Genomic DNA, 102,044 nt, shown 5'->3' with positions numbered 1-102,044 from the left:
CTTAAGATAAAACCAAGGCTACTCTGCAACATTTTAATTTGTTGAAGTGGAAATATGTTTAACTCATTCACTGCCAGATAATGCCAATAATTTTTATTGTCCCGGGCGATTTTTCAAAATACAGTTTTGTTGCAAAGGATGGTAGCAATGGTGGACTAAGCATATCCGCTAAGTTGCTAAATCAGACAAACGCACACCTCGTCCGTGTTTCTCAATGATCTCCTTCTTCTCCCCGACTGTAATTTTGTTTTGTGTCTTCTTCGGCTGAACACAATCCTGTGGTGGGGTCTTTTTCGGGCCCATAACAGCAAAATTATCGTTGAAGACGATTGACGTGTGCATTCAGATAAAGGGGCTGTGGAAAGGTAGGCCGGCTGGGGCGCTGTTCTTCCGCCGAAGATTACTCCGCGAGCCGTGTTGGGGCGGCGCTCGGTGTCTATCCCGAAAAGTAGTGCTTAATCCAAGGTTTAATTTTCATAAATTTAACATTCGTAAACCGAAGATTTCGTAAGGCAAGGTGTTCGTAAACCGAGGCCCCACTCTCAATGATATATTGCATGTAGCTCAAAGATTGCACACAGAAACACACTGCACTGTACATGTGTTTATTTTTGATTTGCAAAACATCAGACAAAAATCATATTACAAAGACACATTTTTTTATTTGATATAGAAAAGAGATCTTTGAGGGGGGGGAAAGACACAAAAGATAACATTGCAATTACAATAAAATTTCGGTGTTCTAAACCCTTCTGATAACTAGAGCCAAACGTGACCTCTACATGAGGCCTGCGCGCATTATATCGGGTTACAATAAGTGCTTTTGTTGGTTTAGGCATTTGAAATCGACTGTGGCTAAAAATTTGGCTTAAAAACAAAGGAGTAGCGCCATGCCAAATTTTTTTAAGTACTACGTCATAAGTCTGATTCTGTCCCAGTCACGCGTAATGCTGGGGGAACGTGATGTCCCTGCAGTAAAAAAAGGTCATATGGCACACAACTCCCGGTACAAGTCGCCATGGCAACCATTTTCCTCTGTATATTACAAAAGAAAAAAAAAAGCGTTTCATTTCATTCAGTGTTTACCTGAAGCAGTTTGACATGAGTACGAAAAGTGATCTTTCTCCAATGAGTACCACTACGTTCCTACGGGGTCAGATGTGTGTGTGTGTGGGGGGGGGGGGGGGACCATGCCCGCGTTATGTAGCGTCGCTAACTTAGTGATGCTTGAGTTTTTTTAATGAATGAGAGAAAGAAAGCATTATACGTAATGTCGCTTCTTGAAATTCCCCTCGGATCAGAAGATGTGATGAAAAAGATGCATATAGTACCAAGTGGGGCTAACACACCTCGCATTGGCTCCATTAGCACCGCTCAGTCCTATCCGGTTATTTCCCTAACAAGTTCCACCACCACCACAAAAAGGTCCCCACACAGATTTTAGCCTTTACAAACTCCAGTGGCTTGAAAAAGTCTACACACCCTACCAAAAAAAATGCACTTTTTTTGGATGTACAGGCGAAAAAAAAAAATCCACATTTGACATGAATGATAGCCTGTAGCAGATTGCTGACACGTGGATACGAAAGACGATTGCCAGAAATTCTTGCAGGTCCTTTCAACAGAAGAATGGGAGCGTCAGAGCAGAACGCCGATGCATATGTGGAACTGTCGCGGCTTGGAATTGAAGCGGATTTACGTAGGACAGGAGGTGTGAGACTACAGCTTCGTGTTTGCTTTCAAGCTTTCAGCTTGTATCTGACGTGCACATTTCACCATCACGTCTCTGATGCACTGGTGAAAAGGACACTTTGATGCTCTCCTTTTTCATCTAGAACTGCTTCATGCAACAAAGAGGATGCAGAAATTGGTTAAGATTCAATGACTGTCTATGTCTTTTTGCGTTGTGTCCCATTATTTGTGATCTCGTTTTTTTGTTGTTGTTTTAACTTCAAGATGGCGTCGCGGGAGTGGCTGCCTTGACAGCAGCTCTGAATTTGTTTTTCTACTTCTTCCTTTCCTTTTACTTTCATCACTTTGCTGCTGTGAAATGTACATTTCTCCACTGCGAGACTAGTCAAGGGTAATCCAAGCCGATCTAACATCACGTGGTTTGATTAATTTTCTATGTAATTGTAACCGCGCATGTGGCTGTGTACTGGATCACATTCAAATTTTCAGTGAAATAGCGCAAAGTGGCTTAAGCTAACTGTCAAGTCGAGAAAATTATCTTTACGAAACGAATGCAAAGATCAGAGAAGAAAAATCACACCAATGAAGGAGTTGCAGAAATTTCTGGCAAGTCATGGTCGCATCCCACGTGTGTGACAACAATTCCCAACATTTTTCAAATGGTCCAAAAAAATCTTACATGAAGAGTGTCCAACTTTTTTTTTAGTAACCTCTTTCTAGCCAGTGCGAGCCTCGCAGGTGCAGGCACAATATTTAAGAATAAAAACACTCCTGGTATTGTGTGAGTTGAGGGAGGGGGTTGGTGGTGGTGGTGGTGGTGGGGTGTCAATGCTGAGTATGAGAAGACAACTGTCCAATGAGAAAAACAAACAACACCCCCAAACCCTCCCCCCAACCCCCCCCAAAAAAAACAATGAACGACTTCATTAGCTGGACTCTCCCAAAATCTGCGAGATATCTCTGAGGTAATCATTGAAATATGACTCATTAGACAGCAATAAATATCAACATGAATACAAACATTACAAAAGTAAAAACTGAAGCAAATGCTAAAGCATACATTTTTGAGCTAAAAGAGGTAGTCGATTTTTTTTGTTTTGTTTTTGTTATTTTTTTGTTTTTTTTTTGTTTTAGGTTGGCTATGATGTCCATCCATTGTGGACACTCTGTCTCAAGAACTACATTTAAAGGACAAGCGACACCTCCGGTAAAGTTATGTCCATAATTTGTAAAATCACTTCAAATGACTTTTACTGAGCGTATTTTACAAAGATTCCACCGCATATAGCTATATTTTACATTTTAAGACTCGCGCTGAATATTCAGGAAGTCTTGTTTTCAAGTTGGTGACAATGCCTGACGTGACGTGACGTCACGTCAGGAACAGCCCTGACTGAGAAAGCGACACACAATGCATTTTGGGTACTTTGTTTGGTCTGAAAACTTCGTGTTGATCAGTGTTGATGGCGAAATTAGAAGGAAAACACATAAATAACGCGATGGTAAATCATTGTGTGTTGCACCAAGACTACGATTTGATTTGACACAAATTCCCAGCAGACAAATCAGCCCATTTCCAACGGAGCTTTGGCGCCATCTTGTGCATTTTCTGGGATGCTACATTGCAGTCCAGATGCCTCAAAATGACACGGAATTACTTCTTTAATCGATTGCAAACCTTTATGCTTTCCTCTTCAGAACTACTTCAATCATATTCATAACTGGATGAGTAACAAGAAAGCATCTTCTCCAAATCTGAAGCCATTGTTTTGATTCTCGAGCAAGGCAAGAAGACGTCTTGGCATGACGTCACGAACAAGGGGGCGGGACCTTCTGAAACTGAAACTTTTTCCGATCATTTTGAAGTAGTTTTGGGAGACTTTAAGTCATTTTTATTGACTAAAAATATCAGCCTGCGTGTTTTGGGTATTTTAGATGCTATAAAACGTTTTTCTGATGTCAGTTAGGAAACCAAAAAATGGTGTCGGTTGTCCTTTAAGTTGATTCCATTACAATCCCTGTCGTAAAGGCGGGAACGAAAAGTCTCAAGAAGGTCTGGTCTGGGGATAGGGTAAGGCAGGGTGGGAGTTTCGGCTTTCATAGCTGCTTTATGGACAGGATTTGTAATGGCAACAGTAAAAAAAACCAAAAAAAAACGTAAAGCTTGCTGGTGATCGTGTACCATGACCTGCTTATTCCAGGTATTACGGTTTGTGACGTCGCCGTTGTTGAGTCGAGCGTGCATGTTCACTAAGGCGGACGCATGTCATCTTTTTGCAGTTAGCATTTACAAGGTCCAGTATTCCAACAAACCACAATGTTACGAAGGTTTGAAGCAACTTTTTTTTTCAAACAGTGAAACTTATCAAACCTCGTTTCGAGATGAGCTGGATCGATGATATGTACAATGTGTCGTTGTCATGAACGTCAGCTACTATGTTAATTTCATCCTCTTGATTTTTTTTTTTCTGTTTGGCGTAGAAATGTGTGCGTGTGAGAGGGTCGGTAGGGGTGTCTCTCCCCGTGGCACTTATACATTCCCCGAAATCCCTTACTTGGTTCAAACATCTGCATTAAAAATATCAACAGCAAGAACGCGAGAAGGTCCAAAAATTCCAGATGTCAGTCGTCATGTTAGGAGAAATTTTGGGAGCAGAAACCTTGTTACCATAACATGTTTTTTTTCTTTCGCAAAGCTGTTATTACACCAAAAATACGTATTTTCCGGTGTATAAGGTGCACCCAAAAGTCTTATACGCAGGTGCGACTTGTATGTGAAGTCATATTGAGGTCTACTGTCAGCAGCCACTGACTCCATTTCTCCTGTAGTAGAAATGGTGCGTCACCCCACCCTCTACTATAGCGCCTTATAATATAGTGTGCCTTATAGTTGCAAAACTTTTGTAAATTTACATATTATATTTGGAACATTTTTTTTTCATTCATTGAAGGTGCACCTTATACTCCGGTGCGCCTTATATATGGAAAAAAGTTTGATAATACACCATTAGTTGGGGGTGCGCCTTATACACCGGAAAATATGGTACTTTTCCTCAGTGTCAACCTAATACAACTTTGTACAAAATGGCACTGTTTTGCTATTTGAATAAAACTGTCACAACCCCAGAACCAGAGCTACATACACATGTACATCAAGTATGTAGTAGGAAACCTTCCAAAGGTCACTGTTGAGTTAGAAAGAACAAAATAGAAGAAAAAAAGAGGACAGCATACATCCGTTAGCTGTCCTGACAATAGATGCACACGAGTGGTACTGCCTCCAGACGCTAAATCCTCCCATTTGTGGACGTGAACATGTTTGCATACCAGATTGGAGGAAGTTCGCCAAGCAACGGCATAAGATTGACGGCGAAACATTTGTTTGCAATATCCCCCGAGCGGTCGGACTGTCACAAATTACCAATAGTTAAAGGACAACCGACGCCTCCGGACAAGTTGTGTCCATAATTTGTAAAATCGCTTCAATTAACTTCTACTGAGCGTATTTTACAAAGATTCCACCGCATATAGCTATAGTTTACGTTTTAAGACTCGCGCTGAATATTCAGGAAGTCTTGTTTTTGAGTTGGTGACGAGTCCAGACGTCACGTCACGGAAGGAACGCCGCTGACCGAGAAAGGACACAATGCATTTTGCGGTACTTTGTTTGGTCTGAAAACACCGTGTTGATGGTGAAATTAGAAGGAAAACACATTAATAACGTGATAGTGAATCGTTGTGTGTTGCACCAAGACTACTATTTGATAGTAGCTGACACAAATTCCCAGCAGACAAATCAGCCCATTTCCTACGGAGCTTGGGCGCCATCTTGTGCATTTTCTGGGATGCTACATTGCAGTCCAGATGCCTCAAAATGACACGGAAGGACTTCTTTAATCGAATGCCAACTTTATGCTTTCCTCTTCAGAACTATTTGAATCATATTCATAACTGGATGAGGCACAAGAAAGCATCTTCTCCGAATCTGAAGCCATTGTTTTGATTCTCGGGCAAGGCAAGACGTCTTGGGGGCGGGACCTTCTGAAACTGGCCATTTCCGGTTTCATTTTGAAGTCGTTTTTGGACACTTTAAGTCATTTTTATTGGTGTTTTGCATTTGACTAAAAATATCCATCTGCGTGTTTTGGGTATTTTAGATGCTATAAAACGTTTTTCTGATGTCAGTTGGGAAACAAAAAAATGGTGTCGGTTGTCCTTTAAAGTTGGACTTAAAGCCACGGCGGCGCGAGAGAAAGACGCTGCTGGTGAGTCACATGGGGCTGCTTTGCACAGTTTAAAGCGACAACGCTCTCGGTTGTGAGGAAACGAGAAGCAGCGCGATGGATGCCAAAAGTCGCCCTGAGATGATATCAGTGGAAGCGTCGTAAGCCCGAATGTCTGAAATTGCATTCGCAGATGTCAAAACATCTCGTCTCAGGTCAAATGGCTCTTAAGGTCCGGCGGCGCGCAGCCACCTGTGAGAACAGTCCAAACTCAACAGTAAAGGGTGTTCGTTTGATCGACCGATCAATGAACATATCGATGGATGTGCATGTGAGATACGAGAAATATGAAATATTGTACATCATGTGATCTTATGGACACTTTTTTTTTACAAGTATACAAAAGCAATCTTCATAAGTTACTGACAGGTCGCCTTCACTTTAGGAAAGGAGCACCAGCAACGGAGACAAAAAAAAGGCTTGCGATCAATAAAGCAATCCAATGGATCGGCTGTCATTCGTTTTGAGCAATTGAACCGGAGCACCAAATGATAGAGCGGCCTCATTCACTAGCACATCAGAAGCGTCACGTTCTGAAGTGATCGGTACGCCAGCGGGGGCTCGTGACCGAATGGGAAATTGATCAGATGGTCACCTGACCAAAGATGAATTTCATCATCCAACTCGCAAAACTTGAGACAAGTGACAGTAATCAGTTGATTACAACAAAATCCCAAAACAGCAATATTCTATATTGCATTTTTTTTCCCGATACAATTTAAATACTATTTATAATTCTCTTTCATTTACACTTAAATCTTTCATTTTCACTACATTTGCTTTACCCTGGTACAAAGTCACTTATATTTGCAGTGAAGTGTCCAAAACGGGACCCAAAAAAAAATAATACATAGATTTTAAATTATAAATTCAATCTGGTGGCTGGGGAGGGGGTATAATATCCAAACGTTCTCCTTGTAAAAGGAGGTCTGTCTGTCTTTCAAACTTTACAACTTCATTCTTGCAATATTCCTCCTCCTTCTTCTACATTCTCATCTGAAACGTGTCCATTTATTGTCAAACCACAACATTTTCTTTTGTTTGCAACAGGCTTTTGTCATATTTTTTTCCAGATTCACAATTTTCATCAAAATCTGGATTGGAATATTTTCGAGCAAATATTCTACGCTGCCACTTAACTCATTCACTGCCATTCCTGAATTTCTTCGGGAATTGAAAACCATGACGTGGAAGCGCCATTCCCGAATTTGTTTGGGCATTGCTTTTTCTTGCAGGGATGCAGATAAAGCGCCGGTCAGACCTCTAGCAATGTTTGACCCTCCCAATGAGACTAAGGTTTCTTACGCTGCATTGAATGTTTATGTAGTCCTAAAACTCAATATTCCATAGGTCATGCAATTCGAGTCAAAATGACAAAAACCCTGGCACTACAGACCCATTTTTTTTGCACATCGTCTGGCAGTCAAGGAGTTAAAATATAAAATGAATTCTGTTGTGAAAAAAATACAACTACTCTTCCAAATGGTATTTTAACTCAAATGTGTTGAAATTGTACCTTTTTTTGCATCACCTTACCTCACATAAAAAGTACAATTGATTCACAATTGTAATTTTTTTTTCCTACTCATAAATATATGAGCATTCTTGTGAAAGACATACTTGATGTCAAATGATGACAAGTACAAGAAAAATAGAAATCTTTTCAGGTTAGTGTAGCAATTTGGTTTTGTCGCTTAAAAAGCGTTAGAGGAAAACAAATACTCATTAATATTTGGCCTCATAACATACATTTTACCTTTTTTTTGATAATTTGGCCATTTCCATATAACTTAGGAATTAACTCTTTTTTTCTGATGAATGAAGAAAGTCTAAGCTTTCTTACGCTGCATTGAATGTTTTTGTAATCCTAAAACTCAATATTCTGTTCGTCTTGCAATTTGAGTGAAAATGACAAAAACCCTGGCACTGGAGTGGACCCATATTTGTACATTGTCTGTCAGTGAATGAGTTAATGTTCAGTGAAGGGGCGGGGGGCATAAAGTTGACACAATCTGACCGTTCACACTGTACTGCATCTCTTGTCTTTCCACAAAATAGTCACTAGGGGGCTGAACAGCACATGAGAGCCACCTGGAGGGCCTCAAGCAGGAAGTGCGAGCAACCAAAACCCGCCTGCCTCCACCCCCTTCACAAGCTCCAAGACATTCTCAAAAATTCACTTCCCAGTCAGAAACAAAAGGAGATGTGATCCCCCCGCAGAGGTGTGCGTGCAAAACGTCACACCCTACCGAGCAGCTCATGATATTCCATGGAGCAATAATTCTTGAAATGGTTTTAGGAAGATGAGGTGACATAATAATAATAATAATAATAATAATAATAATAATAATAATAATAATAATAATAATAATAATAATAAAAAGCAAGGAAAATAAAAATATGGAGCAATTATATCCATTCCGATGCCAATTCCAAATATGGTATAGAACCACATATGAACAAATCTGGTCTTTTACTGAAGCCTTAATTCACTAATCCAGTTAGATTTGGCATTTTCAAATCTATAATATTTCGCATATAGTCTTGAATAAATGCTGATACATCAGTGCTGAAGATACACGTGGTAGCAATTCGCTATTTACAAGGAATAAACTATATCGGGGGAAAACAAACTAAGGAGCAACAAGCCATGACGTTGGCCCGGTTTGATTGACAGACTGCGGTGACACATAAAATAGTAGCTAACACATTTAGTGGCTGATTCTCACCTCCCCCTAAATAAAATAAAATAAAATAAAATAAGCAAACCAAAATCCAATCTGCTAAATGACAGACAAACACTCTGCAGTCTTAACCCGAAATACTGACCGTTTTCCTTCATGGGCTTGTGAGGCTAAGTTAAGAACAAAAAAAAATGTTAGCATGTCACGCGGCCGCATGCTAAAGAGCAGCAAGATGGTTTTTCCGAGACGGTAGAGGAACCATACTTTTGGTGAGAGATGAAAAGTTGGTATACATAAATATAGACTGCCTTGGAGACAAGCAGATGAACATGAAAAAATAACAACTTCATAAAGTCATGCAGAGGCACTGGTTTCATCCAATAAAACATCATCCGCACGGTATCTAAAGCATCCACAGAGGTGATCGAAATATAAAAACAACCCCGGTAAAAAAAGAGGTAGCTCAACGGAATGGCTAAATGAATAACTGAGTGTGTTGGTTTGTTTGTCGCCGCGGCGCTGTGCGCGTGCGCAATATGTCCTGGCGTTTGAAGCAGCTTTGATTTAAATAGACAAAAAAAAAAAAAAAACAGTTAAGAGGCAGACGTATGCTTAGCTTAAGTTGTACTGAATGTAGTTCCCTTGTTTACTGTCAACACCTACTTGCTCTCCGTACACTCTTGAAAGAGACGCACATACTTGACGGTTAATCCAGATCATCATCATCATCATCAGCTTCCTCCGTCCGTTGTCTTCACCCCTTAGGAGACTTCGCTGCCAAACACTTCAAGCACCAGCGGGGTGAGCTGCATGCTGTGCTCTGGCTGGAAGGAGAGCGAGCGGTACTGTTTAGAGTGCTCCTCGTTGAGGCTGCGCAGGTCGGCCAGCTTCTGAATCATTTTGGCGTAGAGCAAGCTTCCTCCGGGGTGGTTCAGTTGGATGTAGGCCTGCAGGGTCTCCGACAGGCGGTCTTGGAGGACTTCGATGCGTGCGTGGTCTTGCACGCCCGGGCGGTCTGCGGGGTCGGAGGTTAAATTATGTCTGGTGGTGTTATGGAAATCAATGTCAACTGGTATGGGGTTGTATGTTGAATGTATGCTGGCTCTATATTCTTGCGCGCATAAACGGCATAGCATTACATGTTCCGATTGGGAGATCATGACAAGACCCGGAGACCATTGCGGGTGGTTTGCTTTCAATTCATGCGTAATTACATAACATGGAAAATGGGATGAATATTGAATACAATGCCTTGATGGATTAACTGGTTTGCTAGCTTAAATTTGTTTTACATGTACTTTTTTATTTTTTGTGGAATAAATCAGCCCGTTTCCACAGGCTGACAAATTCCCTCCATGGAGCTTGGACGCCCTCCTCTGGCGGCTCGTGGGTGCAACACGAGGTCCCCAGACCAAACAAGTACAGCAAAATAAAAAAATTGACGTGATTGATGGAAGGACCGCTACAATGCGTCTTTTTCTTCGGTCAGGGGCGTTCCTTTAGTGACGTCACGTACGGACTCGTCACCAACTCATACTCATCGAATATTCAGCGCGAGTCTTAAAACGTAAAATATAGCTATATGCGGTGGAATCTTATTAAAATAGCTCAGTAGAAGTCATTTGAAGCCATTTTACAAATTATGGATACAACTTGTCCGGAGACGTCGGTTGTCATTTAATACATAGCCACAACTTTGTTTCCCTGGCAGTAGGTTTTGGAAAGAATCATTTTCATCCCATCTTCAGTGTTCTTGCTAAAGAAAACTTTTCTGCCAAACTTTCAAAGTATCAGGCTCCATACTTTGGTCCCTCAATTTGGTGAAGTCGTGGGCAATTTTTAGAAAAAAAAAAAAGGTTTCGAATAGACAAATGTCAAACGGCTCAACTGTGGTTTCCTCTGACTACTTTTTCCCAAAGTCCTCCCAGTCATTAAAATGTTCACTATGCAAACTTAAGGCAAGCCTGGACGTATACTTTGAGAGTAGGGAGATCTTGTGGGCACTTCAAAACTGCTGTCCATCAGGGTGCCGTGCATATCTGACATTTCTGATTTTGTTTTGTTCAAATTGAGTAAAAATCATTCTGTATACTTTTGAAGCTGTCAAATGTAATTTTTTGGGGGGTTAAAGTACTCTTTTTCCTCGGGAAGTTACACAAAAAAGCATTTAAGGCAAGCAAGGTGGAGTACCTGGAGAAAGTAAGCAGATAGCCATCAGCAGTACGTGTTCCTCCTCGTGCAGGCTGAGCTTCTTGAGGCCCACCTGGAACTTAACCAGCGGCTCCAGCAGCTCCAGAGTGTGGCCCGCTATAGTAAAAACGCAACAGATGTCACATAGCAGGTGGTGATTGCGCAATCCGGTGAGATTTACCGCAGCACCATTCCTATTTCACAAGAAGTACAAAAATGATAATAATAAGAGCTGCAAAGGTATCAAAGTACAGATAAGTCCCATTTTGTTTTTATTGTTCATATTCTACATGTTGATGCATGTCAATAGACATATTATTCATGCCAGCAGATCTAGAACAGTCCCACATGTAATAAAAAGAGCCATCAGGAGGACAAAAAAAAAACATTGTGTGGCATCGAGTCTACACATGGCAGTATTTAGACTGACCTTTGGTGACATCGCTGATCTGGTATTTAAAGTCGGGCGCACCGCAGCTCCAGGACATGTCTTCCAGGTTGAAGCTCTGATTTGAGCGCAGCATGATCACCTCAATGGCGCTCGACTTGAGCAAGGCGATCTGATCCTCTGCAGTTAGCTCTCTGCAGGCGAGGAAGCTAATAGGTTAGCATTTGCCACACAGCAGCTCATAGCCGAAATTACCGTATTTTCCGCACCTATAAGCATTTCATTTTCATAGAATCTTTACAGCGAGCCTTATATTGAGATTCACCTTAAATATGGATCAATATTCTGATTTCTGGGAGTATTTAAAATGTTCTGTCAAGTACTTTGTTACGACTGCGGTTGGAAAAACTATTAAAATTCAGCTGTATTGAATTGTGTTGTATTCTAATTAGCACAGCTCCATCTAGTGGATGCATAATGTAACCACATCCACTATTGTAGCTTCTATTCCATGCACCCTATAATGCGGTGCACCCTATATGTCAAAACAGTTCAAAGGGACCATTCGTTCAAGGTTTGACTCATACACCGAAGCGCCTTATAGTGCAGAAAATCCGATACAAATACAGTAACTGATAAAATGTCACACGATATTTTAACGATTCATATGCATCATATTTCATGCTAACTAATGCCTAATGAATCGAAACTATTTCACTTGCAAGCCATCACTTGTTTATTGTAGAAGAGGGAAGAAACATGGAGACGTTGAGCATTATGAACAAACTTTAGCAAGGCTCGTGAATGTGTCAAGCAATAGAAATAGTATGTGGATTTAGGACAAACCCTTGACTCTTGAGTGAGGGTCCGGCCTTTAGCGAGAAAAAGTATCGGCGAAACAAACATTCCCGAGGTAATCCAACCACATCCATCACTTGCGGCCAATGGCAATGACAGCTTTCACGAAATACAGGCCCCGGCTCGTTTTAGCACCGACTTGATGGACCCAAGATGTGACGCATTTCTTCCAAGTAGGGTTTGTAACATGCGACAAAAGGATGATTGATGGGATTTTCTTCAATCATCGTTACAGTCCATGAATCATTGAATATCATGAGCTTATATAAAATTAACTTGTTGCAAAGGAGAGCGAATTGGATTACTTTTGGGGGAAAAAATGGCACTTCATTATATAATATAATGACATTTTTTTTTCATCATGTGGAAGTCATCAACTTGTAAGGAAGAAAAAGAAAAATTTGCCGCACAGATCAAGACGTGAACTTAAAGGACAACCGACGTCACTTTTTTTGTTTCCTAACTGACATCAGAAAAACGTTTTATAGCATCTAAAATACTGCAAAAAATTGAGCATTTTCAGAAAGTCCCGCCCCCAGTTCCTGACGTCACGCCAAGACGTCTTGCAGTGCTGGAGAATCAAAACAATGGCTTCAGATTGGGAGAATATGCTTTCTTGTTACACATCCAGTTATGAATATGATTCAAATAGTTCTGAAGAGGAAAGAATACATGTTTGCAATCCATTAAATAATTTATTCCGTGCCATTTTGAGGCAACATTGGGGGGAAATGTCTCACCCAAAAAGAGGCAAAAAATGGCCACCGAGCTCCTGTGAGGAATAAATCAGCCCATTTCCACAGGCTGATAAATTCCTTACATAGAGCTTGGACACCCTCTTCTGGCTCTTCCTGGTGCAACACGAGGTTTTCAGACCAAACGAACATTGACGTGATGGAAGGACTGCTACAATGTGTCCTTTTTTTGTAAGGGGCGTTCCTTCAGTGACGTCATGTACGGACTCGTCACCAAATCAAAAACAAGACTTCCGGAATAATCAGCACAAATCTTAAAATGTAAAATATAGCTATATGCGGTGGAATCTTTGTAAAATACGCTCAGTAGAAGTCATTTGAAGCCATTTTACAAATTATGGACACAACTTGTCCGGAGACGTTGGTTGTCCTTTAAAATAGCCAGCGGTGCCAGTCATCCGATTGTTTTATAATGTGCTGGCCATTACTCGGATGTGATTTTATTTTTCCATTCCCTTCAATAAAGTGCTCCAAATTTTCCCTGTTGGTGAGTCAGTTGGATTATAAAATACAAGTACTGGCTATAGCAACGGGGATTCAGTAAAATTTAGTGCAGATCCTTCCAGAGACTGCTGGAAAAAAACATTTCAACCAAAAACAAACAACAACTGGCTCTAGGTTTTCAGTACATAATGTATTAAGAACTGCATTTAAATACATGCTGGTTTTCAGTCGCATTGGGAACCTCTGACAGAATCTGTCATAAGATACTAGTTGACTTTGACGTTTACTTTTCAGGGGCCCACCCTCACACCCCCACCAGTCATTGGAAACAACAAAGTGAATTGCTTACTTCGGGGAAAGGAGCTCTTACATCACAAAACCCGTATTACCTGTTAAGGCAGTGTTTTAGTTCTGTAGCATTTGTAAGAGTGCTGTTAAATTCATGACATGACGACATAAAAAGTAGTCTTACCAAGAATTACTCATGTAAGAGTTTGTCAATATTTTATGAGAAATGTTGGATGTTCTTAGGAAGACAAAGCTGTTTTTTTTAAATGTTTTTTTTGGTAATCCTTAAGGGTGATGTTGATTGAACGTAAGGCATGGGATGTTGTGCCTCTTTTCTCGTCGCTTCTGCTACACTTCAAGTTCACTTAGTCACTTGAAGAATATTGCTTATATGCCTACGGGGCCGTGGAAGATTCGTGTGTGATCATGTGGTAGTATTTCATTGGTCGGATCGGCCAAATTGTGCCGTGGCGGCACCCGAGGCGGCTTTTCGACAAACCAAAACAAAATAGATGGCACAAGCAATAAGACACATAAAAATATGAGGAGCGGGTATACTGAAGCCTAATAGTAAAATGGTACAAAATGTAAATAACTATTATATGTTAGCAAGCTAGCAAGCTAGATAGCTAGAAAGCTAGAACGCTAGATAGATAGCTATCAAGCTAGCTATCTAGCTATCTATTTTTTCTATTGCAGATCGAAGACGTACCTGAATCCCGGGATCATTTTGGCAAAGCCAATAACCTTCTGAATGCTGTAGGACACCAGGTCGGCCAGGTGGGGCAGCATGGAGAAGCTGGAGGCTTCTTCTTCGCTGGAATCGGGGCTACTGCCCTGTTCTTGATACATCATCATCAAGTTGTTTAAGTTCATTTTGGTGTCGACCGATTCTGCAGGCCAAAAACAAAATATATATACAGTAAAGTCTCGTTATATCGATATTCAAGGGAGTCCGAAAAAATATCGATATAACCGGGACTATCGATATATCCGATATCGATATAACGAGACTTTACTGTAGTAATGTACGTCTCTGATAAATAAAAATATTTCAAGCTAAGCGAACGGACAGTCGAACTCGTCTAACCGCGAAATCAAAGGGGATGAAAGCTTGGATGGCAGCCTCGAGAACACGTGAAGCCCTTCAACATCAGCGGGGTTATTTTCAGTCATTTGTCGGCGCTGCGTGGAGGCCGTGCGACCGTGCCTCTCACCGTGGGCGCCGCATTAGTGACAGATGCATTAATGAACTCATGTTTATAGGCGGGCGTCAAGCGTCTGCGGGTGTGCGAGGCCTTCAAACGATCTCCTTTGCATTCTCAGTAAGGCAGTACAAACAAATTATATAAGCCAATGATATAAGAGGGAAAATAAATAGCTGGCTGCAGTCAATTCTCAATACTGCTCTTTTTCCAAACGGATTCTGTCATGGCCCGTACGTACGAGCGCAGGCCCACATGTTCTTCTGATTTATGTAACTTTTTTTTTTTAAACATAACATTTGCTTCTAAAGGCAACCGTACTGGGAAGCTCTCTTTGACTTATTACACCCAGCGGCCAATGTTGATCTTGAGGGACGTTTTCATCGAGCGAGCAGCTCACCCGGAGAGTGACTGAAGGAATCGGAGGAGGCGTCCGACAGAGAGTGGAGGGAAGCGGCTCGGCTGGCGCTACGTGTCACTGGCCCCTCGCGCACGGGAGGCTGCATGTGGAGAGAGAGAGAGCAGAATATCAGCATTAAAAAAATCGGAGAAGTTGAGTCCAATGTAACGTGACGATCCATGTTTATTTTCGATCACGGGTCCGTTGGAGACACTTAGGGTGTTGACAACTGTAAACAATATTGAGTTTTAGGACTACTTCAACATTGATTACTGCGTTAGAATACTTAGACTCTCTTCTTTCACCAGAAAAAAAATGAGTTAATTCCTAAATAATATGGGTCTGGAGTTATATGAGCTTGAAATGAGGGAAATGAATAAATTTCTCCACTGTGAGACTAACAAAGGTAAATCCAATTCAATCCTATCCAAAGTGAAATACAACAAAGAGATGAAGCGCTACACCAAATCACCACTCTTCCTTGCTTTACGGCGGTGCCAACGTTCAAAGTAACACAAAAATGAATAAATACATAACATTAAAAAAATATATAAAAATGGTGAGCCAGTGAGCCAGTTTGTGCGGCGGGGTGATAATATATGCTCGCTTACCAATGTACGATTTTTGTGGGGGATGTTTTTTTTTTTTTTAGGATTTTGCCCTTGTTCATGTTTTCCATTCAAATAGTTATAATAATACATTTAATTTCTAAGCGCCTTTCAAAACTCTCAAGGACATGATAATACTGGCTTGACAATTGTGTTCGAGATACGCCATGCAGCCTACAAATCGCCGCAGCCCCGTCACTACGGGAACACATCCCTGTCGTGAACAGGCTGTGACATGGTGACAATGTCGCGACTAAAATGTTCCCCAATTGCTGATGGATTGCGGATTGGGACACAAACCCGAAAGCGGCAAAAGTCAGAGTAGGAGTCGTCGAAGGTTTTGTGGTGCGCCTCCACCAGTGTGGCAATGACTTGACTCTGTTCGTCTGTGAGCCGAGGTCGCCGCGCCTCTCGCTCCGCTTCGCGTTGGGCCTCTTCGTCCTTTCGCCGTTGAATAAGGTCCTTCTTCCTCTGCACTTCCTCGTCTGTCAGGATAACTGCGGCGATGGGGGGTAGAGGGGTAGAGAAACAGTCGATCATTTATATGCAATTATATAATATCCCCCACCCCAGATAGCCAACAGTTACGGCCTCATTTATAGCTATAGAAAGGTCCTCCTCGTGTCTTTTACATAATGTATATTACATCGCAGTGACAGCTATGTCAATAGAGTTGTGGGCGGGGGGTGGTGTTGTTGTTCTCCGGAAGAAGAGAATGGGAGGGGACCAGTCCACACGGAGACCCCTGCTGCACTGAACAACTGAGAACATTGTCTTTGTTTCTGTGGGCTCCTTGTTGTTCAGACCACTGAATTAGCTCACAGAGAGAGCGAGAGTGGGCGAGCTGGGCCGTCAATAACATGCCGCTGTTTTGTTTTTTGGGGAGAGCAGGGGGGGACAACAACACAGAGGTAAAGGCCCATATGCACAATCGCAGTTCTGCCCACTGCTAATAACCTGAGCTGCAACTGGGAGGTTTCTGGATAAAAGTGGCGAGTGAAAAATGTGTTGGTACGGAGGAGACAAACAAAGTTCCATTTCCTTGTATTTACACAAACACAACATATAATCAAAGAAAGAAATAAAAACAAACACAACAAATTAATAAATAGACAAACAGGCAAATAAATAAATAAATAGTTGTAGTGGTAGTAAATAAATACAAACAAACAAATAAATAGACAAATAATTAAAAAGATAATTAAATAACTATAGTGGTAGTGGTGGTAGTAGTACTAGTAGTAAATAAATAAATTAGACAAGTGGGCAAATAAATACATACATATATACGTACGTACGTACGCACGCACGCACGCACACGCACACACACACACACGCACACACACGCACACGCACACACACACACACACACATACATACATACATACATACATACATACATACACACACACACACACACACACACACACACACACATACATACCATATCTTCCAGCGCACCCAAAAGCCTTGATTTTCTTCAAAATATGACCCTGCGCCTCATCCGCAGGTGCGAAATATTGAGCCACAATGAGTATATATGAGATTTGGAAAACTTTTGTCATTATACAGTATATGGAATTTTTTTTGAAAATAAACCATTCATTGGGGGTGCCTTATACTCCGGTGAGCCTTATACATCAGAAAATACGGTAAAATACATCAATTAATAGATGAATGAATGAACGGAAAGAAGAGGCCCCGACAGATTGTGCAGAACAGCAGGTGTTTGAACCTCAGCTGGAGAATAATTAGTCTTTACAACGTGGGCTGACTCCGCTAGTTCAAACATGTCAACATTCTAATGGGGGCAAAAACCCGGCGATACTTAACCCAAGTCCAAATATTAGGTAATATTTGAAAACAAAAAAAGCCACCTCATGACCCCCCCAAACACCTTCTGGTCCACTTTGATACCAAAGAGTAGTAGTAGTAGTAAAGTAAACACTTTTTTCCAAGTTTGGATTTTAAAATTTGGAATTACATGTCGCATTTCAATGATATTTATCATTGATTTTGATACTTTTTACATCTGTTTGATCGTCTTGAGTCAAGTTTATGTTTCATTTAAAAATGAAGCGTGAATGAAGGAGGGACCAAACCACGACTGAATCAACCACAAAAATAAATACGTAAAAATGCAAAAGTGTCGCTGTTCCACAATCGACACTTTTGCTATTGAGGACTTCTGCCTTGTAAGGAATTTATTTGTATCTTTTATCAAAGGTGTATGCAACTATCCGGGACGGCCGTCATACTTACACTCTTTCATCATGCCAATGTCTACACAGCGTTTGAGCCGGCATGCCTGGCAGTGGCGCCTGTTGTCCTTAGTGATGGTGCAACTGCCGTTAAAGGGACACGTGAAGGAGGCCTTACGCTTCATGCTGCGCCTGAATGGAGAAAAAAAAAAAAACAATTTTGGGGCTGTTATTCAACAAACTGCTCTCAGGTGACATCAATGTCATGTGATTTAACGCTCTGGGAAAATATGAACTGTGCTTGTCTAAACATGTTTGACAAAAAAAGAGCATAACTGACAAGGTGATCATCAATCATTGCCTTTTGACTTTCAAATTGAAAACAGCACCAACGGATGGATGGATAGCAAGAAATGTACAAGTAGCTCCTAAGTGTTGCCAGAGGGTGATGCAAAGTGTCAACGTGCTTATGGCGAGGGATTTTTTTTTTTTTGCATATTTTTTTGTACCAGAACATGGGGCTGAAAACATCCATGTGCAGTATGAATTGCTTCAACAGTAGGAATTGAGCCCTATACCAGAGATAGATAGAGATAGAGAGAGAGAGGATAGAGAGAGCGAGACAGTGTTTTTATGTTGTGAATGTTAAAAATAGTGAAAATAAAATAGATTATAGTGAAGTTTTATATTATTTTACAAATGACCTGCTCTATTATTACATGTGTAGAGAGTTTGTGCTGTAAAAAAGTTACAATGATTTTTAAAAAGTTGTTTTCAAGACTTAATCAAATCAAAAACATTCACTTTAATCAAATCAAAAACATTTACATTGATTCTAATGCAAAATGCTGTTTCGGTTTTCAAACAAAAGGGTTTTCAAACATGTTTCTGGAACGGATTATAGTCAAAAACCAAGGTTTGACTGTATAAGGCGCACTGGATTATAAGGCGCATTTTGTGTGGAAAATACGATCATTGTTAATTGTTCATCCAAACTACCAACACAGACTCATATGAGCAAAGAGAACAGGGACTGTTTGACACCTCCATTTTAGGTATCTCATCCCGCACACAAAAAGTTATGCTGCAAAATATTTTCATTATTTAAAAAAGGCAATTATTTACTGTACTTGCCAGCCCAGAAATATTAGTATAAATAAGCTCGACTTGCTGCTTGGTATTAGTGTGCACACAGGGTGTACATCAATGTTGTTTTGAATGTGTTGTTATGTAACTGAACCGTGCGTGTGTGTGTGTGTGTGTGTGTGTGTGTGTGTGTGTGTGTGTGTGTGTGTGTGTGTGTGTGTGTGTGTGTGTGTGTGTGTGTGTGTGTGTGTGTGTGTGTGAACAAGACATGAACAAGACCCGTGCATTCCCACTACGTATGTGAAGTAATTTCTGCTTTTCAGCGGGACGATAAAGCGTTGCACATAGTACACGCGAGGCACATGGACCCGACTATGCGGACCATGTGATCCCATTTATATCAACACAGCATCATCGGTCGTCGTCGTCCATGCGTTTGTGTACCTGAAAAAGCCTTTGCAGCCCTCGCAGGTCATGGCGTTGAAATGAAAGCCGGTGGCTTTGTCACCGCACACGCCGCAGATTCGTGGCACGTTCCTGTCAAATTCATCAGGGGCCAAGGACGATGTACTCACAACGGTGGACTCCATTACTGAATGACAGAGGGAGAGATCGGAAGAGAAAGGTGAAAAAGTGAAGAAAAGATATCCCCCTAAAAAAATCTCTTTTTTTTTCTCCACAATGTGGCATAGTAAAATTTTGCCCAAATAACATCAAGAGAATAAAGGTGTGAAATTGTGAGTGTCTAAGCCCTCACAAAATATAAATGCAACACTCTCAGACTAGCAGTGAGTAGTACATCTCCATTTACCTTCAATGTATTATTCATCAGACAACCCCATTAAATATTTGTTTAAAAAAAACAGTGGCTGATGATCAAATGATTTTTTTCCCCGAAAAAAAATGTTTGCACAGTGAGAAAAAAAAACTGCTCATGTTGACAATACTGTAAAATGGCTGGAATATTTTATTTATTTATTCAGTGTCTTGTTTGGGCAGCTAATGAGTAACTTCCTAAATATTCATCAGTTCTTGAAGAACATTTGCCTGTGGTCTGTTTTTATAAGTTGGTTTGACATAGGTTTGTGTTACATTTGTCATTGTAAGCCAGGTTGTGTCAACACGAGGAAAAACTTCCAAAATGTACATTTGTTTTCCTCCAGTGCGTGGGCATCGATTTCAGTAAATAGCTTTGTGAAGGGGACAAAAAAGGCATGTCACCACGAGGCCAGCATCCTCAGAAACAAATGCGCACTGTCCGTTCTACAAAGAGCCTTTCTTACTGTTTTCTTTGCTTCTAGTGCCTAGTGAGAGTTGGCCGGATGGCGGAAGGAAATGATGAGTAAAAAGAAAGGAGTGAAAGCAAACTAGACACAAACCTCACCAAAGTCACAAATGGACTGCAGTGGGCCAAATATTTTAAAAGTTTGGACCAGTTGCTTCATCCATCCATCCAGTCGTTTTTCTGAACCACTTTATCCTCACAAGAGGAGCGAGGTGACCTGGAGCCTATCCCAGTTGTCTTCTGGCAGTAGGCAGGGACACCCTGAACCGGTTACAAGCCAATCGCAGGGCACACAGCGACAAACAACCATTTACATACACACTCATTGAGACAATTTGAAGAGTTCAAACAGCCTGCCATGTATGTTTTTGGAACGTGGATGGGGAGACCAAAGTACCTGTAGAAAACACACATAGGCTGGCACTGGAATCGAACTCGGTTCCGCTGCATTGTCAAGTTGATGCACTAACCACTAGATCACCAAATCGCTTTATGATTGACATATCGGAGACTTTCTTCTTGTGACACACCCATGTCGACAATTTGTCAATCTAAGCGTAACAAGACCGCTTTGCTTATCCAGGCGCGTGGCTAAAGTTGCTTGTGGGCGTATTCCAGCATCACAAGTTTAAGAAAATGAAGAAACAAAAACCATTGTTTTTGTTTGTCACAGTGCGATGAGTGAGAAAGTCGCAGCTTCACATTGCCTCAGTGACACGCAAATATTTGTCAGTGGGAAGGAGAAAAAATACCCAACAGAACCACAATGACAATCGACTACTGACAAACTGTTGATGGAAAAAGCCTGTTTGGCCTGCTGAAAACATGAGCTCAGGTCGGTTAATGGTGAGAAAACACAAATTGGACTTTCTACTTCTACAAGGAGGAAAGCAGACGCGGTGGTTTAATGTAGCGAAACAAATTCCGTTTTGTTCGGTTCATGCCGACATAGTGGCATACTCCTCTTATTTTAACTACTTCACTAAAAGTGTGTGTTATTCTCCCAACCGCCCATTCACTCGCTGGTTTTAAGAACAAATGTCAACAGAAGGCGGCGGTAATACAATAGCTCACCTTGCAGAGATTTTCGGCCATCTTTTCACAGCGTGGTATGTCTCTTAAAACTTGGGCAAATAAAATAAAATAACACAGCTAAATGTCAATCATAAGGTTTATCAAAACCCATATAAAGATCGGCAGGTTGTGCATCACTTTAGCATGAACACTGGCAACGCACGAATGGCAATTGCAGTAGTTGTTGTGACTGCAAAGCTGGCGTAGCTATAAATACATAAATACACAAATAAATACATAAATAAAAAACAACAAATAAATACAGTAAAGTCTCGATATATCGATATTCAAGGGAGTCCGAAAAAATATCGATATAACCGGGACTATCGATATATCCGACCCTGTTTGCATCCGATATCGATATAACGAGACTTTACTGTAAATAAATAAAAAAAAAAACAAATATACACTGACAAATAAGTATGCAAATAAAGAAATAATGTATGACATCATCTTTAACTCATTCACTGCCATTGCCGAATTTACTCGGGAATTGAAAATATGACGTGGAGCGCCATCCCGATTCCGGATGTCGATAAAGTGCTGGTCAGACCTCTGACAATGTTTTGCCCTCCCACAAGGAGGCAGCATTTTCCTTTTGTACAGCCGCCCCCATTTCAAGCTCATATAACTCCAGACCCATATAACTTGGGAATTAACTCTTGTTTTCCAATGAAAGAAGAGAGTCTAAGGTTTCTTACGATGTATTGAATGTTTATGTAGTCCTAAAACTCAATATTTTGTGGGTCCTGCAATTTGAGTGATAATGACAAAACCCTGGCACTGCAATGTACACCATTTTTGCACGTCTGCCAGTGAATGCTAATTCATTCACTTTAAATTAACTGGGATGTTGTGGACTATTATTTCGAAGCCACTGCTTGGAAGCTTGGATCTGAATACATCTGCCAGGAGACGCTGTGCCATACTTCATATCTTTGTAAAAGTAGGTCAATTCACTTCCCCATACATTTCATATATCTTTTTATTTTTTTTCACCCCAAACTATTCCAAATTGCCCCAACAGACCCCTACGGGTTATGGCCAACTGGCGGTCTCCATGCTGATTAAGGCAAAATGAGTTGTTTTTTAAAAACACCACGGGGGTGCACTGCTTCAAACAATACATGGATCGTATAGACTCTGTCGCTAAACGGAAATAGTTCATCTTTCTACATTATAAATAAAATCACATGCAAGTCAGCTACTCCCAGCAGGCACACTCATCATTCACTTTCCAATATCACTGACCAATGAGTGAAATCCGCCTTGTGTGGTGCCATTGAACCTTGACGGGTCATTACGCTCAATGCACGTTTGTATTGAGAGGGGCTCTAAATAATTCATCAGGTTATTTGACCAGATCTGTACTCATTCCAGTTTCACGCAACGCAATACAACAAACAGCTTGAAGCGATGGTTTTACCACTCGTGAATAATATGCATTGTGTTCCTGAGTATCGGCAGCATCAATCACACTCGCGTTAAGAATAAGCGGCACGGTCACAGAGGGATTTGTTTGTGCGCTGCCAGGTATGTTTTTCTTTTTTTTTTCCCCACCGGCTGCTTGGCTTATACAAGCACGTCACCTACTGAATGATTTATCCGATGTTCTGTACTGTCTGTGGGAGTATTTGTTTGTCGCTTGGACACAAATAATGTTACAAACACAAAACAGATAGACAGCAAGATGGCTGGATAGCTATAGAATTAGATAGCTAGTTAGCTATATAGCTAGGTAGATAGATAGATAAGCCAAATAGCAAATAAGCACAGTAGTAAATAAATAAATAGGTAAATGAATAAAGAAATAAATACAGTAAAGTCTCGTTATATCGATAGTACTGCTTATTACGATACTATTTCTATGAACGCAAGGAGAAAATTTACATGCTGCAGGATCGGATATATCGATAGTCCGGTTATATCGATATTTTTTCCGACTCCCGAAAATATCGATATAACGAGACTTTACTGTATATAAATAAACGCATAAATAAATATATTAAATTACAAATAAATAAACATAAACAAACAGGCATGTAGTTTTACTGGTGCATTGCAGCAAAACAACAACTTGATCAGTACAAATTGTAAACGCTTTGTTACAGTTTAAGATGTTATTAAAGCGCTATATAAGTGAGACGAAATGACTAAGGGACTTTGTTTTGTTGATGACTTTTGGTGTACAGTATTTGCTTTGATTATTAATGTGATTTTTGGGGGAAATGCATTGTAAATCTCGCTGGCTATATATGAGCTATCTAGCTAGCTACCTAGCTATTTGCTATATAGTAGCTGTCTAGCTGGCTATATCGCTGGCAATATATTGGCTATCTAGCTAGCTATTAGCAATCAATCTGGCTGGCTAGCTATATGTTAGCTAGCTTTCTATCTATTTGAGTTACTTCGTACTTCCGGGTTGAGTAAACGCTGGCGCCTGTGTGTGCCGCTGCTCACCCACAGAAAAAATTATCCTGTGACTGTAAAGTGACCTTGAGAGCTGTGAAAGGCACTTGAAATAAAATGTACTCTTATTATTATTCGACTGAAAGACTATTGACAAAAATAAAGATGACACAAAGGTAACAAAACGAGTTTACACAAACACAAAAAAAAGGTATTATTATCTTCATAACGTCTGTGTAAGCTCTCAGTCGTACAGGAGTGGTCCATCGATGAGAAGGTTTCTTCAGCCGTCATCTGTACAAATGTCTCTGTTCTTCATAACCAATTAACTGTGACAGCTCCCAACGTGAAAAAAAGAATACAAAAAAAAAAGATTTTTGCGGTTTCATAACGCTTTGACAGTTTGACAATATGCGGAACGCTTTCGCAGTCGACTGGCACCTATCCAACCTACTACCACAAGAAGGTAAATTCCAATCGCTTTGCCGTCACAACAACAAATGAAGAAGACGATGTCAAAGAATACCAAAGAGGGCACAGGCGGTAAGCACCCAAAACCTCACAACAGAGCCGGCCGGGGAGCCAACACGCGGTCCCGTGAAGTGGACCCACATGACAAGTACGAGCGGGTGTTATCTTACGCCAGCTGAACATTTACGACCGCTGTACCGTGCAGAGAGTCTGTCAAATGCTCTTCACTCTTCAAAGTTGCGGTTGAACTTAATGCGTTCGCTTACCCAAAACCCTGGTCAGAGTGTATGATTGATTTCATAGCTCTTTCCCCTCAAGTGACCCATTCTATACCAAAACCAGCACTGAAATGTGCCAGAGAACATATGACAAATATTTATAGTCATCTTTAAAACTGAGGCACGCCTTAGACCACTTTTTTGCCTTGGGGGGTTGCCACGGACAACCGTTCATAACGGAGTTTCGACACAATCAAGTTACAATCGGGCGTCTCCTTTTCCTCGCGAATAGCCGTTTGGCGCAGTCGTGGATGCACGGCATCAATCCACGGCAAAGCGGTAGGAGTGAGGGATTTATGCGAGAAGCAGGCCAGAGATGAGAGACGTGGAGGAGTGAGGGAGGCTGAGGGGAGGTGAGCAGGAGCGACAACGGTACACGCTGTCATGATCTGGTTGGCGACCAACGGGGGGCGCTGTCGGCCCCGCCTGCACCTGCACAGGTGCTGGTCATCCCGATCAGATTGGCGACCAGCGGGTAGCGACGTCAGCCCTGCCGGCAGCCTCGCAGGTGCTGGTCGTTTTAATTAATGACACTTAAAAGGACACCGGGCACGATCATCCGGTGCCGATTCATTGTTTGTTTGCTGCTTGGTTGCAGCATGCATCGTGTACAACCTTGGCGGGCTTTTACTTTTGGTCTTCTTTTGCTACTTTGTATTTTTTTCCATTCAGATCATTTTGATGTTTTACCTGACTTTATTTTAATACAATTTGTCAAACAACCTCCTGCTCCCTCCTGCCTGCTTTTTGGGATCCGAACCCGTCATCACCACCTCGCAAAACCGTGACACACGCAGATCCAGCAAATGAAGGAAGGAGTGACCTCTTTGTGACTTTCTGGCTAGTGTCGCAAAAAAGTGTAGGTGATCTATCTGCAGCTAGAAAGGGAGGACTAGGATTAAGCGCCGGCGTGGATCAGACAAGACATCAACACAAAAATGTCTGCTTTCGAAATCTAAAAAGCAAGCTAAATATACACGTTCATGGGACACTTGAATTACAGGCTAAAAATAAAAGTGTCTCATCCCTGTTGGCTCCTCATCTTGGGAAGCATCAAGGGGAAAAAGTGATTGCGTTTGCTTGGTGGAGTCCCATTTTCATACAAAACCCGATTAAAAAAAAAAGCACTGCTGTGAGTTGATGTGTTTAAATTTTGTCATCTGTCCTAAACCGACAGATGAGGGACATTCGTCAACTGTGGGGAAAAAAATTAATCAATAAAGGAAACCAACCCATCAGGGCAAAACAAATGCTGTTCCTCAATTTACATTCTTGTCCGTTGCTTACGTTCCGTTCTTAAGTGACAACATGCCCTAATTACTGGGTGTGCCCATTTCATTTAATAAACGCTGCATCTTAAATATGTAGATGCCTCCGTCCTCGATTGCTGATGGGTAATATGCCACAAACTGGTGGATGGGGGCGGGTGCGAACGCTGGAAGGAAAAAAGAAAAAAGAAGGCTATGCTTTGTCTTTTTGAGGAGAACCAGAATTTTCTCAGCTTTGAAAGGACAAATTAGCTGAACCGGTAGAATTATTTGATTTTTGGATATTACATCTCAAATAAATAATTTCTCTCGTGAAACTAACCATTCATCTTCACAAAAATTGATCAATCGACCGTAATTTGTCGCGGTTTCATTGTGTCTGGTTTTTTTTCTGTTCCAGAAAGGCTTTGGGTGAATTTGTTGCAGGCTGTTGTGCGGATTTCAGGCTGCTTGCTTCGCTTGCATTTGCCATTCCAGATGAGCACGCTCAGCACTTGTGATATGAATGAGAGATTTGAATATTTTGCAAGACTACCTTTACAATATTCGTTTTAAGGTCAAAATTTTGTCTTGTGAACATTTTTGGGAAAAACCAGGCTACTCATGCGTAGGCAGAGAGGCACTACGGCATTTAAATAACCCGATGTAACCGGTGACAAAAGGCCGTTATGACGCATGTACGTCATTTCCCGCTTGTTATTTTAGACCTTTAATAAAACACATTATATTCATGTCATTCACCATCGGAATAAAGCAGTCGCTTTTCTCCACAATCCAAAATGGTGCTTTTGATATTCGTCTCTGAGCTCAGACATGATTGTTTACCTCGAATGGACTTAAACATCTGTATGTGAGTGAATAATCACACCGCATGGGTAATGTGCTAAAGTTAAGATCGCCACGCCAATGACAGCAAGAATAAAAGTACTTCAAAGAACCAAGATTCCATGCGGAGAACAAACCCATACGTCCCTCCAAGGTTGTAACACAATATCGCTTACATAAGGCAATATGTGGGTAGGAAGAGGTAACCCAGGGGCCTTTACCGGGTTTTGACAATTTCGAATAAGAGTCCATTCGGGTATGTGTGCTTTTACAGACTGTCGATACTTATTAAGGTCGTTATTGACGGCACGTAAACGTCGTTAATTTGGACGTGACCATGCTGCCATTCTCCGTTTAAAAGTATATTTGCGCACTCTTGAGGCCTTGCTGCTGATTTCAGCGTGGCGTTTGTGTCCAAAACACGGCAGGAACGGTGGGTCAAGCCAAAGCTATAACCGTCATTGCAAATCTGGCTGTCAGCACATTACTGAATGTGAAAAGAAAATAACTGAATGTTTCTATATCAATCAAATGTATTTCCAATAGAATGATTCGCTTCGTCTCTGTGTTATGAAGTAATATCAGAGTAGAAACGAAATGTTGGCCATGCTAGCTTGCTACGTGTCCGCCATGGAGGCATGTCTAGTTTATTTATGTCATATCTGATTGAAATACTGGAAAATATTTTTGTCAAACGTGGGATAAGTCATGGCATTATCAAGTACCCGTACTCAAATATACATGATTACATCTGGGCAGGAAAGTGGCACCTGCAATAGCACCTGAACTGTGTCAATACGTCTTCCATTTTCAGGCGCGTATCCTATACAGGTACCCTTTTCTCTTGGGTTTCAAATACAGGCCAGGGGTATATGCGGGGGAATTAGCTGCGTGTCCAAGAAGCAGTCGAGGTTACGGTGGTTGTGTTCATAGCGGTAAGCTTTGAAAGAGTAGTCACTGATCTGGTTTTGTCTTTCAATGTGTTTGATGTGGTTTGGGTGAACTACGTGATGAGCATCACAAGAGCGGAACTCTTCTAAAAAAAAATGGAAGAGTAGAACAAAGACTAACAAGCCTACAGGTATGCTGTACATACTGTATGTATTTTCAAATCTTCAGTACATAACTTTCAAAAGGCCATTTTAACTCACTTGTACTCTGGCATTTGACTCAGCATGATTACGACTTGATCTTAGTTTTACTCCCTGATGCTTTCTATTATCTTTGTCACTACTTTATTTCATGTATATGACAGTTGTCCATGTTAAGCGCTATATAAATCAATATGTATTGTATTGTCCAATGGCGGTCAAACGTAATTTCTTCAATTCGACAAGACCGCAACAATGTATTTGTTTTTAGCAACCACATGGCGATGCATATTAAACGATCTCACTGACTATACCTGCCTACTATGTCGCCCGTGGGATGCGTTCCTAACCCCTTGATAGAAGTAGCACCCCACCGCAATTCGCCCCCACGCGATAAGGATGCCAGCGGTACAGGGTGAATATTCCAGAATCTGAATAGATTCTGTCCACGCCTGGTGCATTCACCTTCAGCCAAGCACGTGCATGGCCATCACAATGACATCAGTAATTGAAGTCTCAATGCCAATTCACCATGGCAACAGAGAGAAACGCGTCAAGGTATTATTCTCCCCCCCCCCCCCCCCCCCAACAAAACGGAGATGCTAACACGGACGGACGGGCGCGTCGTGACTAAGAAAATATATTGTTAAAAAATTGAATATTAACGCCGAGACATTGCACGACAGCAAAATGGCGTCCGGAGGATGCCAATGTCAGTGTGAAATTTGACAAAGTGACGAAAACATTTAACCGTGAACCAAATCCTGGCTCTTTCACTCATTCACTGCCAATGAAAAGCATGATGTGGAGTGCCATTCCCATTTGGTTTTTTTCCGTGGGGGTGGTGCAGATGAAGCGCTGGTCAGATCTCTCCCACGAGGGGGCAGCATTTTCCTTTAGTACAGCTGCCCCATTTCATGCTCAGATAACTCCAGACCCATATAACTTAGGAATTGACTCTTTTTTTACTGGTGAAAGAAGAGAGTATAAGGTTTCTTACGCTGTTGAATGTTTATGTAGTCCTAAATGTCAATATTCTGAGGGTCCTGCAATTTGAGTGAAAATGACAAAAACCTTGGCACTAGAGTGGACACATTTTTGCACATCGTCTGGCAGTAAATGAGTTCAGTGAAAAGGGTCCGTGGTGAATAACGTCCGATTTTCGTGTAGGTGCAATCCAGTGTTGCCAAAGAGTATTTGAAAGCAGTTTAAAATGAAATTGAAAGACACAAGGTATATTTTGCTTGGCCGCGATTGGACCTCGGCCAGTTTTTTCTCTCGCTAAGTGACTTTCAGCATTTGATGAACAACCCCCCGAAGTGCAGAGAGTTGTTTTGGACATGAATACAACTCATAATCACAAGACTTTTGATTAAGTAGCTCAGCAAGCTGGGCTGAAAGTATTGAGCGAGCTCTTAGCGTCTTTGCCTGCCATTAAATTAGATTCATCTCAGTCTGAGTGGCAATGTGTCTATTATAAGTTCATAAAACATAAAATATGAGTGCAGATGAATGCATTTGCAGATCAGCCACTTGCATTTCTGACTGAGGAATTCCACTTTGATTTTTTTTTACAGGTGTGTGTGCTCAGCGATGAATGGTGACGTCGCAATTGAAAAAAAAAAACACTGCTTTTATGCAATATGCTCTCCACCACCACACCAAAAACCAAAATGGGCACCCAATGCAAAGCTTGCGTCGACGTCAGCACAAATTTACAGCTGGAGTGATTTAAGATATATGGCGAAAAATCAATTCAATGGTGTATTAGTGCGCGAGCAACAAACAGGGAGGTGACCGATGAATTTTGAGTTGCCTCGTGGAAAGCACCCACACACAAGGAGACCACAGCTGGAGAACCACCCATCAAAGTGAACAAATTGGACTAGCATCCAGTCGATTGATAAGGAAGCGCAAGACGAGGGAAAGCAGCAACGATGTGGATAAAGTGGACGAGCCACGCAATTGGTAAAGAGACTGTGGAAGATGGAGGAGGGTAAGGTGGTAAATTCAAAAATGAAAACTCGAGAATTCCGGCATCACAGCCCAAGAATGTCAGCAATGAACGTTGAGACCACATCCGAACACGCGAGTCAAAGCCAGAAGTTCACCCGGACCTAAAAGAGGAGTGAAAATAGGAAATAAAGCTGTGGAAAGAGGCCCTCCTTCTGACAGTCTAATGAGCATTCTCCATGTCTATGTCACGTGAACCATACCACCGCAAATGGTCCTAAGAGTGTTACATGTGAACAAAAAAAGTCCTCTAAATAAGGGGTGAATTGGAGAAGAAAAAAAGAACATCAAGGAAAAAATAAGGGAGGAAAATGTGGAGCGAAAGAGAGAAAGAAGGGAGAAAAACAGGTTGAAATGTGTTTGCGCATACCTCGGACGGGTCATTGCGAGTACAGAAGATACATAAAACAAATCAGATCTGGAACGACCCGGGTTACTCAGAAGGGGGCCACAATGGAAACATATGGGCTTTTCGTCACATGTTACAGCACAGCCGTTTCTGTGAGAAAAAAAAAACACACACACAAGGAGCGGGGGCAGGATAACGTGGGCGACAAACGTAAATACTTAGAATGACAAAAGTTCATGCTTAGAATCTCCGCGGCGGGAAAGCACACATATGAAGCAGAAGAATTGGTGCAAAAAAACGACAACAACGACGTCGATAAAGAGGTTTGCAATGTGGCAAAACAACTGGTGGAGCCGACTAGTCCAGTCCTGTCCCTTCTCTTCCTTCTCCCATACGCCCTCCCCTCTGCGGGTCTATCTCGTGCCCCCCCCCACTCCACCCGCAATCACAGGGAGTATGTTACAAAAGCAGTAACAGCACATGACAAGGTGACCTGTGCCCCACACAGGATGGGCTAAACTGGGGTGGAAGCGGGTGGCTAGGGAAAGGGGTGGGGAGGTCCCGCGTTTAGCTCTATGGTCACTCGCTCCCCTACCCAGGCCCCTGCTGCTGGCCAGCAAAACGGAGAGAGTTAGTGACGGCGGGCCTGGCCCTTAAGCTGGGCCCCTTGCTGGACTCTAGAGAAGAGCGAAATGCAAGGAGAAGCCCACCCAAACGCACAAACACACATCAAGAATCCTGTTTATGTCTGTGCTGAATTTGACACGGAACGCAGATTCTCAAGCACAGGCGGTCATACAAGGGGATGTTACCTGGACAGAACTGGACGGGCGACAAATTCGAGCCCATGTTATGTAACCATTAGAAATGGTCTGTAAAAATGACAATAATTTGGAAATGAGGCCCAAATGGGGTTGGGCGGATGAAATATTTACGACAGAGAGGGCGGGACAGAATAAAAGACGATTGGGATGCACGTGCCCATTAGGCTGCTCGGGGACAAAAAGCAATTATTTTAGTAACAAGAATCGTGATTTCTGCATTTCTTGATTGATATGCCTTCCTTTGCGCCACTGAAATTATACACCATAAAAATGTCATCCAAAATCAAATTTTCGGATTATCATATCCAAGTAAATTCAAAATATGGTTTCCTTGTACAATCAAACACGTGCGTTTGAACTCTTCATCGTTCATTTATATTACTCCATTTGCCCATTGCGGCTTGGAATTGAAGCGGATTTACGTGGGACAGGAGATGTGAGACAATCTCTTTTGTCAATGAACGCTACAGCTTCGTGTTTGCTTTGAACATTTAGCTTGTAGCAGACGTACACATTTCACCATGATGTCCCTAATCCACTGGTGAAAAGGACACTTTGATGCTCTCCTCTTTCATCAATAACTGCTTCATACAACAAAGAAGGTGCAGAAAGTGCTTACGATTGAATAACTGTGTCTTTTGTGTTGTCATTATTAGTTGTTTTTTTTACTTCAAAATGGAGCCGCGAGACTGGCTGCCTTTACAGCAGCTCCTAGATTTTGTTTTCCTACTTATTCTTTTCCTGTTTCTCTTCCTTTCATAACTCTTCTACTGTGAAATAGGAATTTTTCCAATGTGAGACAAATAAAGGTTAAACCATCATAATCATCATTAAAAGATCCAGAACAGGATTTTAATACACAGAATACCGTTTTTAGACTCTCGGGCAACGGGAAAAAAAATCATTTTCACTGGATGAATTCAACAACAGAAATTTTATCATGGAAATATCAAACTGCATGAGATGTGCCAAACGCGCTCCCTTCCAAGAAGTACTCCTTTCTGCTCGAGTTGCTCTCAATCTCCAACAAACATAACCCGCGCGACGTGTTTGACCTAGAAACGCTCGGCCACAGGAGTTAACCGAGGACCTGCGCAGACATCCAAGAGAACTTCCCACTTCATTAGTTACAAAGGCATATGTGGCATGTACATACAAGTGGCTCTTAACGGCTCAGTACAACGGCCTCTTTCACTCTGTATGTTGCATGTGAGGAGGAAGCCAGCAATTAATACGGTCACGAACGGAGGGAAGGGGAGGGTATCTTCCTGTATGGGTACCTAATGGACTGTACCATCCCTACCACACACTAACACACATGCACACACATCATGATCATCATCGTCATAAACAGCATGACTCAACACCTTTGAATCAACGGAATCCTTTTTGTGAGATCACTTCAGAGGATTCAAAGTGGTTTGCAACGTGTGACGAGGAGAGAAGAAAAATACAAATCGGCATATGTACTTCCCTTCAAAACTAATACTGGTTTGTCATGTGAATTCAATGCAGAACATATTCCCGTGTTGATTGAAACAGCTTTATGGTCGGAAAGGGAGAAGCCGGTCATTAATTTTCCACACTCAGGAAATGAAGCAGCCAATATCAAAAAAGAATGTGTAGAAGACTAAGAAAGGTGCACAAATTGTCAGAAATAAAGCATATTCAATGGAAGGGAGCTATAGGTACAATTAGTTCCTGATGTGGAGGATTATAATAATGGAGATATTTTTTTAGGTGGTGATGCCATTTTGACACAATAATATAATAAAGTGGCTCAGTGCTATGTGACTAAGTAAGCGGGATGCTTGGATGTCTAAACAAATTGAAAAAAAATGAATGCATGTCTACACACAACAATATTCCAAGAAACTATTAATTAAGTAATTGATCCACCTCCCACCCCCATCAAGGAAATGCAGTCAAATGCCACTGTGATGATTAGGTATTAATATATTAACACGGTATAGGATATCCATCAGCCACAACAGACAGCGTAATGAATGACCATGTAGGGAATTGTTTAAAGAATTTAGCAGCTATTTGCAAAACACACTTTAAATATGGCTGCCTTGAAAGTCTGTTGCAAGCACAATATTTCTTCCAAATGTCCATTTTACTTGGAGGCTTATTCCCGTTTAATATAAGTATGTAAATGTGACATTACATTACAGAAGTAATCGGACCTTCTGGGGTTTTTTTTTTTCGACCAGTGGTGGGCATTTTCACAGCAGAGAAAAATAATCAGTGAGCACCACTGCATATGATGTGAGCAGCTTTTGCTTATGTGTAATAGAAATGGCTCACCTGAGGATTTGGCATGCCCTTGAACACTGGCTGAGACTTGAAAGCTTTCCTCCGTTTATCCCAAGATGTTAATCCTGTCCAACGGAAAAGCAAAAAGGCATGTGGCAAGTCAGTGAAGGGGGCCTTAACCCTCGGACCTGACCTACAATTGCAGTTTTACGTAACGGAGGAATAGTATCAACCCCAAACACAACACGCGTGGCGTTAATCATCACACGCTGTCATCCGAAGTTGCGCAACGTTATAGATGCATCGACAAGTTTACGAGACCCGAGAGGCGTCGGAAATGAAGATTTCGTAAGGAAGAACCGTTTCAATAAGTCACAATCTGGACTTTTGCGCGTTCACTCTTGTGCAATGCGAGTTTTTACACCGAAACATCTGAACTCAACTTTCCCCGAATAACGCCCGAGTTGCCTTTGATCTTCTTCACGCGCCGTCGTCGTGCGCGTCCACTCCCACGTTGAGCTGGATCGTTTCTAAAACTGGCGAGACGGCGGTGTTTGGCTCATCTCATGAATGTGGAAAGAAGTCGTCCGCCCTTCCAGACGTCGGGCTCGCACACACGCGGCGGCGACACTGTTAGTGGCTAACACTTAGCGTGGTTAGCAGGCTAGCTTTAACCCTCAAGCGCGGAACAACTTCGAACAGGTTGTTTAGCCGAGCAACGACCGGGCATGTCAAACACTGAACGGGAAAGAATAAAACACAGACGCTCTAACAGTCGTAAAATAAATCCACACCTACTGTAGTACGACGACATATATCCTTGGGTCTTCAGTAACCAAATAGATGGCCATTACTTTTTGTTATGCATCGCCTCCACCTCGAAGCCTCAACTGGGAAGAGGGATTTCCTCCCCGCCCACATACTCTACGCAGCCAATCGCAAGCGATGTCAGCGGATCGGCCCTGGTCTCGTTGGCAACAGTTTTGCATAGCTATGCGCTGATTGGTCCACCTTGGTGTCTGTCGCATAAACATCCAGCCCTTGAAACAGGGGTGTGTCGTGACGTCAGAGGTAACGAAGAAGTAAACAAATTTGACCGCGTGAGCTTAAAGCGCCATAGTTTTGCCCCCAATGTGTCCGTGTGCGTGCGTGAGCGTAAAGCACGGTGGAGACCCCGGTGGGGGGGATTACCGCGACGCTATTATCAACGATGTCCTGTCTCGACTGGCGCAGATTGTTCAATTTAGGCAATGTGTTTCTCTGCACACATGGAGTCTTTGTTTACGAAGCGACGGGTGTTGAGTATGTGAAATGAATATATAATTGTAGCCCAGACCCTGGTCGAATGTTAAAATCGCGCCATTAGAAGATGCATATGCTCAACCCTGTTTTTTTTCATGCCTCGCCTTATTGTTTGACATCCTCAGAATGTGTGCGGTCAGGCGTGAGGAGACGAGGGGTGTGTCTACGCTGCAGTGCACTGGTAGGCTGCAAGGCGATGCCGCCGTTCTGAGCAGTGTGTCGCCTTACACTTACTATGCAAAGGACATCGTGTGCCCTGAAAATAGATGACTTAACAACGCCGATTGATAATATTGATATTTTGTCGCGCTTTCCTTGACTAAATATCGAATCCGCTGGGCCTTCACGCTTCACTTGTTCGCATGGCGTTTTTACGTCCAGCGTCGTATTACCCATTGAAGCATTCTGCGTGGCTGGACAAATCGCGTGTTTGCATGCGCGTGCGAGTGTGGTGTTTCGACCAGTGGAGGGGGCCTGTGTGAAGGTCAGGGGTGTGTCTGTAATAAAAACACAGTAAAGGGGGATAGATAGGAAGGAGAGAGTGAAAGAGGGAGTTGGGCCCCCATCCGGATTCTGATATCCTCTTCCAACCCAAAATTGTTTTTGGACTCCAGCTGTAGGCCTAGTCAAAACTGGAGCTGCAAATTCCACGAGTTTAAAAGCTTCATCCACACATTTCCCTGAAATCCGCTCCACACATATTTGCCCACTTATACATATCTTACATGGTGGTGTACAACTGTTGAAATTGAAATTGAGCTGCGAATTGGGCATTTTCAGAAAGTCCCGCCCCGAGTTCGTGACGTCTCGCCAATCATAAATAATTCCAGTTGCCACTATCGCAGTTACTCTTGGATGTTTTCATGAAGAAAACAGTTTCCACTTTTGTGTCCTAAAAACATTATTTAATGCTATTCCCGAAGTTGGAAACTTAAATGCACATGTACAAAACACAACTTTCTAAATTTGTTGTTATGCAACTGTGGTGTAATGTAAAGAGAGATGCTGACTGGGATTTTTTCAAACACAGGCCAAGAAACTCTATACTGCACACCGGAGTTCAAATGTTTACCTCCAGAGGCCCAAGCACAGCTGCAAGATGTAGTTGGCTGAGAAGCCCATCACGGAAGCGCCCTCTGGTTCCCACCTGTGGGAGAATCAAGGAGACTGTTAATTATCTTTTGAGTTGGACAAGATGATTAATTTTGGATTGCGGTGCAACCTCGTTTCAAACCCTAATTTGAAACCCTAATCCTTATTTCGAATCCATCCTTGAAGCTGTAACCCTAGTTTGAAACAACATGGACAGAACATGGGCAGAACTTTTCTTCACCAAATGCCCATTGATTCTTCCACATGCCAATTTGTCTTCCACTGTGGGGATGTGCCCTCTGTATGCCTCTCCAGTGTGACTTACGCATTTGCACAAAACAACCTATTTGCAGCAACGGAGGGTAGAACTCGGATAATAATTACATGGCATATATTACAACTAGCATACTTTACGTGCAGTTTTTATTTCCGTATTTCGATTTGCGTGGTCTTGTGTGCTTTTTGCAATTTATCATATTAATGTCGATTCATCCATCTATCTATCTATCTTTTTTTACCTACACATTCAACTACCTGGCTGTCATTTTTATTTTCAATCGTAAAATCGACACGTTTGGATCCCATAACCAACAAGGTAACAAGACTACTCATTTGTCATGTTACGTTCGGTCATTTAATTTTCGGCTCATTTCACATTCGACGTCGCGACGCTTTTTTTTACCTGCGGCTAACTTGTCTGTTAGCATCTCACGGTGTCGTTAGCTTGATGGAGGTTTCTGAAAAGACTCGATTTGGGGGTACAAGAATCGTTAATTCGTCCACTTGTACTACTGAACTACTTTCACGGCGAGTGTGAGTTCGGAAATTGTTAAATACGGCCAGAATCGGTGGGAAAACCACTTCGGTCCCGTGGTGTAATGGTTAGCACTCTGGACTTTGAATCCAGCGATCCGAGTTCAAATCTCGGCGGGACCTCATCCTTTTATGTCGTAGTAAGTATGTACATTATCTGTAATTTGCCAGTGAAATCATAAATGGTATTTTCAGATTCAAAAATGTGGATAGCATGAATGACAACCTTACGTGACAGCGAATATACTTTCAAATGCCACCACAGTGCACCAATAATTACTGAGAGAATCACAGAGTAAAGGTCATTTTTTTACTCTCCCGTTTGACAATGTCCTTCTATTAAAAAAAAAAACTTTAAAACGCATTGACATTATTAAAATTCATTTTGCGTTGTCTTCTTTTAAATAAAACAAATGTTTTTCTCTGCATTTTTCAAAATGACCTCAACATTTTGTACAATTGTGAATATATATACAGTATATACATACAGTATATCACGTGCGAACTAATATAGAATGTAGTTTTTTTTAATCACATAATTGTTTGTCTTCAAGTGTGATTGTGTGTATACATGTTTGTTGAGCCCTGTTCCCATGAAAAAGAGAAAATGAATACATATAACCCACACGCAATACAAAGTTTTACAAATTAAAGTTTCAATAAAGATGACATGAAAATTATATACTGACTAGTATCTTTTTCATTGTCCAATACTATGGGTGTATGATTTTTTTTGGATAGTGCTTATCTTCATCAGAATCGTGGAAGAGTGCGCGCCTGTCCAATCTGGTGAGGTGGGATGCACCTGTTTGCAGATCTGAAATATACAATATTTAAGATAATTCATCTAATAATCAAGCATACACATTGGCCGTGTTTTTATTCACTTTATTTCACACGTAAAATATATTACTTCTTTTCCAGACGCTATGAAAATTGCATTTATGCTGAAATTGTGTTGTTTGTAAAAAACAAGTGAGAAAAATACTAATAGTACAAAAAAAAAAAAACTTGAAAAATATTTTTACAATGGATGTCTTTGGTTTGGTTGTGTTTATTGTGTGTTACCAAGGATCTCGCTTGGTTGGTGAAAATAGAAACAAATCAAAGAGGTCAAGACCAAATATGTGGTCATTCTGAGGCGTGGAGAAAGTGAGCTAACGTCTCTGTTGAAAACGACCTTACCAGTGTGACCAGTTTCCCCAAATGTGAAACATTCCAGCTTTTCATCATGATTTTGTTATTTCCCCTCAAAAAAAAAAGGTTTGTAACAATATTCTGTCTTTGAATTGGTTGATTAGTTTATGGCTGTGTGAATTGCATTTTTTTCACATGTGCTCAGATGTTAAACCTCAAACGATCATAAATAAAAAAAAAATCTTCATTTTCTAAACAGAAAACTAATTGACACACAGTATAACATCCGTCCACGGTTGCTTAACAATCAATTCCACACGATCAAAAAAAATTACAGATCCTCTTTGGTAATACAATGTCAAAATGACTGCTACAAAAACATATCAACAACCAAAACAACAAAGTTAGTGGTGGCATAAGTCTTCTGCCTTGTCCATGAACTTCATGTTTCATCTGCGTAGCTGCGGTCCCAGCATAACTTTATTGATAAAGTTGACAATGGCCACAGCAGGTTGCTCTGGATCCACCTCTGCGAAAAGGTGGCACACGTTCTCTGCGCCGCTCCCCGTCCGCCTGGCCACAAAACCAAACATCCTGTCGTAAAAAAATGAAAGAAACAGTCAGAAACTGAGAAGAAGCGGCATTTTTTTTACAGCGTGAATAACATAATGCAACCCGTGTTAAAGGACAACCGACGTCGCCGGACAAGTTGTGTCCATAATTTGTAAAATGGCTTCAAATGACTTCTACTGAGCGTATTTTACAAAGATTCCACAGCATATAGCTATATTTTACGTTTTAAGACTCGCGCTGAATATTCCGGAAGTCTTGTTTTTGAGTTGGTGACGAGTCCTCACGTTACGTCACTGAAGGAACGCCCCTGACCAAAAAGAGGACACATTGTAGCAGTCCTTCCATCACGTATGAAAACTTCATGTAGCACCAAAAAGAGGCAGAAGAGGGCGACAAAGCTCCGTGTAAGGAATTAATCAGCCTGTGGAAACGGGCTGATTCATTCCTTACAGGGAGCTTTGTCGCCATTTTCTACCTCTTTTTGGTGCTACATTTTCCGACCCCAGATACCTCAAAATGGCACGAAATAAATTATTTAATCAATTGCAAACATGTATGCTTTCCTCTTCAGAACTATTTGAATCATATTCATAACTGGATGTGTAACAAGAAAGCATATTCTCCCAATCTGAAGCCATTGTTTTGATTCTCTCGTGATGTCTTGGGGTGACATCACGAACAAGGGGGCGGGACCTTCTGAAACTGCCCACTACAGGGTTAATTTTTTTTGCAGATTTTGGACACTTTAAGTCATTTTTATTGGTGTTTTGCATTTGACTAAAAATATCATACTGCGTGTTTTGGGTATTTTAGATGCTACAAAACGTTTTTCTGATGTCAGTTAGGAAACAAAAAAGTGATGTCGGTTGTCCTTTAATTGCAGTGCAAAGTTGGCAGCATGATTCGCGAAAACAAGAACTCAAGCACCTACCTGCTGGACGTACTATCGCTGTTAGTCCATCTGATGCACGGCACACAAATAGAAACAGAAGACAAATGAAGGACATCAATGAGGAGCTCAGACTGATGATTGAGAATCAGGACTTGCGAAAAATTGCATCACACACACCACGTTTCTTTCTATCCTTTCTTATTTCCGTGTCACTAGGTCTCACCTCTGGTCTTGGGGGTCAAGGCTACTGAAAGTCACACTGCTGATGGGGTAGTGCCTCCGGAAAAATAACCTGTGTAAACAAAGAAAATGGAGTCCACTTTAAAGTGTGTTGTTATCAATGTACAGTGAGACCTCAACTTACGAACTTAATTGGTTCCCAGACGCAGTGTGTAAGGCGAAAAGTGTGTATGACAAAAAACAATTTCCCATAGGAAACCATTAAAATGGGAATAATCCGTTCCCGGTTTTCCATAAAATATACACAACATACCTTATTCTATGTATAATAAATGTGCTATTGTATTGTAATGAAAGAAATACACTGCATTGTATCATAAAATCATTTATTTACATTTGTGATGGTCATTTATGGCTTGATGGAACAGCGTTGGAGGTGGAAGGTCAAAGGGAATTGCTGTTTGGAAAGAGAGGCGCATTACATGAGGACTGTAATTAAAGAAATAAACTGTGCTGTAAAATAAAGTTTTATTTGCCTTTTTGATGGTCGTTGATGGCTTATGGAAGGAGAGTCACCTTCCATAAGGACAGTTGGTAACTTAACCTCTGGTGCTGTTCGGTCGTGTGCTTCCGCCGAAGATCACTCCGCCAGCCGTGGTGGGTGTGTATTATGAAAATAGTGCTTATTATAAGGTTTAATTTTCATAAATTTGACGTTTGTAAGACGAAAAGTTTGTAAGTTAAGGTGTTTGTAAGTTGAGGTCTCACTGTACAAGAGATTTTCGAAAGGTGCTGAAAAATCAAATGTATTATTATGATTGGAATTAGTTAATGATGTAACCAAGATACCTTCTTTTGCTATCCGTTAGGGTGATGCCCTGGGAGGAGACTTTAAAATGGACCACTGTTGCAGCAGGACGTGGAGTCAGAGCCAGTGTACTTTTGATCGCTTTGGATACCGCCTCAGGCCCCGTTAATGATTCCGTGTCCACGGAGTTCAGGTAAAGAACGTTGCAGGCTTTGAAGAGAACACAGTCATGGATTTTATCGCCCTCTGCTGGTCAAAAAGTAAGAACTGCGGTGCGACTATTTTTGTCCATTTTGTTTCCGTGTCCACTGCACATCTCAAAAGTAAAACACACCCGAGAATGCCCTTCCCAAATTGTGAGAGTTCTTTAACGTATCCATGTTAGACTGCACCAAACCGTTTTTATTGCTCGAAGTGTCACTTTAGTTCAACAAAAGTATTTCAACGAAAAGTGTTACCTGCTCCCTGTTTGAGGAGTTCAGCCGCTGTGCTTGTGTTTGTTACACTGCGAAGCTCCTGAAGATCCCCAACCAGATCTAAAACATTGTATACTCGTGTTACATAGCATCATCTCATATGTGATCTTTTTTTTTTCATTTCACACGGTAAAATGGTCGACAGTAGAGCCTTCAAAGACCAACCAAAAACCCCAACGTGGTACATGTTGAACCCAAACATAATTCTGTCGGTTACCCTATGTTCCATTGTATAAGGCACACTTAAAAGCCTGATTTTTCTTCAAAAGATGACCCTCTGCCTTTTACGCTGCGTGGAAAACGTTTTATATATTTATATATTATATTTGGTAAACCTTTTTCATTCATTGAAGGTGCGCCTAATAGTCCGGTGCGCCATATGCGTATATGGAAAACGTTTGAAAATAAACCATTTAGTGTTGGTGCGCCTTATACTTTAGCGCTATTTATACTGTACATCGGAAAATATGGTACTTGAACTATGTGTATATTACCTTTTTCTGGGATGCGAAGGGCACACGGCAAAGAGATGGGTGTGATTGAATGTTGGTACACCAGGGCTGATAAGCTTCCTAAAGCAGGATTAAGTACAAAAAAAAAAAAAATAATAATAATAATAAAACATAATAAATACACAAACAAATAAATACATAGAAACAAATACAGAAATAAATGAATATGGAAAGACACACACAAATAAATAAATAGAAACAAACAAATAAATAAATATATATATAAATGCATATAGAAAGACATAAATAAATAGATATAGATAGATAGATAGATAGACAGACAGATAGATAGATAGATAGATAGATAGATAGATAGATAGATAGATAGATAGATAGATAGATAGATAGATAGATAGATAGATAGATAGATAGATAGATAGATAGATAGATAGATAGAAAAAAATACATAAATAAATGAATATGGAAAGACTTAAACAAACAAATAAATAAATAAATGAATAAATAAATGTATGTTAAAAAAAAAGAAAAAGTGTACAGGTCAAAAAACATGACAGTAAATTCAGAATCGCGCACAAAAAGGAGATTGATCGTATGGTGAACGTTAACTGACCAAAATACGACTCATTCTGACAACCCTTGATTTTGACACCCCGCGGTCCCGTCTCAATGAGGAAATGTCGCACAAGCTGTTCCATGGCATCCCCTGTGAAATGATGCATTGTGTGAGGAAGGTGAGTATGAAACAGTCTTTTGTCAACAGATTACAGAAATAGAACTTAAAGGACAACCGACATCACTTTTTTGTTTCCTAACGTCTTGCCTTGCTGGAGAATCAAAACAATGGCTTCAAATTCGGAGATTATGCTTTCTTGTTACTCATCCAGTAATGAATATGATTCAAATAGTTCTGAAGAGGAAAGCATACATGTTTTCAATTGCATTGCGTTATTTGTGTTTTCTTTCTAATTTCACCATCAACACGGATCAACACAACTTTTTCAGACCAAACAAATTACCGCAAAATGCATTGACGTGATACAATGTGTCCTTTCTCCGTCAGGGGCGTTCCTTCAGTGACGTGACGACTCGTCACCAACTCAAAAACAAGACTTCCTGAAAATTCAGCGCGAGTCTTAAAAGGTAAAATATAGCTATATGCGGTGGAATCTTTGTAAAATACGCTCAGTAGAAGTCATTTGAAGCCATTTTACAAATTATGGACGTCGGTTGTCCTTTAAACAAAAATACAAACTTTGACGATACCTTTTGTACCAGTGATGTTGGCATTAGGAGGAGGTGTGGCTACTTTGAGAGCCAGCCCGTAGGCACCTTGGAAGGAATTACTGTCTCTGATGAGGAAAGTTCCTGGTTCCTTGTCCTTTAACACGGCTATGGCTATATAGGAGAAAACACACAGGAATGAGGTACACACCAAAACATACACTACTGCTGAACTCACCTTGGTCTCTGGAGATGCCCGGTTTGTACCAATACTTTGAGCTATCTTGGACAAACTTTGCGTTGACCCTGATGTCCTCCTTACTGCTGCTAAACTGCGCGTAACCCTGCCGTTGCTCTGTCATAGTTACTGGCAAAGTCACATTGTGCGTCGGCGAAGGCACCGGAGAGACTCTTAATTGTGAAACGTGCCCGTTTAAAGATCCCGGCGTCGATGACAGTCGTTTCTTTTCCGGGAGCGGTGGTTGAGAGGCTGGGATTGTGATCGCAGTGTAGCCAGTGTAAGGGACATGGGGGACATTTAGCAAAGGGTAGTAATAAGGCGCTAGGGGGAAAGTAGGGGTGTGGTAACCATCTGGTACGGGTGATGGTGGCTTGGTGTCGGCTCTCTCGGGCGTTAGTCGATGCTCTGGTGGATCTGCAGTTGACGGGGAGGTTTTACCCGGAGACTCAGTTGGAGAATTTTGCAAAGAGTTGCTGGAAGGGCTCGGACTGGCCACTTGTGTTGCGCCGCTGCCGGACGGGTCGTCGGCAGTCGCATTTGAGCTCTTGATTTGGTCATCCACTGGGGTGATGATGATAGTGGCATTATGACAGTGATTGGCAGCCGCATCATTTTCTTTGACTTCCTCGAGTTGCTTTATATCAGATGTTGCACTCTGCGAAAGTTCACTCGAAGGTGGTACGATGTTGGAACTTTGGGATTGTTCCGTCTCGGCCAATGAGGGCGTTTCAATGCCATTTGTGTTGATTTCCAGTGCAATTGAGGCATCTTGACTTAAGCTGAAAGTATGAAAAAAGGTCAAACTGCTGCATCCAATACCAATGGCTTTGTTCATTTTATAACCTGCCAGACATCCTCCAAACGTCTACAACAAAGGTGTCAAAGTTAGTTTTTTTTCCGCTGGCCACATTGTAGATGCGGTTTTCCTCTCGGAGGCGCTGTTATTATCTCATTCACTGCCAGACGATGAGCAAAAATGTGTCCACTCCAGTGCCAGGGTTTTTGTCATTGTCACTCAAATTGCAGGGCCCACAGAATATTGAGTTTTAGGATGACATAAATAGTCAATAAAGCGTTACAAATATTAGTCTTTCTTCTTTCATCAGAAAAAAAACAGTTAATTCCTAAGTTAAATGGGTCTGGAGGTATCTGAGCTTGAAATGGGTGCTGCTGTACAAAATACAATACAAAACATACATATTGATTTCTATAGTGCCCTAACAAAAGCTGAAGCTGTAATAAAGCACTAAAATGGATAAAAGGCACATTCTGGAAGGGAAAAAAAACATTGCCAAAGGTCTGACCAGCGCTTTATCGACAACCCCGCAATCCAAACAAAAACACGAACAAATTCGGGAATGGCGCCCTACGTCACACTTTTCAATTCCTGAATGAATACCGGAAAGGCAGTGAATGATTTAATTTGGGGACGCCTCCACATATTACATCTAGAGTGCATAACAAATTAATGAATAGCTCGTTTTCAAATTTAAAGTAAAAAATAATGACTCTTACAGTGGTTTATATGGTACAATTTGACATTTTGGTTCGGACTTTAGCAAGCATCATGAAATTTCACAAGTTTGATCTGCTTTCGAGGGCTGAATAAAATAATGCGATGGGCCAAATTTGGCCCCGGGCCTTTACTTTGACACCCGTGGTCTACAATAAATTCAAGGCGCAATGAAAGTGAGTTTCTATTGCTGACAAAGCCAAACTTTTTTTTCCGTGAACTGACACCATTATTTTAATCTAAACGAAGGTGACCATTTAAAACTGCCAGACGGAGCTTACTATCCCTTTCATTTGCGTTTGTCTTGATGACTATTTCCAATCCTTCATTTTGCCAAAGTTTACCTACCTGTCTTCTGTGTGGGAGGGGCTGCTGCCACCAATGACGGTATAGTCATGATCAGAGTCCAGAGTCTGTGCGCTTGATCTGTCAGTTCTACCTCCTGAACCCACAGCACTTGGTATAGCCTTTTCCACTTTTAAAAAGCAAGAAAAAAATGAATCTGAGAATGGTTGGATGCAATACAGTGAGACCTCAACTTACAAACACCTTAACTTACAAACTTTTCTTGTTACACACTTCAAATTTCTGAAAATAAAACCTTATAATAAGCACTATTTTCATAATACACACCCACCACGGCTGGCGGAGTGATCTTCGGCGGAAGCACACGATCGAACAGCACCAGAGGTTAAGTTACCAACAGTCCTTATGGAAGGTGACTCTCCTTCCATAAGCCATCAACGACCATCAAAAAGGTAAATAAAACTTTATTTTACAGCACAGTTTATTTATTTAATTACAGTCCTCATCTAATGTGCCTCTCTTTCCAAACAGCAATTCCGTTTGACCTTTGACCTTCAACGCCATTCCATCAAGCCATCAATGACCATCACAAATGTAAATAAAGTGACTTTATGATACAATGCAGTGTATTTCTTTCATTACATTACAATAGCACATTTATTATACATTGAATAAGGTATGTTGTGTGTAGTTTTAAGGCTTATTTAGTTGAAAAGTATATTTTATGGAAACCCGGGAACGGATTATTCCCATTTTAATGGTTTCCTATGGGAATTTTTTTTTGAGATACATACTTTTCGCCTTACACACTCTGTCTGGGAACCAATTAAGTTCGTAAGTTGAGGTCTCACTGTATATTATTTGTACGTATTCTCATTCTTCTTTACCTTTGAGATGCTCCTGTTGCTTATCTTTGGCTCCCGTGGGGGTCTCGGGAAGTCTTCCTCCTCCAAGAGAGGGGCTACTGGCAGGCAAAGGAGAAAGTGACCCAGAGAGGTAACTGGAAGCATAACCCCGACTTCCGTGGCTCTCAACGGGAGACGACTGATAAGGAGTGCAAGGGCAAGATTGACGTGGAAGCGGAGGGGTGTGGTATCCACTGCTTGCTCCATCCCGGATGTCCATCAGCATCTGGGGGCTGGGATAACTCTGCTGAGGTCCGGGGATAAACCTTTGCTGCTCCGCACTTTCCTTCAAAGTGGTAGATTGACAGATGTGATAAGGCGGGACGATTGATTTACATTGCCAGAAATCAGCTTCCCTCTGCGCTTCCCATGGGTTTTTATTTTCCCACAATGTCTCTCGGGTTTGTTGTTGGTCCGGATGCATGGAATGGAGCACTCTGACGGAGGCCGCCTGGTGCTCCCGCCTGCTGAAACACTCCCGGCAAGGACAGCCAGGGGACTGATTTGGCGGAGCGAAGAACATCTCACGGTACGGGCTTGAAAGTAAGGACTGGTGGGAAAAGTGGGAACTCTGGGCTTGGTTGGCATAATGGAAGACTTGGCATTCATCATTATAATGCCTGTTAGAAGCTGGAAGCGTGTTTCCGTGTGGATGTGGATATTCAGAAGCGGAATATGGGAAGCAGGGTCTGTGGAGACAAGGTACGGATGGGGCTGGTTGTTCCCATGGTAACTCCGGCAAAGGATGGACACTATGGCGATGATAGAGTTCCATAGGAGTCAAATGAGGCGCAGGGGACACAGATTTGGATGGTAAAGCTGGTAGAGTTTGACTTTTAGGATTTGTTTTGCAGCATCCAGCGCAGTGACCATTAGCGAGGCAGGGCTCTTGCTCCCTTTGCCGCCCCGAGCTGGCATATTTGGTACCCGCTCGACCGCAACACTCTCGCTCTAATCCTCCGCTAATTTTTGTATCGTTTAAAATCTCAATCTCTGTGTCCTTTTCTTTCCTTCGTACGTTCTCTCTTGTCTCGGGTTGTCCAGTATCCGTCAGACTTGTAGTCGTTTCGTTTCCAGGATGAGCAGCGAAGGGTGAGCGGTTCTCTTTGTGATCAGAGGCGACATAGCTGGAAGTGGCGGTGAGAATTGGCGACTGTTTGGAAATCGGTGTCGTCACTGTTGGACTACTGGCGAGGAACCCGTTGGGTGAGAACATCTGGCCCGGTCCTCGTCGTTTTCTCACTTGTGCGTACAGGCTACCATCCAAAGGGCCTCTTGTATGAGAAATTTCTGGCGGCAACAGAATCAGAATCAGAATCAGAATCATCTTTATTGCCAAGTATGTAGAACACACAAGGAATTTGTTTCCGGTAGAACACGCTGCACTAGTATCGTTGTCAAAAACTGCTAAGTGGCACTATACAGTTCCATTTTGGCTACTGTTGAACAGGAAGTTCGGATTTATGAGTCACCCGAATAACTGACTTCAGGCTTAAAGGACAACCGCCGTCTCCGGACAAGTTGTGTCCATAATTTGTAAAATGGCTTCAAATGACTTCTGCTGAGCGTATTTTACAAAGATTCCACCATATATAGCTATATTTTACATTTTAAGACTCGTGCTGAATATTCCGGAAGTCTTGTTTTTGAGTTGGTGACGAGTCCGTACGTGACGTCACTGTAGGAACACCACTGACCGAAAAAAGGACACATTGTAGCAGTCCTTCCATTACGTTAATGCTTGTTTGGTCGGAAAACCTCGTGTTGCGCCAGAAGAGGGTGTCCAAGCTCCATGTGAGGAATTTATCAGCCTGTGGAAACGGGCTGATTCATTCCTCACAACAGCTCGGTGGACTACTTGTGTATTTTCTGGGACGCTACATTGCAGTCCTGACGGCTCGAATTGATACGCAAGTATTTCTTTAATCGATTGCAAACATGTCTGCTTTCCTCTTCAGAACTATTTGAATCATATTCATCACTGGATGTGTAACAAGAAAGCATATTCTCTGAATTTGAAGTCATTGTTTTGACTCTCTAGTAATGCAAGACGTCTTGGCGTGACGTCACGAACTGGGGGCGGGACTTTCTGAAAATGCCCAATTCGCAGCTCAATTTTTTGCAGATTTTGGACACAAGTCATATTTATTGGTGTTTTGCATTTGAATAAAAATATCATACTGCATGTTTTGTGTATATAAAATGCTATAAAACGTTTTTCTGATATCAGGAAACAAAAAAGTGATGTTGGTTGTCCTTTAAATTGAGCTATGTCAGGCTTGGTGATGTTATGGAACAACAGCATATCCAATATTTATAAATGAGATACAAATGAGTCCAATGACCACCGCAGAATGAAACTATCTCACTTTCTGGACTGTCTTGATGGTGCAGGTTCAAGTTCTCGTAAGAATCCCATCTGACCACTGGATCTGAGGCATTGTAGTTCACTTTAATGGAGGGTTCGCTCTTCTGGTTTTCTTGAAAGCATACACGAAATTGTACTGAGTACATGATAAAACATATCAACAACACTCGAAGACTTTGGAAACTGGAAATAGTCACCATTTATTTTTTCCGGCCTGGTGGAAAAGATAAACTCCACTGAAGCATCGCGAGGGAACCTGTCATCTGTAAAATGGTTAAACAATGTAGCACACTGCTTCTAAGATATTTTCACTCTTTCAGCACTTTTCCTGATCTTGCATCAATGGCATATTACGCTATTGGGCCGCCATGATTCTACCTGTACAGGCGACGTCCAGATCCTTCTTTCCAAACCACAGCTGGGCGCCATGAATGGTGCACGTGTGGAACTGGATCCTGAATACCACTTCCCTCTCTGCTGCCTGGCTCCGTCGATGATAGCACTTGATCTGAGAGGAAGGAAAGTACTTGAAAAGGTTCATATATGTAATAGTTTAAATCTAGTTTTACGACAGAGTCAAATTGATCCGACAACCAGACTGTTACAAATGCACTTTCTCACCATGATATCTCCTTTCAATAACAACGCCGGCTCCAACGTCACGCACACCTTCCGGGACTTAGAGGTCTGGGGGTTCCTGGAAAGACCCCGAAAGTGCAAATCAGAGCTCGATTACAAGCATACAAGAGAGCAGTCAAAACACAAGTCTGCTGAGTAAATCAAATGTAAACAAGGTGAACTTGAACATAAGCAGTGGGGCAGCCACCATCTAAACATTGACGATGGCCAGTAAAGGAAACTTCTATCTGGTATAAAGTAAACGGAGAACATGGTGGAACAACTAGATTTGTGACTACTCACAAGACACAGGAGGTGTAGATCAGATGTAGTGATTGGTAGATCTTTACAAATGGAAAGTAACCTGCAAAAAATACATACAAACAGTTGTTTTGTTTCAACATCAACAATTCACAAAGTTGAACACAAATGTACTGTATGCTTGAACAATTGTTGTTTGCACAAAACTGACCTCCTCCCGTCTGAAAATTTGGCAATGATGGGATAAGAATCTGATGGAGGAACAAAGGACTGCTATTCATTTTAATGGCACCGGAGAGCAGACCGCCAAAGTAGTAGATGTACCTGAAGATGGCGGATGAGGATCAGTCGATAATGGAAAAAGAAGAACAACAAAGAGCATTAACTATCCGGTCGAATTTGTGGATACTTTCAAACAGATTTATCGTCACAATTGATCCAATACAAGAAAGCGTGAGCAAGTCTGATTTCAGGGTGTAATTCACTATCTCTACCACAAGGTTGTGCTGTTCCTCACCAACTGTGCTTGTCGTCGCTTATGAATTCAACCGTCAAGTACGTATTTCAAATTGTGTGGCTTGTGAGTGCAAACCTCAACAGAAACGTCTTGTTTGTGTTCGCGTGTGTGTTCGTTTTCGTGCCTGTGTGGGCATGATACCTGTTTTGAGAGGGCTGAAGGGAAGAAGAAACTTTGTCCTCACAAAACCTCCGCATGGCCAGTGTGGTTAGCGCTTGCTCCGCTCTGTCGACCCACGACCGACAATTCAATTTAGAAAATGTATGTGTAGGACACTATGAATAAAACAACGAATTATGACAGTGATTTTTCGTCAAAAGATACGACTTCCATAAAGTCTGAATCATCGGAAGCTTTTAACCAATTCACTGCCAGACGGTGTGCAAATGAGTGAAAGAATAATTATGACTTTAAAAGACAACCGAGGTCACTTTTTTGTTTCTTCACTGACATCAGAAAAACGTTTTATAGCATCTAAAATACCCAAAACACGCAGTATGATATTTTTAGTCAAATGCAAAACACCAATAAAAATGACTTAAAGTGTCCAAAATCTGCAAAAAATTGAGCTGCGAATTGGGCATTTTCAGAAAGTCCCGCCCCCAGTTCGTGACGTCACGCCAAGACGTCTTGCATTGCTGCAGAATCAAAACAATGGCTTCAGATTTGGAAAATATGCTTTCTTGTTACTCATCCAGTTATGAATATGATTCAAATAGTTCTGAAGAGGAAAGCATACATGTTTGCAATCGATTAAATAATTTATTCCGTGCCATTATGCGGCAACATTGAGGGGAGATGTCTCAACGAAAAAGAGGCACAAAATGGCGACCCCCTGTGGCCACCTCCGTTTCCACAGGCTGATAAATTCCTTATATGGAGCTTGGACGCCCTCTTCTGGCGGCTTTTGGGTGGTCCCCGAGGTCCCCAGACCAAACAAGTACAGCAAAATCCATTTACATGATGGAAGGACCGCTACAATGCGTCTTTTTTTTTCGGTAAGGGGCGTTCCTTTAGTGACGTCACGTACGGACTCGTCACCAACTCAAAAACAAGACTTCCTGAATATTCAGCGCGAGTCTTAAAACGTAAAATATGCGGTGGAATCTTTGTAAAATACGCTCAGTAGGAGTAATTTGAAGCCATTTTACAAATTATGGACACAACCTGTCCGGAGACGTCGGTTGTCCTTTAAAAATATGCATCTTTCAGGACACATACTATGTGTAGCAGTGTCTGTATACAAACAAACAAAAGATTATTGATTTTTTTCCCCCTTTTTAACATTTTATTTCCACTGAGCAGAATTATGATACATTATGATACATTCCTTGGGGGGGAAACTTAATTTCTTTATAATTGACGAAATGACTTATTACCCTGCTGATATCTTGCTGTAGTGCATGTAGGCTGCCACAATGACACCCGTCTTCCCTTTATTTCCCTATCAAGGCAAATGACAATATAAATCTGAGGAGGTCCGAAGTGATTACATGGAATGCTACATTTAGGTTGCCCAGACCTTACAGTGGAGAACCGCGACATTATTCGGATCAGCGCTGAGCCAGGTCTCCATGGCCTTACATATGGTACAGATCCTATCCAAAGGTGGAGCGTGGAGATCAGGCCAACCAAAATCTTGCACCTGCAGGGCGGGAATAGCTGGGAATTAAATATTACGTGGCTTTGGAATGATGTACACTTTTAAATTGTACCTTTGGGATGAGTCTTGTGATGTCATGTCTCTTTTCTGATAAATTCAAAAGCTAGAGGAAAAAAAACACAGTTACTTTGATATTCGTAGAATCAAGCAATGTCAAAAGTTTTGGAACAGGGTGGACATGATTCTGTTTGTGTTGATCATCTGCATAATTTTCTTTGTTAAGGTTGTTGTAGACATCTTGGGTGTTACTATCAGCATGAGATGTTGTGAAATTAATATATACAGTAAAATCTCGTTATATCGATATCGGATATATCGATAGTCCCGGTTATATCGATACTATTTCTATGCACGCACGGAGAAAATTACATGCAAACAGGGTCGGATATATCGATAGTCCCGGTTATATCGATATTTTTTCGGACTCCCTTGAATATCGATATAACGAGACTTTACTGTAGTTAAACAAGTGTGGGAATTTTTTGTAATTTTCGTGACCAACCAGAAACTTGTCCTGGTGCTTTGATTTAAGCATCGTCGCCATTTCCTGCAGCTCGCCATGGTATCGCTGTTCCTCAAGCTCTGGCATGAAGAACACCGAGATGATCCTCTCCGTGATATAAGTGAGGTCAATGTCGTAGTGGCGTTCCATCACCTGCTCCATGACTTGTTCCTCGCTTTTACTTCTAGACATTGAAACCATTTAAAATGGAAATGCTGTGTCTTTGTTTCCAGGGGGGGAAAAAGGGATGCTTTCCATGTGTCATCTGTGGTTAGGGTACCTCGGCATGGAGCTTCTTTTCTTCAGTGATGTTAATTGAATGGAATTGTGCTGAAAAACCATACAGCAATGTGGGTTGGTGAGGGTAATACAAACATTTCAATACGAATGTGTATCCAAGCATTACCTGCTCTGGTGTTGAGGCACAGGTGGTAGACACCTGAAAGAACAAGCATGATGTTAGCAAGGGTGAAAAAAAATGATTCACATGTACAACTAAACTTTTCTGAACAAATGAAAAAACGCTGAGTTGCGTTTACGACCCTGGCTCCGAATATTCATCATAATGACCCTCACAATCACATCATCTCAACCAAGAAATAGCACATGTTCTTAAGCATCCCCAGAAATGAGCCATCGTCTTAAAACAAACAGACTTGCACTGTAACATTTGACAGGCAAGCGCTTGTCAACTTTTCACCTTTGAACCCTTCAAACAAAATGAACGGCATCCAAGTGGCCCTCTCAGACATTGGGGCCGGTCAGTCGATGACAGTTGTCAACACCAAGTTAACAAGTACCACGCCTGTAACATGTAAATACTTCCTCTGAGAAGTAACATTGCACAAGTTATCGTGAGCGGAGGATATTGTTTAGCGTACATCACAACTGTTTGGACAAACATAGCTGCCTATGGTGCTGAGTGAAATTGAATTTTTCCGGAAAGGAGGCCTTTAACATCCTTCATGAACTTCATCCACTTCAAGAAGTCCAAGATGGCGCCCGAGTAGGCAGCCATCAGAAAATGCTTTATATGAGCCTTGTTTTTTTTTGTTTTTGTTTTTGTGTTTTCTTTTGTCATTTTGAGTTGTTGTACGTCATGTGGAACGGATACGAAGTGTTTTACAGCATTTTGGGCCACAACATTCATGTAAGAGGAGACTGCTGTCACATCAGGAATCGTCACCAACTCGAAAACAAGACTTCCTGAATATTCAGTGCGAGTCTTAAAACGTAAAATATAGCTACATGCGGTGGAATCTTTGTAAAATACGCTCAGTAGAAGTCATGTGAAGCCATTTTACAAATTATGGACACAACTTGTCCGGAGATGTCGGTTGTCCTTTAAATGCACTGTAAACGAGGAAACCATGAGATGCTATTGTTCATTTCACTTTTGTTTCACACTTCACCACAACTCCTGATTAAGTCTCCCATACACACAGAAGGGAGATACGGCATAAAAGACACAGCGGGACATAAGAGGGCATGTAAACACGGCTGTCGGGGGGGAAAGCGTCTCTTCCTTTGATGGGTTTATGAACGGAGGTTAAGAGGTTGGAGTGCGCTCGGCTTCAGGAAGCAACAGTAGGAGACAGACGAAATCCATGTGCATGACCATGCATCCAAAACATATGAACGAAGTGGGTCTTGACATATGAATGCAGCACAAAGAGACACTCGAGTCAACAGGAAACAATTTGCAACAGGATGCCAACGCCGGTCAAGAGAGTTTGAGCCATGTACATGCATGTGTTTTTGGATAGCGCTGCAAGCTGCAGACTTTTGATGAACGCGTGTCGAGGGTGTGCAGGAGCCACCGGGGGGAGGTTACGGCATCTGGTTCGGCTTGTCTTGTTCATCAGTGCGCTTTACGGCGGCGCCAATGACAGCACGCCACCACAGCCCCGGGGACTGACGGGGTGCCTACCGGTCGACTGGTGAAAGCTGACATGAGACAGGGGGGTGGGTACTTTGTTTGGTCTGAAAACTTTGTGCTGGCGAAATTAGAAGGAAAACACATACAATTTCATTCGCTGCTAGACCTGTGCAAAAATGTGTCCACTCCAGTGCCAGGGTTTTTGTCATTGTCACTTAAATTCCAGGACACACAGTATATTGAGTTTTAGGACTACATCAACTTTCAATGCAGCGTGAGAAGCCTTGGACTCTCTTCTTTCATCAGAAAAAAATAATTAATTCCTAAATGACATGGGTCTGGAGTTATATGAGCTTGAAATGAGGGTGGCTGTCCAAAATACAATGCAATACATACATATTGGTTCACATAGTGCTCTCTGTGTTGTCATATTATTTGTTATTTTATTTTTTTCCCAAGATGGCGGCGCATGAACACGCAGCGGCTCCTCTCTCTCCTGGCAAATTGGCGTTTTCATGTTTATTATGTTTATCAAGTGCCTTGCTGTCAGGGTTCGCAAGGTGTTGATGGTGGTTGTGGATCCCAAAAGACAGGCAGGAGGGAGCAGGAGGTTGTATTTGACAAATTCTATTAAAATAAAGTCAGCAGGAACAAAATCTAAAACTTCAAAGTCATCCGAACAGAAAAGTACAAAGTATCAAAGAAAACCATGAGTAAAAATCTGCCAAGATGAAACAAACCTGACAGGGTGCAGCAAACACATACAATGCAATGACCCGACACGGAATGGTTGTGCCGGGAGTCCTTTTAACTGTCACAGATTGGAACGACCAACACCTGTGCAGCTGCAGGCGGGGCCGACAGCGCTATCCGTTGGTCGCCAACCAGAACGTGATTTTGATACCGATTTGATTCATTTGCAGTGATGTACAAACTGTATCATAACTACAGTCGTCTCACCATTTTGTTGCCTCGTTTAGTTACATGCATTTTATGAATACGCAAATGCAAAGTACAGCGACGATAACAAAAACATTGTTTGTCTAATACTCCCCGATGCAACTTTTTTTTTTTATAGGCTAGCATCGGCTCCGTACAAGTGATTGTCTGTATAAAGACCATGGCTATTGATTAAAATAAAACAAACAGACTGTGTTCCAGTCCATCTGGAATTACTAATCCTGCCAGAAAGATGACACCTTCATATTAAACAAAACCAAATAGCATAATTATTGCTTCATGATGGATATGAGGAAATGAAAGAGATGCAAACAGGAGGCGCATGCAGCCTCGTGTGTCCCATGTCACTTTAGATAAGGACAAGAAAAGCATGCTGAATTAAAAACCAAGCCGAGTATTATCATAGTTTGTCCGTTGGCAACTATAAATAGTTGCTTTGGGAGGCGATATGTCAACATGTTAATCTGGTAACAGATGCTCATCAGCCAAATCCATTGCTGACCTAGTGACGACACCTCATCTCTATATGCTCCTTAGTGATCTGCTTTATTACCTGTAGAGTGATGCTAAACCATGTGCAGTTCATCGATAAAAGCAATATAAGTATCCAAATTATTCCCACTGAATAAAGATAATAATAGACCACCGGGTGTTTACAAGAAGTTGGCCATCGTCCTGTCATCATCGCCACAATGTCCATTTACACAATTACGGAACAGCTGTTGTGCAGGAGGAGATTTTGTAACCATGTGTACATCACTGTGCAACATTAGCATCCATCACATTGGTGATGGTAGAATAGCTGATTAATATGGCAGGGGTGGGGGCGGGGTTATCTCTGCTTGGTGCAAATAAGGTAAGGTTTATATCAGGGGTGTCAAAGTCATTTTTTTGCCGCGGGCCACATTGTAGTTATGGTTTACTCTTGAGGGCCGTTATGAATTTGGGGAAGCCATTATAATGTTTTATCCGCTCCACATATTACATACAGAGCGCACAACAAATTAATAAATGAACATTTATAAAGGAACTTTTCAAGTCTGAAGTCAAGAATAATGACTGTTATTGTGGTTTACATCCAAAAATATGACATTTCGGTTAGGATTTTAGCAAGCATCATGGAATTTCACAATTTGATTTGCTTTCGCGGACCGAAAAAAATGATGTGGCGGGCCGGATTTCGCCCCCGGGCCTTGACTTTGACACCTGTGGTTTACATGGTTTTAAGGTAGATTGAATTATTTTTTATACAAATCCTGGTATTCAGATTCTCTGGAGCCTATCCCATTTGATTTCCAGCAAAAATCAAAGTATACCTCAGAAGGGCTGACAGTCAACTGCAAGGCACACAAAAGTAAACAACCATCCCCATTTACTGCGGCACTGAGTGGGAATGGAAACCACGAGGGTGAACTGCTACATCATACAATCACTTAACACTTATATTAAAAATTCAAAATGCTGTTTTTTTTTTCTTTTGTAGGTCACACAGCGTCTATTTTTAAAATGCAGTAAACCGTATTTGCAGCAGAAGAAGAAATCCTCTTTTGGAGCAAAGTAAAAAGAAAAACACACACTATCCATTGTTGGGAGACTATGCAATCATGGAATTATAGTACGTACACGCTGCATTAACAGAACAAGTTGACCACTCACAACAAGAAACGTCACATAGTAGATTTAGGAACAAAATAGTATGCTATAAATTAAACAGAGTTCCATGCTGTGTGTTTTTTTTACCTCTCAATAAGCAGCTTCAGTCCTGGCTTCCCTCTCAGAGCAGTCCAGTCTGTACATTGGCATACACAGCCTCCCTCCGTCCTTCTCTCGGTCACACACACACACACAAACCCATTGCTCACTCTCTCCCGCTCTGTCTCATATGACAACACACACATGCACCCTCGTCCACGGTGCCAGCAGCACTCGCCACATTGCTTTTTTTTTCCTTCTTTTCCTCCTCCCGGCCTGTTTGTGGCGCAGGCCACACACACCCACACGGTAAAACATGCCTACCCTGTGGAAGGACTTGCTCTTGCACTCATCACACACATCAATGCATCACATGCGCATAGTGGGCAGATTGAGTATGCTCAATGACCTCAGGATTAAAATGTCTGCAAGAGACAGAGGATAAAAAAGTATAGCTTGAATTAAAAGGAAAGGCAAATTCAGAACCAAGTAACACTTTGATTGACAGATTTAAGTTCCCAGAAAGTCGTAATACACACACATACACACACACACACACACACACACACACACACACACACACACGCACACAGACACACACAGCCTCGCCAGCTGCTTCCCACCTATTTGTGTCCCCTCCACCAATCACTCGATGGCATGCATCCGTGGCACTCTTGTTATTTTCTATATTTACACTCTTCTTCCAGCCACATTGATCATTGTCCTAAGTGACCACCAAACGTCCAGCAGCCACCAATTGCACTTGTATTTATCCATCTCCGTGGTAGCCGAGTATGAAAGAAAAAAAGGAAAAAAAACACAATAATCCTCTTTTAGGGGCTGGCTGCGATGGGTACAACAGCTGGTAGTGTCCACTGACGTACGATTAGGTCATTTTGTGCGAGATTTGAAATCCCGCAAGGATTGGAGGTGACCAGAGTTCTGCACGAGGGTCATGTGGTTAAAGGACAACCGATATCACTTTTTTGTTTCTGAACAGACATCAGAAAAACGTTTTAGAGCATCTAAAATACCCAAAACACGCACTATGATATTTTTAGTCAAATGCAAAACACCAATAAAAATGACTTAAAGTATCCAAAACCTGCAAAAAAATTAACCCGTAAGTGGCCAGTTTCAGAAGGTCCCGCCTCCTTGTTCGTGATGTCACCCTAAAACGTCTTGCCTTGCTGGAAAATCAAAACAATGACTTCAGAGTCGGAGAAGATGCTTTCTTCTTTCTCATCCAGTTATGAATATGATTCAAATACAGTAAAGTCTCGTTATATCGATATTCAAGGGAGTCCGAAAAAATATCGATATAACCGGGACTATCGATATATCCGACCCTGTTTGCATGTAATTTTCTCTGTGCGTGCAAAGAAATAGTATCGATATAACCGGGACTATCGATATATCCGATATCGATATAACGAGACTTTACTGTAGTTCTGAAGAGGAAAGCATACATGTTTGCAATCGATTAAAGAATTTATTCCGTGTCATTTTGAGGCATCAGGGGTGGGAAATGTCGCACCCAAAAAAAGTAGAAAATGGCGACAAAGCCGTGTAAGGAAATAATCAGACCGTTTGTTGTCTTGAAAAGGTCTTTGTTCATAAAAGGTTGGGCAACCAGGGTTTAAAACATGGAAGTTAACCTGATTTTTCCCTCCTCCACATCAGCAAACTTTCATCATGATCTTGCGGCTTTAAGTTCAATTTACGGTATACTTCACATTTTTCCAAGTGCTGTCATCATATATTAGCAGTAAGTAAACAAGAAACAGGTTCCCATCTAATACAGGTTGTGCAGCAACTCAGACGTAAACGCTGTAGGTTACCACAATGAATTACTCATAGAGGACCTGGCCGGCTGCTGTTCAAGAGGGGGGCTAGTGGGGGTTGGGATGGACTTTTCCAAGGTACACATCTAGGTCAGCGAACATGCCTCCTCCATGTCGGTGCAGCAACCAGCCAAGATCATTCCTACCTCGCATGGCTTCACATTCCTTGTGAACTGCCACCATACACTCCATAAACAACAAGTCGAGCTGCATGAGGGATACGTTCAAGAACCAGGTGAGCTCGTCTCGCTGACATGTACGTACGCACTGAGGATTCCAGCTCACTTTTGGAGAAAGCAGCAGAACTTTCTGTTGTCTACGAGCACTTGTCATGCACGCGGTGGACTGCTTCTCAGTAACATGTGTGGACTACCGCTTTTTGTCAGTCTTGCGTCAGGGTATATCACCCGCAGTTGCAAAACTGTTATAAGGATCTGAGAGCGTAATACGGTACATATGATCTATGTGTTATAATAGCACCCCATAAACAAATAAGGGGGGTTTCGGGAATTAAAAAAAAACATATCCTAACAGGTCAGCGGAAATCCACAGATGATTGCATGCTATGTCTGTGCCCGCGAGTGCACGACAAATGAGTGACTGTCTCGGATTTTCCCTCAGGCGCAGTGAATTCTACAATTTTAGAGATATAAAATGGGCCAAAATAGCAGCAAAATAGCATTATTATTATCATAATTAGAGATTTGAATATTTTGTGCTAAGTTGCAAATTCCCATTGAAAAGTATGCGCACACACACAGACATAAACACACACACAATGCAAATGAGTGCGAATCCTGCCCCAAAAAATGCCCTGCAGTATGAATCACATTAACTCATTCAGTACCACCCACAAATGTATTCTGGAATTGAAAATATGACATAAAGCGACATTCCCGAATTTATTTGGGTTTTGTTTTCTCTTGTTTGGGTGCCGATAAAGCCCTGGCCATGGACTCTGGCAATGTTTTCCCCTTCCACAAGGGGGCGGCATTTCCCTTTTTCCATGTTAGCGCTTTGTCCCAACTTCAGCTGTTGTTAAAGCGCCTTATAAACCAATTGGTATATATTGCATTGTATTTTGGACAGCAACCCTCATTTGAAGCTCATATAACTCCAAACCCATATAACTTGGGAACTAACTCTTTTTTCTGATTAAAGAAGAGAGTCTTGGGTTTCTTATGGTGCATTGAATGTTTATGTAGCTCCTAAAACCCAATATTTTGTGGGTCCTGGAATTCCAGTGACATTGACAAAAACCCTGGCACTGGAGTGGACACATGTCTGGCAGTCAATGTGTAAGGGTAAGGGGTGGTTGCAAACCATTCTACCTGTACACATTTCTGTTCCTGTAAAACAAATCGCAGCATTTCCAAAGTCTTGAAAAAAACATTTCCTGCATGGGCTTGAATACTTTTTCCAAGGTCTGAATTACAGGCAGGGTATTTAAGCCCTAACTCTAATACACAAGCACCTTTTGATTCGCCGAACACTGCACAGTTTCACGGATACCCGCTTCAATTCTGAGCTCATTCACGGTGTTGCATTATAAAGGAGCACTTTCTCCAGTGGGTTGTGAATGGACTATCAATCCTTTATGAATAGATATGCATAATGCATGAAATAGAAACTTTTAACTTGATTTTTTTTTTTTTTTTTTTTTGGGGGGGGGGGGTGTTACGTAATGTAGACTGAACTTGGTGCCACGATTTTTCCCCCCTCAATAATGTCCATGTGTTCCTAATTAAGTTGTAGTTATTTTTCTGGACGCAAGTGGCATGTTTCCAGGGGGCAATTGTTAAAAAAAAATCTCATTAGTTGGTAGATGTTGAACATATCCACAATAGTTTTTCATTCAGTTCTGTTTAGCTGCATGTTTTATAAAAAAAATACTGTTCTTGGTTGTTCGATCAAAAGTGCTGAGGTTTGCATGATAAACATGCACAGCGGACAATTTCTTGCCTGAAATCAACGGCAAAAAGAAAAATCCACCTTTTAATTTGATTGTCCCAAAGAACGCTATCTGTTTTGGGCAGTATCCATAACAAGGTGGTCATGGTTATGATACATGGTACTCAGACGAGACTTGAACCTCCAAACCTCATGATCACAATTACATACATGTTAAGTTTCAGAAATCATAAATCAGAAGATTTTCGTACTCGCCCTTCTGTGGTGCGTCTTAAAATAATGTGAGCGTTACAAAAGTGGAAGAACTGACTTAACATGCCTGCAATCAACGGTATTCTTCCTGATGATTTGCTCTGGCAATTGAGTTCCACAGATTTTGCTGCCAATTGACAATGGCACCATCTCGTGGTCAAAGTATCGCAGTGCAGGTCATCCCGGCAAAAGTTGAATATTGATGGACACGAAGAAACGAAAGAAAAGGCCCACACTCAAGTGCCTAAAAGGGATACTTGAAGCTGTTGGTAATGGAAATGTCAAATTTCTCTTAAACCAGCTGTACACTGTAAGGTGTTGGAGAAAACCCACAAAAGCACGCAGAAATCACACTAAATCCACACGGATTTGAACATTGGACCTCTCGAGTCTTGCTCACCCACCACTTGTCGACTGTGTTGTTTTTAAAATCACTAAGTGCGAAATAAATGTGCCCACCATAGATCCAGATCAGATTAAATGGCTCTTGGTATCATTACGAACAACTGAATGCTGTAAATAGTAACGGTGTGGCCCGAAAGCCCTGTACTAAAATAGAGCTAACACGTGAAGCTATCACTTTTAAGATGGAAAACGGTTCAAGGGAAACACTGTAGCTGTACCTCCCATTTTAATGAAGTTAGTTTCAACCATTTATTTTGTTTGTGTAACAGTGAAACAAAGTTTGAGGGAGGTTGCGTCTCTAATGGGTATCTCATGACTGTCAGCAGCAGTGTTAAAATTGACGTGGTAAATGGCCCCACCTCTTTGGAATTTTATAGCCAAAAATCTGTGTCACTCTCCAAGCATGTGAGACCACTGCTGCACTTCCACTCGTCTGTTTCTCCACTGTTACATTCCAATTATTGTGTCAATGATGTGAATGTTTGCTTGAATAGCAAGATAGCTAGTTCAAGCGATGCTGTTGCTAACTGAAATGTGGCAAGATAGCTAGTTCAAGCGATGCTGTTGCTAACTGAAATGTGTAAGATTTTAGTGTCCTTTTGCAATTCACATCAAGGAGTTTGATGAATGTACGTGGCTGAAATTTGGTAGATATGGGATAAATATTCTAGTAATAATAAGTAGTTCTTATTTGTATAACCCTCTGGAAAGGATTTTTTTAGGTCATGACATGGCGACAAAATGCTTTGAAAACAATTAAAGGACAACCGACGTCTCCGGACAAGTTGTGTCCATAATTTGTAAAATGGCTTCAAATGACTTCTACTGAGCGTATTTTACAAAGATTCCACCGCATATAGCTATATTTTACGTTTTAAGACTTGTCCTGAATATTCCGGAAGTCTTGTTTTTGAGTTGGTGACGAGTCCGTATGTGACGTCACTGAAGGAATGCTCCTGACCGAAAAAAAGGACACATTGTAGCAGTCCTTCCATCACGTCAATGCTCGTTTGGTCTGAAAGCCTCGTGTTGCGCCAGAAGAGGGCGTCCAAGCTCCATATAAGGAATTTATCAGTCCGTGGAAACGCAATACACTGTCATGTCTACAAGAGGTCGCCATTTTCTGCCTCTTTTTGGGTGAGACATTTCCCCCCAATGTTGCCTCAAAATGGCACAGAATAAATTCTTTCATCGATTGCAAACATGTATGCTTTCCTCTTCAGAACTATTTGAATCATATTCATAACTGGATGTGAAACAAGAAAGCATATTCTCCGAATCTGAAGCCATTGTTTTGATTCTCCAGCAATGCAAGACGTCTTGGCGTGACGTCACGAACTGGAGGCGGGACTTTCTGAAAATGCCCAATTCGCAGCTCGATTTTTTTGCAGATTTTGGACACTAAGTCATTTTTATTGGTGTTTTACATTTGATACAAATCATACTGCGTGTTTTGCATATTTTAGATGCTATAAAACGTTTTTCTGATGTCAGTTAGGAAACAAAAAAGTGACGTCGGTTGTCCTTTAAAGCATAATGATGGCTAACAATGTTTAAAAATAAGATGTAAGATTTTCATACATCCATGGAAACAAAGTGCATGGGAAATTGCTCCAAAAGTCGAACTTATCTAAGAATTATAAACAAAGTCTCTTCAAGAGGGCTTTCGCACAAGTGCCTGGCTGCTAAAAATATACCACTACACCACACATACGCTCACTCTGAAAATGAATACTGTACTTGAGCACCGTGACACACCCACTCGGTGCTAAATGCATCGGCCTGTTTGGGTTTCTTTTCATGACACCTTACGAGTGATGACATACATGGAGTCTCTCACACACGCATGAACACACGCACACAAACATGCATACAGTCCAGAAGGGACGGGAGCAGGTGGCAAGCCAGGAGTGGTCTCCAGTTCAAGCTTGGTATTTATAACAGCGCGGGTAAGGACAGTCACCTCTAAAGAGCCACAAAAATTCAGAAAATAGGTGCGGTAATGTTTGTTTGTGTGCAAATGTGAAAGAGAAAGAGTGAAACACAAAGGGAAGGAAGTGGACGGTACAATTGTATGAAATTAAAGTGTACCGACCGAGTCCACCCATTCTGTAGAGACCATGTTATCATCTTTTGGCAGACTTAAAGACTCACACGTGCAAGGACATTCACATAGGCTCCTGCGCACACAAAAGCGAGCTTTAAGGAATTTCACGTTACGTGTGAGCTTGGAAAAGTTTTTTTTTTTCCCTTTGGTTGAGATCCAGATGTCCATCGTAGAACGGACTCATTGGATTGGATTAGCCTTTATTAGTCTCGCAGTGGAGAAATTTACATTCCACAGCAGCAAAGTTATGAAAGTAAGAGGAAAGGAAAGAAAGAAGTAGAAAATAAAATACAGTCGCTGTTGTAAAGGCAGCCACTCTCGCGGCGCCATCTTGAAGTCAAAACAACAACAATCTAATAATGTGACACAACACAAAAGACACAGACGGTCATTCAATCTAAAGCACTTTCTGCACCTTCTTCGTTGTATTAAGCAGTTCTAGATAAAATAGAGGATCAAAGTGTCCTTTTCACTAGTGGATCAGGGACGTCATGGTGAAATGTGCACGTCTACTACAGGCTAAATGTTGAAAGCAAACACGAAGCTGTAGCATCTATTGACGAAAAAGGGATTCTCTCACATCTCCTGTCCCACGTAAATCCACTTCAATTCCAAGCTGCAACAGTTCCACATCCACATTGGCGCTCAGCCGCAGACTGTCCAATAGCACCGACCTTTCCGCTGAAAAAAGCGGGGCTGTGAAAATGCTGCCCATTACAGGCGCAAAAAAAAGCACAATCGCCCCAGAGTTGCCCAGTGATGAGCTAAGTCAAGTCAAACGGCACTGACATGCCACCAAATCAAAAACAGTGCTGGCATATTCGTGCTGTGGAAAAGGCGCAACCCGCTCAACACATTCTCCTCTTTGATGAATGTCGTGGCCAAAAAATGCTGAAAAACAATCCAGATCCGTTCAACATGACGCACAACAACATGCATGCATCCTAACGTGCGTACATGGCGCTCTATTGGTCATTCATGACATTAGCGTGACACTTGATTGGAAATTTATGACGTCTTTTAAAATCAGATGTGAAAATTGTGATGTGAAAGTGTGCTACGGTGATACAGTGCTATGTTGTGTCAAAACACACATTCGTGTGTGTGTGACCTCCTTCCGCAAAAACCGACAGACCTTGTTTTTGAATCCAAGCTTTATAAAACTTCACCAGAAGCTTCCATTCACAACGACGTGGATGCATGTGCGTGTGTGTCATTCCAAAGTAAAGCTTGCAGACAGAGAGACGACGTGTCAAACCCCGCATGGTAACCTACACCGCCACTTCCTTTTAACCCTTAACCCCACAGGACATGATTAACAACCATCACTGGACGGCTTGTTTCATCAGTATTGACGTTCACGACGTGGACAAATGTTTTGAGACACCACGCAATAACAATTCCAATGAATCAACCGGTTAGCCCTTTTACAGCTATTAAAGCCTGTGAATCTGTTTTTTTTTAATCAGTGATTTTACAATCTGTTTTAAATCATCTCAAAAGTATTTGATGGGATTCTTCCACACAACTTAATGAAGTCGTACAATTTGTATTTTGAAGATCCTGATAGCGTCTAAGACTGAGGTCTGATAAATTAAAGAATTAGAGGAGTTGAAGTATGGTACGTACTCCCAAAATGCCGCAAATACATTACATCCACCCTTTATGATTAGACAGCTAAACAAATATTAATGACATGATTAATAGAGCAGAAAAATTCTACATACTTTTTGTTTTAATTCAACGTAATTTGTGTTGCTCCTTGTGGTCGTGTGCGCCAAGGAAAACTGTGGACAGTATAATCCAAACACCACAAGAAAAACAAAAGAGCCATTTTTCGTGACAATGGAAAATATATACCTCCTATAAATGTTATATTGTCTATCTACATGTGTTGCTCCCCTATTTGTGTTCAAATATCAGTAGCTTCGAGCGCCAATATGTACTATTCTTAAGCCCGTCAATGGCATTTTGCACTGCTCTTTAGATTTAATGTTGAGTTTGCGAGTGATCTTAGATTGGGAGTGGCATTCAACAGCTTCGTGCTCACTATCTGCCAAACAGCTGTTTATTGTGAGGTGAAGTGACCGGAAATCATCGCCATCAATTATCTCGGTCAAAGCATAAGAATACAAACAACTTCAATAAAAGTCTAGTGAGTTAATATTCATAAATCGCGTAATAATGTAAGACTGCCTGCCACTGTTCCGAGTAGTACAAGAGCACCTGTTTCTGAATCTGAGACTAGTCAAGGAGGTTTTCAGTTTATAAAACGAGTCATTCACATGTCATGCATCGGAGTTTGTTCCCCCACTGACCTCAGCGAGCTGCAGGATCTCAGGGAGTACCTCAGGGTCAGTCTTTAGAGCTGTGTCTTTGGGGTCATCTTGGTGGTCCTCAATCTTACTAATGGCAAGGCTGTGAATACACCCCATGTTTGCAGGCTTAGGTGGTCCTTCACATCAATTCTGTTCTCCTCTGAAGTTTTGTCCGCAGAAGAGAACCTCTCAAAGTTTGACATCCAAAGTCCTCTTGGTCAACATGATCCGACCTCCCGTTGACTCCCGTTCCTCTGGCAGGTGACTTCTTCTCCTCTTACTACTTCTCAACTGTCACCCTCCACTCTTCCAAGTTCTCTTACAGTGCGGCTTTCTTTACTCTCAGGGCATGCGGGTCCACACTCAACACCTCCCGCTTCCCATTCCACTTGCGAGCACCTTCTGAAGACCCTCAAACGAGACACTCCCTTGCCAAACTGACCACAGACCCTCCTGTCATCCAGCCTCTCATTCCATCGGGCTCCTCTTGCTGTCTCTGCCTTGGGAGGGTGGGGGGTGTTTATGGTCCTTCCTCTTCCCTGGTTGGCTCCACTTCAAGTCCCTCTCACTCTGTCGCAGAAGGAGCCGTTTGAATGCAGCCTGGCCTATCCAGATTCTTTTTAGTCTGCACACCATTGAAGGAACGAGCCTTCTTTGGATTCCTTTTCTTCCCTGAGATGTGAGCTTGACTTCATTTTAGGACGCGGCTGTGGATCTGCATGAGAAAAAAAAGTGGGATTGATAATACATTTTTTATGTTATCCTTACCAGAACTATGAGAAAATTGCTGTTTTGACAATGCATAAATATTCTTAATAAGTTTTGTTTTAAAAAACACATTTGTCAGTGTATGAGCAAAACATCCTGCTTTCAATAACCAAAGGTTTGAACAAAATAATCACAACTTGTCATTTCCTTCCCCAATGCAAAGTGATCTTGGACATGAAAATTATTATTCAAGGCTGGCACAAAACTGCTGAACAGCAAAGCAACATTCGGTGCTAGAATACCTTTTGTGAATTTTCATTCACTGCCAGACGATGTGCAATAATGTGTCCACTCCAGTGCCAGGGTTTTTGTCATTGTCACTCAAATTCCAGGACCCATAGAATATTGAGTTTTAGGACTACATAAACATTGAATGCAGCATAAGAAACTTTAGACTCTCTTCTTTCATTAGAAAAAAAAACGAGTTAATTCCTAAATTATAAGGGTCTGGAGTTATATGACCTTGAAATGAGGGCGGCTGTCCAAAATACATAGGTATTGGTTTATGTAGCGGTTTAACAACAGCTGAAGCTGGAACAAAGCGATAACATGGAAAAAAAAGGGATAGGCTGTCCTCTCGTGGAAGGGAAAAAAACATAGCCAGAAGTCTTACCAGCGGTTTATCAGCACCCCCGCAAGAAAAACCAAAACCCGGAAAAACATTTGGGAATGGCGCTCCACATCATATTTTCAATTCCCGAATAAATTCAGGGATGGCGGCGAATGAGTTAACATCAACTAACGACAAATTATGTTATGATAAAGGTACTAGGTTTGTCCTGAATGTCAAACCAAATCCGCTAATTATTAGGCCTACTCACACAGTACTGGGCAGTATAAAACCTGATGCAAGAACAACTGTGATGATATTGCCATCTAGTGGTAATGTTGATATGACAATATAAAATTAACTGGAATACAGTAAAGTCTCGTTATATCGATATCGGATATATCGATAGTCCCGGTTATATCGATACTATTTCTATGCACGCACGGAGAAAATTACATGCAAACAGGGTCGGATATATCGATAGTCCCGGTTATATAGATATTTTTTCGGACTCCCTTGAATATCGATATAACGAGACTTTACTGTATTTGACTTTAATAAATCCAGAAATTTACCATAATGACAATGATTCAATGATGTATAGTGCCACTTAGCAGTTTTTTTGACGACGATACTAGTGCAGCGTGTTCTACCGGAAACAAATTCCTTGTGTGTTCTACATACTTGGCAATAAAGATGATTCTGATTCTGATGATATTGCAAAAACATTGTGACTTCAAACTGCGGTATAGCAAATCGAATCGAATCATAATCATGCATCATGTGTTGTATTTCCATGGGTGTCAAATCAGGATTCGCCGTTCTGCTTGGAAGTCATCAAAGACTGCAGCGTTTTTGATAGGAAAGAACAGAAATAGACTGACGTCCGTTCTTGATTCCATTATAATAATAATAATAATAATAATAAAATAATAATAATAATAAATTTCATTTCTAAGCGCCTTTCCAAACTCTCAAGGTCACTTTACAGTTACAAGATCGTTTTTTTCTGCGGTTGAGAATTCTGCTGAGACGAACTACAATGATTGTCTGTGTGCTTGAATCTCAACACGGATCGCCTTCTATGCATCACACACTGAACTGTAATTCCTCAGACAAAACTCGGCTTTTAGCAGACTGTCGGGGAGAGGAAAAATTCCAAACAAGAAGTTCTTTCAAGCAAGTTTTCAACTGCTCGAAGCGTTCTTTGGCTTCATGGGCGGGATCAATCTGTGGATGCAAAATATAGGAGGTTAGTCCATTAACATGTTAACGTTTACTGTCCGTCAGTCACAGGCTTAGGACTGATGACCTTCAGCCATGAGAAGAGTAAGGTAAATGACACCAGCACCTGGGCTGTCATACGCTGTGACGGGTGATGGTGTGTGTGTGTGCGGGTGAGCGACAACCAGCTGTTGACTCACAAGGCCACGCAGGTGGGGGGCTGGAGCCGAATAGTCTCTTTCAGGATTTCCAAACCTTTCCAGCTCTCGACCCAACTGGGAATTTGGTGCACGAAAATGCACTGGGAAAAAAAATGTTCTTAACAAGAACTAGTGATAAATAACACATAAGATGTGTTCTTGTTCAATGGGCAATAAAGTTGATCAACTTTAAAACAGGATTGCCTGTAAGGCCAGCACACTGGGTGATGAAGCCGAGCGCAACTGGCTTATTGACACAACAGAAATGGGCCATAAGGAAAACTCATGGGGACAAAAAGTATCATGGCAGAATTCAAAGGCAAAATGTATCACTGACCAAAAACATGATGAGTACCGTATTTTCCAATGTGTAAGACGGACCTAAAAGTCTTGATTTTCTTCAAAAGATGACCTTGTGCCTTATACGCACCTTATATGTGAAATAATATTGAGCGCAGCAGCCACAGACTCCATTTTCCCTATGTAGAAGAAGTAGTGCGTAACCGCAGCCTGTACTGTGGCGCCTTATAATGTGGTGTCCCTTGTATATGGAAACATTTTATATATTCATATATTATATTTGGAAAACCTTCATTCATTGAAGGTGCGCCTTATAGTTCGGTGTTCCTTATACAGTGCGGTATATGAAAAAAGTCTGAAAATATACCATTCATTGGGGGTGAGCCTTATACTCAGGTGCACCTTATACACTGGAAAATACGGTAACTTACCCATTCAAAATAACACAACATATACTTTGGGTGTATGTAGAACACACAAGGAATTTGTCTCCGGTAGAACACGCTGCTCTAGTATCATCATTAAAAAAACTTGTTTAGAGAGTTAATGGCTCGGGGGAAGAAGCTTTAAATGTCTGCTGGATTTGGTACGCATGGATCGGTAGCGCCTGCCTGAAGGGAGTCGCTGGAAAAGGTGGTGGGCAGGGTGCGGAGGGTCCACAAGGATTTTCCGCGCCCTTGTTTGGATTCTTGCAGTGTGCAAGTCCTTGAGAGTGGCGAGGGTTTTTTTCCCCGCTGTCCTAACTGTCCGTTGAAGTCGGATTGTGTCCAATTTTGTGGCGGCCCTGAATCAAACCGTGATGGAAGAACACATGATTGATTCGATGACAGGCGTGTAGAAGTGTCGTCGCACCTCGTGTGGCATGACAGAAATGTCTCCCATATGAAGGGCATGTGAAGGAGGGCAAGAACCCCCTGGGGAAAAAATATGGCGTTTGCTACATCTAAATTGGGATATCTGTGGACATTGGTAAATGTAAATTCAGCCCGAAAAATAAACCATCGGAAAAACCATGACTTCCAACATGTGACTTCAAACACACTTGAGATCAATGCATGTACTTAAATGTCATAAAAATGCGTTTTATATTGGTTCATATTGTAGTGTATCATCAGCCCAAAAAAAACCATGCGATTTATGATGCTTGTAAATCACAACACGTTACTAGCCAGGCTGCTACCTGACCTTTGTGTGAGTGTGAAATAAAGCTCAGCAGGATTCTTACCAGCTGTTACCATGATTCCAAGCTGCAGTAAGGGGGACAAGGCTGAAGAAACACAGGGACAAATCCCCGCAGACCACACGGCGAGAACATCTCAATGGGAAAAATAAAATTTAAAAAATCGTTGGGACATATCAACTGCGACTCAATGGCGACTAATCAAGTCGCCATCCTATGATTGGCAGGATGACAGAAAAGTCCACGTATTTGAACATTTTGGTTTTAAATGTTTGTGTTAAGTTCATCCCGTCCACTAGATATCTAATTTACAACAGATTCTTTTCTTACAGTGTTTTTAGGTATTCAATTACCTGACATGTTTCGGCGTATACTTCCGCCTTCGTCGGTGTCACGGATGTTGTTGTGACGTGCCTTTTTCATGTCAGGTAATTGAACACCTAAAAAACATTGTCTATTGTAAATTAAAATTGGCTTTAAATGTATTGCTGATTGATTTCATTCCGTTGATTTTAATACAATATTAATATATTTTATGTAACAATTACAAATGCTTGAACTAAATTGACATTATACATTTCATTTATAAGCGCCTTTCAAAACTCTCAAGAAAGTCAACTTTGTAAACTGTTGTAAATTGAAGTCGTTTTTACTGTTTAGACTCGTTGGCAGGATCAACTGTTCAGAATTTTACATATACATATTTGCACTACCATTAGTACATTAAAAAAAGTTATCTTAACTCATTCACTCCCAGATCTGCAAAAATGTGTCCACTCCAGTGCCAGGGTTTTTGTCATTGTCACTTGAATGCCAGGGCCCACAGAATATTGAGTTTTAGGACTACATAAACATTTAATGGAGCGTAAGAAACCTTAAGACTCTCTTCCTTCATCAGAAAAAAAGTTAATTCCTAAATTATACCATTCTGGAGTTATGAGCTTGAACTGGAGGTAGCTGTCCAAATAATGCAATACATGCATATTGGTTTATATAGCGCTTTAACGACAGAAGCAGGAATAAAGCGCGAACATGGAAAAAAGGGAAATGTTGCCCCTTGTGGAGGTAAAAAGCATTGCCAGAGGCCATGCACTTTATCGGCACCAAACAAGAACTAAACTTTTAACACATTCAGGAATGGCAGTGAATGAGTTAATGTGTAACTTTGTTTAGCTACATTTTTGGGATGTTAGTACATTAAAAAACAAGTTATCTTAATGTGTAACTTTGTTTATTATGTTTGTTAAAGCCATTATAAATGCCTTGCATGCTGTGTCCGAGAGGACAGTCATTTCATCTGTGCTGTATGTCATGCATATTAGCATATTTGACAATAAAGCTGCTTTGATTTTTGGGATCCAAGTCATTTTTAGTCAGACTTACAAAATATACCTGGGAATGACCGGATTCTTAAAAAAAAACCACACACTTGGTATTGAACGAGTTAACGTCCAATCTATAATTCTAATTATAACATCAACTTAGTATATTGGACTTCCTCTGAAAATTAAACTACAACTAAAAACCCATTTTGCTTTTTCACATCTCATAATGAACCCCCACGGAAAAAAGTCCTTATACTTATTTGAACATGTACATTTGTTTCACACTGCATATGCGATCTTCAAAACATTAAAACGGCAGGCATACGTAATTTGAAAACAACAAGGTTGACCATATTTTCAACACGTGCAACCAACAAACATGTTCAAATAAAGTACTTCAAAGGACGCAAGGCACTCGTCAATTGGAGGAAAGACATAAACAGCTGGTAAGAATGTGCTGTGTACCCCTTTTATTGCAAGCGGGGGAAAAAAAGGTCATGTCATGGAAACCCTCCCAACGCTGCGACCCTCGCATGAGGAAGAGAAGGAAGATTTGGAGCAGCGGAGGACTCGAAGACGGCCAGAAAGGAGCGCAAATACGACTTTGATGGAAGCGATGAAATCATCAGAAGGGGTAGAAAGGAAACAAAGTCTGTACAATGATAAGGGCTGAACAATAATGGCACTTAAAAGACTCGAGGTGAGTCGTGAGGCGGCTGTTTAGTGTCATTCGGAGTGTTAAGTGAATCACGTCTAAACATGTTGTACAGTGGACGCGTTGGAAACGTTCTGTGCGTTACTTTCAGATTCAAAGTCAGTGCTGGAAGACAAGATTTGGGATCACGTTTCGAGCGAGAAGAGTTAAAAGAATGATTTTTCAAATGACGACTAAAAAATAATTAATGCGGCCTATGCAGGAGATACATAAATTCCTTAGGGGAAATGATTGATTTGAATTTAAAAGTCCATGACGGTGCCATAGCTACATCAACTAGGATCAATCGACCGCATGTTTGATCCACAAACGTACAAATTCTTTTTGTCCCCACTTTTTCCATTTATTACAATTTGTCAAAGTTATCCATCACATTTAACGAGCTCACATTATTCCCACCTCAATTTAAATAAGTCCAGTTGGTGACAATTGTGTGGAACCTGAAAGCGTCCTCAAGAGATGGGCAGAGGAGGGAGAGAAAAAGGGAGATGAAGGGAAAAGACAAGTTGGAGGGAGGGAGAGCTGAGTGTCCTCCCCGTGGAGGCTACTTCCGCATAATATAAACTATGTGAAATTATTCTCGTGTTCATTCGCTCCTCTTCGTTGCCGTCTTCTCTGCTCCACGGGGCCAGCGTCGTCGCCGTCTCCGTCCATTAGTAAAGCGCCGCACTTACTGGCTGAGCTGAACTTCTGAAAAAGACAATCGGGCCTTCTCAGCAAAAGGGCGCTCAGGAAAAATAATTAACGGACAACCGACGTCTGCGGACAAGTTGTGTCCATAATTTGTAAAATGAATAAATATTCCGGAAGTCTTGTTTTCGAGTTGATGACGATGACTGACGTGACGTCAGAAAAGGACCGTCTCCTGACGTAAAAAAGATGCATTGTAGCGTCCTTCCATCACGTCAATGTATTTTGCCGTGTGTTACATCCAAAAGCCGCCAGCAGAGGGAGTCCAAGCTCCATGGAAATCATTTATCAGCCTGTGGAAACAGGCTGATTCATTCCTCACAGGAGGTCGGTGGCCATTTTGTTTTTGGGCCTCTTTTTGGGTGAGACCCCCGCCCGTTTGCCTCAAAATGACACGGAATAAATTCTTTAATCGATTGCAAACATGTATGCTTTCCTCTTCAGAACTATTTGAATCATATTTATAACTGGATGTGTAACAAGAAGGCATATTCTCCGAATCTGAAACCATTGTTTTGATTCTCCAGCAATGCAAGACGTCTTGGCGTGACGTGACGAACTGGGGGCGGGACTTTCTGAAAATGCCCAATTCGCAGCTCAATTTTTTTGCAGATTTTGGACACTTTAAGTCATTTTTATTGGTGTTTTCTATTTGAATAAAAATATCATACTGCGTGTTTTTGGTATTTTAGATGCTATAAAACGTTTTTCTGATGTCAGTTAAAAAACAAAGAAGTGACGTCAGTTGCCCTTTAAGGTTCATTATTTGGTGCCTGATGCCGGTGGTGGTTGTGGTTGTCGGCGGGCTGGACTAAAGTGTGGAAAGGGTTGTTTCCCCCCCCCCCCCCCTCCATACAGCTTTGCACTTACAATAAGTTCTAATTCAATTACAATGTTTTTTTTTTTTGACTGAGCTCAAAAAAGGGACAAGATGAGTTTCTTAGTTAAGAGGGGGTAGATTCCATTGGGGGGGGGGGGTCGAGGGGACGACAGACAGGTGAATCCTCAAACTTGCAATATGCTGAGGAACACAATTTGCTTTTTTTAACGCCCCTGTAAAAAAAGTCAATCCAAGTGAGGTTTTCATGCATTTTTAAAGCATAACTGAGGAACTTGCTTTTATCTTATTTTGATATGCTAATAAGCTGTCTCAACAGAGAAATGGTAATAAAACATCTGAACAAAAACGCTAATGTGAGCAGCTTTTCAAATGGAAAACACCACCTTACTGGTTAACAACATAGTACAATGGAACTGCAAATTTGCAATACCCATTTTTACAAATAATAAATATAGGCAGGGATGCATACTCAAAAAATATCATGGCATTTAAAGAGCACCAATGTTTGTTTGTTTTTTTTAATCGACCCGCCTACCTAATGGATGAGCTTGGAGACTTAAAGCACATCCGGGCAAAGTCTTACATGGATATCTATTAACTTGGCACGCCACTCGGGATAAAAATCGACATTAACTTCATCCGTGCAGTGATGTGAATCACATCGCTTCCATTTTTGAAGCGCGAGGCAACAATTAATGAAACCACCGAGTGTGTCCCGACGTTCAGCAGTGAGCCTTACCCTTTCCGGATCCTCTTTCATCTGCAGAATTTTGGGAGCTAAAAAGAGAGAAAATTTTTATTCAGAACAAATGAAATGTATTTTGTTTAGCATCTGAATCGTACGCTCACCTGAACTTGGGTGGAGCTGAACCAACAGGTGAGACTGGGGACCGCCCATCAGTGTCAGCGGAGACGCTAGTGGCCGCGCTTCTCTTGGCCCACGCGTTCTCCTTTGGGGGAGGTGCTGGCATCACCTTCAGCGGCTCCTTGGTCGGGGCTGGCTGCGAGGAGGGCGCAGGGGATGAGGACTCCTCTTCCCTCCCGCTGAAAACCTCGTTCTCCGCGGAACGCTCGCTGTCTCGACACTGTGACCCTGTCAGAAGATGGCAAAGATGAATTGTGTCGCTTGCTCTCGTCAAATAACATTTCCACGTGCTGTTGTAAACATGTATGACAATCTCACCTCTTCCAGAACCACTTCCTGGCTGGGAGGACTCACTTCCTGTGCGGGATCTTTCAGTGTAACTTTCCTCATTCCGCCAGCTTGGATCTCTGGATATAAAAGACGGACTCAATTGTGTAAGAATCTAAAATCGGGGTATGCAACAATTCCAAAGTTTTATTGAAGGATGGCAAAGTGCATACTTGTCTCGTATCTTTCTATCAGGGCCACGACTCTTGTCCTCCTCCAGCTGCCTTTGCAGCCTCTCTTCCTGTTTTTTCAGCCTCTCTTCTACCTCCCGTTCTTTGGCTGCTGTGTCAACCGGTTTGGCTGCGCCAAAGATGGAAGCGGCCCGACTGCTGGGCACCTGCGCCGCGGCTGGGGAAGATGCACTGCCGCCGGCGCCGCTCCCTTCCTCGTCCTTGGGCACGCTGCGGGGCTTCAGATTCAATTTGGGCCTCTGCTGGGGAGCTGCGGGGGCAACAAGTAATACATTTGATATTAATAAATATTAATATATATTATTCACTCAATATTAATAAATATTGAGTGGTGAAGACCACTCTGAACCCCTAACAAGCAAGCAGATGATTCCAAGTACTGCACTCACCGCTATCCTCACGGCGATCATCTCGCCGGTCATATCGATCATCGCTGTAACGATCCCTGTCACCAAAACGATCTCGATCTCCGTAACGGTCGTTGCTACCGCGACTGTCGTCATAATCCCGACGGAAGCTACTGCCAAAGGCACGACGGCCTCCACCACCACCACGGGAGTCATAACCTAGAAAGCAGAGATAGTAGGTTAAAAAAATGAAAGCGGTTTATCGTAGTTTTGGATATACAAGTAGAATCCACCATATAAAATCCCCCCCATTCTCCCAAAATATGGCAGACTCACCTCTATCGTAATCTCGCCGGTCTCTGTCATCATAGCGGTCCCGGTAGCGGTCTCTTCCGCCATCATAATCTCGTCTGGGACCATCGCGGAAACGATCTGACTCGTAGCGATCACGTGATCCTGCGAGACATTTTTAATTTCATCAATTTAGCCATTGTAATGCTCGTACTTTATTATTAATATTTCAAAGTATCTGGTTTTGTTCGGGGGGTAAAATCGCAGCGTTGACAACCTAAAACTACAGTCACGTTCATGAAACTTCCAAGAAGCAAATGCAAGAAATTCAGTGTTCTTAAATCCAATTTGAAATGTGACCTACTCTCTCCAAAGGGATCGTCTCTCCTGGGAGGCCCATCGTCAGTTTCGCCACTAGGTCGAGCCCTCCAGTCGCTGTCTGTCTTGTCAGGGCCCATGTCTGCCATTCTTCCGCCACGATCTCGTCCTCCCATCATTCCACTGTCTCTCTCTAAAGTACAAAAACACCAGAAGCATGGTACATATCAGCAGGATGGAGGATTGGGAGACATCACAGTCCCTCAGGGAGAAAAATATATCTACATTTCCTACCTTTATCATTCGACTGGTCGGCTATATCCACGCGAATCCTTCGGTTTCCCAGGTTCTTTTGGTGTGAACAGAACGGCGTGTACAAATTTAAAAGTTTTCGTGAAGAAAACTTGATTTATAATTGCATGGTCATAGTCTGTTGGCTCACCTCCTCGTTGAGACTTAAGGCCCTCAGCAGAGAATCCACATCATCAAACTCAGCATAGCCAAAGCCCTTCAACCTTTCGTGGTTGCTGGGTTCACGAGGCAGACGCACTGCACTGATCTGCAGACAAAGACAATAGATTCAGGGGGGAAAAAATGACTCATGCAAATATCACATTCAACAATCTGGCCATCCTGGACACAATGCTACGCATTTGCTTACTGTCAAGCCGCGAAAGAAGTCTTTGATGGATTCTTCAGTGACATCATAGGGCAGATTGCCAAGAAAGGCGGTGTATGGCGGGCTGCGGGGCAGTCGGGACCGGTCAATATTAGGCTCACGAGCTGAACGGGGAGCTGTGGGCAGGATGGACCGGTCAATAGGCGGGGCCCGGTATGAATCCTCATCTGTGTGCCACGAAGTCGACACTGAAAAAGAGGGACAAAAGGAAAAGTAATCACTCTGTTGATCAAACTTATCAAAGATGAGCAACTGTTGTTCACAGTGTTGTTCATCAAGTAATTTCAATTTGGGAGTACAGGGATGCTGCAACAGCTCTGAAATCATTCCCATTATCCTCTAATTTGGAATCATTATGAGCAGTTTGCTGCAACGAATTGTCATTACCTTCCACAGACACAGAGATTGTTTCTTAAAAAAAAAAACGAGAATGTGTTTGTTTGCTGCCTGTTTTTAACGCCTTACAGTTTTACTCCTGTTCTCACGCTCCATATTGCAACTATCCGCCATGTTCAGTGTAAATAATGCAATGCACCATGGGTAAATGAATATTTGATTAGCCCTTTCGACAGTTTCCGGTGGATCACGGAAAAGCGCGAAATATCCTTTACCACGACTTTGGAATGCACTAAAACAAATGCAAAGTGATTATGGTTAGATATTGGTATGGCAAGATGGCAGACAGACAAACAAAGTTAAAACCTCTGATAGAAGACGAACAGTTTTCAATTGCTGTTTAACTAAATTTGTTTCTTTAGCTATTTTAACAGAAATGCGCGGATCATGTAGAAGCTAATCGCAAAAGACTTGCACTGGTGCTGGCGCAGTGGAGTTACAAAGTTGTGGCAGTGGCTGTCAAAATGCATAAATGGCACAAGGGTGCGGCCCTGATGTATCCCCGGGGCAGGTTTGTTCAGTGTTGTCACATTAGAACAAATGCAATTTACCCATTAACAACACAGCTACAATGCCAAATGTATAATTTGTGTAAAACACATTTTCTTCAAAACGAATTATTGAAATCCGACATATATTTCTGATCTTTAGGAATGTAGCCTTTGATTTTGCAAGGCATTACGTTCATGTTTAGCAAATTCAGTTAAAAACATTGCACGGACATGTAAAATACAGATCGATACTGAAAAACTGAAAACAGAGAATGGAAAACATTTGGAAAAACAGCCAAATTAGAACATCTTATCCATTTCAGCGCTCACCGTCCCCATCCAATTCATCTGTTTCATCAGCCCAGCTGGTGCTTTTGACGGGGTAGCTGGGAGCCGGGCCACTGCCTCCACTTTCGTCTGCCAAGAAGTCGGTGAGAGTGAGGGTCTTCCCCTTCTTGTTCTTCTTCTTAGCTAAGGGGAGAACCACAGAGTTTCCACATTTATATATGCTATACAATACAAAATATATTGATTTATATAGCGCTCTAACAGCTATCACGAAAAGAACTCGAGGCAGAGGTCCGTGAGCAAAGAGTTGATGTATTCAAAGGAACCATAAAACCTCTTCGGACTGTAATAGTATTTGTTAAATTACATCACAGCTGCATGAGTGAACAATATAATGTGGTTTTCTTTTTATAATATTCATATTAGTGCATATGCGTTATTACTATGTGAAAATTTGATTTTCCTCAACTAATGAAGCATGTATATATGAGAAATGGTTAGCATAACAAACTTCCAGCTCACTTTGGCAAACAACCTTTGGTAATATCAATGAAAACATTCTCTGTTTACAATTAGTGGGGATGAGAAAAGACTGGCGGTGGTTGTGACACATTCAGAAAGCATCCACGCGTGGCAGAACATTCCATATTGTTCGAATGAAAAAAAAGTGCCACGTGAGGTGTGATTATTTTGATCGGAGAAAGAAAAGAATAAAGCTGACTCATGACTGTCTTTACACCAAACTGCAAGCTAACGGCACTTTATGCATTTGACTATTAAATTACTCTCGTTTTCGTGTTATATGTCGCTTGTGCCTCTAACCGATTTAAAATTGTTTTTAGGTCAACGATCGCACCAATTCGACAGCAACGACACGAAAGCGACTAGCAACTTCGTCGCTAACTTTTACGATCCAGTGACACGTGGCAGTCAAAAACCACTCAATTCAACTTGGGTGATTATTCTTGCGATGCGATCCGCAGCTTAGTCAGCGTAGGGCGTGCTGCCGGGGAACGTATCAGTGCTGAGCTGGCTAGCTTTTATGGCCTAGCGAACGTCGCCGCGCCACGAATCAATTGCGCAGTTGTATCAACATTGGACCGGAAAAAGACTGCGCGTTGCCGCGACGGCGAAAGGCCACTACGAACGCGTGTGTGGTGTGAATTGAAACTCTATAGCTGACCGGGTTTAACTCGGTACAGACGCCGGTCACACACGTGGGGATAGTCCCCGGATAGCGCGGACTGGTCGGCCCAACCCCTTGACTGAACGCGCACGAGTCCGTTGCTGCTTATCGTGTGCTCGGAGCTTTAGCTAGCAGTTGGCCTACACGTCATATAGCAATTTGTAATACACAAAACAAACTAACGAGATTTATTCAAGGACATGACAGTTCCGAGTTGTTGCTTAAGAAACAAAAACTAAACACCAATAACACGTGTAAAACGTTCAAATGTAGATTGTCGTTGCTTCGTGCAGTTACGGTCCTTCGGTGTTTTCGTATGCACAAGCTTTAAAATACGAGCAGATCCATTTTCCACGCCGGGCGACGACGAGAAAGTGGGGGAGGGCGTAGCTAGAAGTCCCGAACGCGAAATGATCGGTTATCTGTTTTTAAAACGGACTTAATTTTACCCCCAACAGAGAGTGTCGGTTCACCCACATAAACCTCACCTGACGCCGCCATGTTGAAGAGCGAGTTCGCGGTAGTTCCCGGATGAAGGCGTCAGCGGGTTATTATCGGGGGCGCGCATCCGCGTTCACGAGCTCGACTGAGTCCTCGTCTCTGTTGGCCAGCGTCTCCCAGCAGCCATATTGGCATCGTTGCATTTCTGCCTCGATGTTCAGGGTACGTTTTTAACACGCTTGCTAATTGCTAAAGTACATGACGCACGATCTGTGTAGTTGTGCAAAACAATCATATTAAAATAACTACACACTCAGTAAACATGCAAATTACTTACAGTCAGTTAACAGTACATTGAATCGAAAAATTCCTCTTCAGGACTCAGAATAATTTTCAAAGATAATCTAACTTCTTTTATTTGGTCAATAGCTGTGGTGAACATTTCGAGTCACATAAAGCCATCTCTGATAACGATACTGTATTCCGTTGATGGATGAGTGTTCACTGTTTTAATTAGAGTTGTTAACTTACTAAAGAGTTTGATTTACAGTCTTTTAAGTGTTTAAGTGAAACGCTAATGAAAGAACAAAGTACTTTATTGTTTTTTTTTTTTTTTTTCAAATCGAAAATGCTGAAATGCTGATAAACGGGACATGAACGGGCTTTGTGATGATGAAGAATGTCAGAGTCCAACTTCTTCCCCCTTCAACTCTGGCCATGACTAAATGCTCAGATATTCAAGGAAACAATGAATCTCTTGATTCTGGAATTCCCTTTACGGCTTATAGAAGTGCCCATGTGACCTTTATTGTGACTGCACAAAATGTTCTTTTATATCTAATTTTCTGGAGTAATTACCTAAAAGAATGCTTTATTCAATTAAAATCGATTCATTGCAAAAAGTGGAAAAAAATACCAGTCTTTCCAAATATAAGATGCTTGAGTACTTTTCGTGAATTGTGTAATTTGCGTTTTTGAGAGATAAAAGTCACGAATAAAACAAAATGGCGACAAGAAGAGGAAAAAAAAACATGGCTGCGTCACTTCACGTGTGTTGAGTTCGACACACTCTAGTGGCTAAAAATCAACAGTGTCGCGGCATAGAGATGTCGCCAGTTACAATCACTGACTGATGTTAATTCGATTTTGTCCATGCATTCTTATTAAATAATTCCAAATTGTCTTTCAGCTTCCTTTCATGATTTTTCCTCTGTTGCACTGCTTCCAGACCTGTGTTTTCATATTTAAGCATTTAACCAATCACATTTCAGCCATTATTTGTTAACAGGGTCAAAAATCGACCTGGACACCTTCACAATCAGTTCTGCGGGCCCTGTTACATCAAATGTGTCGATCAAACTGTTGCTCTAACAATCAGTTTTCGAGTTGGCAACCTAAAAGGGGTACAAACACCTTCTTGAAGGCGCTGGTCAATGTCAGAGTTTTTGCAAACTATAATTGGCTAGTGACGAGTCAATCACAGTTTGCTAACTATGATTGGCTAGTCAGTAGCCAATCGTAGATTGTGAAAACTGCTCTGATCATAAGCCGCAATTATTTTCTGCTCATGGTACCCTCTAATGGACGTGTGGTAAATCACACCACACTTTTTTAAATCTGGTTGATTCAGACAGCACTACTGAAGGCCTAGGGATAAAATTCACTGCATGTTTATCAGAGAGTGAAGAAGTCCGGGGTTTGGATCTCAGCTCAGGGTTTTGCAAAGTCTATGTTCTTGTGACTTTGGACAAGAAGTGGGGTGCACCCTGGAATGGTTGCGAGACACCTAAATTCACATGTACACTTTACAATTTCGAGTCTTGGGTGAGTTTGAAGTAGTACAGTGAGACCTCAACGTACGAACTTAATTGGATCCCAGACAGAGTGTGTAAGGCGAAAAGTGTGTATCTAAAAAAAAATTCCCATAGGAAACCATTAAAATTGTCCCATAATAGTAAAATTATCAGTAAAAAGCTCCAAGTAGGCAATCGACGTGTGCATTCAATGAGAGGGGGTGTGGAAAGTAGCGCCGGCTGGAGCGCTGTTCGGTCGTGTGCTTCCGCCGAAGATCACTCTGCCAGATCCAAAGGTCGTGTGCTTAATGGACCGGCCGTGGTGGGTGTGTATTATGAAAATAGTACTTATTATAAGGCTTAATGTTCATAAATTTGACGTTCGTATGATGAAAAGTTCATATTATAAGGCGTTCGTGAGTTGAGGTCTCACTGCACATACATGTTTTTGGAACAACAACAACAAAAACACCAAACGTCAGCACTGACAGTTTTATTGCCGGCAGGTCACATAGTCAGTGGGCGCGTTCACGTTTAGCCATTGTGATGCAATTATTTTGAGGAATTTCATTTCTTGATTGAACAACTTTCTTGTTTGGACAGCCCTGGATCATTTTTTCACAGGAGCTGTGGCCGACAGCTTCACTGGAGGGCATCTTGGAGCCTGTTACACAACACAAATGAGGTGAAGTAGGTTGATCTTTGAAATATTTTTGGACTCACTTTCAACCTGTTTTTTACAAATCTAATTTGCTTACATCACAACCAAATTTGATATTTTAACCAAAGATATGAGCGCAACTGAATTTCACGGTCACTCACTTAAAATCGCCGCCATCCAGCAGTCTCTTGTAGGTCTCGATCTCAGCTTCCAGTTTCACCTTGAGGTTGAGCAAAGCCTCGTACTCTTGCGTCTGCTGTTGGATATTAGCGCGCAGGTTACCGAGCTCCTCTTCCAGAATCAGGATGATGTTGTTGTACTTCTCCATTTCCATGTTGTTACGCAACTCTGTGTTGCGTAGTGTGTCTTCTAGAGATGCTTTCTGAGAAGCAATGAGATGTTTGGGCGGATTTGTAGATTGATTCAGCCGGTGGAAAATGGATACAAAATAAAAGATGACTGCTTACTAAGCTCTGTTGAGATGCAAGCTCGATTTCCAGAGTTTGGATCTGTCTGGATAAGTCGCTTCTTTCCGTTTGGGCACCCTGGAGCGCTTCTGTGTTCTGTGATACTTGTGCTTGAACTTCTGCTGTCTAAAGTTCAGTGAAGGGAGGACATCGCAGCGATGAACTAAATTGTTACGATTATATTTTCTTTGTTCGTGATGACCCTGACCTGATTTTCATGCCAGCGTTTGAGGTCTTCTGCATTTTTGACCGCGATCTTCTCGTAGTTACCCCTCATGTCCTCCATGATCTGGGACAAGTCTTGACCTTTGGGGGCGTCGACGTCCACTTGCACACCTGACTGGGAGATCTGATTCCTCAGCTCTCTCACCTCCTAAACGACGACACAGACAGAAAACAAACAAACACATTTTAGAATTTACTCTAAACAAAATCCATTTCCAAATGCGAGTGAAGAAAATAATCGCAAATGAATTTATATGTTAATTTTGCCATTGACCCGTCGCAACTGTTTGCGCGGCGCACACTCACATTCTCATGATTCCTCTTGAGGAATTCAAGTTCTTCCCTCACGGCTTCGATCTCGCTCTCAATGTTCAACCTGCTCATGTTGGTTTCGTCGATGACTTTCTTCAGCCCAGCAATGTCGGCCTCTACAGACTGACGAATTGCCAGCTCCGTGTCATACCTGTGAAAATAAAACAACAGCACTCCTGTTGGGGTAACCCGTCCATTACAAAGCAAGTTTCTCCACATCTTGCAAGTAGATTTTTTTCTTATATTTTGGGTTGAAACCAAAGTATAACTTTACATTAAAATTTGGAATTCTGTGATTTTCCTCCTTCATATTGTCACAAGACTGCTGGTATTCAAAACCATGTGAAGATGTTTTGGTAAGATAATACTCTCTTGTCGAATCACAAGCGTGGGTGGAATTGTTTTTATCTGGCTCGGCAAGGCCAAACGGCATGTGACGAGGAGGTTGGCCACATTTATACAGAAAGAATTCAACATACTTGACTTTGAAGTCGTCCGCAGCCAAACGGGAGTTGTCGATCTGGAGCACCAGACGAGCGTTATCAGATATTTTGTCAAAGATCTAGAAAAACAAAAGCAAGCGATTTGTTCATTATTATCTGGCGTTCCAACCTCTTCAAAATGGCGTTTGCGTTCATCATGCAACCTCTGTGGATTGGCTTTTCACATTTTGTACAACAATCTGCAGATGTGATTTGGATCTCTGAATCTGTTTAAAGAACCGAGAGTCAGATTACGCAAAGGGGTCACGGAAGAGTGGAAAGAATGTTCTGCTGGATCCCTTTTCCCTCATTAAATAAATACATACATCACTATGCTGTATGAAAAAAAGCACAAAACTATAAATATAAATATCTAAAAATGTGTTTATGTTCTTGTGTTTACGTGGGTCGAGAAGATGAAATTCTTTGTGGCGGGGTGTGGGGATGGTGAATTTCTTTTGCATATCCTGTCTGGCAGGAAAGGCTTTATGAGTTTGGTGGGGAAAAGTGTCATTTTGTGAAAATCTGTGAAAAGGCCTTTGGAGAACTGCGTGACATATGACTCTGCTGAGTGCGGTCGATTGTTATGCAAGTGGGCCCCTTCTCGCGCTCACGCACATGTGCATCGACATACACTTTCATGCTGGTGGGACAAGATCCTTTTGTGCATGACTTTAGCAGACATCTGTTTCACATTGGGCCCAACGGACACGGGGGGAGTGGCGTCAAATCTCAATTATAAACGGCACAGTTTGGGGAACTTTTTGTACGTGGAAGTTTCTACCCTCATGTTAGTGACTCATCGAGGGAAGTGGTGAGCAACTTGAAGCCCAGATTGATGGGGGATGGTCAGAGTCGGGCAACCACACCCTTCATTCTAATGCAAGAAGTGGGATGACTGACGAGAGAAATTGGGAAAAGTAAAAGTTTCACCATCTCAAACATGCATTTCTTAGGTTCTTAATAATGTGATACTTGGATTTGACTTCTACCCAAATTGGTGACGACATCATCGTGACAGAAAAGTGTAGGTGGCAGGATGAGAGAAATTTTTAACCTCCACAAAATGAATTTAACCTGCTGATGTGGTCACCATAACGTGACACCAACCTGTTTGCGGAGGTCTTCAATGATGGGTTCATACTTGCTGTAGTCTCTCATGTCAGGCCCTCCGGTCTTCAACGCGTCCCTGATCTTCATCTCCAGCTCCTGGTTGGCCTGCTCCAGGTTCCTCACCGTCTCAAGATAGTTTGCCAAGCGATCGTTGAGGTTTTGCATGGCTCCCTTTTCATTGCCCGTAATGCCGGCTCCCATGCCACCGCCCGCTGACATGGATCCGCCAAAACTCACTCCCATACTGCCACCCATCCCGCTGACCATCTTGCTCGGGCCAGAACGCAGGGAGGATGAAGAGACGGAGGAGATGCGGGTGTCATGGCCACCGGCGCCACCGTAGGTGCTGGCAGCACGATAGCGGGGTGTAACGTGGGATGCAGATATTTGCTGGAAGTTGGATCTTCTGTAGCTCATGGTGGAGAAGTTTTGTTGGTCACAGAGAAGAATGTGAGAAGTAGAAGCTTGCAGCTGGTCGGCGTCAAAAGAGACGATGGTCGTGGGAAGTGGGGAATTTATACTCCTCCTTCTTTCCCTCATTCTCAGTTGGCCTTTTTAGACCCTGCCCACTTCAACGTCGCCCTGTTTTTCATTTCCTGCTCTCTCTTTCTCTCTCAGGCCTTCCTTTGCCCGCATGTTTCCTTTTCTAACCCAGTGTGTCTTCAACTGTCATGGAAACGTACAAAGCATATTCTCGACAACAGTGACACATGCAAATCAGATTCGTTGAGCGAGTGAGCAAAGGCAAATGAGGGTGAGGTTTGCACGCAGGAAAATGAAAGAGTTTCGCCAAAACAACCAAACACTTTTGCTTTACCCATAAAAGGAATAATGTCTGCTTTTCAATGTAGCCCAGAATTGATCCATAGGGTATGTCGCAAAATGTTTTTGCCAATGCCATGCCAATGGATGAAAAAATAGAAAGGATTTGTGAAAAAAAAAATCACATTTTCACAAAGTTGACTGGTGATTGCTTAACTCCCCGAGTGAGAACCGAACCAAAGGCTGTAATCACATTTCAAAACAAACAGTAAGTTAACAGCGAAGACAAAGGCTGTTCCCACATTCACAAAGAAAATCCAAAGGACACACAAGCTTCCGAGATACCCCGGAGGTCGTGAAAACGGCGAGACGCACAAAGACCTTGCGTTAGCTGATCCCACGCTTATAATACAATCAAAAACAAAACAAAGATAAAGGAGACCTTTGTTCACCAATCACATTATATCTGCAGATCCGCACATATCGGGTCTACTATTGACACCATAACTTTTGAAGACCTAGCTCAAAGAACTCTGAAGAAACTACACCTGACATCGCAAGGTTCAAGATGTCCAATTGAAATGTAACTATACGACTGATTGGAAAATGCGCACGGGCTGAAGTATGAACTTCGACTTTTTACGATTTTTTTTTTTTCAGATGGAGTGCGGCCTATGAGGACCCGGTTGCACCATTAGGGATGGGGTGGGGTTGGTGGGGTCGGTGGTGAGGCTGTGACCTTTTCATACACCTTGTAACCTGATATGAAAATTGTCCGCTGCAGTAACCGCTGTCCCTTGAGGGGTTGAACTCTTCATAAGTAGTAACACTGACTTGTCGTAAGTGAACAAGCTCTGCAACAACAGTCCTAAAAAAAAAAAATTTCAGTTTCAAGACCGTTCAAATTTCAGTGTTACCCACCAGCTTGCTCATTTGTTAGTAAAGATGACCCAAAAAAAGTGGAAAATCCAGTTCGAGAAGGGAAACGGGAGATATAAAGAGGAACTATAAATGAAACGCACATGACTCAAACCGCATGACAGATGCCTTCATTTGCGTGGAAAAATGCTGACATTTTGCTTTACCATCGCAACCCCGCAAACAAACAAATCAGAGTATGCTAAAGTCTATCCCGGATATAACAAGAGAAAAGAGATGGTTGAATCCAAGACATTGGAAATATAATGAAGCGTTTTATGTGCTTCATTCAAACATGGCTTTCAAAGAACAGATTTACTGTTCTATATCATAGTTCAGTTCCTATTAAAAACTTGATAATAGCAATGTGCCCGTGCAGGCACTTTAATTCAAACAACACAAGTCACAAATGTATTGTTTTTGTCTTGATCAAGCCCACAGTGACTTGAAGTAACTAACATGAGCAACAATAACAACACAACTAACAAAATTATGATTTACAACTCACTCAGTCAACAATTGGCCAGATACAGTAAAGTCTCGTTATATCGATATTCAAGGGAGTCCGAAAAAATATCGATATAACCGGGACTATCGATATATCCGACCCTGTTTGCATGTAATTTTCTCCGTGCGTGCATAGAAATAGTATCGATATAACCGGGACTATCGTTATATCCGATATCGATATAACGAGACTTTACTGTAATTGTAATAATCGTACAATGTTCAGGTTTCAGAGCTAAATTGTTGCTAGTCTTTGCTAAAAAAAAAGTATATATTTTAAAAATTATATAAAAAATATATAAAATTATACAAAAAGTGTATATATAATTATATAATATATAATACAATATCAATAATATAAATAATAATCTAATATTATATATATATATATTAATAATATGGATAATATTATAAACATACTATAAGTAATATAATAATATTATAAAAAAGATATATATATATATATATATATATATATATATATATATATATATATATATATATATATATATGTAATTATAATTATATACGTAATTATAATTATTTATGTAATTATATAATTATTGTCTTGTTTTAAGGGGATTCAGTTGAGTAGTGGCGTGGTGCTCTAGCGCCCTCTATTAACCAGTTGTCATTGTTTTATCTTTGTATAAACATCACTAGGTGAATGTTTCAGTTATACTCTTTTTTCTTTTTTTCCCGTAATTTGATAACCTTAAATGTGCTTGCGTCTTTTGTTTGAGATACTTGCTTTAGCCGAAAAAGCCCATGGTGTTATATTTTCACTCCAGGTCAATGTCTTTATTGTCCATGAGTGTCTTTTCTTTGTTTGAGCTCGTGTGAGTTTTTGTACGAGCGTGGAGAAATACTGTATTGCATGGCAGCACAGCAAAACTAGGTGTGTACTGCATATGTTATGTGCTGTGCTGCCACCGTCTGTGAAAAACACAATACTGTACTGCGTACTATATATGCAACGAGTGGAATTGCACTCACGTGACAAGCACTTTCATTCTGCATCCACTAGGTAGCAGAAGTCTGGATGAAACAAAAGTACATGTACTTCACGCACCAGCAGGACCTTTGCGACTTGGCTCATTCAAATCACATTTCGGCACCAGTTGTGACAAAGGCTGCTTGAACAGCGCTGTATTTTTGTGTGTTTTACACCGCCTGGCGTACTATTTTTGAACCAGGGAGAGTTTCCGTTAGAAGGTTTTACTATCAACTAATAAGGCTTCGAATCCAAGGTTGATAAAGTCACACGGTTTTGCTATCTTGGCTGGTGCATTGTGAACCATGCAGTGTGACACCCAAAATGGAGAAACGCAACGTATACTTATTCTTATTCTTATTCTTATTCTTATTCTTATTCTTATTCTTATTCTTATTCTTATTCTTATTCTTACTGCTACTACCACTACTACTACCACTACTACTACTACTACTACTACTACTACTGCTAATAATAATCATAATAATCATCATAAGAATTATTATTATTATTATTATTATTTGGACAGACACACCGTGCAATGTTTGAAAGGTTTGCTTACTATAGTGTTATAACCAAATTGATTCTCGAAAAATTAACAGTTGCCTTTTTGGGAAAGGGGGCAATTTGTTCATGGTAATGTTAATGACACCATTTAGAATAATCTATATCCAGTAAAAGGTTAAAATCCTTTTTTTTTTAACAGTGGGATTTTTGGCAATGTATTCTGAGCTACAAAGAACAAATGAAGCAACTGTACCTGGAGGCAATGCAGGAAGTGAGTTTTATGACTACTTGACCAATAATTTTTAAGGCTTGGCAGGATCCTCCCGAACACAGTCCACGTTATCCACAAAAATAAAGCTTTTAAATATGATGTTTTTTTTTACACAAGCATGTTTATTACTTCACCTGACGAAGTCAATGTTTGTTGTTTATTTTTATGTTGCACACTGGTTTCCTTGATTCTGTGTGCAGGCCGTGCGGCTCGGGGAAAAGAATTAATTTAAGGTTTCCGTAATCCAATTTCCATGGCGCCCTCCTTTGTGATTTATGACATGTATGTGTGTCCTTCAGCACATTCCATACTCAGAGTGTCACTTCGCAGCTTCATACAAATCAAAACGTCAGTGTCCTTTTAAATAAGATTGCGATGAGACATTTTAGCCATGGAAACATATATTTTTTCTTTTGGTGTTTGAAGCAAACAATGCAAAAAATGTTAAAATCCCACAAATTGATACAGTTTGTCTCCAAAGTCGGAGGACTTTTTACCTATTGGATTGGATTTTTCCTTATGTTGGATTTTATGGGTCATTTGAAAGCTATTTAAGACTTAAGGTGGGACAAGAAAAAACAAACCATGTTTGCTCTCCACCAGCTGATAAAGAAAGAATGTTCATGCTTCCATGAGGCGGATGGTGCTACTGGCAAATGTCCCCGACAGTCTAGCTTCTGCAATATGTGCTGTTAAAAGCGATTAGTGACAAGGCGAGTAAAACTAATGAAAGGATAAAAATACATTTGTCATATTTCTGAGACATGCAGTCGCCGGGCACCAACGCGTTACGTACATCACACACTTTACTTGGCAATATGTCACCCCGATGAGAAGTGAGGGAACAAATGGATGTGCTTCCTTATTTGATTGAGAGCCGGTGGTGTGGATATTTGAGATGGGAGGCTAATTTAATGACAAAAGTAACTGAAAGTAAACCTACAGTACGTAACATTATTGAAATTACAGACATTGGGTGAGTAATGTAATGTAATGTAATTAAATTAAATTAAATTAAATTAAATTAAATTAAATTAAATTAACATAATAACATAACAACATAACATAAAATGTAATTTATATTAAATTAATTTAATTTATGTTATGTTCTGTTGTATTTTATTTTATTTTATTTTATTTTATTTTATTTTATTTTATTATTTATTTGTATTTATTTTTTAAGCCTGGACCAACATGAATTAAATGCTCTCATTCTTTTAAACAATTTGATGCAAATGCACAGCAAGATGTGATTTTTTTTCCCTTGACAACACACCCATCCCACACACCCCATGCCATATTTTTGCGTTCATGACAATGACCAATGGTGAACAAGAAGTTAACCCTCCCCTGTTCCAATAAATAGCACCAAACCCCTCTGGACGGTCTACCTGCCCGACTCTCCTATCTTCAGCAGAGTCTCCGAGCCTCCTCTCACCCCACCTCGCTGCTACAGAATCCTTTGTGACCATGTCTGTCAGAGCTGTGAAGACCACCACTTTCTCCACCATGTCCACCACCAAGGGACCGAGTCATGGCTTCAGCAGCCGTTCCTTCTCTGGCTACGGCGGACGAGGTGCGGGTGTTGCCAGGCAGAACTGCGTCGTCCGCGGCGCCTACGGTGGGGTGGGCAGCAGCGGCGCCGTCGTAGGCGTCGGAAGCTTCAAGGCGGTCGGTGGGTATGTTGCCGGCGGGTCAGGCCAAAGAGCGGGTGGATTGGAATTTGGCTTTGGGGGCTTTGGCGGACGCGTGGCTGGTGGTATGGGCCAAGAAGTGGTGGCGCCCATCACAGAAGTGACTGTGAACAAGAGCCTGCTGGTCCCCTTGAACCTGGAGATTGACCCCACCATCCAGTCGGTCCGCATCCAGGAGAAGGAGCAGATCAAGACACTCAACAACCGTTTTGCATCCTTCATTGACAAGGTCAGTCCACTTTCTTCAGTGGTTTTTCTTCCATTGGTGTACGACCACGTACAGGCTTCTAAAATAAAAATCTTGAACATTTGTTTCAAGGCAAGATGTTGCATAACTGCAATTTGCTGAGATCATCAGTATAGTGATGCACTATCGAACTGGAGCGTTTTTCTCAATAAAGGCATTCTTTTTAACTCGTTCACTGCCAGACGATCTGCAAAAATGTGTCCACTCCGGTGCCAGGGTTTTTCTCATTGTCACTCGAATTCCAGGACCCACAGAGAATCTTGTTTTAGGACTACATAAACATTCAATGCAGCGTAAGAATCCTTAGACTCGCTTCTTTCATCAGAAAAACAGAGTTAATTCCTACATTATATGAGTCTGGAGTTATATGAGATTGAAATGAGGGCGGCTGTCCAAAATACAATGCAATCCATACATATTGGTTTATATAACGCTTTAACAACATCTGAAGCCGGAACAAAGCGCTAACATGAAAAAAAAAAAAATTGCTGCCCCCTTGTGGAAGGGAAAAACATTACCAGAGGTCTAGCCAGCGTTTTATTGGCACCCAAGGAAGAAAAAACAAAACCCAAATTAATTTGGGATTAGCACTCTACGTCATATTTTCAATTCCTGCATACATTCGTGAATGGCAGTGAATGAGTTAATGTACACTGGTGGTTTACTAATATTGCCAGTCCCCAAATATTCAGCACTCTGGCTGAATGGTCACAAACCTGGATAGTTTGCACCAGCGGAGGCAAAACTTATTGACTGTATGCAAGTGTGTTTATTGCATTCAATATGTAAAAAGAATGAATATGTAAGAAAAAAAACGAAGACAAAAATGACCAAACATAAATTATATCCATCTTTTGACAACATGACTTCAATCAATCAAAAGCAATGATGCTTGAACAATCACAGTTAATAATTACAATGAAAAAAGGCACTCAGCCAGTAATTGATCAACTCTTATCTACAGGTACACCCCCCCCCCCCCACTGCCAGACCCCACTTGGAAGTCATGCCGAGGTTTCCTTTATTTAAAGAAACCCCCAGAAAAAAAATGAGGGCCAGAAGTTAACTTAGAAATCAATCACACACGTTCAGTTAAAAATAAACTCTGCTCGATCCGCTATCTTGTGAAACGACTCAACATGGATGACATGCATGCTTGTGCTGTTTGCCCAGGGCCCCACCCAACCTGATAACTCTGAATGAAAACATTGTAAAAGGGTTTCCGCATGTCACAATTGGGAAACACCACTATTTTGTGTTAAAGGACAACCGACGTATCCGAACAAGTTGTGTCCATAATTTGTAAAATGGCTTCTAATGACTTCTACTGAGCGTATTTTACAAAGATTCCACCGCATATAGCTTTATTTTACGTTTTAAAACTCGCGCTGAATATTCAGGAAGTCTTATTTTTGAGTTGGTGACGAGTCCATATGTGACGTCACTAAGGAACGCCCCTGACCGAAAAAAAAAGACACATTGAAGCAGTCCTTCCATCACGTCAATGCATTTTGCTGTGCTTGTTTGGTCTGAAAACCTCGTGTTGCACCCAAAAGCCGCCAGAAGAGGGCATCCAAGCTCCATGGAAGGAATTTATCAGCCTGTGGAAATGGGCTGATTCATTCCTCAACAGCTGTGTGGCCATTTTGTGCCACTTTTTGGGTGAGACATTTCCCCCCAAGGTTGCCTCAAAATGTCACGGAATAAATTATTTAATCGAGTCCAAACATGTATGCTTTCGTCTTCAGAACTATTTGAATCATATTCATAACTGGATGTGTAACAAGAAAGCATCTTGGCTTGACGTCACGAACTGGGGGCGGGACTTTCTGAAAATTCCCAATTCGCAACTCAATTTTTTGCAGATTTTGGACACTCTCAGTCATTTTTATTGGTGTCTTGCATTTGAATAAAAATATCATACTGCATGTTTTGGGTATTTTGGATGCTATAAAACGTTTTTCCGATGTCAGTTAACAAACAAAAAAAGTGACGTCTGTTGTCCTTTAAAAGCTTCATTGTGGCCGAGTAATAATTTACCTTGCATTGATGTTGATCCAGGGGGGTCATTTTGTATTCCTGTTTTTTGTTCTCATTTAGTGAGCCCAATCGCTTCTTCAAACCTTCTCAAAGACCCCCGAGTCACATTCCATACAGTTTATTCATGAACGTCCATTCTCGTCAGATCTTTCGGGGAATATCAGCATCTTATCTGGCAAACAAGGCCCTCCTCTGAAATCTCTTCTCATTAAATATAGCCGTTACCCCACAGGTGCGCTTTCTGGAGCAGCAGAACAAAATGCTGGAAACCAAATGGAAACTTCTACAGGAGCAAAGTCCGACATGCTCCGTAATTGATGGCATGTTTGAAGCCTACATCGCCAACCTGCGTAAGCAGCTGGACAACTTGGGTCACGAAAAGGTCAAATTGGAATCGGACCTGCATCACATGTCAGGTCTGGTTGAGGACTTCAAGAACAAGTGAGTTCATGTTGCTGTTTAACGTGCTAGATAGAATTCTCCTTTTTCATTGTAATTACTGTTGTTTTTACTGTACTGTATATATGCCAACGCATACAACCATGCTTCTGTGTGACTGTATATTATTTTCATAGATATGAGGATGAGATCAACAAGCGCAATGAATGCGAGAACAACTTTGTCCTCATGAAGAAGGTCTGATTTATTTATGTATTTATTTGTCTATTTTTTTTAGCTATCTGTTTTATTTGTCTTTCTGGTTTAATGTATTTATCAGCTATTTATTTATTTATTAAGCTATCTGATTTTATTTATTTATCAACTTTTCATTTATTTATTTATTGAACTACAGGTATATGTTTTTATTCATTTATCTATCTGTTTTTATTTATTTATCAGATTATGTATTTATTTATTTATTTATTAAGCTATCTGGTTTTATTTATTTATCACCTTTTCACTTATTTATTGAACTACAGGTATATGTTTTTATTTGTTTATCTATCTGTTTTTATTTATTTATCAGTTATGTATTTATTTATTTATGTATTTATTTATTTAGCTATCTGTTTCATTTAGCTTTCTGGTTTTATGTATTTCTCAGCTTTTTATTTATTTATTTATTTATTTATTTATTTATTTATTTATTTATTTAGTTATTCATGTATGTATGTATTTATTTATTTATTTATTAAGCCATCTGGTTTTATTTATTTATCACCTTTTCTTTTATTTATTTAACTATTTATTTAACGATTTGTTTTTATTCATTTATCTATCCTTTTTTTATTTATTTATTTTCCTTTCCATCATTGACTTCCTGGTGCTTTCTACTATCTTTGTGACTGCTTTATTTCATGTATATGATAGCTGCCCATGTTAACCGCTTTGTTTCAGTTTAAGCTATTGTTAAAGCGCTTTATACATCTATATGTATAGTCTTGTATTGTATTTATTTATTTAGTCAGTTAGGTAGTTGAAATCAGGCTGAATGTAGTTTTTAATTTTTCATCACAAGGGTTGTTTTCGTATTTGTTTGCGTCGTGAGCATTCTTCCTCTTGTCTGTTGCCACGCAGGACACGGATGCAGCCTACCTGAACAAAGCTGAATTGGAAGCCAAAGTCGACGGGCTGTCTGATGAGCTTGACTTCCTGAAGCAGCTCTTTGATACCGTAATGAATTTACCATCATACTGATGATCTCTGATTTAATGCATGTTAAAGACCTTTTCTTTGAGCAGGAAATCCAAGAGCTGCAGAGCCAGATCAAGGACATATCCGTGGTGGTGGAGATGGACAACAGCCGGAACCTTGACATGGATGCCATTGTTGCTGAAGTGCGCGCCCAGTATGAAGACATCGCTAATCGAAGCAGAGCTGAGGCTGAATCATGGTACCAGAACAAGGTAATGTACGTTATGGCAAGAAAATCGACGATTCGCTCTCGATATACAAACACACAAAATACCCCTTTGGACAAAGTCAGGTTCTTTACAAAGAAGACCTCATTGACTCTGGTAATGATGAAATCTTATCACTTTTTAGTAGTGATCAAACACCTTTCTTGGTGTTTTTAAACATAAACAATGACTCGCCCACATTTTCTTGCATATAGTATGCCGATTTGCAGCAAACTGCTGGAAAATGTGGCGAAGACCTGAAGATGACCAAGGCAGAGATTGCAGACATGAACCGCAGAATTATGAGGCTCCAATCCGAAATCGACATGGTTAAGGCACAGGTGAGGTTTGGATCAGTAGTTACCAAGAGTCATTGTCCATTCTGCCATTTATTTATTTATTTATTTAGCTAAATCCTACTCACTACTCATTCAACCAATGACCACATTTTCTTCTGCTTCTTTGACCAGATAAAAAATTTAGAGGCACAGATCGCCGAGGTTGAAGACCGCGGGGAGTTGACAGTAAAGGACGCCAAACTTCGCATCCGAGAATTGGAGGAAGCTCTTCAAAGGGCCAAACAGGACATGGCCTTGCAGGTCCGCCAGTACCAGGAACTGATGAACATCAAGCTCGCACTGGACATTGAGATTGCCACCTACAGGAAACTTCTGGAGGGAGAGGAGGACAGGTATGATGATGAGTTTGTGCTTCATCCATGTTGTTGTGATTTATTAAATTAAATTAAATTAAATTAAATTAAATTAAATCAAATTAAATTAAATTAAATTAAATTAAATTAAATTAAATTAAATTAAATTAAATAAACCTGCAGAAAAAATATCCTAAAGTGTCCTTGAGAGTTTTGAAATTTATAATAATAATAATAATAATAATAATAATAATAATAATAATAATAATAATAATAGTTGTCATTATTATTATTATTATTATTTTAATTAATTTTATGGATTTTTTTATTTTCATTTTCATTTTCATTTGTTTATTTTTTTATTTTTATTTTTATTTTTATTTTTCATAGTAGTAGTAGTAGTAGTAGTAGTAGTAGTAGTAGTAGATTAGATTAGCCTTTATTAGTCTTACAGTGGAAAAATTCCCAATTCACAGGTGCAAATTTATTGATTTATATTTAACATTTATTTAACCAGGTTAGTCCAGTTGAGATTAAAGACCCCCCCCCCCCCAAGAGCGACCTGGTGGGGATATTCAGAAGGAAAAACATACATTCACAGACATACAATGAGAGACAAAATCCAATTTTAAAAATCCACTATGTTGGATTAAACCATTTATGATTCATAGCTAAAATGAAATTATTGAAACAGTCAAACAAAAAATATGCTGTTTAATTCACATTTCAAAACATTTCATGACACCGCTTCCTTGAATTTTCTGTCATCCTGTAGTAAAATTTCTTAAGGTTGATTTGTCTCTTTCTAGGTTGATAACTGGAATCAAGACCAATGTGTCCAAGATGACGTGTATGTATTCAATTCCTTTGAAAGACTTTGAGCTCTATTTTTGTATACAGCTGTTCAGATTTTGTGGTTTTAGAAAGTCAATAATGCCGTTACGCCTGCTCAGACCACGTTTTGACACTGGCGGAAGGTAGGCAGGTGGTCTAATTCACTGTACGACATTTATAAATGCATCTACAGTGGCCATCAATCCTTCTGAAATCTAAACTCATGCACAGCTCTGCAGGCGGAAGATGATTAATCCGACAAGTCTGGTGCCCAATCATAGATCAGCATTCAAAGGGATTAAAAGGAGCCATTTTAATTGGACATGACTAAAGTTGACTCTGTCCACTCCAAGAGCGGCGCAGCCCTCCTTCTGGCACATGCACGGGTCCGTGCTCATCTACAAAATTACTATCCTTGCGTCTAGCCAGCATCCATGTCAAGTTACAGCATACAAGGATACAAGGAGTCCTTTGTCTAAATGGCTGAAAATGTAACTTGTCCGATTCAAATTGTTTTCGGCAGACAAATATAGACGATATATATCTTCTTGTAATGCACAGCTGTAAACTACAACGCTTGCGGCCTGGAACACTCCCGCATTCCGTCCTATGCAAGCGGCTCATTTGGCATCGTCAAGGCGAGTGGAGGTTCTGCGTCTGGCCAGGAGCAAACAGAAGTGAAGAGCACCACTCAAGTCACTGCGACAGAAACTGCCACGAGCACTGGTGAGGAGAAGAAGGAGGTGGAGGTGCCTGCTGTTAAAGAGGCTGCTACTGTTCAGGAGCAGGTCGAGGCTGAAGTTGTGGCTGAGTGACTTCCCGAAGCCCCATTTTCAATGAATTCGACAAGGAAAAAATGATGCCGTTACGTAAAACGTCATGAGGAGACAGCCTTTGCTTTTTCTGTCAGTGATCAGCAAATTGGAACCCCAACCGTCAGTTTTGTCACCAAGACAGTGCATGCATCTCGCCACTAGATGACTCTGTGGCATCGGTTTTCCTGACGCAATAAATTAAAATGCCATCTACAAACTCGCCTGTTGTCATTTTATCAGGGAATGTGGAATTGCAAGACAAGGTTGCGAACAGAGACACTCAAGATCACAATGAGACATACGTTTTGCTTTCACGCCTGATTGACATGATAAGTACAAGTTATCAAATATTTTTTTAAGACAAATTATCATCCAGATACATTATCTGTTTTTTTTTGTGTGACACAGATGCTAAGATTATGACAGATTTATACTACGCACTATTTAGACGAGGAGTGGCCAATGTTTCGGTTCACTTTAGATCACGATAGCGCCTCATGTTGATGTTTTTAAAATAAAAAAAAACCGAATAAATAAATACACAAACAAACAAACAAATAACCAAAACAATATAAATAAATAAATAAATAAATCAAACTGGAAATGAATGAATGAATAAATAAATAAATAACAATGAATACATAAATAAATAAACACATTACCAGATGAATAAATAAATAAATACACAAACAAACAAATAAACAAAAAAATCTAAATAAATACATAAAAATGGAAATAAATAAATGAATAAATAAATAAATAAATAAATAAATAACAATGTGAATAAAAATAAATAAATGAATAAATAAATAAATAAATACACATAAACAAAAAATATAGATAAATAAATAAAAATGGAAATAAATGAATGAATGAATGAATGAATAAATAAATAAATAACAGTGCAAATAAATAAATAACAATGCGAATACATAAATAAATAAATAAATAAACAAATTACCAGATGAATAAATAAATAAATACACAAACAAACAAACAAACAAACAAAAAATATAAATAAATACATAAAAATGGAAATAAATAAATGAATAAATAAATAAATAAATAAATAACAATGTGAATAAAAATAAATAAATGAATAAATAAATAAATAAATAAATAAATAAATAAATAAATGTGAACAGCAGATTTGCTTTATACATTTCGGTTGTATTTCACGTCCAAGTACAGTCAACTTGCACTGACTCAGAACAGTTGAACATTTATTCAGGCAGATTTTCTGAACAATATTTTTGTAATTGCTTATTGACATAGAGTTTGTATTTTTTTCATTGAAGTGACACACCATAAAAGGATTGTCATCAAAGAAATTCATTAATTCAAATTGAAAACTGAAAACGGACAAAAAAAAAAACAGGTTATAACATGCATTCTGGGTGCTGTTGCCACACCCAAAACTATCCAACCTCTCATAAAGCAGAAAGCCGCGCAACGTTTTCGTCTTTTATTGTTCTTTAGCTCAAGTGTGACTGCTGACATCTGCACAATAAGCTCAGGACATATTCAGACTTGATTCCAGGCCAGCACGGTTTACCATACGTGAACTCATATGTCAATGACAAAGTCATGACAAGGTCATCTGAAGTAACACCGAGGGGGAAATAATAAAGCTCATGTGTTGACCTGCCACTTACATGCAGCTCAGTATGTAGGAGTCATTTTCACAGTACCAGTCCAAGCAATTGGGAGTTTCTTGGGAAAACATGCCTAAAAAAAATTAGTTAAAACAATAATCACCAATGCATCGAATGACACTTCAACTCAGTGAGCTTTAAATTTGATACTTGGCATTAAAAGTGTCCAGAATGTGAAAAAAAAAAGATGATACAGTTGATGGACATTCCATGATGGTGACAGTTTGACTGACAGACGCATTCATTTGACATAATTTCTCGTTGGAAAACAGCTTCTGAAATGATGAAGAGGTCGCTTCATACATAGAGCCAGAGCTACCAGCACAATTTTAGTTTGCTGACGAAGCTTTTCGGATAAGGAGCGGAATGTCCGACACCTTCAAAGATGCCGGCTGAAGAAACGTTTTCATCAATAGACCACTCCTGTACGACTGAGAGCTTACACAGAAGCTTTTTAAATGAAAATTTAAAACAATTCAAAAGGCCAAACGGGCTGCATTCAATTTTGGAGCTTCTATTGGATTGCGTTCATAACCGCACAGCAACTTCATGGTAATTTTAAAGTGGCATATAGCGAACTTTCATTTGCGAGGATCCAATCATTAAATGTTTTTGGCGTCGATGGAATATTTGCTGTGGTATGGGCTGGAATCTTTGCGTGTGGGAATCACATACAGTAAAGTCTCGTTATATCGATATCGGTTACATCGATAGTACTGCTTATTATGATACTATTTCTATGAACGCAAGGAGAAAATTTACATGTCGCAGGATCGGATATATCGATAGTCGGGTTATATCGATATTTTTTCCTACTCCCGAGAATATCGATATAACGAGACTTTACTGTAGTTCATTTAATCATTAGGCCATCATTAAATATCAAAGGTGAAGTATTGACTTCAGGCAGCAGTACTGATCCGGACAAATCTTCCCTGACAGTTGCTGACATGCACTCATACTTTTAGCAAATTGTTGCCGCATGCTTAAACGTTTTTTTGTCTTTTCATGAGTACAGTGCAGAGGGTCACACAATGATCTTTACGTAGTGCATTCACCAATTACGATTGCTAGTCATTTTACGTTCATAAAATACATCTCTCACTGCAGCATTCTCAGTGGCAGTTATGATGTTTAATGAAATCGCAGGTGGCAATTTTCCATTGCGTTACGTAATGCATAAAATACGCCTCACTGTAGTACTGTAGTACTGCATTACGGCGCGACAGCTCAACTTGTCTGTACAATACAAGACATCCAAGCCTCAGCGGGAACGTTCAGTCGTCTCTGCATCACCCAAGTGCCGGCAGCTAAATGCTTTAACAATGCATTACACAAGTTAGACTTGTTAGAGAGTTGGCAGCAAAATCGCATTTTCTAATTTTTGGGACGGTGCAAGCAAATCTACTGAATGTTGGTTATCCAGTTTGGCTCTTTTCTAGTGGAAGATGAAGTGCAAGAGCAAGAGATGAGAGCTGTAAATATTTCTTTAAATAAGTTAGCAAGACCGTGAATAATAATTGTCATTTGAGGGGTTCGTAGTTTTGGAATGGATGGACTTCATTTGAACGCAGCATTCCTTTTTTTCAATGTTTGCAACCCAAACAAGAACACGCCTTCTTCAGGCGACTAAAACACTTTGTTATTCCTTCAGCCAATTAGACGATCTGAAAATAAACATCCATCCGTGCATTTTCCAGACCGCTTAATCTTCATTAGGGCAACCGGGTGTGCTGGAGACTATCCCAGCCGTCTTTGGGCACTCGGCGGGGAACACCGTGAATTTGTTGCCAGCCAATCGCAGGGCATACAGAGACAAACAACCATTCGCTTTCACACTCACATCGAGGGAGAATTTGGAGTGTTCAATCAGCCTGCCACGCATGTTTTTTGGAATGTAGGAGGAAACTGGAGTACTCGGAGAAAACCCACACGGGCCCAGGGAGAACATGCAAACTCCACACAGAGAGGCTGGACCGGGTCTTGCACTGTGAAGTCGGCATGCTAACTACTCGACTACCCGACCAAACCCGAATATGGTCACATTTAAAGGACAACCGACACCCCCGGACTAGTCGTGTCCATAATTTGTAAAATCGCTTCAAATGACTTCTATTGAGCGTATTTTACAAAGATTCCACCGCATATAGCTATATTTTCCGTTTTAAGACCCGCGCTGAATATTCAGGAAGTCTTGTTTTCGAGTTGATGACGATGCCTGACGTGACGTCACTTAAGGAACGCCCCTGACCGAGAAAGGACACCCAATGCATTTTGCGGTACTTTGTTTGGTCTGAAAACTTCATGTTGATCCGTGTTGATGGCGAAATTAGAAGGAATACACATAAATAACACGATGGTGAATCGTTGTGTGTTGCACCAAGACAACGATTTGATATTTGCTAATACAAATTCCCAGGAGAAAAATCAGCACATTTCCAACGGAGCTTTGGCGCCATCTTCTGTATTTTCTGGGTGCTACATTTCTGTCCAGATGCCTCAAAATGACACGGAATAAATTCTTTAATCGATTTCAAACATGTATGCTTTCTTCTTCAGAACTATTTGAATCATATTCATAACTGGATGAGTAACAAGAAAGCATCTTCTCCGAAACTGAAGACATTGTTTTGATTCTCGAGCAAGGCAAGACGTCTTGGCGTGATGTCACGAACAAGGGGGCGGGACCTTCTGAAACTGGCAACTTCCGGGTTCAATTTGACGTAATTTTTGGACACTTTAAGTCATTTTTATTGGTGTTTTGCATTTGACTAAAAATATCATACTGCGTGTTTTGGGTATTTTAGATGCTCTAAAACGTTTTTCTGATGGCAGTTAGGAAACGAAAAAGTGGTGTTGGTTGTCCTTTTAAGGACTTTTAAGGAGTCTTCCTATGTGGACATGGCGTGTTTTCTTCAGGTCCTCTGGTTCCCCCCCCCCCCACATACCAAAATCATGCATAGCGGGCTGATCAAACACTCATAATTGTCCATCGGTGTGAATGTGAATGATTGTTTTTTTTTTCTGTGTGACCTGTGATTGGCTCGACAACGGTTCAGAGTGTCCATCAGGGATAGACCGCCCCTGCAATGTAATCAAGCACAGCTTGGTGCATAGGATCACTTGGCAGCAAACCTTCCCAGCTGCACCTCTCTCAACCATTTAAAATATTCAAAGCCACCCTTGAAAGCCTTTTAAAAAAAAGTCAAGCAAGTTCAAGGATCATCATGAGTTATTTGTAGCTGACGCTGACTGACAAGTCATTAAGTCCCCACATGGCATCTCAAGAGAACTGCTCCAGGCAGCCAAAGCTACAACCTGCGAACTGGACCTGTTTGCTTCCAGCTAAGCATCCAAACTATGATCTGAAAGTAGAGCTGCCCCACCCAAAAGCAATGCATTGTTAAGGTTGGGTGTGAAGTGTTGAATGCCTGCTGCTGTCCAAGAGTTGTTTCGCTGCAAGCTTTGCAATAATGAAGGCAATCAAATCATTCGTCCAAAAGATGTAAACTGCAGAGCAGCAAGGTTGTGGAATATTTTTTTTCGTTTGTGTTCCTGAGTGTATTTATTGACTTATTTCACATCCCTGCAAGTGTGTGTGTTTCTTATTATAAGCAACGCTGGAGGGGACACAAGAATGTGGCACTCAAAAGCAAAAGTAAATGAATGAAATCAGAATAATAATTTAGAAAAAAACTAAAATAGCATGCAGAGCAAGAACAAGGTTCTGGAATTACAAAAAAAATGCTTTAAAATCACCTGAATTGTCATTATAAGGCTGAAAATATGGTTTTATTTTGGATTTTAAAAATTCTCACTTTGGGCTGACATCAATTCTGTTGACATCTGATTGACGCGCAGCAAAACAGCTAAATACTGATTGCTCTTGTTTGCTTCGAACTCTGAGATTTGTTTATTGACTTAAAGGACAACCAATACCATTTTTTTTCTTTCCTAACAGACATCAGAAAAACGTTTTATAGCATCTAAAATACCCAAAACACATAGGCTGATATTTTTAGTCAAATGCAAAACACCAATAAAAATGAGCTAAAGTGTCGCAAAAGTACTTCAAAATAACCCCGGAAATTGCAAGGTTCAAACGGTCCCACCCCCTTTTTCGTGATGTCACTCCAGGACGTCTTTCCTTGCTCGAGAATCAAAACAATGGCTTCAGATTCGGAGAAGATGCTTTCTTGTTACTCATCCAGTTATGAATATGATTCAAATAGTTCTTAAGAGGAAAGCATAAATGTTTGCAATCGATTAAAGAAGTCCTCCCATGTCAATTCGAGCCGCCAGGACACCAATGTAGCGTCCCAGAAAATGCACAAGATGGCGCCCAAGCTCCGTTGGAAATGGGCTGATTTGTCTGCTGGGAATTCGTGTCAACTACTATCAAATACTAGTCTTGGTGCAACACACAATGATCCACCATTGCGTTTTTATGTGTTTTGCTTCTAATTTCGCCATCAACATGGATCAACAAAAGTTTTCAGACCAAACAAAGTATACAAAATGCATTGTGTGTCGCTTTCTCGGTCAGTGACGATACCTTCCGTGACGTCACGTACGGACTCGTCATCAACTCAAAAAACAAGACTTCCTGAATATTCAGCGCAAGTCTTAAAACGTAAAATATAGCTATATGCGGTGGAATCTTTGTAAAATACGCTCAGTCGAAGTCATTTGAAGTGATTTTACAAATTATGGACACAACTTGTCCACAGGTGTCGGTTGTCCTTTAAGTCTGTCTCCTGACCCCAGAACCCTCGTTACTTTCTATCCAAACAACATTTCTTTGATTTATTCAAGGTACTGTATAAGCCATCCCGTGATTTATAGGATAGCAGAATAATTTTAAAATTGATTCTACAGCTGGATGGAAGCGAGTGAGCAATTCGTTTTGATCTCTATGTTCTGGTCAAGACCCGACTTGCAACATTCGGAATGACCTGCAGCTGTTCGATGCACTTTTGGGGGAGTCCGGTTATGGCAATAATCAAGTCAACTGGAGATACTTGTAGGTAGGAGGCTATTGTATAAATATTCAAGTGTTTTGGTAATACTCGAGCAGCTGTATCATCAATGGGAAGGAGAGGCGTGGGAGTACCAAGCTGCTGAGTTGCGCAGAAGCTCCTGTTCTTAGTGGCGATTTCTCTTGTTGTTTTTGGTTATTGGGAC

The 102,044-nt window shown here is 41.1% G+C and overlaps 5 protein-coding genes and 1 non-coding gene across 8 annotated transcripts; 2 read left to right on the top strand and 4 right to left on the bottom strand.

Moving 5' to 3' along the window:
* Window positions 1–589: 589 nt before the first annotated feature.
* Window positions 590–34,129, bottom strand: LOC148890005 (vitamin D3 receptor B). Of its 2 annotated transcripts, none has more exons than XM_089009759.1 (10): window positions 34,027–34,129; window positions 33,280–33,353; window positions 19,527–19,674; window positions 18,058–18,188; window positions 16,096–16,292; window positions 15,188–15,287; window positions 14,295–14,475; window positions 11,280–11,431; window positions 10,850–10,966; window positions 590–9,674 (listed from the first exon to the last, which is right to left on the bottom strand). In XM_089009759.1, exons 3-10 carry the CDS (start codon window positions 19,670–19,672, stop codon window positions 9,421–9,423), a joined length of 1,278 nt encoding a protein of 425 aa, XP_088865885.1. In that variant the 5' UTR covers window positions 19,673–19,674; window positions 33,280–33,353; window positions 34,027–34,129; the 3' UTR covers window positions 590–9,420. The 2 variants fall into 2 exon arrangements, with proteins under 2 accessions (XP_088865885.1, XP_088865886.1); XM_089009760.1 differs by having other exon boundaries at window positions 34,023–34,092.
* Window positions 34,130–36,486: 2,357 nt separating this feature from the next.
* trnaq-uug (transfer RNA glutamine (anticodon UUG)) lies at window positions 36,487–36,558 on the top strand. Its single transcript has one exon. It is a non-coding gene; the product is annotated as a tRNA-Gln (tRNA).
* A 749-nt stretch (window positions 36,559–37,307) lies between these two features.
* LOC148890003 (tensin-2-like) lies at window positions 37,308–65,152 on the bottom strand. Of its 2 annotated transcripts, none has more exons than XM_089010493.1 (25): window positions 64,458–65,152; window positions 51,496–51,528; window positions 51,370–51,419; window positions 51,090–51,273; window positions 50,640–50,690; window positions 50,447–50,569; window positions 50,304–50,368; window positions 49,066–49,149; window positions 48,619–48,731; window positions 48,450–48,510; window positions 48,150–48,225; window positions 47,907–48,036; window positions 47,726–47,791; window positions 47,530–47,640; window positions 45,143–46,450; window positions 44,298–44,424; window positions 42,434–43,215; window positions 42,238–42,369; window positions 41,585–41,677; window positions 40,996–41,073; window positions 40,484–40,561; window positions 40,067–40,235; window positions 39,261–39,329; window positions 39,077–39,106; window positions 37,308–38,166 (listed from the first exon to the last, which is right to left on the bottom strand). In XM_089010493.1, exons 1-25 carry the CDS (start codon window positions 64,572–64,574, stop codon window positions 38,022–38,024), a joined length of 4,275 nt encoding a protein of 1,424 aa, XP_088866619.1. In that variant the 5' UTR covers window positions 64,575–65,152; the 3' UTR covers window positions 37,308–38,021. The 2 variants fall into 2 exon arrangements, with proteins under 2 accessions (XP_088866619.1, XP_088866620.1); XM_089010494.1 differs by lacking the exon at window positions 64,458–65,152 and adding an exon at window positions 55,669–55,828.
* Window positions 65,153–70,459: 5,307 nt separating this feature from the next.
* Window positions 70,460–78,255, bottom strand: eif4ba (eukaryotic translation initiation factor 4Ba). The gene is made up of 13 exons (XM_089009654.1): window positions 78,118–78,255; window positions 76,486–76,626; window positions 75,251–75,456; window positions 75,032–75,148; window positions 74,884–74,938; window positions 74,636–74,782; window positions 74,317–74,436; window positions 74,023–74,199; window positions 73,616–73,883; window positions 73,434–73,522; window positions 73,100–73,343; window positions 72,990–73,027; window positions 70,460–71,409 (listed from the first exon to the last, which is right to left on the bottom strand). Exons 1-13 carry the CDS (start codon window positions 78,128–78,130, stop codon window positions 71,390–71,392), a joined length of 1,635 nt encoding a protein of 544 aa, XP_088865780.1. The 5' UTR covers window positions 78,131–78,255; the 3' UTR covers window positions 70,460–71,389.
* A 2,086-nt stretch (window positions 78,256–80,341) lies between these two features.
* On the bottom strand, window positions 80,342–83,625 carry LOC148890001 (keratin, type I cytoskeletal 18-like). Its single transcript, XM_089009655.1, has 7 exons — window positions 83,121–83,625; window positions 82,008–82,090; window positions 81,523–81,679; window positions 81,200–81,364; window positions 80,992–81,117; window positions 80,686–80,906; window positions 80,342–80,527 (listed from the first exon to the last, which is right to left on the bottom strand). Exons 1-7 carry the CDS (start codon window positions 83,538–83,540, stop codon window positions 80,506–80,508), a joined length of 1,194 nt encoding a protein of 397 aa, XP_088865781.1. The 5' UTR covers window positions 83,541–83,625; the 3' UTR covers window positions 80,342–80,505.
* A 4,836-nt stretch (window positions 83,626–88,461) lies between these two features.
* Window positions 88,462–95,422, top strand: LOC148890000 (keratin, type II cytoskeletal 8-like). Its single transcript, XM_089010566.1, has 9 exons — window positions 88,462–89,005; window positions 91,296–91,504; window positions 91,639–91,699; window positions 92,582–92,677; window positions 92,746–92,910; window positions 93,120–93,245; window positions 93,375–93,595; window positions 94,366–94,406; window positions 94,952–95,422. The coding sequence occupies exons 1-9, from the start codon at window positions 88,553–88,555 to the stop codon at window positions 95,203–95,205; spliced, it is 1,626 nt and encodes a 541-aa protein (XP_088866692.1). The 5' UTR covers window positions 88,462–88,552; the 3' UTR covers window positions 95,206–95,422.
* Window positions 95,423–102,044: the final 6,622 nt, after the last annotated feature.

This window comes from Hippocampus bargibanti, linkage group LG12 (assembly GCF_051943395.1).
Source record: "Hippocampus bargibanti isolate YZ-2025 linkage group LG12, ASM5194339v1, whole genome shotgun sequence".
NCBI classification, from domain to species: domain Eukaryota; kingdom Metazoa; phylum Chordata; class Actinopteri; order Syngnathiformes; family Syngnathidae; genus Hippocampus; species Hippocampus bargibanti.
This window is presented reverse-complemented; position numbering and strand designations above follow the sequence as displayed.

Bases quoted from the DNA above. Each gene is read 5' to 3' on its own strand.
- LOC148890005 (XM_089009759.1), bottom strand. From the start codon at position 19,672: ATGGAGTCCACCGTTGTGAGTACATCGTCCTTGGCCCCTGATGAATTT. The intron at 11,432-14,294 runs GTACGTCTTCGA...CCTCGCCTGCAG, and splicing joins AAAATGATCCCGGGATTCAG to AGAGCTAACTGCAGAGGATC. The intron at 9,675-10,849 runs GTACTCCACCTT...CCGACCCCGCAG, and splicing joins TATCTGCTTACTTTCTCCAG to ACCGCCCGGGCGTGCAAGAC.
- LOC148890003 (XM_089010493.1), bottom strand. From the start codon at position 64,574: ATGGGGTGTATTCACAGCCTTGCCATTAGTAAGATTGAGGACCACCAA. The intron at 48,732-49,065 runs GTATCATGCCCA...CGCCATCTTCAG, and splicing joins CTTCAGCCCTCTCAAAACAG to GTACATCTACTACTTTGGCG. The intron at 41,678-42,237 runs GTATCGTCAAAG...ATCATTTCACAG, and splicing joins CAACATCACTGGTACAAAAG to GGGATGCCATGGAACAGCTT.
- eif4ba (XM_089009654.1), bottom strand. The intron at 74,783-74,883 runs GTAGGAAATGTA...TTTGTACTTTAG, and splicing joins CGACCAGTCGAATGATAAAG to AGAGAGACAGTGGAATGATG. The intron at 74,200-74,316 runs GTGAGTCTGCCA...TCTGCTTTCTAG, and splicing joins CCGGCGAGATTACGATAGAG to GTTATGACTCCCGTGGTGGT.
- LOC148890001 (XM_089009655.1), bottom strand. From the start codon at position 83,540: ATGAGCTACAGAAGATCCAACTTCCAGCAAATATCTGCATCCCACGTT. The intron at 82,091-83,120 runs GTTGGTGTCACG...TTGTTTTTCTAG, and splicing joins TTGAAGACCTCCGCAAACAG to ATCTTTGACAAAATATCTGA. The intron at 81,680-82,007 runs GTATGTTGAATT...TTATTTTCACAG, and splicing joins GCGGACGACTTCAAAGTCAA to GTATGACACGGAGCTGGCAA.
- LOC148890000 (XM_089010566.1), top strand. From the start codon at position 88,553: ATGTCTGTCAGAGCTGTGAAGACCACCACTTTCTCCACCATGTCCACC. The intron at 91,700-92,581 runs GTCTGATTTATT...GTTGCCACGCAG, and splicing joins ACTTTGTCCTCATGAAGAAG to GACACGGATGCAGCCTACCT. The intron at 93,246-93,374 runs GTGAGGTTTGGA...TTCTTTGACCAG, and splicing joins TCGACATGGTTAAGGCACAG to ATAAAAAATTTAGAGGCACA.